Source organism: Alnus glutinosa, chromosome 12 (genome assembly GCF_958979055.1).
Source record: "Alnus glutinosa chromosome 12, dhAlnGlut1.1, whole genome shotgun sequence".
In the NCBI taxonomy this organism is placed as follows: Eukaryota; Viridiplantae; Streptophyta; class Magnoliopsida; order Fagales; family Betulaceae; genus Alnus; species Alnus glutinosa.
In genome coordinates, this window is record NC_084897.1 from 25,782,511 (window position 1) to 25,922,883 (window position 140,373).

General features: G+C 36.2%; 14 protein-coding genes and 4 long non-coding RNA genes across 28 annotated transcripts; 12 read left to right on the forward strand and 6 right to left on the reverse strand.

Annotated features, from left to right (window-relative positions):
* Positions 1-1,987: 1,987 nt before the first annotated feature.
* Positions 1,988-3,140, reverse strand: LOC133851169 (uncharacterized). The gene is made up of 5 exons (XR_009895760.1): positions 3,045-3,140; positions 2,874-2,955; positions 2,660-2,798; positions 2,215-2,563; positions 1,988-2,097 (listed from the first exon to the last, which is right to left on the reverse strand). It is a non-coding gene; the product is annotated as an uncharacterized LOC133851169 (long non-coding RNA).
* Positions 3,141-3,580: 440 nt separating this feature from the next.
* Positions 3,581-9,211, reverse strand: LOC133851244 (uncharacterized). Its single transcript, XR_009895774.1, has 3 exons — positions 9,165-9,211; positions 3,825-3,989; positions 3,581-3,735 (listed from the first exon to the last, which is right to left on the reverse strand). It is a non-coding gene; the product is annotated as an uncharacterized LOC133851244 (long non-coding RNA).
* Positions 9,212-23,141: 13,930 nt separating this feature from the next.
* Positions 23,142-25,619, forward strand: LOC133852730 (uncharacterized). The gene has a single exon (XM_062289482.1). It carries the CDS (start codon positions 23,472-23,474, stop codon positions 25,464-25,466), a length of 1,995 nt encoding a protein of 664 aa, XP_062145466.1. The 5' UTR covers positions 23,142-23,471; the 3' UTR covers positions 25,467-25,619.
* A 7,926-nt stretch (positions 25,620-33,545) lies between these two features.
* On the reverse strand, positions 33,546-43,677 carry LOC133852731 (uncharacterized). The gene is made up of 3 exons (XR_009895967.1): positions 43,474-43,677; positions 34,891-34,995; positions 33,546-33,945 (listed from the first exon to the last, which is right to left on the reverse strand). It is a non-coding gene; the product is annotated as an uncharacterized LOC133852731 (long non-coding RNA).
* Positions 43,678-44,961: 1,284 nt separating this feature from the next.
* On the forward strand, positions 44,962-48,437 carry LOC133883066 (ferredoxin--NADP reductase, leaf-type isozyme, chloroplastic). Its single transcript, XM_062322259.1, has 9 exons — positions 44,962-45,269; positions 45,355-45,589; positions 46,210-46,343; positions 46,591-46,669; positions 46,878-46,969; positions 47,102-47,179; positions 47,662-47,724; positions 47,813-48,047; positions 48,134-48,437. Exons 1-9 carry the CDS (start codon positions 45,165-45,167, stop codon positions 48,199-48,201), a joined length of 1,089 nt encoding a protein of 362 aa, XP_062178243.1. The 5' UTR covers positions 44,962-45,164; the 3' UTR covers positions 48,202-48,437.
* Positions 48,438-51,317: 2,880 nt separating this feature from the next.
* On the forward strand, positions 51,318-54,128 carry LOC133852342 (cold shock domain-containing protein 3). 2 transcript variants are annotated; one of them, XR_009895919.1, is made up of 3 exons: positions 51,318-52,250; positions 53,834-53,870; positions 54,010-54,128. XR_009895919.1 is itself a non-coding variant. In XM_062289083.1 (2 exons), the coding sequence occupies exon 1, from the start codon at positions 51,484-51,486 to the stop codon at positions 52,228-52,230; it is 747 nt and encodes a 248-aa protein (XP_062145067.1). In that variant the 5' UTR covers positions 51,318-51,483; the 3' UTR covers positions 52,231-52,250; positions 53,834-54,008. The 2 variants fall into 2 exon arrangements, 1 of the variants encoding a protein (XP_062145067.1); XM_062289083.1 differs by lacking the exon at positions 54,010-54,128 and having other exon boundaries at positions 53,834-54,008.
* Positions 54,129-63,046: 8,918 nt separating this feature from the next.
* LOC133852748 (uncharacterized) lies at positions 63,047-68,290 on the forward strand. The gene is made up of 3 exons (XR_009895973.1): positions 63,047-63,424; positions 66,317-66,416; positions 68,076-68,290. It is a non-coding gene; the product is annotated as an uncharacterized LOC133852748 (long non-coding RNA).
* Positions 68,291-68,549: 259 nt separating this feature from the next.
* LOC133852712 (uncharacterized mitochondrial protein AtMg00810-like) lies at positions 68,550-69,502 on the forward strand. Its single transcript, XM_062289467.1, has 3 exons — positions 68,550-68,739; positions 68,823-68,942; positions 69,024-69,502. The coding sequence occupies exons 1-3, from the start codon at positions 68,550-68,552 to the stop codon at positions 69,500-69,502; spliced, it is 789 nt and encodes a 262-aa protein (XP_062145451.1).
* A 4,252-nt stretch (positions 69,503-73,754) lies between these two features.
* Positions 73,755-75,801, forward strand: LOC133852097 (pathogenesis-related thaumatin-like protein 3.5). The gene is made up of 3 exons (XM_062288771.1): positions 73,755-73,903; positions 74,003-74,696; positions 75,023-75,801. Exons 1-3 carry the CDS (start codon positions 73,843-73,845, stop codon positions 75,150-75,152), a joined length of 885 nt encoding a protein of 294 aa, XP_062144755.1. The 5' UTR covers positions 73,755-73,842; the 3' UTR covers positions 75,153-75,801.
* Positions 75,802-87,437: 11,636 nt separating this feature from the next.
* LOC133851809 (thaumatin-like protein 1) lies at positions 87,438-89,917 on the forward strand. The gene is made up of 3 exons (XM_062288393.1): positions 87,438-87,888; positions 88,047-88,716; positions 89,490-89,917. The coding sequence occupies exons 1-3, from the start codon at positions 87,813-87,815 to the stop codon at positions 89,734-89,736; spliced, it is 993 nt and encodes a 330-aa protein (XP_062144377.1). The 5' UTR covers positions 87,438-87,812; the 3' UTR covers positions 89,737-89,917.
* A 3,631-nt stretch (positions 89,918-93,548) lies between these two features.
* LOC133883015 (calmodulin-lysine N-methyltransferase) lies at positions 93,549-100,745 on the reverse strand. Of its 4 annotated transcripts, none has more exons than XM_062322190.1 (7): positions 100,575-100,745; positions 100,279-100,483; positions 98,855-98,934; positions 96,012-96,072; positions 95,746-95,861; positions 94,754-94,886; positions 93,549-94,096 (listed from the first exon to the last, which is right to left on the reverse strand). In XM_062322190.1, the coding sequence occupies exons 1-7, from the start codon at positions 100,666-100,668 to the stop codon at positions 93,970-93,972; spliced, it is 816 nt and encodes a 271-aa protein (XP_062178174.1). In that variant the 5' UTR covers positions 100,669-100,745; the 3' UTR covers positions 93,549-93,969. The 4 variants fall into 4 exon arrangements, with proteins under 4 accessions (XP_062178174.1, XP_062178173.1, XP_062178172.1 ...); XM_062322189.1 differs by having other exon boundaries at positions 93,549-94,252; positions 100,279-100,474; positions 100,575-100,744; XM_062322188.1 differs by having other exon boundaries at positions 93,549-94,252; positions 100,279-100,480; positions 100,575-100,744.
* Positions 100,746-101,699: 954 nt separating this feature from the next.
* LOC133852180 (uncharacterized) lies at positions 101,700-102,270 on the forward strand. Its single transcript, XM_062288877.1, has one exon. The coding sequence runs from the start codon at positions 101,808-101,810 to the stop codon at positions 102,150-102,152; it is 345 nt and encodes a 114-aa protein (XP_062144861.1). The 5' UTR covers positions 101,700-101,807; the 3' UTR covers positions 102,153-102,270.
* Positions 102,271-102,273: 3 nt separating this feature from the next.
* Positions 102,274-107,761, forward strand: LOC133852179 (uncharacterized). 4 transcript variants are annotated; one of them, XM_062288876.1, is made up of 5 exons: positions 102,274-102,395; positions 105,695-105,762; positions 105,922-106,039; positions 106,149-106,301; positions 107,383-107,761. In XM_062288876.1, the coding sequence occupies exons 2-5, from the start codon at positions 105,755-105,757 to the stop codon at positions 107,533-107,535; spliced, it is 432 nt and encodes a 143-aa protein (XP_062144860.1). In that variant the 5' UTR covers positions 102,274-102,395; positions 105,695-105,754; the 3' UTR covers positions 107,536-107,761. The 4 variants fall into 4 exon arrangements, with proteins under 4 accessions (XP_062144860.1, XP_062144858.1, XP_062144857.1 ...); XM_062288874.1 differs by lacking the exon at positions 102,274-102,395 and adding an exon at positions 104,820-104,901; XM_062288873.1 differs by lacking the exon at positions 102,274-102,395 and adding an exon at positions 104,825-104,897 and having other exon boundaries at positions 105,692-105,762.
* Positions 103,187-103,714, forward strand: LOC133852713 (uncharacterized). The gene has a single exon (XM_062289468.1). It carries the CDS (start codon positions 103,187-103,189, stop codon positions 103,712-103,714), a length of 528 nt encoding a protein of 175 aa, XP_062145452.1.
* Positions 107,762-107,875: 114 nt separating the features above from the next.
* Positions 107,876-112,538, reverse strand: LOC133852178 (oligopeptide transporter 7-like). Its single transcript, XM_062288872.1, has 6 exons — positions 112,384-112,538; positions 111,707-112,274; positions 110,807-111,376; positions 110,020-110,275; positions 109,605-109,787; positions 107,876-109,140 (listed from the first exon to the last, which is right to left on the reverse strand). Exons 1-6 carry the CDS (start codon positions 112,409-112,411, stop codon positions 108,526-108,528), a joined length of 2,220 nt encoding a protein of 739 aa, XP_062144856.1. The 5' UTR covers positions 112,412-112,538; the 3' UTR covers positions 107,876-108,525.
* Positions 112,539-113,252: 714 nt separating this feature from the next.
* On the reverse strand, positions 113,253-118,539 carry LOC133883074 (uncharacterized). 3 transcript variants are annotated; one of them, XM_062322271.1, is made up of 11 exons: positions 118,402-118,539; positions 118,084-118,239; positions 117,508-117,652; positions 117,049-117,139; positions 115,883-116,080; positions 115,513-115,751; positions 115,290-115,421; positions 114,967-115,034; positions 114,806-114,867; positions 113,826-113,964; positions 113,253-113,655 (listed from the first exon to the last, which is right to left on the reverse strand). In XM_062322271.1, the coding sequence occupies exons 2-10, from the start codon at positions 118,194-118,196 to the stop codon at positions 113,831-113,833; spliced, it is 1,182 nt and encodes a 393-aa protein (XP_062178255.1). In that variant the 5' UTR covers positions 118,197-118,239; positions 118,402-118,539; the 3' UTR covers positions 113,253-113,655; positions 113,826-113,830. The 3 variants fall into 3 exon arrangements, with proteins under 3 accessions (XP_062178255.1, XP_062178253.1, XP_062178254.1); XM_062322269.1 differs by having other exon boundaries at positions 113,253-113,964; XM_062322270.1 differs by having other exon boundaries at positions 113,253-113,964; positions 118,084-118,262; positions 118,402-118,453.
* Positions 118,540-119,628: 1,089 nt separating this feature from the next.
* On the forward strand, positions 119,629-127,918 carry LOC133852714 (receptor homology region, transmembrane domain- and RING domain-containing protein 1). Its single transcript, XM_062289470.1, has 11 exons — positions 119,629-119,782; positions 120,117-120,347; positions 120,737-121,132; positions 121,795-121,894; positions 122,120-122,234; positions 122,613-122,680; positions 125,395-125,592; positions 125,728-125,807; positions 126,544-126,614; positions 126,716-126,769; positions 127,602-127,918. The coding sequence occupies exons 1-11, from the start codon at positions 119,665-119,667 to the stop codon at positions 127,689-127,691; spliced, it is 1,521 nt and encodes a 506-aa protein (XP_062145454.1). The 5' UTR covers positions 119,629-119,664; the 3' UTR covers positions 127,692-127,918.
* Positions 127,919-131,402: 3,484 nt separating this feature from the next.
* On the forward strand, positions 131,403-138,471 carry LOC133852486 (MLO-like protein 4). 2 transcript variants are annotated; one of them, XM_062289252.1, is made up of 16 exons: positions 131,403-131,602; positions 131,749-131,923; positions 132,033-132,090; positions 132,185-132,408; positions 132,566-132,682; positions 132,786-132,846; positions 132,988-133,094; positions 133,869-133,943; positions 134,127-134,212; positions 135,118-135,167; positions 135,703-135,743; positions 135,843-136,013; positions 136,095-136,130; positions 137,610-137,677; positions 137,825-137,885; positions 137,959-138,471. In XM_062289252.1, exons 2-16 carry the CDS (start codon positions 131,798-131,800, stop codon positions 138,178-138,180), a joined length of 1,503 nt encoding a protein of 500 aa, XP_062145236.1. In that variant the 5' UTR covers positions 131,403-131,602; positions 131,749-131,797; the 3' UTR covers positions 138,181-138,471. The 2 variants fall into 2 exon arrangements, with proteins under 2 accessions (XP_062145236.1, XP_062145235.1); XM_062289251.1 differs by having other exon boundaries at positions 131,404-131,923.
* Positions 138,472-140,373: the final 1,902 nt, after the last annotated feature.

Genomic DNA, 140,373 nt, shown 5'->3' on the forward strand with positions numbered 1-140,373 from the left:
AAGTTACCTAAATCAAAAGAACCGTTGAAAACCGTTGCACTTTATAAAAAAAATATTTACAATATAATTTAATCAAGAACCGATACAACTCGGAAAACAAATAAAGAAAAGCTTTGCCTTGCAGTAAGAAGAAGGAACAAAAAAAAAAAAAAAAAAAGAAAAAAAAAAAAAAGAAAAAGGAAAAGGCAACTTGACCCAAACATATACTTTCAACAGAGAAAAAAAAGAAAGCCAAGAACAAATTTTCAGCATTTGAAAATTACTTGGGTTAAAGTGGTTTTCTTTTTCTATACTATTATTTTCTTTTCTTTTCCAGTTTTCCTGTGTCTTCGCAGCAGCCAAAGAGAGCTCTTTGAAAATCCTCATGCTCAACAACAACAAAGAACAATGAATTTTGTATATTAACTACACATGGTTCAGCGAAATACAACTACAAAACACAGAAGAGAAAAAATAAAAAAAAATTAAATCATATAATCGTAAATCAATATATATATATATATATAAAATATGTATGATTCCCACAAATCTACATAGAGAAAACCATTTGGTTGATCAGATTTGAAGACGAACTCCAACGGGCAATAGAAGGATTTTGTTAAAAGGTTCTACTATCCAATCACAAAAATTATAATAAATAAACCACAAAACAAATTTTAAAATGAAATTTTGAGCCTGCATAGAAAACTTACTTAATCAGCGTAAAGGGTTGGAAGTTTGATAAGGTGGCAAGTTCTTTGGAGCATGAGAAATAGTAAGGAAGAAGTCTTGTCTTTTTTTAATGTTATAGCGTCTTCCTCCAAACAATTTTTCAGATACAGTTATTTAGTAGAAAAAAAAAAAACTGATCCCACCTTTTCATTTGTATTTGACTTCAGATTCAGTTATTTTGTTTTAAAAAATAAAACTACACGTATGATGAGGTGGGTTAACCAACTTTACACCAAGTTTAACCAACTTAAATGCACGTCCAATAATAAGAGGGACACTTGTCAACAGTTTATTTTGTTTTAAAAAATTAAACTGCATGCATATGAGGTGGCTTAACGTTTTTAAGAGTTTTGCTTTGTTCAAAAAAAAAAAAAAAAGTTTAACTAACTTAAATGCACGTTTAATAATAAAGAGGGACACTTGTCAACAGTTTATTTTATTTTAAAAAAATTAAACTGCATGCATATGAGGTGGCTTAACGTTTTTAAGAGTTTTGCTTTGTTCAAAAAAAAAAAAAAAAAAAGTTTAACTAACTTAAATGCACGTTTAATAATAAAGAGGGACACTTGTCAAAACAATTAAGCGCCATTTGTCGCGATTATAAGCTTTTGCTTTACTGATTCCTCTATTATATATATACTAGCTCATAACCCGCGCTATGCGCGGGATTCTTCATTATAATTTAATCTAAAGATTTATATCACAACATATTCAAAAGTTTAAGAGGATAAGAATGAATAAATTTAATAATTTGATTTTAAATATTAAATTTTGAGACTAATAGACAGATTAAGAATACATCCTAGCATAGGTAATCAGGGTTGAAAATGTAACATTATCATGTTTAACCCCCATCTCAAGCATTATTAAGTTTAAGCACATCACAATACTATTATTAAGAATAATTACATTAGCTTGTTCGAAATTCTATCTCCTGGCCTAAAAAAGATTAGATAGTTGTATTAAGTGTATCGCTTTCGTTTGCAAAGCAATTTGATCGGCATATCATCATCATCTGATTCAACATCTTCAATAGGTAAGGAAGACGACATTGAAGAATGTTGAGTGAATGTCTGTTCGTCTTCTGTATTTTGTTCAGAGTTGGCCGGAGTTTCCTGTTATAATTAAATTTCATTAGAAGATGCATTAAATTATGTAGGAAAAATATTGTGTAGATAATTTCTTTTTCTTTTTTTTTAAAAAAAAATAATTAAATGTTACCTTTTGGATCTGAACCTCTTGTGAAACATGTGGTTGAAAGATTTTTGAAACGGTATAATTCTCTAATCCTCTTTTCAAATTATAGTCGTTGAGTCGCAATTGGAATATATATTCATTGGAAACTATTGCTTTCATTTCTCTTGGTAAGACATTGTCCTTCAAATTCTGTATAAATATAAAATAGCATAATGTTATGATAAGTTAGAGTATGTTGGATTAATTTTTGTTTACTTTTTTACTTTATTATGTATTGGTAAAGTAAATTTTTTATGTTTTTGTTACCTCATCTTGCATGTCTGCAAGTTCTTTCGCAGTCTTGCCTGTAAGTTGTTCACCCTCTTTATCAAATACAATGAATGTTGTTGAATCAGTTGTATCTGATACTTCTATTTGTATCCTATACCTGCTTCATTTCCAAATTGGTTAGTAGTAGGAACTATATATATTTATATACAATGTTATTTTTTGTTTACCTTGGTACAGAAAATTTAGGTTCCGCCTTACAACGTTCACACCAAAAAGATCCTCCTATAAGCTTAACCTTCGTCTTGCATGTAAGACAACCAATATAATACCATCCAAACTTGTTGTCTATTCTATTGACTTTGCATAAACATGTAATTAATATTTCCTGCAATAATAAATTTTTCAAAAATTAAAATAAATGATACGGTATTAGTGATCTTATAGGTTAAGATTTAGATCTTATAACTTGAGGGGCTCATACCTTTGTCTCGGGTTTCCATTCCATTTTTTTTATTTCAGCAACCGTCTTTCTATTTCGCAAGGCAAGTTCCTCGTCTGGAATCATCGGTGGTCGATCAATCTTCAATTCTTTAACTTCCGATACTGTGACATTGTTCAACCTATTCATTAAAAATAAAAATAGGTCAGTTTACATTTTCTTAGTAAAATATAATATAATTAGTTAATAGTTGTACTTGTCAAGAACTCTGGCAACTTCAGGAATTTTAAGGTTGATGTACACCCTTGTTGCAGTTGTTGATGATAAGTTGTATTCACCTACAAAAAATTCAAAGAGAAATCCATTAACATATACAAAGAGAAATACGCATTATATGGTTTATAAAAATAGTAAATAAAGTAGTTACCCCTGAAAGTCTTCACAATAGTCGAAGTTACTATTACAATAGTTGGACTTGTATTTTTCTCATAGAAATCCTCATCTACTTGAAGTGCTGTAGATCCCCACAAAGTTGTTTGCAAATATTTGTTTCTGGCATAGTAGATAACTAAGTTAGTATGCTATGGTTGTTGGGGTTCAGTAGCTGATTGTATTTCACATGAAAATAAAATTATTTCTTACTCTTCTAGTAACAACTGAATTTTTCGAACTTTTGTGGGACGACCTTTTGCCTTAATCTCTTCAATAACTCCAACTGATTCTAATCTACCAATGACATCTGCAAATTAATGAAATTGATTTTAATAAAATTAGTATTGAATTATCACTTTGTATAAGCTATAAGTTATTTTTTAAAGTAAATGAAAATAAATGATCAATATACCAGTCAAATAAGTAATGTCATTGCAACGACTCGCTATAGTTTCATAATCAGCGAGTTCAAATCCGTAATGAGGTATGGCATGATCTATTCCATTGATCTTAGAGACGGAAGTTGTTGACATGAAAATAATTTTAACTTCGTTATGTACCGGACGAAACTTCGCTCTATGTTCCTCAACTATGAAATTCTTGATTGCGTAGACAGATCCTTCATTGAAGAGAGGTCTGAAACGCTGAGCAAAATTCTTTCTAATACTTGCATGTATTAGTGTCCCCTGATAAAAAAAAAAATTAAAAATGTTTCACAAATTTATTGTTCCATATTTGAAAATAATTAAATTGAGAAAAATAGATAACAACTTACATTTTCGTCTGCCATTATCATATCAAGACTGATTAGCTCATGGTCATTTGCTATGTTAATTGCGTCCCACATCCGAATGATTCTAACTTTCACAATCCACGTTTCTTTCTCAACTGAAATTTGATTCAGGGATGTGTAAGCCATGTTGATATTATTCAGTAACACCTGCACAAAATTTATTTTAGTAAGTGTACTTATATTTTTAGTGAAAAATATAGGCATTTTAAATCAAGATACAATATAAGATTCAAATATATAGTAAATGTTACCTCTAGGCAAATCGTTGAATATTTCCTTGTATACTATATTTTTTGTATGGAAATTATCGCCATAATGTTCACCTTCAATGAATACTCTAAGCCCATTTCTACTTGTAACTCTGGATATAGCGACATACAATTGACCATGACTAAAGACAGGTTTTGGTAGGAAAAGGCCTACACGTTTCAATGATTGACCTTGACTTTTATTAATCGTCATAGCAAAGCAAACAGATACTGGAAATTGTCTTCTTTTCAATACAAAAGGCATTTTAGAATCGGAAGGAGATAGAACTATACGTGGAATGAATACTTTATGTCCAACGTGAGTCCCTGATATGATTTTAGCCTCTAACACCCATTTTGACAATTGAGTAACCAAAAGTCTCGTGCCATTGCAAAGTCCAGCACTCTGATTTAAATTCCGAAGTAGCATTATAGGGATTCCAACTTTGAGCCTGAGTTTATGGTTTGGTATACCCGGAAACTTCAAAGAATTTAGGAATTCTATTGGATACATAATATCTTGGTCTTGAATGTTGCTTGTAGCTTTACATATTGAATCAGCACTGAGATATGTTTCTTCGTCAACGTTAATAAGATCAATCATGTAGTCATTTATGTCTTGCACGGCATCATTTGTTGGAGCTAAAATCGCTCTATATTCTAAATACTTTGCATCAGTGTATTTACTTTGCAACTCAGGGTAGGTAGCATTCACAATATCATTAATAGGATGAGTATCATGTGGAATTCTTAAATCAGATGGTATCTTAATCAATGATTCACCCTCACTATCATCTAATTCACCTTCACCTATTTTTAGAATCCATTGTGCAAATTCTCTTGCAACATTATCGCCGGGATTTTGCTCAAGCCTCATATTCTTTGTCAAAGTCATAACTGTACAGTACTTCCATAATGAAGACCTATTAATTGATGCCTCAACTATTTCTTCTCTTCGGCCTTTAGATACAACCGGTAATATTTGTCGGAAATCACCACCAAGAACAACTGTCTTTCCTCCAAATGGTTTCTCTCCACTTTGTGGATCACTAAAATGTAAAATATCTCTTAGTGAACGATCAACAGCTTCAAAACAATTTCGATGAGCCATAGGAGCTTCATCCCAAATTATTAGACTCGCTCTTGTCATTAGTTTCGCAAGATGTGAACCTTGCTTAAACGCGCAAGTTGAGGTATCTGTTACATTTATCGGTATTTGAAACCTCGAATGAGCAGTTCTTCCACCAGGTAACAACAATGCTGCAATCCCAGATGATGCAACTGCAATGACTATCTTCCCTTCTGAGCGCAATCGACATATCAAGGTTCTCCATAGATAAGTCTTTCCAGTACCTCCATGTCCATAAACGAAGTAAACACCACCTTTATTTTCTGTAACGGATCCAATTACTGCATCATATATCTTTCTTTGTTCATAATTTAGATCACTAAGAAGTTTCATATGCTCATCTGCCAAAAAAATTCTATCATAATCCAATTCTTCTTGCAATAATCTATTGTTACTTTGACTAAGAAGTAACGTGTTTGGATATGGCATCGTCTCAAATTCTCTTAAAGACCTTGCATTTTTGTTTAGTAACCGTTCAATGTCACAAAGTGCATACTCTTGTAACTGCGAGTCACTAAGATGTAGGTCGTCGTATCGTAAAATTCTTCTTTCTCGATGCAGAATATCTTCAGATAACAATTTCCAATTTGAAATCCATAATTTATAAGGGTCAGCAACCTCACAAAAAATCAACATTGTGACAAAAAGTTCACGAAGTTGCTTCCCTGAAGCCCAGTGGGATGCATGATTTAAAGCTTCATGCCACTCTTTATCATCATCAAGCAAACCAAGAGCATAACATGCTGACTTGAAAGTTGGATACAACACACTATTTACAGTTCTTATTTCCTCAAAAGACCGAGGTCCTTTAACAATGTTAAGTAACATTCGCAAATAAAATCGTTCACCACTACCAGGATGAGAGTAAAATATCCGTCCTACACATCTTCTTTGCTTCCTCGATCTCCATTCCTTGTCTTTGTTATGCCAAACCCATTTGGAAGGGAAATCAGAATAAGTCAACTCTCTGGCTTGTTCATACAAAGCATTTGTTTTCATCCATTCAGTAAATTTAGTCTTTCTAATATTCGGTTGACTCAAAACATTATCTAAGTAATCAGAATCATCAAACATGACCGGTTGCTCATTTTCAAGATGAAAATTTAGTCTCTCAACTGCAGGTTCTCGATAATGGATTTCAAACTGAAAGATCCTCCAACATGCCTCTATAGCAGACACATATCTGCAATCTAAATATGCTTTTATTTCATCAGTATTTGTCACCTGTTGTACTCCAGTAGAACCATCGACATGTAAATTTTCTTCAAGAATTAAAGTTGCACGATCAGGTCCTTTATTTATATATTTGAATAAGTACTTGATAGACCTTGAACGATTGCACCACTCAACATTTATGTGTGACTGATATTTCACCAATAAGTCAATATTGTGAGGAACTATAAATCGATTATCAAGCTTAATACCATTTTTTTCAACAAATCTTCCATTGTTCCTCCTTCTATATACTGGAAAGCCATCTTCATCGATCGTAGTTTCAGAGTAAAATCTCTTTGGAAAATGCTTGCTACATTTGTTGCCAATCATACAACTTGAATTTGGATTTATAGAGCCGCAAGGACCATGTATCATAAATTGTTTGACAACATCATAAGCTTGAGGATCTTTGTTCAAATCTGGAACTTCTGCTGAGATTATCCTATCTATTTCTATCGGTGTTGGATGTTTATCATAAGGATGTAGAAAAAGCAATATATGAGCATGAGGCAATCCCCTCTTTTGGTATTCAATAGTGTAGACAACTGTAAGCAAAATATAAACTTAATTAAATTGTGCATAGAAATTAAAACATAAAAAATAACAAAAATAATTTTAGAATACCAGCAAGCATTCTCCCAAAGTGTTGGCCATGCTTTAAGTCATATAATAGCTGATCGAGCTTGATCTTAAAAACTCTTCCAAGTATATCAGGTCGATCCTCAGGTTTCTGACCAGGATTCATAGATAGAAAACTTTCAATCTCCGGCCATTTGGCATTGCAAGTGAAAGTGATAAATAAATCAGGATACCCTGCCCATCTACAAATTGCCATTGCATCCTGATAATTCTCAATCATATATCTTGGACTTCCCGTAAAAGTTGAAGGCAAAACAATTCTTTTCCCAATAGATGCAGGGGTGGTATCTCCCCTCATAACTGCATCCCTCAATCCACTGTACAATTCAGTCCTTAATGCACCTTGATTACGTCTTATCCACATAAGTCGAATTGCTTCAATACATGTGTATGCATCAACAACAAATTGCTGGAATAACCGGCCACCATATATCAAAGTATGTCCCTCATCTTGACGTTTTTGCAACCGATATGCATAATATTCCCTCATTGTTACATAACTATTTGTGTTATGTCTAGTTCCACTAATACTTCTACGTAAAATACCCAGCCTAAAACCATCCTCGCCATATGGAAATAGAAGAGGATACTGCAATGCCATATATGATGGATGCAACTCATTGATCCTCTGTAATCCACCTTCTTTATAATCTACAATAACATCACGGTGTGCATTATCAACACCAATGTCACCAACAATAATTGCAGCAATTTCTGAACATGTGGGAAGATTGTGATCTCTTCCATCGGTTGATCGTGATCCAATAAGACGTAATCTTAAGTGGTGGATATTACCTCCTCTAAAACGGTCTCTAGCCATACGAAAGATCTTCACCAATACGTTTGATTCATCTAGCATTTGGACCAGGGAATCAACAATAGAGGGATCAAGGTTACTGTCGGAGCGATTCAAGGTATTCATTCTATTCGGAACTTCATTTTCGGTGTCGTAAAAATATAGCTGTGCAAAACGGGGGATCAAGCCATCACCTGGGAGCAATGTTCCAATTCTATGGTGGTTTTGGCCGTTAAGTCGAAATATATAAGGACCTCTTCCATCATTAATTGTCTTATCCACATTCCCACCCATTGATGTCATAGCAAATATGGAATTATAACTTCTAATTTGTGCCTTAAAGTTTTTTGAACGATGCCCACCAGCAGGATTTAGCAATTCTTCAAGAAAAACAGGTGGTTTCTTAAGAAAAGGCAACTTCACTTGACCCTCCATACAACATAGAGAAAATTTAGGATTATGAGGCTTCTTAGATTTCAATGTTCTTTCTTCATACCATACTATCGCACCACAATACTCACATACATATGATGGTGAGCCAAAATTCCAAGGTTCAATAAATTTTCCTGTATGAAATAGAGTGGAGAAAAAAAAAAAGAAATGTTGGATTAAATTTGATGGTGTGCAAAAACTTTTATATTTTTTATCAAATAAATTTAGTTAAGTCAGTTTACTTGGAATATCTTCTGTGTTTGAGCTATAGCCGAATCCACGTTCTGTCGTACTTTGAGCAGTCGCATCTGTTGGTTGCAAGCTGTTGTGATCCCTAACTTGGCTAGAGCTACTTCCACAACCAACAATCATAACTCCTCGTCTTGTTTTCTGTCTTTTATGATGTGCAAGTCTTTCATTTTCCATTTCGTTTCTATTGTTTATCATACTTTGAGTAGTTGAATCTGTTGGTTGAACGTCGTTGTATTTCCTAACTTTCTTAGACCTACTTCCACTACCCACGATAATGCCTCCTTGTTTCATTTTTTCATTCATAATCATACGTCTTCTTTGTCGTGCAATTCTTGCATTTTCCATTTTTTTTTTCTATTTCAAAATTGTGAAGAAAAAAACGAATTAATGACAAAGTTATAAATCCTATCATTTAGTTCATCAAATTCAACTAAAACATATACACTTTAACAAATTAAACAATATAATCAAAATAATGCAATATAATATGTACAAAATATATTGAAAAAATAGTACACTCACAACATTAAGAAGTAATGCTACCAAAAAAAAAAAAAAAAAAAAAAAGGTAAAGAAACTAAATAAAAATTTAAGGAAAAGAATGGAAATACCTCAACACGTATTGCAAATTAGTTCCGAAGTACTCAAAAACAATAACCTGTATTCAATAGTTACACACGTTAAACTTAAAGAGACTACTTCCATAATATTATAATGAACATTATAAATAGTTTCTACAATTTATGTTATAGATGATTGTCTTGGGCATTGAAGTATATTCATACTTTTAGTAAAATACTAATAGACGTTTTCTCTTACTTCTTGGTTCACAGCATGAAGTGCAAGGAAACAGTAAAAGATCGATATACATCCAAGCGATAGTATAAGGGTTAATTTAGAAAAGGAAAAAAAAATCATAAAAAATAAAATAGAATGTTGAGAATGTCAGACATCCTACTAAGCTAATGTTTTACAAATGTCATAGGTAATACAAATGATATTAAAAAATTTAATTTATATTTAAATATAGCAAGGAAAAATATCTAATTGTTTAGTTTTGTTGTGGTACCTATTATATTTCAATACAAATAAAACACTAATAATTCTGAATGTTAAAACAAAACAAAAAAATACAAAGAAAATTAAACCTTTTTTTTTTTTATGAAAATTTATTCCTATAAAGAAAAAAATATATATATGATTATTTAGTTTTGTTTTAATTAGCTGACAATAAAATTGAAGCAATGATATATTTTTAAAAATAAATTTTGTAAATAGTATCATTTGACCTCATATTTCAACTGAAAAATATAATTATATAACAATTCAATTATAAATTAAAATATTTCTAAAATGGTATTTATTAAATAATTAAAATCACATGCAATAATAAGGAGAGAATAAAAATATTGTATTTGATTAAAAAGAAATATTGGATTATACATAAAGTGCTTATACATAAAGTGCTTTCAAATTTTTTTTTTTATTTGTTGGTCAAGGACATATATTGTACAAAATCAAAATCAAAATCAAATATAAAATTAATCTAATATTTCAATAAGAAATCAATTACAATTCAGACAAATTTTACTTATTAACCAAACACAATTATTGGATGCAAAACCAAAAATAATTAAAAAAAAGTAATTAATAGTACAAAATAATTTAAAAACAAAAGCAATTTATTGTCTGTTAAAAAAATTGAGATATTATATGTTAGAATTAAAATTTAAGACTATATATGCAAATGAAAACATATAATTATTTAGTTTTGTTATAGTAAACAATATAGTTGAAGGAATAATATATATAATGATATTTTATGTTATAATTAAAATTTAAAAGATCTCATCCACAGAATCAGTTTTCTTGTTCTCAACGTTGTTCCTATCCTTGAATCCATTTTCCTCATCCCAACCCTCCACCAACTGAGTTGTTCCTATCTAAATTAAGGCAAATAGAAAATCAAAATATTCCTCTATAGCTGCGGAGTCCCTAGGTTCTGCACATATTCGTTAATGCAACCCACTTGACCACAAAGCATGATAATGAAACAATATTCTTGGGGTAAGGACATGGTGGATTGACGTGGGGACGTTGGATGTGGTGCTCAAATATGGATTGACTCATTGACGTGATATGTCATTATGCCTCTGTCACTTGCCAAACCAAATACAACGAAAACCAAATACAAAGGTTTAAGACCAAAATGGCCCATATCTCAATAAACAAAAAGATATTCAAGGAAAAAAATCCCAACTACATACTTACATCTGTCTCCAGAGTTTTCTAGAGATGCGAGTGTCTCCAGCGTTTTCTAGAGAGAGAGGGGGAGAGAGAAAGAGAGAGAGACAGAGAGACAAAGTTTCTAAAGGAACAAAATTTATTTGATAGAGCAAACGTGAGGCAACATGAGGATGACAGGGATGAGGACATGGCGGAGCTGTTAGAGAAGCCTTCGCCCTCGCTCGAGCATTCGGCAACTATCTCAATTTGACGGGTATCGCCGAAACCCATCACTGGTATATGGGTCTTGTTGATGATTAGTTGGTTTTAGAAAGATCAAATGAAAATATTTCATTGCCTCACGTTTCTTCTTTTTCTTGGTTAGGAAAATAGATACATAGAGTTTCTTAATTCCAGTTTTTGAATTTCAAAGGCTTTGCAATGTTTCCCTTTTCTAGGCATAAAACCCACAAATCAATTTAAAATAAATCTAACTTATCAGAAAAGAATACAATAGAAATATATAAAAGAAAACTTAGAGAAAGAAAACTTACTCAGATTGTGGCAGACGTCGCAGAATAATGAACAGAGATAAGAGAGTTTGAATTTAGTTTACTGAGAAAAGTAGAGAGAAATAGTAAGAAACATAGTGACGACAGTTTTTGAGGATGCATGGTTTTAAATCCAGTAACACGAAGAAATGAAAACGCATGAAATGAAACGTTTGAAAAAAAAAATTAGAACGTTTGGGGAGAATGAAGAAATCAAAACAGATGAAAACAAACGGTTTGATAAAAATAAATTAAGGACATAAAAACGCATGTTATTCAGTCACTAAATGACGTTTTTACTTTTAATGAGATTTTAAGTAAAACGCAGTTCAGCGAATACGCTCAACGTGCGTTTTGGTTTTATTGACATTTCAAGTAAAACGCTGTGCAGCAAGGAGAACCGGTTCAGTTTTTTTTTTTTTTTAAACGCCGGTTCATGCCACGTGGCAGAGTTTAGGCTCTCTCTTAGGCAAAACTCAGCTTTTATATATATATATGATATGATATGATTTGTAACGACAAGACATGCGACTAATAGCCGGAACAATCACAGTGCTGCTGCGTGCTTCAAGTTTTGTCGAGCGTGAAGATGCAGGCACACGTGGGATTATTTATGTTAGAACAGGATTATTTATTTACAGAACATGTTATTTATGTTATATTAGAACAGGATTATTTATTTACAGAATATATTATCGCACCAACTCCCCACTCGCTGTAACAGACTCGATCACAGCTATAAAAATGTCTAGCTTTGCTGTTGTCCCGGCCCCATCAAGAAGGAATAGGATCCTCTTCGTTTTGGATAAAATAGATACGATTATTTTATTGTATAAAGTTTAAGCATTTAACTGTATAAATAATTTTGTATTGTTTAATTTTTTTTTAAATACATATCAATATTAATTTCATATATGCGGTTAGATTTATCAATTTTAAATTTAACCATAAAATAAATATTAAGAAAAAATAACTTTATTTCCGTGAACTATCACTGTATTTTCATAATTTCATTTACACATCCAAATGTTAAAAAGTGGCATATGGGTCACCCGATCTACCACAATATGTCAAATTAGTCACTTTTACGCTTTTCTACCGAAAATACCCTTAAAGTTATTAAAAAATAAAATTTAAAAAAAATAGTTTTTTGAAAAATTAGTAAGGAAGCTAATATGAAAAAATGCCACTCATTTTTGGTATTTTTAACTTCCCCCCTTTTTGTTTAATCTTTATATGGTCATTCTGTCTAGGTGCAGGTAGTCTGCATCTTAACAATCATGTCTATTTCACCGAGTCTCGATGGTAGTTCAGAGGCTTCAATGTCACTTTTTAAAGTTTAATTAGAAACGTAAATGAAAATATATATGGTTATAGTTTATGGAGCTATATTATATATTTTGTTGTTTCAAAAATATTATTATTATTATTATTATTATCTCTTTCATTTAAAAAAGAGAGATTCTTTGGGTCCTCGGAAGAATTAAGGACAATCGATCGGATGGTTGAAAGTTATTATTATTTTTTTATTATCTCTTTGATTACCAAAATTAACAAACGGAACACCTTATAATGAAAGGCTATAGTACTAAAACACTAAAGCTTTAATAACTCTTGTACAAACAAAAATATAACAAACAAAAAAACACTCTTTGCAAAACTAAACTAAAATCTCATCTATAAATCAAGCATTAATTACAAAGTATAACATTTCCATGTGTCTTCCTAAATTTACCTTTGATAATTAATAAACCGTATTTTCTCTTCCGGCCTACGTACTTAATCTATCGTAAAAACTTTTTTCGGTCCAAGATTATTACCATGCCTTAGAACATTAATTCCTAGTTCTCCAAATATTATAAATGAAAGAACCAAATTAACGGTAACATGCATATAAACGGTTGAAAGTTATTGATTGGACCCTTCGTTCTCCTTCCCTTGGAGCTAGCTAGCTAGCCAAACTCAGTCGTTGAGAGAGAAGGAAAACCTTCCCTAGCTATATGAGCTTTCGCATGTTTTAGAATTTACAGGGAATTAAGAAAGCGGTGGGGATCGATGTGGTCCAATTTTTCTGGAGGTAGAGGATATATATATATATATATATATATATATATCACATGCGTACATGCTCCTTACGCATATATTGCTTTCTGCGCATTCAGTGTATTTGTTTTCTTATCCATTAAGACTACTGTCGACGACGGAGTTCTTATGAGTAGTCATGGACGTAGCTTCACGGAAACAACTCTCGGTTTGGCTGCTTCAATTCAACCAGTACCCCTGCGTGGTTAATTACCTGAACATCTGCTGCCTGCTGCTGCCACGCCGAGGATATATAATTAAACCATTTAAAATGATTAAAGAATTAATGACAAGTAATTTATTGCCATTTGCCAATCAGTAATTAATTAATCCAGGTTTGGTTAAGTTCATTTTGGATGAAACAATAATTAATCGATCCTTTTGGTCTCCATTTTTGTCATCATGCATAATCGATGCATGCAAAGTTGCAGAGAGTGCTGGATTCTGCAGGCTAAAGCTCTGGTTAGCAGTTTCTCTAAAGATGGTATGTTCCCTAAGTTTTAGAGAAAATTTCAAAAAAGTTACAAAAAGCCCTCCACAGCAGCTTCCCTAAAATTTTCGTTTTCCTATGAAGTAAGCACTATTCACTTCCTATTCAATTGTTTATTCACAAAATATATTATATCTCTTATACTTTATCTTCTTTTTCTTACTTTCAATTAAAGTAGAAGTAAAAAAAATAATATTTTAATGATATAGGAAAAAATGAAGGAAAACTGCTGTGGGTTGTTTTTTGATAGGAAAATAAAAAGTAATTTATTCTCTATATTTATAAAAAATAATTGGGAAGCTGCCGGGAATGTTTTTGGGCGTTAGATTTCTCGGGACATATGTATCTTTTAACGTGCAGGCTTTTCTTTTTCTCTACTCGGGACATATGTATCTTTTAACGTGCAGGCTTTTCTTTTTCTCTACGCATAAAACAAACCCTATTGTTACTTTACTTGAACAAATAATGGAGAAAGGAATTGATAATGGGGAAAGAAAGGATCAATTAAAGTTTGTGGACCATTGAAATATTTAATAATGGAGGCAACTAGCTCTATGATATATATAATTAAATAATGCTGGACCAAGTGTTTTTTTTGTTAGATACGTTGAGAATCTATGTTATATATTATTGATGTCGATCATCTCTAGCTATCTCTACTTTAAGTAGGGAATTTGTATCCGTTAGACACACCCTTTGGGGGATATTTTGGAAAGCAAGTGAATATAATACGGAGAAGACAAAATCTAGCAAAAGGTCCATAGCTGGTGCACTCTGCTCTTTAATTTGCAGATGGTGAAGTTCTAAGCATGAATCACGTCCATATATGGGTAGTCGTATGTAGTTCCGATCATTGTAAGAAATTTATACACTGGTGCATTACCCCTTGGACTGTTTTATTATAAGTTGATCATCATTCATCAACTTCGATCACTATCAATGTTGTCTCGCAAGAATCTCTAGTACCTTTGTCTTTTTAAGATTCTGATGTTCCTATCAAGCATTCAAGATGTTTCATATATATGGAGGTTGCTTCGAGGAAGGTGGTCGTACTGCTCTGGAGCCAGACAAACAGGGTACGCACGAAGGGGGCAAGTGGCAACAGGGCCATAGTTGAGGACCCATAGGTTACAATTTCGTAGTTAAAAAGGATATTCTTATTTTTTTATTTTTCTATATATTCATTAATCAAGAGGGAAAAAGGCTAAGAAAGACGTACAGTAAGGACATCCCTTTCAATGAGTTGCAAGTTGGACAGTTAGCCGTGCAGCTTGAGCTTCACCCCAATAAAATCCTCAGCAGTACTATAACAAGAAGCTTAATTGGTGGCAGCTTCAATGATATATATATTCATCCGATTAAAATCACTAAGAACGTACAGCAGCTGTTACAGCTAGCATAGTCTTGTCGAAATGGCAATATCAAAGTTAACATTAAGGAGAAAGTTAACTAGTTAATTGAAATGATGTGGCCCCCCTAGCTTGAATATATGGAAGAAATGTGAAAATTCAGTAGAAAGACGCCTAATCTTGCCAAAACACTTGATTGTCCTGCTTATAGACATCTTTATTTATCATCGAGCCCCCTCCCCTTGATCCTTTGTAATTGCTCAGAAAAGATTAAACAAAAATACTGATAACGCAAGTTTCACATGCACCCAACAAAATCCCAGACAATTGGCCTATATAAATTTGATGATCATATATAGACCAATAATAATATAAAGCATCTTTGGTAGTACCCAGTAAGCCTCTTATATCTTGGATTATACAGTTAATTACTAGTATCCAATGTGGACGTACCCTTTTAGTTACTGTAGGCATCAAGTTAATTAGTTTTACTGCAAATGAAGATTAATTAACGCTGTGTACGTATATATATATATAATTAATCCGATTCTTCTTTCTTTTCTTCTTCCTTCCTTGCTGGTGCCTTGTCGTATGGGACCAGCTTTGTGGCTAGGAATCGAGTACTAGATATGCTTGCACTGTTGCAAAAAGCATGCCCCGCAAAAAGCCAAGCAGAGGTTGCATGTGGAATGCTGATCACTTTTAAATTATTCATAAAGGCTAGCTTTATTTCTTATATGAACTCACGTGATTCGTGAAGGAATCTCAAGATCGACCAAAAGTAACTAGATTTCCCGAGAGTTCTTCAATATCAAAAAACGAGACTAAATTAGTTTCACATGATGAATCGCTAGTTCGCTAATATATATACGTACAAAATATATGAAGGAGCAGATCGATGAACACGTACGTACAAGTTTGATATTAATATTGTTTTTGTTTGGATCGTAAAGTACTACTATGTATGCGCACGGTTGGCCGGCCCTAGGCTTTCACTCTGTTGAGGGCATGCATGAGGTTAAATTTGTTCCTTCTGATCAATATCATGAAATGCAGAGGATCCTAAACAAAGGCCTAACAGGACCACCGTTCCACGAACCATCCTATATTGTTTGCATCCAAAATGATCGAGTTTGCACTCAATAGTTCCTGTCACGTACAATTGGCCCTTTGCGTGGGGGGGGATGTTCGGTAAAATTGTGATTTGACTTTAAAATCACGTCTTTTTAAAAGAACTTACCCCTGTAGTACTTGCTATGCGCAATTTTTTATACATTTTCAAACATCCTCCCAAACGGACGCATGTGGGGAGCTAGGGGGTGCGTGGCGTGAGCAGGATCTGTTAACTGAGTCCTTGTTGTGTCGTTCGGGCCGTACACACACGTTCATGCTGATCGATTGGAGGTGTTCTTCATTGAGAAAGATTATGGGGTGGTTGATTTCCAGATAAGATGAACGTGATCCACACACACACACACACGTTCATGCTGATCGATTGGAGGTGTTCTTCGTTGGATCGATTGGAAAGCTCATGCTGATCGATTGGAGGTGTTCTTCATTGAGAAAGAATTATGGGGTGCATATATGGTTGATTTCCATATAAGATGAACGCGATCCACACACACACACGTTCATGCTGATTATCGATTGGAGAGGGTGTTCTTCGTTGAGAAAGAATATGGGGTACTGGTTAATTTCCATATAAGATGAACGCGATCGATTGGAGAGGGTGTTCTTCGTTGAGAAAGATTATGGGGTACTGGTTAATTTCCATATAAGAGGAAAATATTATGTTAATTGAGACAGGGTTTTTAACTCTAGAAATGTTTGTAAGGTCCTCGTGTAACATCTCAATCCCACATTGAGAAGATAAATAGTCCACATTGAATAAATAAATTATAAATAATAAATTTTACTCATGATGTTAATTAAGTTTCACATTGGTTTTTATTAGGTGAGACTAAGTTTTACGAGAAAAAATGAATAGTCTACATTGAATGAATTAATTCTAATTTTTAAGTGAGACTAAACTTTATAAACAATTCTAAAAAACGTCAAATTAATTAATCATTTAAAATGATAATGTAGATGTAATTAACGTTTTTTTTTCGAGTCATTAGACCTCATTTCTTAAGTGAGTCGGATTGGGTCAAATCCTCAAAGGCCGTACAAAAAAGTCTAGCCCAACCAACACAAGCTTTCCTCAAGGTGAAGCTTGAAGTGGAAAAAATCAAGCCAGTCGGTGCCACCATAACATAACACGGTTTAATTTGCAACTAAAATTACAATAAAGTTTATGTCTAATCCCTGTATTTTTGCGTTATTTTAATTTAATCTTCAGGCATTTAAAATCGAAAATTAACTCTTTAATTAGGTTATATGCAGTTTTCACATTGATCATCCTGTCGACTTTTCACTCAAAAAAGTAATGGGGATTAATTAATGCCATATAACCATTTTGCCACAGCAGAAGTATCATGTAAATGCCCTATATTAAAAATAAAAAAAATAATAAAAAATCTTTATTATATCTATAAAAGAAGAAATGAATAATTAAAAAAAAAAAGTTGGGGGTGACGCAACCATCACCTAAGGTGTGGGAGAGATAGAGGAGATGGCCAATTTGAAAAACACGAATAATCCAAGAGTTAAATTTTGAACTTATAAAAGTAAAGAAGAAATTAATTGAAATTGCAGGAAAATCCAAGGGTTAAATCTGAATTTTGTGGATTACAAACAACATAATATTAAAAAGACAACCCATCTATACTATTGAGGAGTCTCCAAGAGGTAACTTAATCGGCTGAAGACCACGCCTCATGAAGCAGAGAGTCACTAGTTCGAATCTACTCTCCTCCTCTTATGTGGACATGTCAAAAATAAAATAAAATATATCTACACTATTGAGGAGCAATATGCTTGATTATTCAATTCCTTTCTTCCGTCTACTTCAATATTTATTTTTATTTTTATTTTTCATTATAAGCTTTTTGGATAATTATAATGGCCCATCAACTACCACTCATTTACATATTACCCTCAAACTACCGCATGTGACAAAAGACCCTCTTTAACTATTATTTGTTGGCAAAAAAAAAAAAAACACTTTCGTTAGTCAAGAGTATTAAATCCTATGGAAATGCGAACATGTGACACACATGTTTCAATTTTTAACCTGAAATAACGAAAAGACCATGAGTAAAGAAAATAAATTTACGTAAATATTCTCAAAAAAATTTTAAAAAAAAATTTAAAGAAATAAACAAATAGAAAAGGAAATATGGGGGTGGTCGGAGGTTGGCCAAGCTTTTATTAATTTTTTTTTTCCTTTTAGTTTTTAAGTTTTTTCTTTTTTGCTTTTTTTTTTTTTTTTTTTTTTTTTTTTTGCTAATTTAACGCGTTCGGCTAAAGAAAGAGTCTTCGTGTAACGATTGGTAGTTAAAAAAGGTTATGTATCGTTTAAAAAAAAAAAAAAAAAAAGAGTTATATATCACACATGGTAGTTTGTAACGACAATATGTAAATAAGTGATTTTTTTTTTTTTTTTTTGAGGAAGTAAATAAGTGAAAATTGGTAGGGGTTAAATTAACCCAATTTTTAATTTTTTAGTTTTAACGGCTTCCATTGTTCAGTAGAATCCTATACCTTTGCCCCACTGGCCGCTGACTCACTGAGACGTTTCTTGCATAATATGTACAAATAACCATTTAAATAACTTGTCCTGACTTGGGATTAGTTGTCTGTGTCATGCCAATTGCCCAATTCCATTCTCTTCTTCTGCAAAATTCCTGAAAAGCGGGGCACCTACAATTGTCTGCGTTCTCCGATTTACCCTTTACTCCATCTCCTCTGCTGTCAAAATAAGGATGAGAGAGTTTTCGACAATTATTTATTCGAATTTGAGAAAATTTGGGTAGATGATTGCGAGAGACCGCTCATAGAACGACCCACTTGACCAAATAAAAATCGGATTGTCTAACCACTTATTCAGTTAAATGAGTTCCATAAAAGGTTTATCACAATCATTCGTCCGAATTTTTTTAAATTCGGACAAATAATTGTAGAGGATCTTAATCTAAAAAATAATCACATTTGTAGAACCGGTTTTGCATGATTACCTATGGAGCGATTAACGAGAAAGCAACTTAACAGAGTCTATTAGGTTGCCGCTTCAGTCCCAATATAAATGCAATACGTGTCACTCTTAATAATAAAAAAATATATATTAAAAATTTAAAACTTATAAGATACTTTTTTTTAAAAAAAAAAAAAAAAAAAAAGAGGGAGGGAGGGAGGGGGGAGGGGGGAAGGGGTTGGGGATTTGGTGAGGGGGGTGGACCGTGGCTCGCCACCACCCTAACCCCATCTAGGATGGCTCGCGGACCACGCTTGAAGAGGAGGTGGGCTTCGAGCCACCCCAGCCCATAGTCATCCCTCCCAAACCCCTTTGTGCGCTTTTAAAAAATGCACATTTTTACCTGCTACACAAAAATGTGAATTTTTTTACAATTTTAAATGTACTTTCAAATAGTACACCGTCCATAATTTTAAATAAAAACTCGCATTTGACCTGTTCAATTTCCAAATGGAAATTAAATAATAATATGAATATCCATAGTTTTGATGGAACATAAGCATCACATATATTGACCCAGCCAACAAAACAAAAAAGAAGTCAAAAGTCGTAATTAAATCAATTTGCTATGTCGTGAGGAAAATCAAAACCAGAAGATTGTCTTCGCCAAAGCTGCGTCGTGGGTAGCACTAGGAAAGGGATCGGAGTTACCCACCATACAACAAATATGAACGGAATCAGATGCACATTTCCTGGTCAAGATTCTTAATTTTATTAGAATTGCCAGCTTGCACTATCAGGCTTCTAATCCTAATAATTATAGTAATAATTAGAATTTAAAATTATTTGATCTTTAAATTTGAAAAATAAATTAAATTTGGAAGATTGGGCACCTTACTAGCATTATAAGGCAATCTTACACAATACCAGATAGAGCTTCTCAACTCGGAATAGTCTGGGCCAAACGGCTCTGCTCGAACCCAACTATGTAAACAAGTTAAATGTAACCAAGCCAACTCAATACTAATTTACGTTCTTATCAAAAAAAAAAAAAAAAAAAAAATACTAATTTACGTTATAATTTAGTAGATTTTTTTTTTTTTTTTTAGGTAATTTGGTTGCTCCAATTGTACGAAAATTTGACAATTCCATAAAGAAAAAAAAAGCAAGGCTTACATGTTTCGAAGAATATGAATTACGAGGCGTACGTACTAAATTTGTGGATCTCTCAACTCCTTGGGAAGCTTGAAGTGCCTGCCCGTAGAGAAGAAGACTATAGGACTCACTTGTTTAAGATAGTTCAAATTTTGTGGCTCACTTGCCTGAAGTAGTGAATCCTTCAATCCTCTTTGTAAAATTGTCGGAATTGTTTGCCCTCAAAAAGGAAGGCTACAGAGCTTACTTGTTTCGAATAGCCTGAATTGCGGAACCTACTTGCCTAAGATAGTAGATTCCTCAGCATCCTTTTTGTGGAGTTATTCAAATTACAAATAATTCGAGCAATAAATTATAAAAGATACCAATCCATAAATAATAAGGATGGGCTTCTCCCACGATGACTCCCCTCTCATATTTTGAAAATAAACACCCTCCTCCCCCCTACCATTTGATAAAGTTGGATTGAATAGATCATTGAATTCTAACATTGAAGAACTTCTATTCTATGGAATCCTGATAGAGTTAGAAAATTTATGATATTACGAAAGTTAATTCTGTTATATTTTAGCATCCAATTGCAATCGAATCCACTTAGATTGCCCACTGTGTATTTAAGAATTTGGACCATTTTGCATTTTCTTCTTCTTCTTCTTTTTATTTTTTATTTTATTTTATTTTATTTTATTTTATTGTTTTGATTTTGTAAGAAAGATGATGAATGTAATTGTAGAACTAGGATAAGGAATTTAAAAATAGAATTGCACTAAAAAATGAAATTTGTGAATTTCATATATTGATTTTCCTTGTTTGAGTTAAAATAATAATAATAAATAAATAAAATTGTATAAAACATTGAAGTTGTGATTTCAAACATCTAATTAATCCCAATTTCAAATTTCAGGGATAGTAACGTCATTGTATAAATCCCACGTATGAAAACTAGTAATTACTATCACCAAAATCACCCTATACTTATATCATAACTACGACTCTTTACATTGTTATATATATATTGCCATCACCACCGGCCCACCATTGTCATCGCTTCCATTACCTTCATGCTATCACCACCATCTTTTCTTCTTCTTCTTCTTCCTCCTCCTCTTTTTTTTTTTCTTTTTTTTTGTGCAGTCGCTTTTGTGTAATTGTCGACACTGCCATCACCATGATTGTTATCACCACAAATATAACCTGACTGTTGCTGCCATAACCACTAGTTTTTTTTTTTTTTTTTTTTTTTTTTTTTTTTTTTTTTTTGTGTAATTGTCGACACTGCTATCACCATGATTGTTATCACCACAAATATAACCTGGCTGTTGTCGCCATAACCACTAGTTTTTTTTCAAATAATGTTATATACCATACTAATATCTCACAAATATTTATAATGTTGCTGTAGCATGATCTAGTAGCCATTAGAACGACCCTTAAAAGAAAAATGACTAGTATATTTTAGCACGTTTGCATAATGAGATTTGTAAAATATTAAAGTGATAGATAGCATTTTTCTTTTTCTTCTAGACTTGTACTCACCATTAGCACTGCATCGTCGTCACTTTATCAAAACCTTAAAACTGTACAATAATCATTATAAAGACATTATTATTAATTAAAATTTGAAAATGTCAACTAAGTTTACTTGTCAATTCAATAAGAGTTCCTCAACAAGTGTCCTCAGTACTCCTGAACAAGACCACCTTAAATATAGCTCATACTAACACAATACCAAACACATTACCGTGAAGTGGTCGCCCAATAATTTAACTAAATCCATTAGACCCCCTGCAATTGTATGGTTGATTTACAGACAACGTAGGTAGGCAACTGAGAGTTTAAATGGGTCTACACTGCTCGAGGGGCCTCATTTGGGCCATCTCTCGTGCACGTTTCGGCTGGCTGCAATTCAATTAGCAAATTGCAATCAATCTCGATCCGCAATTGATAAAACTTTTCTTTTCTTTTCTTTTTTCCACATTTTTGCCTTCTATTTTTTAGACGAAAGTATTAACAAATAACATAAAACACAAAAACAATTAAAACTGTTTTTACATTAATATCATATTAAAAACTTTTTTAAACAAAAAACAAAAACCACCGGTCAAAAAAGATTAACAGACCTAACAATATACTCTTCTAATTAAAAGCGTACTTCTAATTAAAAGTAGAGGTAGCAATTCATGTTTGTACGTCAAGTTTAGGTTGTATCGAGACATGAACATAAGAATATATATTAATTCTAATTTAACCAATTTAATTAAACGAGTTAGACCCATTAACCATAATTTACTAATTTCATATTAGATTCATGCCGTGTTTGCATCCAAACACTTTTTTTCTAAAATTTAGTTTCAATCTAATATGTCACAATTTCATAAGATCTATCATTTTATAAAGTATGTCACAATCCATCACGTTGAAATCAAATTCTTAAAAAAAAAAAAAAAAAAAAAAAAAAAAAAGAAAAAAAGAGAGGAGGGGGCTCACCTGCAATCTGCACAGCATTGGGACTGGGGAGTGGACCCGGTGGGGCTGGTAGTTAAAAAGTGACAGCAATTTCTGTTGATAGTTAATATCTTATTTAAAACCCGAAACCCACTAACCCAGTCATAGAAGGGTTATAAAGGAGGAAGATGCAACCGCGTTTGACCTCGTAAAACCCGTTCACCATTAGACTCTTCCACGCCTTGGGAGAACTGTAGCCAGCAGCCCAATAAAAACACCAACGACTCCAAACCCCACCTTCTAAGCCTTCTCTCTCTCTCTCTCTCTCTCTCTTTCTGAAAGAGTCTTTCACACAACCTCGAGTCCTCGACCCATATCCCCACTGGCCAATTCATTCTCAACTAGCGCAAGCTTCATCTCCTCCGTTCATCGAGGCCAAAATTAATCCAAAAGGAAAATCCAAGAAGACCCATTTTCCTTTCCTGATCTGATCTTTCATTAGAGCCAACCATAACAAAGAATTTGAAGGTTGGTCCGCCGTGGTTATGGCGGACTTAGTGAAGCAAATCTTGGCAAGGCCGATCCAACTAGCTGACCAAGTCGGCAAGGCTGCTGACGAGGTTAGTTCCTTCAAGCAAGAATGTGCGGAACTCAAGGCCAAGACAGAGAAGCTTGCCGGGCTGCTCCGCCAGGCCGCCCGAGCCAGCTCCGAACTCTACGAGCGCCCCGCGCGGCGGATTATCGACGACACCGAGCAAGTCATCGATAAGGCTCTGACCCTCGTGCTCAAATGCCGCGTCAACGGCATAGTCAAGCGCGTGTTCACCATCATCCCCACTGCTGCCTTTCGCAAGATGTCTGCTCAGCTCGAGAATTCGATCGGCGACGTTTCGTGGCTGCTCCGTGTGTCGGCACCGGCTGAGGATCGCGGCGACGAGTACTTGGGTCTGCCTCCTATAGCAGCAAACGAGCCAATTCTGTGTCTCATATGGGAACAGATTGCGATTCTGTCTACGGGTTCGCTCGAGGACCGATCCGATGCCGCGGCTTCGCTGGTTTCGCTTGCCCGGGACAATGATCGGTATGGGAAGCTGATCATAGAGGAAGGTGGGATCGGACCCTTGTTGAAATTGATCAAAGAGGGCAAACTGGAAGCACAAGAAAACGCTGCGAAAGCAATTGGGCTACTGGGACGCGATACGGAAAGCATCGAGCACATGATCCACGCGGGTGTATGTTCGGTGTTTGGGAAAATCCTCAAAGAAGGTCCCATGAAAGTCCAGGCTGTAGTGGCTTGGGCTGTTTCGGAGCTTGCAGCTAATTACCCCAAGTGTCAGGATCTTTTTGCCCAGCACAATATAATCCGTTTGCTGGTGAGCCATCTCGCGTTTGAGACCGTTGAAGAGCACAGTAAGTATGCCATTAGTAGCATCAGAGCCGCCTCCATACATGCGGTTGTAATGGCAACTAATTCTCCAAACGGCAAGAATATGAACAAGGCAATTGACGAAGATGACAAGCAATGTTACAATCAAATTCCTCACCCCACGGGGAATAAGGCCCCCAGTCAGATGTACAATGTGGTGGCGAATACCGTGGCGATGAGGATCCAGTCCAAGCTACTCCAACCACAAGGTAATGATTCAACTCAAGCCAACCACAGCACAAGCAACAACCATAACAACAATGTGAAGCAGAATCATCTACTCCATCAACCCCACCACCAGCAAAACGTTTCTCTTTCGGGTAGTAGTCTCAATCTTAAGGGGAGGGAATTGGAAGACCCTGCTACCAAGGCCAACATGAAAGCAATGGCAGCAAAAGCCCTTTGGCACCTTTCCATAGAAAACCCAGCCATCTGCCGCAGCATCACTGAGTCAAGAGCACTGTTATGCTTCGCAGTTCTACTGGAGAAAGGGCCTGAAGATGTCAAATACCATTCTGCCATGGCGTTGATGGAGATCACTGCAGTGGCCGAGAAAGATGCTGACTTGAGAAGATCTGCATTCAAGCCCAGTTCACCTGCCTGCAAAGCTGTTGTTGACCAGTTGCTAAAGATCATTGAGGAGGCAAATTCAGACCTCCTTATCCCGTGCGTCAAGGCTATTGGGAATTTGGCAAGGACATTCCGAGCAACGGAGACAAGGATGATCAGCCCGTTAGTGCGGCTTCTCGACGAGGGAGAAGCTGAGATTGCCAGGGAGGCTTCAGTTGCTCTCTCAAGATTTGCCTGCACAGAGAACTATCTCCACCTTGATCACTCAAAGGCAATTATAAGTGCTGGAGGGGCAAAGCACTTGATCCAGCTGGTGTATTTTGGTGAACAAATTGTTCAAAATTCGGCATTGTTTCTGCTATGCTACATTTCCCTGCATGTACCAGACAGCGAGGAACTTGCCCAGGCCGAGGTGCTCACTGTGCTTGAATGGGCTTCCAAACAATCTCACATTGCCCAGGATGAAAAACTGGAGACATTGTTACAAGACTCCAAGAGCAAATTGGAGCTTTATCAATCAAGACGGTCGAGGGCATTCCATTGATTCAATCAATAAAAAAATTAGTTTGTTGTGCAAGAAAAAAAAAAACCATGTTTCCTATAATTTTCTCTGTTTTATCATTCTCATGGAGTGTACATACTTTAATTTTATTGTCTTCGAAATTGCTTAGAAATAGTTTCAATCATTTACAGAGCATTCTCTTGCTGTGTTTTCTTTTTCCTGCTGATTTGCATTTCCCCTATAAAAGCACCTAATTCCTGGAACCTCCCACCCATTTGTCTTCTAGTTACAAACCGACACAGACTGCAATTTTAAAATGTGATGACCAATCTAAACTCAGAAGGCAAAAAGGGCATATTTCAGATATTTTTCCGTTCTTTATTCTATACCTCTCGATGTGAATCACAACATGCTGGCTTTAGCAGGTCTAGATTTATTTGATGCGTTCAGAGTGGTTGTAGTTCGCATAATTGGGTTAATAATTTAGCTGAGATGGAAACAGCTAGCAAAAGGAATAAGGTGGGGAAAACATGTCTCAAAGGCTCGTATTCGGACAGGAGAGTGGTAAAAATTATTCTTAGAAGTTTCTTTTTAAAGAATGGAGCTCTCGTTGGAATGAGAACTTGAAATGGCAAACTTTTGTTTCCTAAGATTATGTCCGTGGTCTCCCCTAGGTTTCTCTTGTCCGGAAAATTCTAGGAGTGAGTGTGTGTCTCCCGGCGTTGTCTCCACGCTTGGGATTTTCTGTCCCTGTTTTCTTGCAGTGGTTCGAGTCATGTTTGTTGTTGTATCTCCTTAGTCTCTCTCTTATAAATCGGGATGGAAGGCTTGATAGAGAGTATGGGTGAGAGGATGAAGCTTACAGATGGAGAAAGAAAGGAGATAACGATCACTGAAGCTGACACTGCAGATTTACGTGGAAGAAGTGAACGTTGTCTTCTAGGTAGGCTGATGTCGGATCGTCGTATCCAGAAAGAAGCTTTCAAGACGTTAATGACTAGGCTGTGGAAGACCATTGAAGCAGTGGCTTTCAAGGAACTACACGATAATCTGTGGCTGTTGGAATTTTCTAATGTGGCTGACAAATGACGTGTTATGGAAGGTCGTCTGTGGCTCTTTGATCGCAGTGTGTTGGTGCTTAAGAAAATCGATGAAGATATCCCACCTCTGCAAATGGACTTTTCCAAAGCTCTTTTTTGGGTCCAGGTACATGACATGCCACTCATGTGTATGAATCGAGACGTAGGGGTTAAGATAGGACAGTCCATTGGCATGGTGGAAGAAATAGATGTCACTGGCGATGGTGTTGGGTGGGGTAGATGTTTGAGAATAAGAGTCTACGTTGATATCACAAAGCCGCTTGAAAGAGGTCGTGCCCTTGTCCTGAATGGCAAATCGGTATGGGTCTCCTTCAAATATGAAAAGCTCCCTCAGTTCTGCTACTATTGTGGGAGAAACTATCATGCAGATAAGTCCTGTACAAGGAAGTCAAATTTCCGTATTAATGAAGATGTATTGGCGAATTCCTGGGGGGTTTGGCTACGGGCAGATGATCTGCGCCCAAGGAAGGAAGGCTCACCAAAGGTTCAACAGACTGATGTTAATCCACGAAAGCAGGTGGTGGCTGATTAGGAACCAGTAGCTACTGAAAGTATACTGAAAGGGTCTTCTCCGGCTGAACTCTCACCTCGGTTGGCCATAAATAGTACGGGTCATCTGGGTGGGGCCAGAACTCCGGAGGGTACTTCTGGAATGCAGTACGAGGGAGAAAAGAGCCGGGATTTCCCAATCGTAAAAGTCTCAGAACGTTTAGTTGGAAAGCTGGTTGAACATTGTACTTCCGATTTCATGGAAAGTGATGATATTATGGGCGGGGCAAAATGCATTAATGGCCAAGATTTGGAGGAGGATTTGGAAGAGAAAAATGCGGCTGACAACAAGAAAGGTGATGAGAATAGTAGTGAGAAGCTTCTGACCAGAATTGAAATAGAGGTTAATACCCAAAACTATGTGGAGGACCGCGAGGTGATACATAGGTGTGTTTGCATGGAGCCACATGTTGAAGACCCTATTCTTAATAGGGGAGGTCCTCTGGTGAATGGGAAATTGACATCTGGAAATAGTGGGTCCCAGGAGGGGGTTTTTCCCTCTCAGAAAAAATTTACAGAGCAAGGAGTATGCTCTGGCTCCTCTCTTCCTAATCATGGGAATATTGGCGATTATGAAAATGGCCTGGCATCAAATGAGGATATCACGAAGACTTCGGGCAAGATCCGTAAGTGGAAAAGGAAAACTAGAGACAATATATCTGATAACACTGGTGAAATTCAAAGGAAAAGGAAACTTGAGGATGTGGAGTGGACACTTTCTGATACTCAGGAGGCTCAACTTAAGAAATGCAACTCCAGATGTGAGGTACCTTCTCAACTTGAAAAGGCGGTGGCTGATTCTCAGCCCCGCCTATCACCATGAGTCTTCTTTATTGGAACTGTCGGGGGCTTGGGAACCCCTGCACAGTTCTTGTTCTTCACCATATGGTGCAAGAAAAGAAGCCCAATTTTGTTTTTCTTATTGAAACTCTATGTAAGCGTAAAACTATGGAGAAGATCAGATGTAAATTAGGTTTTGAAGGTCTTTTTGCTGTTAATCCAGTTGGTAGGAGTGGGGGTTTAGCCTTATTGTGGAAAGATAATTATTTCCTGGAGATCTTCAACTATTCTCGTCAGCACATAAATGCCATCATTCGAAATGAAGATGGGAGTCCGGGATGGAAGTTTACTGGGTTCTATGGCAATCCTAATCCTGTGAAACGTAGTGAATCTTGGGATTTGCTGAGGTTTCTAAAGAACTTTCAACCCACAGCTTGGTTGTGTGCAGGAGACTTTAATGAGATCTTGGAGCAAGTGGAGAAAGATGGGGCTGCTCTTAGGCGTAACTCTCAGATAAACAACTTCAGGATGGCCTTAGAGGACTGCGACTTAAGTAACTTGGGTTTTTCTAAGCCACGGTACACTTGGTGTAACAATAGAAGTGATGGAAACTTCACACAGGAACGACTTGATCGAGCGGTTGCTAATAGTGAGTGGTGTGCTAGTTTCAGTTTTGTAGAGATTCAAGTTTTGCCAGCACGTTCTTCGGATCACAATCCGATCTTTAATTTGTAGAATGATGTGCCTCCTGATCCTGGCTATTCTCGTCGGGGTTTTAAATTTGAAGCTAAGTGGCATTTGGATCCGGAATGTCATGATGTCATTAAATCTGCTTGGGAACAAGAAGGTGGTGAGGTGAATCATTTAAAGGATATCCAAGGTCGCTTAGTAGCCTACCAAAAGAGTCTCACTCAGTGGGGCAATAGAAATTTGGAAAAGATGCAGAGCTTCTGAAGCAGAAAAGCAAAAGGCTGCTGGAGTTGCAGGGAAACAATTGTCCAAATCAGGTTGAGGACATTAAGCAGATTCAGAAAGATATTGATGACATTTTGGAGAGGGAAGATGTCAAATGGAAACAGAGGGCTAAACAGAATTGGTATTGTCAAGGAAACCGAAACACAAAGTTTTTCCATGCTTGGGCCAATCATAGAAGGAAAGTAAACTCTATTCATTCAATCACTGATGAACAAGGCAGAACTTGGAGGCGCTATAAGGAGGTCTGTCGGGTCTTCATCGATTATTATAGAGATATTTTTAGCTCTAACATCTCTACTGACCTTTCCCAATGCCTAGAACATGTGGAACCTCGTATCTCGAAAGAGATGAACTCAAACTTATTGCGGCCATTTACGGAGGAGGAGGTTTGTGTGGCTCTATCTCAAATGCATCCACTAAAATCACCTGGCCAAGATGGTTTCTCTGCAGATTTTTTCCAAAAAGCTGGTGTGATGTGGGTAGGAATGTGTCGGAGGCAGTCTTATCTTTTCTTAATGGAGGGCCTTTTGATGCAGCCATTAATTCTACTAATTTATGCCTTATCCCCAAGGTCCCCTCCCCGGAATCAGTCAAAGATTATCGCCCAATTAGCCTATGTAATGTGGTTTACAAGCTAATTTCTAAGGTGCTAGCCAATAGATTGAAGGTTGTGCTGCCGTATATCATCTCTCCGGAGCAAAGCGCATTCATTCCGGGCCGTTTGATTTCAGACAATATTATTGTTGCATTTGAAACTCTTCATACTATGGAGACGCGGCTAAAAGGTAGAAATGGCTTTATGGCCCTTAAGCTTGATATGAGTAAGGCGTATGACCGTTTGGAGTGGGATTTTTTGGAGGCTATGATGCGGAAACTTGGTTTTGCGGATAAATGGGTTCGGATGATTGTGACTTGTGTCCGAACAGTTACTTATGCTATTATTATCAATGGCCAACCTCACGGCCATATAGTCCCCACTAGAGGTATTCGCCAAGTAGACCCCCTCTCCCCTTATTTGTTCATCATTTGTGCTGAGGCTTTAAGTAGTTTGCTAAGCCATTCTGCTGGTTTGGAAAAAATTTCTGGTGTTCCCATCTGCAGGGGAGGGACAAGAATAAACCACCTTCTTTTTGCTGATGATAGCCTTTTATTTGGGAGGGCCAATCTTGAAGAGTGGAGGCTAATTAAGGCCTTATTGGATATCTACGAGAGGGCATCTAGGCAGAAGGTAAATATTGATAAGACCTCCATTTTCTTTAGTAAAAACACTAAGGAAGAGGTGAGGGCTTCTATTCTGCAAGAAACAGGTCTTAACCCCATTCAGCACTATGAATCTTATTTGGGCTTACCGGCTCTTATTAGTCAGTCTAGAATTTCCTCTTTCAATTATATCAAGAGCCGAATTTGGAGCAGAATGAATGTGTGGAAAGAAAAGTTTTTATCTCATGCGGGGAAGGAGATTCTTATTAAAGCTGTCCTTCAAGCCATTCCAACCTATACTATGAGCGTGTTTAAGCTGCCAATTACTCTCTGCCGTGAAATTAATATGTTATTCAGTAAGTTTTGGTGGGGGCATATGGAGAACATGGATCGGATGGCCTGGATGTCCTGGAAAGGTTTAGGCAGGAGTAAGAATTCAGGGGGATTGGGATACCGAGACTTGGAGAGCTTTAATTTCGCTCTTCTAGCTAAACAAGGGTGGCGTCTAATTCAGAACCCAGACTCTCTTGCATCCCAGATCTTAAAGGAGAAATACTTTCCTAAGACTTCTTTTTTGGAGGCCTCTCTTGGCTGCAGGCCCTCCTATATTTGGCGGAGTATATGGTTGGCAAAGCCGCTTCTGCGGGAAGGCTTGATTTGGAAGGTGGGAGATGGCTCAAAAATTAATATCTGGGGTGATCGGTGGATTTTTTTCTCCCCATTCTAATTCTATTCAATCTCCAGTGCATATTCTAAACAAAGATGCCAAAGTAGCTGATATTATTGACCATCAGAGTAAGTGGTGGAACATACTGCTTATTGAGCAAGTTTTCCCTGCTGATATTGTGGAGAAAATCTGTAGCTTAGCCATCAGTCCTGGTGTTGTTCAGGACAAGCAGATCTGGGCGTATACGGCCAATGGATTGTTTTCCGTTCGCAGTGCATACTATCTAGAGCTTGATCGGAAGGCTCGCCAGATTTGTTGCAGTTCTGTGGGTGCTCATTATAGTCCTATTTGGAAGACAATCTGGAAGTTAAAAATGCCTCGGGTAATTCACCTTTTTTTGTGGAGAGCTTGTAATAATATTCTTCCCACTAAAGAAAATTTAATGAGGAGGAAGATTGTTTCTGACCCGACTTGTCCGTTGTGTGGTCGAGAAACGAAAACTTCTGGACATGCTTTGTGGAGCTGCGATGCTGCTCGGGCTGTCTGGTCAGAAAGTCCCTGAGCTATCCAAAAATGTGCAGTCGAAGCAAATGATTTAAGCGACATTTTCAGTCATTTGTGTGAAAGGCTAAATGATGAGGACCTAGAGTTAGCAGCCGTTATTACCCAAAGAATTTGGCTTCGAAGAAATCAATGGATTTTTGAGAATACCTTTTTGCCCCCCAAGTGTTTGATGATTAGTGCTACTGATTCTCTTCTGAAGTTCAGGGGGGCAAACTCCCTGTCTCCTAGCCCCACCTCGCAGAATTCTCCCTCCCAGCCCGGTTGGAAACCTCCCAATGTTGATACCGTTAAGGTGAACTGGGACGCTGCTGTCGATAAGCGGAAGAATCTTATGGGGGTGGGAGTTATTGCTCGTAACCATTCTGGAGCGGTTTTAGCAGCTCAATGTGCGATTCTGAGATACATTGTGGATCCGGCTGTTGCTGAAGCTATTGGTGCTAAAATGGGAGCAGACTTGGGTCGCCTTCTGGGCCTCCATTCCATTTTTCTCGAAGGTGACGCTAGTACGGTGGTAGCAGCTCTAAAACGGGAAGAGGAGGAGTTCAGCAGGTTTGGGAGTATTATTGTTGAGACCGGAGAGGCTCTCAAGGTTTTTCCTGGGTGGGAGGTTGGTTTCGTTCGGAGATGCTGCAATAATGTGGCTCACCAACTTGCTAGGCTTGCTGTCAGTCAGGAATTGAATCAAATTTGGATGGACTCCTATCCGTCTTGTATCTCTGAAACTGTTATTGCTAAGCATTGCCTGGATTTTATTTTATGAGATTACAAGCTCCTTTCAAAAAAAAAAAGATTATGTCCGTGGTATACTCAAAACTATGTTTGGCCAGACATACTCAGGCTTGCTATTGAATGAGGTGCTTCTACTACGTACACCCTCCTCCAGCAGCAAAATCAAAATGCATTCAACTCTCCTTTTAAACCCAGTGGTTAGCCATGGAAGACGAAAATGGGTGCCTGTGCTATTGTGGCATGTAGTTCATCCTTCAGTGTAAGAGATTCTACAATAACCCATCAAAGTGCAGCCTAGTAGTCAAAAGGGCGGGCTTGGGATGAGCCGTAGACTCAGACATCCTGAATTCAATTCCGCACTAAGAGTTTTCTCTGGATTACCTAAAACACAGTTCTAACGGGTGGAGTCATATATATCATCTGGGGTTTACTCCCCAAGGATGGGTCTGAAGGGTCCTGTCTTGACGAGGTTCCACGTCATCAAAAACAGACATTCTAAAATGGTTAGAATGTCTACAACCTCTGAAAGGGTACATTCTCTCTATCTTCTTATTTGTGCAACCTGCAAGGGCTAATGGCAGGGTAAAGATACCTAAGCTTAATGGTAACTATTGACATGATTCTCCCAAGACTTTTCGGGAATGAAGTCATGACAACCATCATAGTCCTGCAAAACCAGTTATAAATTTATGCAACTGTCTGTACGACAATAACTACTAGTAATCTGATACATGTACCAACTATCGACTTTCCTGGCCCTATAGTCATCAAAACCGCCTTGATGTGTCTTCTTCAATTATTTTATTGAAAGGTACAGTGTGGTAAGAAATAAAAATAATGCTGCAGAGCCAAATACTATCAACAATGAAATATAACATACTAAGCAGTAGTATACATGCATAATCATATGGCTGTGTAAACAATTAAAAATACAGAATATTGAACAGGCAGTGATGTGCTGAGGTGAGACTGTCTTGCCAACTGAAATTTTTTAGGACAATGTCAACAGTATGATTATCCATCCTTGGCATCAAGAGAGCAAATTTTTAACTGTTCAACAAATGAACTTTAGAATTTTTTTTTTAGCAGGTCAAGAAATGAGTTTCAGATTATGAGGTGTCCCATTTACACTTTATCACAAACCGGCAAGAAGCAAACAAGTAAAAGCACAACCAACTAGAGATACATGTCTAACATCTCCCCACATAATGTTGTGACTGGATGAACATTCAGGATGTATAGTCATTTCAATATGTGCTCCAGGACTGCTGATAAAATTCCCATATCAAATCAGTTCGGTGTACTAATTTAAGCACTAGGGAGGAGATCCAAAAGGCATATCTAGAAAAAGGAAAAGAAACTTACCATCCAATGCTAAACAATGTAGTTACTATAATAGTATATAAAAAGTGAAGATCCATGAACTTATCACCAGGATGGGTACATAGGACATAATAATATAGAATTCACAACTGTCTCAACTTCAGTAATATTGAAGAATCAGCCACCCTACAGATCCTTTGCAACAGAATTAGTGAAAAATTATTATGATATTAAAATTACAAAGAAGAAAATAACTAACAAGTAATTATGATGATAAAGCTCAACTATCTTTAAAACTTAGTTGTGAAATGTATTATACTGCAGAATTTGCCAACAATTTAATGGAAGAAACTAATTTGAGCATAAAAGAGTTTCCAATTGATAGGTATCTTTTATATATAAGCATACAGATAAATAACAATGTCCAAACTCAAACTTAGGGCAAAAAATAACAAATTTCCACAAAATAGGTCACCGACAAAACTAGTGAGAACCTAATTTTTTTCCGGTTTTCTTTTGCTATCTTACAATACGAGTTTCATTGGTACTTATTCAACAGGATTCATGCATAAATTTACCTGCACCATCATGGAATTGCATTCTTTGAGATACCAGTAGACCATCCATCAAGTCACTGTAAGTTTAAGATATATGGGACACAATTGATTTCATTGCATACTTTTACCAAAAGCAATCCTATAATGCACGATGGGCAGAACCACAGAAAATGAAGAATCATTTCAATACAACATATACTATGTTCAGTTATTATTCCTGGGAAAGTAATATGCCTCCTCAATGTTTGCAATTAGGAGACACATCCACATGACATCCCATAAAACATATTGCACAAAAGTTACTATTTTCTGACAAAAATAATATTGATGCACCATCCGCCCTCAAATGTAAATTTGACTTTTTGCCAGAACATCTTAACGGATTTGCTTGGTACATTACCAAAATAGCATATGGGATTGGCTACCCAGCCCCACAAAGTACAGACAAAAAAACACTATAATTTATACTTTGTATATGCAACTGGTGATAATTGAAACCAAAGTGCAACCATATGTTTTTAAGAATTGACCTATCATACAAAGGCCAGCCTTTCCATCTGATAGAGCTAAACATGCCTATCACAAGAGTCATTGTGAAATTCCTATGGTTTGAACTTACTTTAGATATTAAGTGAAACATCCCATTTCCACGACAATGAAGAAAAGAAAAAAAATTCATTAACAACAGTTTTTTTTTTTTTTTTTAAAAAAAAAGTCTACTTAGAATGATATGATTTCATATAAAAGTTGATGGGGACAGGTTAATAATTCAACTTCCCAACTGACCAAGTGAAGTAACCCATCCACATCCATCACTTAACCATCCACATCCATTATGTGCACAATTAGTAGAAATGTACAAATACATCCTCTATGAAATATGCAAATCTTGCTAACAACATAATCATCCTAGGAACTTAAAAAATGAAAAATTGTGCAATTAACCTAGTCGCATGGATAGACACAGACAAAATTTACTTATTTAATGAATATGCAAAAATTGATCAAAGCCACCCACTTACTGATACCGACTTGAAAAAGCTCTTTAAGATCTAGTATTAGAACCTCGTATAATACAAGAAGAAAACCCGCAGCTCAGAGCCATAGCCGGCAGATATGACATGAACCTGCATAAAACAGCACATCAATTTATAGTCAAATTATGACAACACTATCACACCTGCTCAAGAAATTATAGTTATGTAAACATGCAAACACTAAAAGAGATTAATGATATGCCACATTGTGTATTGTAGCAGTTTTATTTACATTTGATGGTACAAACAATTAAACACCTTTGTCATTGACACAAATAAGAGAAGAAAAAGAGAGCAAATATTTACAATATTTGGAGCAGGTTCAATAGTGATGGATTAAGCCCTCTCCCCCAACCCCTTCAGGGACCAAGGAAATAAATTACAAAAAAAAAAAAAAAAAAAAAAAAGAAGGAAAGATATAAATCTGTTTTTCTCGCTCATATTTGGCTTTTCGGTCGTTTTTTGTGGCATTCTACAAATAAGTACATTTCAAATACTGACCTAATAGGAGATATCCAGGCTTACAATGTCGTAATTTTATATAAAGAATCAAATAAGTCCATGCTTCCTTCAGCTAATAAAATGGATGAGGCAGCAGACTAAAGCATTCCTAGACGGATTAATAAGAGATACTAAAACCTTATGCTTCCCTTAAAGATGTGAGCTTCATATGCTTAAAAGCAGGTCAACAAAGATGACTGGTATTAAATCAACATAAAAGAACTTACAAACTCTTGACTGCACATAACACAAACAAATTCCTACAAAGCTGACCACATCAACAAGTCACTTGTCCTAGAAAGCACCTTACCAAAATTAGCCAATATCAGATCAAAACTACGAACAAAAAGAAGTGGCTAAAAATATATATTAGAGAGAGAGAGAGAGAATCTCAACTGTCCAAATTGCAAGATGTCATTAAGTAATCTTTAAATCTTTTACCATGTAAATTATATCATTCTATAACCAATTTGTCAGAGACAAGTAGATCTGTAGATTATACCTACAACTACTCAGAAACCTTAAGTTTGTTTGGAGTTCTGAATGCTCTGTTTTAACATGTCTTTGACTTGGCCCATAATTAAGGGAATGAAATATCTCCCTGGGACATCGTGCGAAGCGCCCCCTCCACACGAGTCGGGTAAAGCTCGGCCTTTCGTCCTTCCTTGCTACACTCTATTTTTCTTCAATTATTACCACCAAAGGAACCATCCTATTATCAGGTACCTCGTTGAAATCCAAGCTTCCTCCATAGCGGCTACCTAATCCAGGAATTCTTTGGGTTGCAAGCAACTTTGGAACTCTGGTATGTCAAGTTTGAACCCCACCTTCTATCTGTGGATTTGGTTGACAGCAACGCCCGTTTGCACATCTCAATGCTATACTTGTCTTCCTACTCCACAAAATGTGGATTTGGTTGACGGCAACAGCCGTTCGCACATCTCATGTTGACAAATTGTTCGGTTAGCACCTCAATTTGTGCACCAATTTGATTGCCAAACCTCTAAATTAATCCTGCCAAACGTGCTGTTACTTGCTCATCACGTGTTGTGATGCAATCAAATAGTAAAAGAGAAACAAAAGAAAAGGGATATGGGCTACTTCAAGAGAGCCGTGATCTCTAATGGCTACTTCGAAGGAGCCGTGACCTCCAAGATACCAACAAAAGTTCTAAGTTTTCATAATATTCAGCATGATATTTTATTGATTAGGGTTACACTAATATAGAAGACGGCTAGGTCATAAAACATAACCATTAGATCTAGCCGTCATTACATCATGCAGGAAAATAACTAGGAAGGAAATAAACTAATGGAAAATACATTCCTTATTAGCTAAAACACTTAGGGAAATAATATATGGAGATTATACTCCTTATTCTCTGTTGACTTGGGCTTTAGGATTGCCACGTGTACTGCCACATAAGCCCTGAAAATCTGAACGTATCATATTGTCTCATCACACTCGGACACTTCACCAATGCATGCATGTCTGTTTCCTCCTCCACGTGCCATGGTAAGAAAGAAAACCTAGGCTTTGATACCAACTAATGCAGTGTGGTGTAGTAGGTCGTAGAATTAGCAAACACAACTCACAATTTTTCCACAAAACCAAGAAAATTCAAGGATTTGCAGGAAAATAGAAGAAAAATCACTCCTAATGTGTTTCTTATTGAAAAACTAAGATAAAATAAATAAATAAATTGGCGGCCAATTCGTCCTTATGAAATTAGGGTCAGCCTTGAGAAAAACAAAAGACAAAATCAACATGTCGCAAATCGGTTGACCGAGTCTTAAGCTCAATCGATCGAGCTTTGACATCGCATGACAAAAACCCTAGAAAAACATCCTCGGTTAACCGAGATTCAACCAAGGGTCTGGGGATTTAGTACTGTAAGTGCATTCTCAGTCAATCGAGAAACTCTTCTCCAAAGTTTTTCATAAATTTGTTGGCTACTTGATCTACATCATCTTCCTTGGATTCAAATTTCTTTTGGCATTGTCATAAAAAATAAATCAATAAATAAATAAAAGAAGAAAGATGATGATCACACATTCTCTCGTGTACTGCATTACTTTATTAATCATTTTTTTCCTTTATTAATCATGTGAAATTACTTTTAGCCACAATTTTGGACTCCAATTCGGCAAATTTTGAGATAAACCAACAAAACTACGAAAGAGACTGCCTTGGAGGTCGGTCATGCACGGGTGAATGGTGCGAAAAAAAATATAATTAAAATGTTTTTTTATTTAAAAATAAATAAAATATGAATCATGAATTCACCAGCATTATCCCATAATATTAAATTAGGCACGAAATGGAAGCAAAAGCCGGCATAGACGGACATTCTCTCGTGTACTGCTCAACTTTGTGGCTTAATCGATAATATGATTAGAAGATTTTCAAATGGGCATTAAAGGTTCTCCTCCCTGTTGAAGGACCTGTAACTCACCCTAAATAGTAGGATACACATTACACACTAATGGAGGCTTTCCTGGAATTGAAGATCAAATCAGAGGAAAGTGGAAACTGCAAACTACAGCGCGTAAAATGTACAACTACTGCGGGAAGCCATGAGGTCAAGAGTTCGAAACCTCACTTATGTAATAATCCCATTGAGACCACTCCCAGGTTCCAACATGATTGCAAGTAGCGGAGGGACTAGTTGAGACAAAGCCCAAACACGCTTGTCTATAAAAAGATACTGGAAGCCATGAGAAGTATCCTACCAAAACGTGGAAGGGCTTATTAATTAAATGATCCAATCAACCATGTCCTATCAATTTAAATTTTTGGAATGAGCAGTAATTTAATATGATATCAGAGCAAAGGTTCTGTGTTGAACCTTGTATCCGTCATTCACCTTATTTTTCAATTAAATATTCGTGTGTTAGGCCTCACTTATTAAGAGTGGGTTTGAGCCCATACGTGAAGAGGAGCGATTGAATATTAATTAAACTATTAGATGAATTATTTCATATTAGCTTGAACTTTTGAAATGAGTAGTGAATAATTATACTACCAGAGCAAAGATATGGAATTCGAACTTTTGTCTTTGTTATTTACCTCTCATTTTTATTAAATATTTCACGTGTTAGGTCTTAATTATTAAGAGAGAGTTTGAGCCGACATGTGAGGGAAGTGTTAGATTATTCCTATTAGTTTAAACTTTTGGGATAAGTAATGATTCACTATACATTTTTCTCACGCAAAGCACCAAACAAGGTCATAAGGATAAGCCTTAGTCGTATTGCAAGTGGGGTGGGTAAACCCTTGTATGCTGATAAGATGACTGAGGATCAACAAAGGCTAGGCTATGCACGGGTTCTGGTGGAAATTGATACTAAGTCTGTGTGTCCTAAGGAGGTTACTATAAGAAGAAAAGATGGTAGAACTATCTCTATTGAAGTAGTCTATCCTTGGCTTCCTCCAAAGTGTTCTTCTTGTGGAGGATTTGGTCATATTGCGTATGCTTGTGCTAAGAAGGAAGTGAAGGTATGGGTCCCTAAGCAAAAAGGGACTAAAGTTTCCAGTCCTAAACAGAAAGTGACGAAGCTTGTTGCTGGATCTAAGGGTCCTTCTGTTGTGAAGTCTCCTAAGGTTCTTTCTGGTGGGTCTAAATCTTTTGGTAAGGCTGTCTCTAAGCCTATTGGAGTTAGACTTTCTAATACTTATGCACCTTTAAGAGTGAATGCGGATGGGGATTTTCAGGATGTCCCTCCTCCTACTTTCCTTGATTTCTTGGAGAATGCTCTCTCTTCTCAAGAAAGAGGAAAGGGGAAGATTGGTGATTATGAGAGAGGATTTTCCCCAACTTTATGAAGATTCTTTGTTGGAATATAAGGGGTTTGAATAAGCCTTTAAACAACGAGAATTGAAGAAGGTGATTAGAAGGCATCATATTGATGTTCTTTGTGTGGTTGAAACTCGCATTAAAGAAGTAAATGCAGAAAGTATCAGGGATGTTATCATTCCAGGGTGGGAACTGGTTCATAATTATAGCACTCATTGGCTTGGTAGAATCTGGCTCTGTTGGGACCCGGGTCTTATCTCAGCTAAAGTGGTGTCTGTCTGAAGATAGTAATTGTAATGTTGCCTGGTTTTTATCTGTAGTCTATGGTGCTACCAAAGGTATTCCAAGGAGAGAGATGATGAATGAGCTTGTTGCTGTTAAGAGTTTGGTTGGAAACTTTCCCTGGCTGCTTACTGGTGACTTCAATGTCATTAGGTATCAACAGGAAAAGTGGAAGCCGAATATTTTGAATAATTACGAAATTGAGTTTTGTGATTGTATTGCCCGGTTGGAGGTTGAGGATTTGGCCTACTCAGGATGTTTCCATACTTGGAATAATAAGCAGGATGGGGATCATTTTGTTTCTAAGAAGTTGGATAGGGTTTTATCCAATTTTTGTTGGCTTCAGAAGTTTCCTCATTCTGTTGTTGAGTTTCTGGAGGGAGGTATTTCGGACCATTCTCCTGCTTTGATCTCTGTTGAGCAGTATATTAGTTTTGGTCCAAAGCCTTTTAAATTTTTTAATTTCTGGGCTGAGCATGGGAGTTTCTTGGATTGGGTTCGAGAGGGTTGGTCTTCTCAGGTGGTTGGTTATTCTATGTTCCAGGTTTATACTCGGCTTAAAGCTGTTAAAAGTATTCTCAAGGCGAAAAATGTGGAGGTTTTTGGTGGTTTGAGTCATAGTGTGTTTCAAGCCAAACAGAGACTTGCTGCTGTTCAGTCTGATTTTTTAGCCTCTCATGGAGATCCTGAGCTTCATAGGGCTGAGAAGGAAAGCCTACATTATTATGTATCCATTTCAAGTGCTGAAGAGAATTACTGGAAGCAGAAATCCCAAGTTACTTGGTTGAAGTTAGGTGATGGAAACACTGCTTACTTTCACAAATCGGTTAAGGTCAGGAACTCCTCTAACCTTGTGAAGTCTTTGATGGATGATAATGGTTCTTTAGTCCATGATAGGGAAAAGATCAAAGAAATAGCTGTGGATTTCTACCAAAATCTGCTTGGTACCTATTCTCATAGTTTCACTGAGGTGAAGGCTGCTCGGGTGTCTCAATTGATTAATAAAAGGTTTTCTGAGAGTATTGTTGCTGGTATGCAAGCTGATGTAACTAAGGAGGAGATCAGGAATTCTTTCTTTTCTATGAAGAGAGATAAAGCCCCTGGTCCGGATGGGTTTTCAGCAGGGTTTTTTCACAAAGCTTGGCCTATAGTGGGAGATGATGTAGCTAACGCTATTCTGGAATTTTTTCATTCCGGGAGGCTTCTTAAGGAGGTTAATTCCACGATCATTACCCTTGTCCCTATAAAGAAGAATCCTTCTTCTATGGGGGAGTATAGACCGATTTCTTGTTGTAATGTTATTTATAAGTGCATTACCAAGATCATGGCCAATCGGTTAGTTCCAGGTTTGAATGAGGTTATTAGTCCCGATCAAGGGGCTTTTATTCCTAGGAGGAGTATTGCTGAAAACATCCTTCTTGCTCAAGCTTTAGTCAATGACTATCACAATGATCATGGTTCTCCTAGATGTACACTCAAAGTGGACCTTATGAAGGCATATGATTCGGTGAGTTGGGAGTTTATCCTCCATAGTCTTGGCTGTTTTGGTGCTCCTTCAAGCTTTGTTAATTGGATAAGGACTTGTATTTCTTGTCCTAGCTTTTCTATCTCTCTTAATGGCTCCTTGGTGGGTTATTTTCAAGGTAAGAAGAGTTTGAGTCAAGGGGACCCTGTTTCCCCTTACCTCTTTGTTCTTGCCATGGAAATTTTGTCTCGGTTACTTGAAGACATGGCAGTGGCTAATCCGAGATTCAGTTTTCATCCTAGGTGTAGCTCTCTCAAGCTCACCCATTTATGTTTCGCTGACGACTTATTGATTTTTTCAGCAGCTGAAAGGAATTCCCTTGGAGTTATTAAAGATGTTCTTCTTGAATTTGAAGAGTTATCGGGTTTGAGAGCTAATCCTACCAAAAGCTCCTTATTTTGTGCTGGTCTTCCTGCTGGAGATAAGTCTGTTTTGCTGGACACTTTGCAAGTTGAAGAAGGTTCTCTCCCAGTTCGTTACTTGGGTGTACCTCTAATTACAAAAAAGCTCAGCTCAGTTGATTGTCAAGCTCTTGTGGATAAGATTTCTTCTAGAGTTGACTCTTGGCTAGTCAAGCATCTTTCATTTGCGGGTTGCAGCTCATCTCTTCTGTTTTGTTCAGTTAACAGGTTTTTTGGGCTCAGGTGTTTATCCTTCCTAAGAAGATTATTAGGCTGTTGGAGCAGAAAATGAACAGATTTCTTTGGGGAAACCAAGATTCTAGAGCTAGAGCTAGAGTTTCTTGGGAAAATGTTTGTGTGCCTCAGAAGGAAGGAGGTTTGGGTTTAAAGCGGCTGGAGACTTGGAACAAGGCTGCTTTGTTGAACCACATTTGGAATTTGTTTGTGCAAGCTGGTTCTCTTTGGGTTGCTTGGGTGGAGGTTAACTGGCTTAAGGGTAGGAGTTTTTGGCAGGTTGCCATTCCTAATCCCTGCCCATGGAGTTGGAGGAAATTGCTCAATCTTAGGGACCTTGCTAAACAGTTTATTAGATTCAGAATTGGTGATGGGAACAAGGCTTTCCTTTGGTATGATCATTGGCATCCGGATGGGTGTTTAATTGATAAATATGGTCCAAGAGTTATGTTTGATGCTGCTAGTCAGAAGGAGGCCAAGGTGTCTTCTATTATGAAGCATGGGGGTTGGTTTTGGGCAGGTGCTAGATCTGAAAGTGTTGCTGCCATTCAGATGAAACTGTTTGAGGTGAGTATTGAGGGGGGTCCTGATGTTCCTTTCTGGAATTCTAAGAGAGGATCCTATAATTGTGCTGATGTTTGGGATAGTCTAAGAATTAAACAGCCTATGGTTTCTTGGTGGAAAGTGGTGTGGTTTAATTTAGCTATTCCCCGGCTTGCTTTTTGTTTGTGGCTTACATTTAGGGATGCCTTGCTTACCTGTGATAAATTGGTGAGTTGGGGTTTTGCTGGAAGTATGGAGTGCTTGTTCTGTCATGCTAGTCTAGAAAGCCGGGATCATCTATTTTTTGAATGTAATTTTAGTCGTCGGGTATGGAGGGCTGTTATGGAGGCTTGCTTGATTTCTGATCCTAAGTTGATCTGGGATGATGTTTCGGCCTGGAGCTCTTCTGCGTGGAAAGGAAAAAGTTTGCTGCAACTGTGTGCAAGCTTAGTCTTGCTGCTACTGTTTACCATCTCTGGAGGCGTCGAAATGATCTGCTGCATGGTAACCCTCCAAGGTCTGAAGAGGCTCTTGCAACACAGGTGAAAAGGGAAGTTCGAATCAAGCTTCTTAGTAGAGAATTTGGTTCTGGTTCTAGTTAGTAGTATTTGATTTTCTGGAAGCCAGAGTGTTGGTGTCTCAGTTTCTGTTTAGAATCTTCTGATAATTGTTTTGAGTTCCTGCTCTTGTGTAGGTTTTTTGTCCTGCTGTTGCAGATTAGTTGTATTCCCACTTGTGGGGAGAGGATCCAGTTTTCTGGAGTGACTTTTGTATTTGATGAGTTTGGTTCTATAAAATTTTTTGATTCATCCAAACAAAAAAAAAGGTCATAAGGATAACACAAGGCTGGGAAAATGTATGTTATGGCAATAGATTTACAACAAACATACCGAATAAAGTACGGCTTCAAGATAAACTCAGAATATAAACCGAAACTGAGGGATTGCAATCAAACTCACAAATGAGGAGAATTTTGAAAAGCATAAACAGTCAATCGTTACACTTTTCGGTCACAAGAAAGATATGTTACCAAATCCTATATTTTCATAGTAGAAACAAAATTATAGCAAAATAAGGAAAGCATTTTGTGTAATCACAATTTTGCATCAACAGAACCATCTAGACACTTTCTCCAATATAATGCACGAGCCTTAAATCTTAATATATATAAATTAAAAATTATTTCAAAAATTAAAAAATAACAGAGAAATTAGGCATTTAGGACAATAAGGAGGTAAAAAAAAAAAAAGGAATAAAATTGAGGAAACAAAAGGATTGAAACTCACGGTTGCAAGGAAATTCAAATAGTTGATGACGAAGCCCCTCGCGAAACGCAAAGAAATTGTATGGTTTTAGTTCAGAGCATTAGAGCATTTGTAATTTTGATCCGAATGAACCGAGTCGTCTAGGGCTTTGTTCCTCCACGAGAATCGGATGTTGGCGACGAAATTGAGAGAGAGAGAGAATGTTGGCGACGAAATTGAGAGAGAGAGAGAAGGGGGGGGGGGGGGGGGGGGGATAAACGTTCAAAAGAACCGCTCAAATGCTTAATTCTCGCCCCAAAAATATTTTAACGAAAAGGTTTTATATAGAAACGACGTCGTTGCTGTTGTCCAAATTAAGGACAAAGTTTGGCTCGGAGTCTCCAATTTAATTAGAAAAATATTCTCCCATAAATTTTTAATAGACTTTTAATTTTTAGAGCATATTTAAAATGCTCGTAAGATGACTCATATGAGAATCGCGTGTTTTAAAGACATATATTAATAGTCATTTTAAAAAGCACGTCAACTTTAACTTATACTCTTCTCACATGATTCATCTATACCTTATGCTCTTCCCTCCTATTATCACATCACATGATTCATCTATCTGCTATGCTTGCCATGCGACATTGATTGTAATCAACTAAGAGGTTTGAAGTGTTTTTTTCCCCCATATGTTAACCATGATAATCATATGAAAATTGTTATAATAGTAATTTAATAATTTAAATTTATCATTTTTTACTGGTTTAAACTTTTGAAATAAGTTATGTTTTAAACGAGAGTTTGAATCCACGCATAAGCGCCACGCGTAAAGAGCTTACGCATGAGGAGTATTACAATATTAATTAAGCAATTAAATTTATCATTAATTTCCTATCAACTTAAGCGAAAAGTATTAAAATATTAATTAATGATAAAATTCATCATTTTTACCTGTTTAAACTTTTAACAAAAATATCATTTATTTTGATGTGAAATAAAATTATGCCGAGTAAAATAATAATACATTGAATATTCTCTTATTGACATTACCATTTTATCTTTCTTCTTATTTTGGTTTGTTTTTTTTTTTTTTACATGTCCACACAAGAGGGGGAGAAGGAGATTCAAACTAGTGACCTCCACTTCATGAGACGTGGTCTCCAGTCGATTGAGCTACCCCTTGAAGACATTTTGGTTTGTATTTGTTATAGTATTAGTTAAATGATTTAAATTATTATTTTCTATTAACTTAAACTTTTTAGATAATTGATAATTTTAACATGGTATTAAAGTTGATGTGCTAAATTTGAATTTTGACTAAATTTATCCCTTATTTTAATTAAAATTGGACACGTGTGTTGTCTATGGCTTCAGATTTGTGGATAATTGATGATGTAATAGTATTGAAGCCCATCAACGTCCCTTTTTTGTGTTGTGAATCAAAAACCAATGAAGTCGGTGACCAATGACCATATACTTTGGAAGATTTCCAAATGGCAGTGAGAAGTGGGGTGACTGGTGAGAGTCATACGTTACACATAGACTTATCCTCACATGTACCACTGCATTAGCCTCACAATCTCCTCCACTCAATCTCATAATCCAGTGGCCAGTGCCAACCAAAAAGATCCTACCCCTCTCTTTTTCGGGCTTCTTCACCAGCACTTCACTACCCCAAAACATAATTACTTGCTTTCTCTTGCTGTAGCTCCATCGGCATCACAACCATGGCTACTGCAGTAACTGCTACGGTCTCCTTTCCATCCTCCAAGTCTGCTTCTCTGCCCTCCAGAACCTCTATTATCTCACCAGAGAGAATATCATTCAAGAAGGTTACTACAGATTATATATACACATAGTTTTTGCTGTGTTTGTTTTTTGCTTGGAGTTTTATGACATGAGTTTTTGGGTTTTCAGGTTCCTTTGCAGTACAGGGATGTTTCTGTTGGCGGAAGAGTGGGTGCAATCAGAGCCCAGGTCACCACAGAGGCTCCTGCTAAGGTTGAGAAGGTGTCCAAGAAAATGGAGGAAGGTGTGGTTGTGAACAAGTTCAGACCAAAGGAACCTTACGTTGGCAGATGCCTCCTCAACACTAAGATTACCGGCGATGATGCTCCTGGAGAAACCTGGCACATGGTCTTCAGCACTGAGGGTATGAACTCAGTTGCTTTTTTATTCTCCATTAATATTTGAATGTGACTTCGTTTAACTCTGCGATATATGGTACACATTTGGATTCTTTCAGATGTTGGGCGTCTTTTTTTATGAAAACTTTTACTTTGAATTTATTGGTGGCTTTATTTGATCCTTAATGTTTTCTGGCCATTATTGGACCTTAATATTGTTAAATCATAAATTATTCTAAAAGGTTAAGCTGATAAGAAATGGCAAGTGAGATCCAACATGTGAAATCTTTATTTGAAATGAAATAATGTTTGAACTCAAGACCTTTGGCTTTGATACCATATGAAATCACGAACTATACCAAAAGCTTAAGTAAATTTAATATTTTAACAAACAAATATGACAATTGCAATTGTATGCAAATGTATCCATGGACTTGCAATAAGAGGACATCAGTTCTTTTCATATTTTAACTTACTGTGATAAGCACAAACACTAAGAATGTCTTTAACATATAGAACTTTTCGTGATAAGCACAGACACCAAGAATCGAACAAGTTCGTCTTTAACATATAGAACTTTGATTAATTTGACCTGAGGGTACAGAAGTCAATTTGTTTGAGTTAACTGGTTGATTGGTTGTCTTAGGAGAGGTCCCCTACAGAGAAGGGCAATCAATTGGGGTAATTGCAGATGGTGTTGACAAGAACGGCAAGCCTAACAAGCTGAGGTTATACTCAATTGCCAGCAGTGCCCTTGGTGACTTTGGAGACTCCAAAACTGTAAGTTTTTAATTTTTATTTACATTGATCCATATTTGCTGTGATAGTTTAAGTTTCCAATTATATTTATGTTTTAATGTGTTTTAAGTTTTTGCAAAGTTTGTATTATTTATATCTCACCTTCCATGTTTTAACACAAGCCCCTATTGCAAATTCATCTGATCAGTTAACATATTCCAATAATAATTACCTTTCATTTCCTTTGGTGTCAATTCATATGGTCCTCTTATCTGTTATCTTCATACAGGTTTCTCTTTGTGTGAAACGGCTTGTGTACACCAATGACAAAGGAGAGATTGTTAAAGGAGTCTGCTCGAATTTCTTGTGTAAGGATGCAGCCTATAGTTCTGAAAAAAAAAATATATAAAAAAATCATTCTTTGTCTCCCAAATTCTAAAGAAACATTGCCCATCTTTCTGGTGTTTAATGTAGTTTATGAGGAACAGATTGCAATAGCTGAAAAGGCTTAATACCACATTATGGAAGATGTCTTAGCTATGGCACCCTAGTAACTTTAAATGTTTTGTATTTCAGGTGACCTGAAACCTGGAGCTGAAGTAAAGATTACAGGACCAGTTGGGAAAGAAATGCTTATGCCAAAAGATCCCAATGCCACCGTCATCATGGTATATTCAGTTTTGTCATCTTAAGCAAGAACAATATTGGTCAACTAATTGTGTGGATTCTCCATATATTCTTTATGATTTTTCAGTTAATTGATTTCCATTCGTTGGTAATAATTGAATCATCTGTTGCAGCTTGCAACTGGAACTGGCATTGCTCCTTTCCGCTCATTTTTGTGGAAAATGTTCTTTGAGAAGTATGAGGACTACAAGGTAGATAGAATGCAATCAATCTTGTCTTCGTAAACCCTTATGACTGCTATAAGTTGTGGTATGTCTCATTGAACTGATATAAGAATTGGACTGAAGCATCATCAAAGAACAATCATGGCTAATACAGTTGTTGTAATGGCTTGGAAAATGCACTAGCCACATATCTGCTATTACTTCAAAAATACTAGTCAAAGTTACAATTAAAACTCCTTAGAATTATTTATAAAGTTCAGTTTCACCTAGCAAGAAATTAATGCGGGACTTAACACTCATAAGTACATTTATAATCCACACCCTCAATGTGGGACTACCTCTTTGAAGTGTCTTAGGATCCATGAGGAACTTCTTTTCGTGTCAGTGGCTGCTTGAAACCAGACATCATAAATGTCATATCTGACATACCAGAAATAATATCTGTAGTTCTGAAATTCTTGTTTATGCATCAGCTGATGACTGATTCAGCTTTTTGACATGTTGTGCAGTTCAATGGTTTGGCGTGGCTCTTCTTGGGTGTTCCCACAAGTAGCTCACTGCTTTATAAGGAGGTGAGGTAGATTAGAGTTTCCTCACTCATAAAAAACTTTATGCCTATACTTTGAGATATACACTGAAGATTCTCCTATTATGAGACAGGAATTTGAGAAAATGAAGGAGAAGGCCCCCGACAATTTCAGACTTGACTTTGCCGTGAGCAGAGAACAAACTAATGAGAAAGGAGAGAAGATGTACATTCAAACCCGAATGGCTCAGTATGCAGAAGAGCTATGGCAGTTGCTTAAGAAGGATAACACCTATGTCTATATGTGTGGACTGAAGGGGATGGAAAAGGGAATCGATGACATAATGGTGTCATTGGCTGCTAGAGATGGTATGAAGCTGATGACTTTTGGTTAGACTTTATAGATGATTTTCTATCTATAGTGCCTTCAATCTTGTGTTTGCTACATTTTATAGGCATTGATTGGTTGGACTACAAAAAGCAGTTGAAGAAGGCAGAGCAATGGAATGTGGAAGTCTACTAATGCCTGTTTACCTGTACAAATTTTCTCTCATCTCACTTTAAAGTGGCAACTATTCAATGATTTCCACTGCATTCTGTAGATAGGCAATCGTCTTTGTAATTTTTCTCTTATTTTTCATCCTTTCCTAGTGAAGCGGTTGTATTGATATAGCCTCTAAAGAAGTTTTACTGAGGGGTCATGGATTATAGTCACAAGCATTATAGCTGAATCCAACTTCAACCTTATTTTCAACTTCATCTGCTGTCATTGACCATAAGAACTTGCATGTTTTTGTTAAATCACCACTTATTTCAAAAACTTTAGCCAATACAAATAGGTGAATTTAATTATTTAATTAATATTTTAACACTCCTCTTCAATAAGTGAAGCCTAGCACGTAGAATATTTAATTAAAATGAAATGTAAAAGATGTAGACAAGGTTCAAACTCATGAACTTTGTAGATCGTAAGGTCCTCCATGTTTTCATTTTCTAAATCATATTATTGGCATGACTAAGATAACTATGTTATGATCCTCTCCTCAGTTTCTCCATGTCCATATTTGAACCACGTAAGAGCAGTACAGCTTATCTGCAAGCAAAAATGTGTAGTCTCAGACTTTCAGCAAGTTTCCTTGATCACTTTGAATGAATTTATACGAATTAACAACTTTTTGCAAATGATTTTGGTTATTTATGTAATATTCAGCTAAACTCACCTTTGTTACTTCCTGATGGACCTTGTATGCTAATTTTCTAGAACTATCAATTTGACAATTGATAGTTCTTGAATTTCTGCTCTGGGAGCATCACAGTTCTTGGGTGTCAGTTCTTCCACTAAAAGCAGATGTGGCAAATAAAATTTGCTTCATGCTTTGAACCAATCATGTTGATATAAATCCCACAGGGAATGTGTGCTGCATATCATATGAAGACGCTAAACAATTAAATTTGATCATAGCCAACGTGATAGTGCCAAGTAAATTGTCACATCAATAAGAATTATAATAAAAATTGTAATACTTACGTATAAATGCACACTTTAGTGCCAGATCATTTATCAATATGTCGAAATTATGGGTTTGTTCTATTCTTTGGAACATGAAAAGAAGTTAAAAAGAATTAAATTCTTGAAGTGCATGAGACTTCAAACCTACTATATGAACACATTTGGCTCATCAAACTTGGTGTATTGTTATAAATTGTCTTTCTGTGTGTAACAGCAACCAATCTCACATCTCAAGGCATTCGTTTTCAATCAACTTTAGATGTTAGAATTGTTACCATTTGAGCAACATGCTTGTTAAAATTAATGAACGACGTCTAACACATAAAATATTTGATTGAAAATAAAAGTGAATGAAAGAGACAAAGTTTGAATATAATATTGGCTCTGATATCATGTTAAATCTTACCATTTATAAAAAAATTAAGCTGATAAAAAGTGATGAATCTAATCATTTAATTTATATTATAACAACTTGGCTTCTAAAATCTATAACTATCAATTTACGAAAAATGTTAGTCATACTACTATTTTACTTGACAAGTATCATAATGTATTTGAAGAGTGTTAGAGTTTTTTTTTTAGTAGCTAACGGGACTCCAATTATATGTTGACACGTGTCAGCAAGTTGTAAAAGAGTTGTAGATGTAGTTTTACTCTTAATTTATTGGTTTAATTAGTTATAAAAAAATGATAATATTACGCATACAACTCTGTTACAACTTGCTAAGACGTGTCACCATGTTATTATTATTATTATTATGAAATGTCATCATGTTATTGAAGTCATGTAAGATTAAATTTTTTTAACACCCTCGAATCACATGTGAACAAAAGTTGTGGGTTTTTTTTTTTTTTTTATTATTATTTTTTTTGGCTCATTTCTTAAAAAAATAGGCGTCCCTAATTTAAGATTGATCTCACTTAAAAACCGTACATCATTTAATTAAAAAAGAATAAGAATATCAATATTTTTTTTTACAGGTGATGGCAATCTCAACTATAGAGTCGATATTAAATGGTTAAGAAGGTCCAAAAGGTCAGAATCTTACAATAATTTATGTTGGTTTTATTAAAATTTCAATTATTACTTATTTCTTTCTAATTAAATAGTAAAGATTTTTGTTATTACACATTAAAAGTTAAAGAGTTTTCTAAAATAGTAGATATTAAAATACTAAAACGTCCAACTTTTTTGATTGAAAATAATAATTCAAATCATCAGAAAGTTCAGTAAGTAATTTTATTTGGACAAAATTTTCTTCTAAATCACGTAAGAAAGGTTTTTTCTAACGGAATCTATTATAGTAATATACTGATATTATTTTTAGAGTATGTTATTTTTATTTGTATTTTTAATGATGAGTATTACGCATGCTCTTAAATACTTACTTAATGATATGGCAATGAGAATTACTATTGGATTAAACAATAAATAAAAGTACACGTGGACATAAATTTTTTATAACTCACATATAAGATTGACATGTGTCCCTTAACATGTGAGAAACACAAGTTATTTAAATAGTACATGCTTCTTACATGTTTAAATGACACATATCATTTTTATATGTAGGTCGTAGGAAATTTCTTACAAACCAATTTATAAGAAATTTTTGTCCATATCCAATGGTGATATTCACTATCATATCAAGAAGACGGCACTTAAGATGAAAAAAAAAAAAAAAAAAAAAAAAAGGGCACTTAAGAATGAGTTATGAACAAATTTTTTTCTTTTCATTATTTTAAAGTTAATGTTACTTTAAAATTACCATTAGCTTCGGAATGAATCACTATTGAATTTTATCCAATAAATTTTAAAAACCACCTCCACTATACGATTATAAAAATAAAAAAAATTGTTCATAACATTATTTTTTAAGAATATGTTTAGCATTTATCATTTTTAATATAAGTTGACACTGTTCTTAGAATTTTTTTTTTTTTTTTTTTTTAAAAAAAAAAAACGTGAAAATCACAAAATTTAAAAACAGATATCAATTAAATTGACAGAATTAAAAACAAAAAAATTATTCAAATAAAAAATGCTCGTACGTTAAAAAGAACAAAAGAATTGGTTAAAATAAAGGTGGGGTCCAGGGCTAAGTAGCGTAGACCGAAGACCACCAGATGAACACGTGAAACGAAAGAGGATCTAAAAAAGGAATTAGGGAAGAGAATTAGAGAAGCGGAGGCGAGTAGGGTTTTTGCCGTATCATTATATAAAGACGCTCATTCATCTCACTCTCTCTGCATTCATTCAATTTTGGTTGAGGGCTAGGGTTGGGGTTCGATCCAATGGCGGAGGAGAGGTCGACGGGTGTGGTCCGGTGGTTCAACGACGTGAAGGGCTTCGGGTTCATAACGCCCGACGACGGTGGTGAAGATCTGTTTGTCCACCAGTCCGCCATCAAATCCGACGGCTTCCGTAGCCTGGCCGAGGGCGAGCTTGTCGAGTTCCAGATCGAGCTCGGCGTCAACGAGAAGACTAAGGCCGTTGACGTCACCGGCCCCAACGGATCTCCCCTCCAGGCCACCAAGAAGGAAAGTTACAGTTACGGCAGGTCGGCACGCGGGGGCGGAGGTGGAGGCTGGAGAAGCGGCGGGGATAGGCGCAACGGCGGGGCCGGTTGTTACAATTGCGGCGATCCGAGGCACATCGCTAGGGATTGTTACAGAGGAAACCCCATGTCCGCCGGAGGCGGAGGCGGAGGCGGTTGTTACAGTTGCGGCGAGGTTGGGCACATGGCTAGGGACTGTCCTCGCGGAAACAATGGTGGCGGTGCGTGTTACTCGTGCGGTGGGCGTGGGCACTTGGCGAGGGACTGTATCGGTGGTGGTGGTGGAGGTGGAGGAGGCGGAGGCGGAGGCGGAGGCGCGTGCTTTAATTGTGGGGAGTTTGGGCACTTGGCTAGGGATTGCCGAAACGGCGGCGTTCCGGGAAGGTTCAGTGGCGGTGGTTCCGTAGGAAGAAGTGGGTGTTTCAACTGCGGGAAGCAAGGCCATTTTGCTAAAGAGTGCCCTGAGGCCCCCGACGCTTCTTGAGTATGAACCAAGAAAAAAGAGTAATAGTACATATTCTCTTTTTTTCTTCGTATCTTTGGTTGGTTAATGGTTATACATAGGATGGTTTTGGCTAAAATGGGCTTTTGATTTTGCGTTTTGGCTGTTTAATCGGCAATTTTTCCCGTCTGCCTAATACACAGATAAGTGATGTTTGTTCGGATAAGAATTAGGGTTTTTTTCTTCTCAACTGATGACTGCGGCATAAGTTTCTAATCGAGCAGTTCTTATCTTGGAGTGTGAATTAATCGTGCTGTGTGATGTGATGATATGGATTGATTTATCTAATAATCTTTGTTCTTCGGACACTGTTATTGTTGCTTAGGTCTGAATGGGTTTGCAATTTTAAAATGCGTTTGCCGATTGGCTTTTTAAAAAGAGTAATGCTACACACACTTCCACTTCTCCACACCCTTAGGTTGCTTTTAAAACCACCATTGGCTTTGATATAGACCTTTAGTAGATTTTAATCCAATATGTGGTTTTAAAAGCCACTAAGAGTAGAGAAATAGGTGTGGAGAAGTGGGTGTGTGTAACATTACTCTTTTAAAAATGCACCCATTGCTTCGGCCATTTTTTAGGTTTTCAAATCGCAATTTCTTTTTAAAATTCAAACTATTCAGTTTTTTATTTTTTCGATATGATTTAAAATTGAACTTTTAGCTGCCGTACCAAACACATTCTTAGTCTGTTTTGTGCCAATTGTGCTTTTTGTTAATTTTTGTAGATCTCCTTCTTGGTCTATCTTTAGGTTGTTCATATGGAGTAATGCTAAAAGTCACTCTTTTGTCACTCTTATATCCTTTCAAGAATGATGTGGCTTTTAAAATCACCATTGAACTTGTGATTGATTACTATTGAATTTTGATCAAGTGGTGATTTTAAAAGATGCATCATTCTTGGAGAGACACGAGAAGGGCACAAGAGTCACTTCTGGAATTGTTGTGTTCATCCGATAGGGCTCTCTTACATATCTTCTTGTTGAAAATTACCCCTCACCATTCAATTCCTACGCTTGGCCTATTTCCAAAATTCCAAGGTTGTAATGTTCTGGATTTCACTTTTGTTGATCTAGGGTCTTTACAGTCGCATTGTTATACTAGATAGAGAATCATAAAGGTCATTCAGTTTTTTTTATTTTGTTTCTGTGATTTTATAAAATGTGTTACTAGCTGTAGTGATCAAATTTCAGAATCTGAGGCTAATATTTTGGTTAGTGGTGCTCCATTTTAGATCCCAAATAGGTTTAGTTTTAGTGTGCTATGCACGATGTCTTGTGCTTCTGTCTGGATGATATTGATCATAATGATAGTAATGATCGTCTTGGTGGAATGTTGTTCTCCTTTCCCTTCTTCTTCAGCCAATTTTGTCCCCTCTTCTTTTTTAAATTGTTGGAGGTTGGTATGGACTTTTACTGAAGAAGAGCTTAGAGGCCTAGAGGTTGATTATCGAGTTTCAACAGACTCTAAAGGCATTGCATAATTTGATAGTTTGGGGATTAGTATATAGGCTTCTAGCTTCTTAGTGGCTACAAAAGAAGCCTTGATCTTTTTGATCTAATGCTCTTATGTTTTCCTTTTATCAGAAGGCTATCTTCTGTGGATGTTTCCTTCTCTACAGACGTAAGCTTTGAAACTAGCTCCTAAGTTTTGATTGTTAATCCCCTGTATTTTATTAACTCGAGTGCAATCTTCTTTGTTTATATATTTTTCTACTAGCTCATTTTGTTGGTATTCTAAATGAACACCATTTGATTTGTAGATCTCTTTTGTTCATTGGTGCTTTTAGATACCCGCAGTGCCCCTTTTAAGACATAGTACATACAGGCTACTCTCTCTCTCTCTCTCTCTCTCTCTCTCTCTCTCTCTCTCTCTCGTTTTTAATTAAATACAAGTAATGAGTAATTTTTTTTGGGGATTTTTTTAAAAATAAGCTGGTGTACCTATAGAAAAACATTCTCTCAGATGTAGACTACATTAACAAACATAACCGCATGTTTCATTGGTAGTCTGCCCCACTCGCCAAATTGCATCAAAGGTTTAAAGAAGTGCAATCGCTTTGCCCAAGATATATTTTCTGGAAGCAAACAGAATATTGTTGTCTTAAATATTGTCGGATAGCCAATTTGGCTCTGATCTTGTGATCTTGCATTCTTTGAACAAAAGGGTCACCACACTTCTTTTTACACGCTGAATGTTAATCTGTAAACCGAAACTTTTAGTTTTGGCAACAAAAAAATGATGGAAAACTTCCTCTGAACTTTCATTATATTTGCAAGATAAAAGTTGGCTACAAATCAGTTTAATCAAGTGAGATGTGTTCTTAAAGGACGTGAGAAGTACATGCTTTCTTATTAATGCTATTCAAAAAACATGTGAAAAACACGTGTTATTCAAAAAAATGTGTTTTTCATTTTAAGGGACACATCACTTACAGACTGGTTTGTATCTAATTGCTACAAGCCAATTTGTAGTTAAGTTCTATTCAAATTTGCAATTACTTCCTTAAACTTAAAAAAATTTCAATTTAGTGTATTCATCTTTTAATTTCGTATGTCCGTTAAATTTTAATGGGTTTGTCAAAATTTTCAAAATACCTTTAATTTTTTTAGGGAGAAAAAAAATTGCAAAGATTTAAGTCTTTGTTAGGAATTAACAAAATTTGCAAAAATATTCACGTCTCAATCTTTGATTTGATTTGATTTAATTTTTTTTAAAAAAATATGAGTATTTTGAAAATTAAGTAAAGTTTCTCGAAAAATAATTTTATCTTTTAACGCCTGTTACATAATGTCATTTATGAATTAACGGGGAAAGAAAGTAATGGTAATTTGGTTTCGAGATTATTGAGGTTGGGCCAGAGTTCTAACCTTGTATTAGATCTACTGCAATGGAACTTGGAGATCTTCAAAATCTTTGTTCATGAATTGTTGTGGATCATGAATCCATGGGGGTGTAAATTTTTAGCTTTTTGACCATTGACCCGCTGCCGACATGATTCCAGTTCATGCGGGTTGGCTTTTGACAGTAGATAGGGGAGGGATTAGATGCGCTTTTATAATTTCTGACAGAAGTCGACAATGACAAAAGAACTTCAATATTTTCGATGGTTTTCAGCTCAACTTTGCTCCTTTTAATTTATTTATAAAGGTATTTACAGTTAATTTTTTTTTTTTTTTTTTAACGGATCAGCATGTGCTAACCATTGATACTAAAAAGTTCGAAGACATACAAGATGAGAAATGAGGAATAGACCCCTTACACTCTAAGTTAGAAGGATCTGACTTAAAAACAGCTGCCTAAGCAGAATTTCAAATCTCACTAGAATTACAATTAAGCCCCCTTACAATAAAAATTCCAATAAAATTTAAACCACACATAGGCAAACTGTACATAGTAACATAAGGAATACACAACACAAAGGCAGAAAACCCTAAAAAGTCACCGACAGTGGAGTAGGGAGGTAGCTTCATCGGAGTAACGGCGTGTGTAGGACACGCGTCGCAACCGGAAGCACCCAACAATAGATCCGTCGCCGTAGACTCCAAGCGCAACCAAGCACGGCCTGAAAATGCAGAGTGTGGCCTACACGCGTAGTCAGAGAGCAAAGACGCCTTGGCACGTGAGGACCACGCGCCGAGTTTCGGAGACCGACACGATCAAAGCTTCCTGCATCAAGGGCTGAAGACGGCAGGGAACGTGGTTTGGTGGCGCGTGTCTAGCAGAAGTCAACGGTCATGCGTAGATCTGGCTTAAAAAATCCGAGGAAAAACCGTGAAAGTCCGGCCAAAACACACCGTCGACGACACTAAAGCCGGCCTCACCCCACCTTAGACTTCTTAAGAAGAGCCTTCCTGCCAAAACGGAAAGAAAAACAAGAAAAAACAAGACAACAAAGCCACCATAGCCCAAAGGGCTAGGGGAAGAACAACCACTACCGGTTCAACCAGGGGGAACAAAACTCTACAGTCCTAAAGACTGAGAGAACAAAAAACACAGCCGGGAGGAGGGAGGCCCCTCCCTCCCCGGCAAACCAGTCTCTGTAAAGGGGAGGCTTTTTGGTTTTTTCCCTCAGAAAGGAAGACAAACGACTAGTTTGAAAGAAAAGTTTGTATTTACAATTAATTTGTTTTGGGGTTTAATATATATATTTTAAAAGTAAAATGGTGTCGTTTTGAAGCCATATACATTCATACTAACCCTAAAGTCTCTTCACCTGCGTTGTTCTGGACTCCCTCCCCTTCTGTTGTCTCTCTTCTCACCCACCCGAAAGGTCAATCTCTTCGTCCTTAGATTGTTCTTTTCTCTCTTTGCACAATCACAATCGATCCCTAAACGCATCTTGGTCTTCAACAAAAAACAAAGTCTTTATCACATCTCATAATCTTTGTCCGATCATTAGTGGTAGATCGTGCTAGGGGGCTAGTGGGGGTCATCGCCCCCAAGCCCAAGGAAAAATATATATTGCCCCACTTCCTAAAAGTAGGAAAAAAAAAAAAAAAAAAAAAAAAAAAAGAGAGTAAAGTAAATGTATAATAAATCGTTTTGTAGACGCACTATTTGAATTAATTTTCTCACTTTTTAATTTTCAATTTCTAATATATATACTCTTGTTAGACTTGTTAAATGTTTCTCTCCCGGACAAAATCTTCATTGGTTGCAACACTTCATCCCAATTACTGCACGAACTCCTTTGCCCAACTAAATTTATTACTATGTTTTGTGCAAGTTGTTTAGTTGTTTTTGTTTTAACTTTTGGATCCTGCTTTCATGCCGTTAAAAAAATAACAGCATAGTTACTGTGAAAAATGAACGGCTCAGATTTTACTCAATTTTTTTTTATCCAAACGTTACTACTACTCCTCTTTTCTCTACACACTTGTGTCCTGATTTTTGTTCTTCTTTCTCTGATTTCGTGTCTTAAGCTTTCAGACTTTTAGTTATAGTTATTTTATAGGATGTTTTGGTTTTTTTTTTTTTTTCAAAAATAAATTCTATTGGTATTCGTAATTTTTAAAAAATAAATCATGTTTTATTCAACTTTTTTTAATTTTGTCTCAGAAAGTTAAACCATTCAAATATCTTTTTCAACTTTATTTTGCCTCAATATTTGCACAGTAAATTATAGTTAAACTTAAATTTTCAAAAAATCGAATACCGAAACATCTCATTAGTTTCTTACAATGTGCACCAACACTACAAAAATGCATGCATTTTGACGCGTGTCTACAGTACCCGTTACTGTAGACACGCGTCCAATTTGACACGTGTCTTTGGAGACACGTGTCTAATTGTACAGCCGTCACAAATTGACACGTGTATTTAATACACGTGTCCAATTGGACACGCGTATTTCATACGCGTGTCCAATTGGACACGTGTATTTAATACGCGTGTCAAACTATTTTTTTTCAAATATAATTTTTTTTTAATTAAATAGAATTTCAACAATTAGACACGCGTATTAAATACACGCGTCCAATTTGACACGTGTATTTAATACACGTGTCCAATTGGACACGTGTATTAAATACACGTGTCAAACTGTTATTTTTTTCCAAATATAATTTTTTTTTAATTAAATAGAATTTCAACAATTAGACACGCGTATTAAATACACGCGTCCAATTTGACACGTGTATTTAATACACGTGTCCAATTGGACACGTGTATTAAATACACGTGTCAAACTGTTATTTTTTTTTCCAAATATAATTTTTTTTTTATTAAATATAATTTCAACAATTAGACACGCGTATTAAATACACGTGTCAAACTGTTATTTTTTTCAAATTTAATTTTTTTTATTAAATAGAATTTTAACAATTGGGAACGCGTATTTAAATACACGTCCCGAATTGGGCACGTGTACTCAGTACACGTGCCCAATTGTTTGGTTTCTCCCGGTTAAAAGTTTATTTTTCCCGCTTATATATGTGTATATATATATATATATAATTTTTAAAATTCAAATAATATAATAATATAATAATAGATTAAATATATATATATATATGTACATACAGATCGGAACCCATTTGGGTTCCGATCTGAATTCTCTCTCTCTCTCTCTCTCTCTCTCTCTCTCTCTCTCTCTCTCTCTCTCTCTCCGTCACAGTTTCGCCGGCCAACGTCCGGCCACCGCGCATCAGCCCTTCCCGCCGGTGAGACGCCCTCTCTCCACCTCTCTCTGCTCGGTACAGTGTTCTCGGTCTCTCTCTCTCTACCTCTCTCTCTCTCCCTCTCTCTCTCTCTCTCTCCCTCTCCGTCACAGCCGCAGCGGCCAGCTTCCGGCCACCGCGCATCCGCCCTTCCCGCCGGTGAGCCGCCCTCTCTCCAGCTCTCTCTATCGCTCTCTTCCTCTCTATCTCTTTCTCTCTCTCTTCCTCTCTATCTCTTTCTCTCTCTCTCTACCTCTCTCTCTCTCTCTCTCTCTCTCTCTCTGTGTATCTCTCCCTATCTCTCTCTGCCTCTCTCTCAGTATCTCTATGTCTCTCTCTCTACTCTCTCTCCCTATATCTCTCTGCCTCCCTCTCTCTCTCTACTCTCTCTCCCTATCTCTCTCTGCCTCCCTCTCTCTCTGGATCTCTACGTCTCTCTCTCTCGAAAATAATAAAATTTGGAAAAAAAAAAAACAAAAATTTATTAACCCAAATAAATTTAAATAAACAATAACAAAATTAAATTGAAAAAAAATTCCAAATTTGGAATTTAAATAAACAATAACAAAATCAATTTGGATTTTTTTTTTTTAAAAAAAAAAACGTTTTGACACGTGTATTTAAATACACGTGTCAAACCGTTTTGACACGAATATTACAAATACACGTGTCAAACGGTTTGACACGTGTATTGCAAATACACGTGTCAAACCGTTTGACACGTGTATTTCTGTACACGTGTCAAAATGTGCAATTAGAGTCTTGCACATCTGACACGCGTAAGACGCGTGTCAAAATACTCGTGGCAAACATTTTGACACGTGTACAGTGCCGTACACGTGTCAAAATGCACGTGGCAATTTGACAATATTTTTGTAGTGCAATTTGACGAAGAGCCAGGCATTTCCCTTGGCTATTTGTATTTTATTCACGACCAGGTACTTCAAATTGTTCAACTCAAAGCCCCAATCTTTTCCCGTTGCCACTGGGTCTTATCCAAAAACCTTGTTAATACACAGTAGGATCAAAACCTTTGGAGATTCTTGTTTGATAAAGCCCATGGATCGATCTTTCAGCTTGTTCTCATTAAAGGACATTGGGAATGGGCAATACAACGAAACTCAAAAGTGGGTTTTGGCTCAGAAGTACCATCCAATGTTGCCGTTTGATAAAAGCTTCAAGTTTTTCAAGTTCGTATAATCAAAGGGATGGTGAAAAGAATTATGGTGTGTTGAGAGCTGGAAAAACTCTTCCTTGGTTGGAATCGAATAAAGCTAAGGAAGTTGTTACGTGTTTACATAACGTAGGATGAGGACCGACAAGAACGATAGATATGGTAAGATTTTCGAAGAATCCTAGACTTCCTATTGTAGGATTTTTGAGGAATCCTAGACCTCATTGGTTGAGCAATTAGAGGTGCTCGGAACTCACAAATATAAAGTTTGAATAATTTCTTTGTTAATTTTATTCTATAACAATGCAACTTATTTAAAGAAAAGGAATACAATAAACTTCTACTTAGAACAGGACACTAAGACTCGACTAACAAAGAGATAGAGATAACAAGTTAGAGATAACCTAATAGCCTATTAACAAGCCAAATAGAATTGAATTACTAACAAAGATAGAGATAAACTAACAACAAATTACATAGATAATACTTCCTAACAGACCCAATACCTAACAACTACTGAATTACTCGTAAACTCTACGTGCACATAACAGAAGTAATATGGTCGGAGAAAGCAACGTCTAGAAAGAGGAGTTGTTCTTCTTGGGAGGAATTTGCAAAAAGGTTGGAGAAAGTGAGTAGTAGGTCTTCTTGGGAGGAATCGGCAAATAGGTTGGAGATAGGAAGCAACAATTCCTTTTCTATTTCAGCCATCGAACCTTTTAGTGTTATAACAGATTGGTATGTTAGTTACATACCAGCTGGCAGAGTTAGTTCGTAGTTTAGTTAAGTTAGTCTTTCAATGTGCAGTTGATAGATCATTCTAGTTAGTTGATCATTCTAGTCAGTTTATTCTTCCTGTATAAATACAAAACTCTGTACACAGATTCATTTAATCAATATACAAGAGAAATTTCTCTCCACGATTTTCTCTCTGTTTTCCATCTTCAATGATATGGTATCAAAGCATACCCAATCTCAAAACATGGAAAACCCTAATTCCTCTTCTACTTTCGCTCTTCTTGATGAATTCTTTGATTCTTTGTTTCTTCATCATGGCTATAGTCTGAGCTCAATCTTGGTTTCTCAACCTCTGATTGGTGTGAACTACAATTCTTGGAGTCGATCGATGCTGATGGCTCTCAGTGCTAAGAGCAAGATTTTTTTGATCGATGGTTCCTTGCTTAAACCGTTTGATTCTTCCTCAAATTTCAAAGCTTGGACTCGCTGCAATGATATGGTGTTAAGTTGGATCATCAATTTGCTTTCAAAGGAGATCGTGGCCAACATCATCTACATCGACAATGCTAAAGCCATGTGGAAAGACCTGAAAGAGAGGTTTTCTCAAGGCAATGGCCCTCATATTTTTCAGCTTTAAAAGTCTATTGCTGCAATCACTCAAGGTTCCAACTTGATAAGCTCCTATTATACCCATCCTAAGAGTATCTGAGATGAGCTTTCCAATTATCGTTCGGTTCCCCACTGTTCTTGTGGGAGGTGTATCTGTGGTTGTACTAAGACAATCATGGATTTTCATCATCAAGAATACATTTATCATTTCTTGATGGGTCTCAGTGATTCATTCTCCAATATTCGTGGTCTGATTCTGTTGCTTGAGCCACTTCCTCCTATCAACAAAGTATTTTCTTTAGTTTTCCAAGAAGAACGACAAAAGGAACTTTCTGGAGGGATTCTTCAATCTCCTTCATTTGATGATAGTTCGGCATTACTATCAAGCATATCACCTTCTGCCAACATTCAGAATGTCAAACAAGCTTTTCGTAAGCCTAAACGTGTTTGTAGCCATTGTGGTGTGATTGATCACACAGTTGAGAAGTGCTACAAGATTCATGGAATCTCTCCCAGATTCAAGTTTACTCGTAATAAATCTGCTGGAGCTTCATCTTCTGCCCATCAAGCTCAGATCACAGATAATTCACCTATGCCTTTTACTCAAAATCAAGTTCAGCAATTGATGGCATTAATGCACAATATGCACGCCAATTCTTCATCATTTGCCCTTCAAGCTGGTGGTGTTTCAAACACTTCTGATCGTTTAATTCCATCTATTGAGGGTAGTTCCTTTTTCTTTGCTCATAGTACATCTTTAGCCTTAAACACTAAATTCTCAGTTTTTTCTTCCTACCATACATCCATTTCTCCTCCACCTCATACATGGATTATAGATACTGGAGCCATTGATCATATGATCAACTCCATTTCATTGTTTACTTCTATTACAACCAATATTTCCACCAAAGTTAAACTACCAAATGGTCAGTTTGCTCTTGTCACCCACATTGGGACAGTTCAGATTTCAGCACACCTAACACTTACTAATGTTTTGTGTGTTCCTTCCTTTTCTTTTAATCTTTTGTCTGTAAGCAAGTTAGTTCAATCCTTCAATTTCTATTTTCTTTTCTTTGCTAACTACTGCTTCATACAGAATCTAACACCATGAATGACCATTGGAGTGGGTAGAGAAGCAAACGGGATGTACTACTTGCTGGATGCACATGCAATGTCTTCACCAGATGTATCTTCTTTTTCTAATCCTGTATTTCCTCAATTTTCTGCACATGTTAAGCTTGTTGCTACAGACCTTTGACACTATAGATTGGGACACTTATCTCATTCTAGACTTCAGCTTTTGCATTCTAATAACCCACAAATCTCATGTGATTTGATGGAGACTCCTTGTACTGTTTGCCCTTTGGCTCGACAGAAAAGATTGTCTTTTCCTCATAGTGTTACTTGTTCTGCATCTATTTTTGATATGATTCATTGTGACATATGGGTCCCCTTCTTGGTTGGTTCTAGAAATGGTCCACATTATTTTTTAACTATAGTTGATGACAATAGTAGATTTACATGGATTCATTTATTAAAATCCAAAGACCAAACCCAAACCTTCCTCCAAGCTTTCTTTCTTTTTGTTGAAACTCAGTTTAACTCCAAAATCAAAGTCATTCATTCGGCAATGGTCCAGAGTTTAACATGAGTGAATTTTTTTTTTCTCTTAAAAGGGTTTTTACATCAACTTAGTTGTGTAGAATCTCCCCAACAAAATTCTGTTGTTGAAAGAAAACATCAACACCTTCTCAATGTAGCTCGTTCTCTTAAATTTCAAGCTAATCTCCCTCTCAAATTTTGGGGCGATTGTATCTTGACAGCTGCATATCTTATCTACTGCATTCACACACCCAATTTAGCTAATTCTTCTCATTATGCCTTGCTTTATGATAAATCTCCTTCTTATGAACATCTTCGAGTGTTTGGATGCCTTTGGTATGCTTCTACACTTTGTAAAAACCGCAATAAGTTTGCTCCGCGAGCCAAATCTTGTGTGTTTCTTGGCTATCATTTTCAGCAAAAAGGCTACAAGCTCTTAGATATTCATTCCCATTCTGTTTTTGTATCTCGATATGTCATTTTTCATGAGTCCATATTTCCTTTTGCTATTGGACTTACTACCTTATCTTCTGATGGTGTTTTCTTACCTTCTTCTTCATCTTCTTCTTCTCCTATTTTACCAAATGTCATACCCGACATCCCTCATTCATCTCAAACACAACCTGATTCTCACTCTTCTGAACATCATCTACAATTTGATCCTCCATCATCTGATCCTTCATCATCTCAATTACAATCTGACCTTCAGCCATCTGACCCTCCTATACAATCTGATCTTCCTTCCTCTGATCCTCAACCGATTTCCATTTCATCTCTTCAACCTTCAAGAAGATCATCTTGGGTTAAGCACAAACCAGGCTACTTACAGCAGTACCACTGTCAGGTTGCTTTTCATCATGCTTCATCTCCGTCTTCCATAAAGTCGGATTTAGGTATTTTGTATTCCCTTTCTTCTTCTCTTTGTTATGACAAATTGTCTCCTTCATATAAAGCTTTTTGTTTGCAAGTTTCTTCTACATATGAACCTCAATTTTTTCATCAAGCCAACAAGTTTCAGCATTGGTGTGATGCCATGAATGCTGAAATTGCTGCACTTGAAGACAATCAAACTTGGGTAATCACAAATTTGCCTCCAAATAAAGTTTCAATTGGATGCAAATGGGTTTATAAGGTGAAACTTAAAGCAGATGGCTCTATTGAGCGTTATAAAGCCCGTCTAGTTGCTAAAGGTTACACACAATGTGAGAGCTAAGATTATTATGAGACATTTTCCCCGGTTGTTAAACTTACCACAGTGAGTGTAAAGACCAAGAAATTAAATAGGAAGTTTAGCAATTAATAAATCATATTTATTAAATAGGATGAACTAATATTAGATTTTAAGTGAAGTTTGTATGATGGAAATAAAATAAATCTAAGATAAAATGATAGAATTAGAGTAATAATAATGGGTCTTAATAGAATAAATAATTAATTGTACTGTTAAAGTGTAGTTAAAATAAATGAGGGGTCAAATATTAATTATTAAATGATAAGATGTCCTGCAGTAATTTAACAAAGGTTGGGGCTTAAAATAAAAATGTAATTCTCCTTGCCACGTGTCAGCATCCGATTGGCTGAGAGAAGATAGCATTATCTTCTCCCAACCACACAGACACTGCCACGTGTCCTCTCCCTTTTTCCTCTCTTTTTCTTCTCTCTCTCTCTCTCTCTCTCTCCCTTCCTCACGCACGATACCTTCCTCTTCCCTTTCTCTTCTTTTCTTCTTTTTCCTTCTCCTTTTCTTCCTCTCTTCCGTATCCAACCGAGAGACCGAGAGGCTGAGATCTTGAGAGACTGAGAGAGATGGAGACTGTAAACCCGAGAGGTGGAGGCTCGATTTCTTGCCGATCCTCCGATGGGTTTTTGTCGGTGAGCCAGAGAAACTGATCGGAGAGCTGGGTCCGATGGATTGTTGCTGAGGGAGCCTAAGGAACCGATCTTCTGGTGGGTCCAAAATCTGATTGAATCAAAGGCATTTCTGGTGGTTTTTCTTAGCTTCGAACATAAATTCTCAAAGGTAATTTCTAGTGATTTAGTTTAGTTTATTTGATTTATTGATGATAAATGATTAGATGGTTGGTGGGTATGGAATTTCTAGGGCTGTGTGTGTTGGCCGGATGATGTTGGTATTAGGTAGTTGATTTTCTAAGGAGATAAAGTTGTGGTGAATGATGGACTGATTTGGAATGATTTTGGTGTGCTTTGAAAGGTGGTTCTCGGCTGATTTTTGGTTTAGCTGAATATGGGTGTTTACAGTAATGTTGGGTGTTTATTGTTCTTTGATAATGCTTTCTTGAATTTTGTTGATGGTGTTCGGTTGATTGGGTTTTGTGGTACTGATTGAGTGGTTTTGTGCGATATTGTTTGGAATGGTGGGTTTCTAATATATAGTGTTAACAACCCTATGGATATGGATTTTTAATGGTTGGGTGGCCCTCTAGGTGTTATTAATTTTTGAATTATTTTATTGGAATGATGGGTGTAATTTTATGTGTTAATCTAGTTGGAAATCTTAGGTTTGTTGTGGCTGTGTGTGCTGGAATGGATTGTTGTTGAAAGATCTATCCATGTTGATTGGAATTGATTTTGGTATTTATAAATGTATTGTAAATTGTTGGTTGTGTGAATGGTTTAATTAAAGTGAATTGCTAGGTTGGTTGTTAAAGCTCAAACTGAATGTGGGCTAATTTAGGATTATTTGTGGAAGTTTGAGGTTTATTAGAGATGGTTTATGTTACGATTCCTTAATGATGTTTTCTTGAAATTTGTTGATGGAATGATGTTTGGAGAGAAGTTCATAGTTATTGAATTATCTTTGGGAAATGATTGAGTATATGTATGTAAAATTGATGATTTTGGAAAGTGGTATTGCTTGGTTGTTTTCTTGGGGAGTTGTAGCTTTGAGGAACATAATTTGGTAGGGTGTTATTAATTATTATTGTAGGTTGAAATTGATATTGAGTTATGTTTATAAGTTTGATTGTGGGTTATTTTGCCTATGGATGAGGCTGAGTTCATTTGGATTTTGATTATATTTCATGAGTTTAGATTTAGTGTAGTTGATGTTGGTATTTAAGGATGAATTGTTAATGGATAGGTTGGTTTGTTAGAGTTGGAGTTGTTTTGATGGTTGGGACTTGTATGGTCTAACGACTTGATGTAGGTGAAGATTTTAGTGCGGGTTGATCCTTAGGCATGTTTCTGGCTATTGGTGATTGTTTGTAAATAAGAGTGAGTTAAGAATGATACTCTTGAATATGAAACAACATATAGAGGCAATACAATGAATGAACATCAAGAATGAATGTAGGGTTTTAGATAGGAAACGTCGTAGATTTGTAAATAGCCTAAATAACCTTAAGACCACAAGTATAAATAGTAATATTATAGAAATACATAAATAGATTCCAAAATCAATTAGTAATGTAATTACATGATTGATATGTTTATCTATGTATAATGAAATACCTAAGTGTGTTATGAGGTCATATTTAACTTAATAAGCATTGTACGTGTATATGTATATACATAAACATACATATGCATGTATATGAGTTAAATATATATGGTTAACTTAATAAATAAACTAATAAAATAGTAAATGCATCTTCTAAGTAATAAGCAAGATATAATAAAAACTTAGAAACAATAAACAACCTAATAATAGTTCAGGTACTTAGCTAGCTTTAGAGCGAGTAACGCAACGTACGAACACGCGGGTGGTTTATGTGTCATAGAGTATAGAGTTCCATAGCGTAGTCTAACATTATAAGTGTTTGCAGGATCGTATCCAGATTGGAGACTTTGATTGGTTCTCCAATGTAGAGTCCAAGTAACTAGAACACGGAGGAGTATTCGGGTCATGAGTCCTATGCAGCTAAGGTGATATTCTACTCACTGAGAACTTACTATTTTTATATAGGGATAATTACACTTAACCCCCCTGATTTATCCACGGTGTGGCGATTTATCCCTCAATGTACCAAAATTGGTACATGACCCCCCCGAACTTGCCAACGTGTGGCAAAATCAACCTTCCGTCCAATCGATCGTTCGTTTGGACGGAAAATCGGTCACGTGCAAGTCACATGACCGTTTAAGACAGAGACCCTCCCCAAGTCACGTGACTTGCACGTGACCGACTTTCCGTCCAAACGAATGGTCAATTGGACGGAAGGTTGATTTTGCCACACGTTGGCAAGTTCGGGGGGGTCATGTACCAATTTTGGTACATTGGGGGGTAAATCGCCACACCGTGGATAAATCAGGGGGGTTAAGTGTAATTATCCCTTTTATATATTATAGAATTGCAAAATATATATGTTTATAAATCCGAACCAACTATATGTTGAATATATCTATTTTGGTTGATTTGAGTAGTTTTGATTATATTCAAACAATATCAATGATGTTATAAAACGATTAATGAATGAAGGGTGTTGAATTGATTTAAAGTGTTTGAATGTGTGCTGCGGTTGTGATTTAAATTATGCAAAGTAGAATGATAAAATTGCATGTTGATTGGTTTGTCGTATTTGAAGAAAGCATGATTTGCAAGGAGTAGGAGTATAGAGTTTGAATTGTAAAGCATAAAGTATAAACATAATAACAAAAGAGGGGGTAAGCCTCATAATAACGAAAGATGGGGTAAGCCTCACAAAGAACAATAAGACTATCATGAGCATGTATATCATTGTTTAAATTGTGTGATGTTTTCATGATATAGAATATTGTAGTCTTTATGCTAGACGTATTAGTATGCCTAAGAGTTTTAATGGCAAAAAGCTTATGTATATTTCTATCGTTTGGTTGCATCATTGAAGAACATTGAGCTTGAATGTACAAGGATATTTTCATTGTTCAGGTATGAGTAATACAGTGTCCTGTGAGTATGTAGATGGATTGTCATAGACATGAAGTTGTAATGCCCTAGGATTCGGTGTTACTCGTATTCGGGGAATGATAGCATGCTCATACTAAAAAGCAAAATGACATATTTTAACTTTGGTGTACTTAGATGTGACGCTATTGGTTGGAGTGTCAGAGTATTTTGGGAGTAGGTAGATGGATTGTCATTGGCACATTAGTAGAACGTGCTTGGATATTGGAGTTTTACTCTAGTAACCACATGAATAACTATGAGCCAAAGATATAAAGTAATGCCCTGAGGCACGATGATATCACAGTTGGTAACGTTAGATCTCTGTACATTTGAGCTACCATCATAAAAGTCTTATGGTAGATGGGTGTATACGTAGTTGCTTCCGAGCCATTGGAACTTCTACGTATGGGTCCAACTACATAGTATGTTTTAAATGTTTTCTAATAGTTGGTGTTTGCTATATCAGTTATTGGTGGTTTTTCAAACAAAGGTTTATAAAATTGGTAGCTGTTATAGTGCTTGCAATACTATAAAGGAAAAGTTGGTTCATTGCGAAAACTCAGTTAGTTTAATATCATTGAGGTCTCGGTATTATGTACTGAGATGGTGAACTCATCCTTTCACCTATACGGATGTGGCAAACCCCCACAACCGTATAGATGATATCCTTGTGGCTGCAGGTACTTTGGTCGTAGTTGGTGGTGTGGTAGAAGTGTACCTGGAGTATTATGACTAAAGCTCGCCGCAACAGTCATAATTGGTGGACCACGGGTTGTCCATTGTTTTATAGGTTTTGTTTATAGCTTGTGAAGCTTGTGTCACTTATTCTTGTAAAGCCATTTCTGTTGTGTATTTATATTGAGGAAAGACTTAAATAAATAGATGTTAAATGACTCATATTGTTATTAATTTGTGATAGATGTTTAAGATGTGATTTCTGCTATTAGGTTTATGTTTTCCGCTGCATAGTTAAATATATGTTACTCTGATTATTAGGTACATATTATGGGGTATGTACCATATGTTGGCTTTGCGACATATCGTCGTGCCACTGTGAGGATCCATTTGTATTTTAAGAGATTAATGATTAAGCAAATAATTTGTATAAAAAAAAAAAAAGTCCTCACAGCGGGATGCCTTCTTGCTCTTGCTGCTTCACTGGTTGGCATTTACATCAACTTGATGTAAATAATGCCTTTCTTCATGGAGAACTTAATGAGAAAGTCTATATGAAGTTGCCACCGGGTTACATGGTTAAGGGGGAGTATAAAGTTTGTAAGCTTACTAGTCTTTGTATGGACTTAAACATGCTTCTCGACAATGGTTTGCCAAATTTTCTAATACCTTGCTGTCTCATGATTTCACTCAGTCCAAATCTAACTATTCTTTGTTCATTCGGTTTCAAGACACAAGCTTTCTTGCTCTTTTGGTTTATGTGGACGATATTGTTTTGGCTAGTGATTATGTTGATACTATCACTCACTTTATTCAGTTTTTGAATAATCAGTTTAAGCTCAAGGATCTTGGTGATTTGAAGTTTTTCCTTGGGTTAGAAATTGCTCGCACTTCAAAGGCATTTCCCTTTTGTCAATGAAAATACACTTTAGAGATCTTGGAGGATGCTGGATTACTTGTTGCCAAGCCTTCTAAGTTTCCTATGGAATCTAACTTGAAATTGTCTCGGCATAGTGGTGATCTTCTTGCCAATCCTGCTAGTTATAGAAGGCTTGTTGGTCGTTTGCTTTATCTCACTATTACTCGCCCGGACATTTCTTATTCAGTGCAGATTTTGAGCCTGTTTATGGACACTCTTCAGCAACCACACATGGATGTAGCCACTCGAGTTCTTAGATACCTCAAGCATTCTCCTGGCCAAGATCTCTTCTATTCCTCTACTTCAACTTCTCATCTTAAAGCTTTTTGTGACTTTGACTGGGTTGGATGTCCTTATACAAGAAGATCAATTATTGGTTATTGTGTGTTTTTTGGGGACTCTTTGATTTTTTTGGAAATCAAAGAAACAACACACGGTCTCTCATTCTTCTGCAGAAGCGGCGAACCAATCTATGGTAGCCACTACTTGTGAGATTACTTGGTTATTGTATGTGCTTAAAGATTTTAGGATTGATCATCCTAAACTGGCCTTGTTATTCTGTGATAGCCAAGCTGCACTTCACATCGTTGCCAACCCAATTTTTTCACGAGATGACAAAACACATTGAACTAGACTGTCACTTGATCCGTGATAAGCTCCAAGAAAATGTCATTCGGACTCTACATGTGAAATCTTTGCATCAATTTGCTAACTTGTTTACTATAGCTGTTAGTTCTAATCTTTTCCATCACTTGTTATCCAAGATGAACGTCATTAACTTTTTTAATGTTGTTTCATCTTGAGGGGGAGTTTTAGTATTATAACAGACTGGTATGTTAGTTACGTACCTGCAGCTGGCAGAATTAGTTCGTATTTTAGTTAAGTTAGTCTTTCAATGTAAAGTTGATAGATCATTCTAGTTAGTTTATTCTTCCTGTATAAATACAAAACTCTGTACATAGATTCATTTAATCAATATACAAGAGAAATTTCTCACCACGTCTTTCTCTTTGTTTTTCATCTCTGTTTTCCATCTTCAATATTTGATAGAACCCGAATCCAAATTCCTAGTTGCACATCTCACTGCTAATCCACAATTCGATCCCCCCTTGCCAGCCTTCAAGCTCCTGGAGTATTTGATTTTGCGTAAGAATATTAGAGAAGAAGAGAGATTGCGTGTTTGGTTAACTCAAAAGAAGAAGTAGCAATATCGTTTGCTTAAAATATTATGTTAAATTTGAGCCGTTCATTTTTTACTGCAGTTATACTGTTCTTTTTTTTTTAAGAGCTTGTAAGCTGGATCCTTAACTTTTTACTCATGGATGCATTTCGGTGGATAATGCGTGCAAGTTAATAGCTGATTGCCCAGTTTTTAAATTAATTAGTTGGAAATAGCCACTCTTCATGATATCTACACGCCTAAATTAATATATATATATATATATACAGTGTCGCATTCTCTCGAGTGGTTTGATTTTAGCTGACTTAGGTGGTCGCTTAAGGCTCCCAATTAAATAAGGTACTTAACTAATATATATATATATTATAAAAAAATTAAGGCTTAAAAAAAAACATTTTAAAGCTCTAATATGGTAAAAAGTTGATAAAATACTCTTTAATTAAGGCCATCACTTAATAATTGTATAATAAAGATTATTTCAAAAAAAAAAAATTAAGACTCTAATGTGGTAAAAATTTAATAAATAGTTTCTAATTAAAGCCCTCAATCATAGTAAAAGTAATTAAGAATTGAAAGTCTCATTATTCACATTTAAAAAAAAAAAATCATAAATTCTTGAAAAATCTTACTTATTTACTCTTTTTAAAAGCCAATTTTTTACATTCATAAAATTAATCCAACGTGTATAATTTTTTATCCAACGTTTATTTGAATTGAATGTTTGAGTTGTGCATAATCGATATAATTACATCATCGATGAGTCTTCAATGTTCAATAGTTTTTTTTTGCATTATGATTTATTACAAATTAATCTTTATATAACTTATTTTCATTTCTCTCTCTCTCTCTCTCTCTTTTATCTATTTATTTATTTTATAAATCTAATTATTTCATGTGTTTGAATAAGTGATATGTCATTCTATATCTAATAAGCTATATACATATATAAAAAAAAAAGTTTTAAAATAAATTTTACAAATAAAAGAAAATGCTCTAATTGATATATTAAATAAATAAAAAAACATAATATAAATATTAAAATAAAATAAAATAATTTAATATTTAAATATAAAAAAAATGACCTTACTTAAATTTATCGCCATAAAACTCAAAATTTATGAAGCCAAACCTTGGGCATTCCTTCAACCTTTTTTCCTTTTTTTCTCGAGCCAAGACCAAGAGCATATAGTGTTCCTTCAACCTGAGCTACGGCCAGAGTTTGGGATGTCGTACGTAATCCTTTTTGACTCCTCGATCGGCTTAATTAAGAACCTTTTACTCACACAAGGAGCCGGGTTTCGCAATTCTCTGGCTTTCTTAAAATGTATAAGCTGCGCTGCATGCGACCCTTCATTGTTGTTTATGATCATCTTGCGCCTACTTCCATCTCCGTCATAGGGTTGACTCAGGGGCGCCGCGCCGGTTTGTTTATATATATATATATATCATACAATCAGATCGAAAACAAACCAACGTAAGCAGCCTCTTCCCTTCTTCCAAGGGACAAATTAAACGCAGTTTCAAGAATCATTGCCCGGCCCCCTTTATTCCGTCAATCAGATTGGGAAAGCTTTGAAAAGCTATACGTCAATATATAAGCTCATCTGCTCATGCATGCATGTGTATATTCTATTCATGAGTAAAACAATATATGTTGACAACGTTGTCCAGTTTAAGACTCACATGTTTTACTTTCTCCGTAAATTTTATAATGGGATAATTGCATCGTTGGTCCATGTGGTATGCCATAATTATTTTTCACTCCCTATAGTTTAAAAAGTTCATGGGAGGTCCTTGTAGTTAGCAATAATTATAAATCGATCCCTACAGTCAAATTCCGTTAAAAATTTTAATAGATTCCGTCAAAGGCCACGTCAGCGCCACGTGTCGCCAATAAGATGGCGACACGTGTCCATCTTAATAAAAAAAAAATAAATATACTTATTTAAAAAAAAAAACAAAAAAAAAAAAAAGAAAAGAAAAAAGGGGGTAAGGAGTGGTCGCACGCCACCCCCAATGGCCGCCAGGGGTGGCGCGCGTCCACCCCCATAGGTGGACTGATGGCTACCCCTAGTAGTAGATCTAATGCCACCCCCAGGTCATTGGGGGTGGCCATCGAGCCACCCCTAGTAGATCTAGGGGTGGCCGCGCGCCACCCCCGACCACTGGGGGTGGCCTGGACACCCCTTACCCACTTTTTTTTTTTTTTTTTTTTTTTTTAAAAAAAAAGAATAAGTAGATTTATTTATTTTTTAATAATTTTTTTTATTAAGATGGACACGTGTTTCCATCTTATTGGCGACACGTGACGCTAACGTGGCATTTGACTAAATCTGTTAAAATTTTTAATGGAATTTGACTGTAGGGATCAATTTGTAATTATTGTTAACCATAAGGATCTCCCATGAACTTTTTAAATCATAGGGAATGAAAAATAATTATGACATATCACAGGGATCAACGGTGCAATTATCCCTTTTATAATTAACCCGATGTACGTAGCTAGCTCTTTATACAAGTGTTAGTATAATCAGAATTGAAAACTTAATATTAATGTGTTAAGATTGAAAAGTCTGACCCGTTTAATTAAATATATTGAATTAAAATTGACATATATAGTCTTATACCCAACTTCAACATGATTTAAACCCAACACCTAACACAAATTGTCATCTCTAACTGCACGGTATAGAGTCAAGTATATATGTTTGGAAGAGAATTGCCCACAAAGTTCATCTGGAACATTAATATATATATGTGTGGACATGCTTATAAGTAAAAGTTAATGAATTACTTCTAGTCCATTTACGTATATTGATTACTTGCTTTGTATATTTTTTCTCAACACTCACTCACAACATGTACAGTATTTTCCTATACACTTTGACTTGCCCTGATGAGTGTCCTTGAATCTTGTGATCAAGATCGATCACTGCTATCATATATGTTAGGGAGTAAAAACGAGTTAATTCTTAATATAAGAAAATAGGAGACCATTTTATCCTAATTAACAATCAACGTGAGATGCTTTATTATATATATATATATATAACACCTGAAACGCGTACTCCAAGATGTTGTCACTACTCTCAGAGTTGCAAAATCCAGAGATTAGGGAATCTCATAGTCAGCTTATGTTTTTATAATGAGTGTTTATAGCTTGGCCTATATGCGGTTAGGAAGGAAGACCTATTATAATTATTTATTCGAATTTATGAAAATTTAAATAAATAATCGTGAGAGATCATTTATAGGATTTACTTGACCAGATAAGTGGTTGTATAGTTCAATTTTTATTTAATCAGTGAGTTTTATAAGTGGTCTCTCGCAATCACCTATTTAAATTCTTTAAAATTTAAATAAACAATTATAGAGAATATTAATCTGCGCCGCCTGTGCATCTTTACCTTGTCAGTAAGTAAGCTTCACTAAGAACAACCCCTTTGGCTGCACGCATGCACGTGGCAACGTGGCCATGAACTGAAATTTCTGGCCCCATGGGCCATAACCCACACACCTGCACATGGCCCTCACATACACAGATACACTATCTATATTACTCTATAAATACACTTCAAACCCATCTTCTCCAATACCTGCCATCTTTCCCACAAAATACCAGCTTCTAAACTCTCCCAGTTTTTGCTCCCAAATGGCCTCTCTCGTAGTTTTCATCACACTCGTCTCTATTTCTCTCCTCCATATCCTGTCAGGTATGTATGATGAAACAGAGATAGCGTATCCTAAACAATGTTTGGATGATTAATATTACTAATTCTAATTTATTTGTAACTGTTTGACATTTCTGGCAGGAGTCTATTCAGCGTCGACATTTACAATCGTAAACAAGTGCGGCTACACAGTATGGCCAGGCATTCTATCTGGCGCCGGGACCGCCGAGCTCCCAACCACCGGCTTCACCCTCCAACCCGGCGAGTCCAACATGCTCGCCGTGCCGACCTCCTGGTCAGGCCGCTTATGGGGTCGAACCCTTTGCGCCCAGGACTCCACCGGCGGGTTCTCGTGCGTCACAGGCGACTGCGGCTCGTCCACCATAGAATGCGCCGGTCGCGGAGCAGCGCCGCCGGCCACGCTAGCCGAGTTCACTCTAAACGGCGCTAATGGGCTCGACTTCTATGACGTCAGCCTCGTGGACGGTTATAACCTCCCTATGACGGTTGTGCCGCAGGGTGGAACCGGAGGGATGTGTAACACGACGGGTTGCGTGGTGGACATGAACGGTGCGTGTCCTACGGAGCTTAAGGTTATGAGCGCGGGTAATGAGAGCGTGGCCTGTAAAAGCGCGTGCGAGGCGTTCGGGGACCCGCAGTACTGTTGCAGTGGGGCCTACGCGTCTCCGGCTACGTGCAAGCCAAGCTCGTACTCGGAGTTCTTTAAGAGTGCGTGCCCACTCGCTTACAGCTACGCCTACGATGACGGCACCAGTACCTTTACCTGTGCATCCGCGGATTACGTCGTCACTTTCTGCCCACAGCCAGCCAGCAGGTATTTATATTTGCTTAAACACTTTTATTGCATACAAATAAGCAACATAATAAATAATTATAAAAAACCAAAATTTATTTAGACCGTCTCATAGGGGCCGGAGATGGTTGGCACGTTTTCATTTGAAAAGTGGACATTTTTCATTTTGAAGAAGTGATATATATAAAAGTTAACAGGCACCGTCCAAGCTAGTCATTGCGGCACGTAAATGATGAACATGCGCAAGCAATAACGATAAAAAAAATAATATGATCAATCTGTCACACATTTTTATGCACAAATTCGATCTTACACGATTTGTTTCTGGTGACGGTGGATGTGTGCAGCGTGAAGTCAACGAATGGGCAAATCCCTTTGTCAGCCGATCCCTCAGCGGGCACTCGTGACACATCCGCAAATCTCATTGGCGCTGTTATGGCGGTTGCGGCAGCTATCTTGACTCTCCCAAAGCACTGATGGGGTCCAATTCTTTGGAGCAGCTTGGAAATGCTGTGAGATTTGTACATGTACGATGAATAGATGTGAAGAGTATCATTACTTGACAAGTGAATTTACAATCCTGTTTCGGTGAGGCGTTTTAATAGAATACTGAAATCGTAAGAGATTCCGATCTAAGCCTGCATGATATCCAAGCCCCCGCGACTTTGTCAAACTTTTGGGGGTCAGATTATCTGGTGGGGGCATGGTGGGATTCGCAAGTTTTGGCAGAGATCGAGGCAAGTTGCTGGTGGCCTGCCGGCAAAAGTTGCTTTGGGGTTAAAAACTGGACGGCTTCATTACTGGCCTGAAATTTTGTTTGATTCTCTTTCCCAACTTGAGGAAGAACTTTCGGGTGCAAGATGGTGATGGGGGTTTGTCATTCAGCCAAAGGAATACAAACATAAACATCAATGAATGCATCAGCATCCTCGTCGGGATCTTTGATTTGGAAAGCAAGAAAGCATGAGTTAGCACTAGAGTTGGGAAGTTTTGTTATTTGTTAAACTCGACTGGCCAGGATTTAAAGTTTGAGGATTTAACATTGGATCGATTGTGATGTTCCTTTTGACCAAGATGTATTATTTTTAAACTTTGCTTACTTATAATGCCAAAATAAGTTAACATCTCTCTCTCTCTCTCTCCCCCTAATTTTTTTTTATTCCTTTCATTTTGCTTTTGCCTTTGGTTGAGGTCGATCAGTTGCAGGTTTATTTATAAAGGACGGCGTGGGTTTTGCCTCTCTTTTTTGGTAGGCTTTAGTAAAGACCGTGTCTCCTTTTTAGCTCGCTTGCCATGGTAGGCTTTGGTAGGCTTAGTGCATTTGTTTCGTTTATCTATTAAATTGATATTTCTTTCCAATCAATTTATTAAAAATTCATACGAAAATCACATATATATTTTAAGAATAAATGTCGATTTTATATATATGTGTGTGTAGATTGGAGCAAAAAGTCCGTTTCTTTTTCTAAATTATGAAGTGCATGCATGAAAGGCCCCCAGATGACAGGAAATTAATGGGCATTGAAGGACTCTGAGCCATGGCTAACGTACAGTAGTGTAGATAGAGTATCCTCATGAGCTTTTATTGGTAGGCATTCCACAAAAGTGTAATGTGAAAACTAAAAGGATTGGCGTGGATCGCATCGGAATATCGGATTCTTTTCCAAGTCCTACAAGAATTGCACCTCAAACAACTCTCATTGGGTGTATACATTCGGCTCTAGCTAGGACGGTAGAATATAATATGTACAAAGAAAGTTCTACTTGTTTGAATAACTCCATTATAATAATAGAAGACAAAAACCGAGTACTTAGCATTGCTCTTTCGACATTTTTATGGGGATGAAAAGGTTTCTCGATTCCACTTTACCTCCGCAATTTAAACTTCTTCTATTTTTCACTTTGTTGAAATTTGGGCAGCTCAAGAAAGGAAGCCTATAGAGTCCATGTGTTCCAAATAAGTGAACTCTTATAGGACATTTTGTGTTATCTCAACTATTTTAATTTTGTGAGAAACTAGTATTCCAATCCCTTTAATTTAAAAAGATAATGGATGTAAGACCAAGAAGGATTGGCCTATATTGGATTTCAACTCATCAACATGTTTCCTTCAAATAACGTAGATTCTCCATTTTGTGAGTAGCAATCGTCTATCATATATAGTGGACGATGACAATGACTATACTTACAAGTTACAATCAGTGCAGCTCTACCATGCATACTCCTACTGAGTAGTCCTACCCACGTTTTCACCGCTAAAATTGTTGGCAGTAAGTGAGCACTTCCATTCACATCAACTTGGTGGATAAACATGATCATGCTGAGGCAAAGGCAGGACCATCCAGCATAACAACGTTGAGTGAATCGCCGTGGACGTACGCATGAAAGGGAGTCATTAATTATAACCAACCAAATTGGGATTCTACTTGAGTTTAATTTAGACTCGTCGGGATTAGGACGCATGTCTCTCTTGTGTCCTGTTATGAAACACGTGTTTCCAATCCCGGCCAACGACTTTAGTTCCAACTAGAACTTAACTCAAATCAAACCTACAAAATTGTATCCCTTAATCACTCTCCAAAATCCTCCCCACCTTTTCACACCAAAAAAAAGAAAAAAGAAAGAAAGAAAGTGTGTTGTATTTTTAACTATAATTTTCATACAAGCTGATGCGACTGTCTATAATTAGTACAATATTTATAAGTGTATGGTTGACAAGTCAGCCATTGATTAATTAAATTAACGAATCAATTTTTTTGCTTAATTATTTCATCAATTATAACTTGGCGCATCAATTTATAAAAATATTTGTAATGAAAACTTTAGTGCCCTTACAATACTATTCACAAAAAAAGGAGTACTATATCTCATGTGTCAATGTATCACATATCTTGTTCAATCAAAAAAGGGAAAAATCTGTCATTTTCCTGATGGCGATATATGCTAATGTTGAATTCAGTGCATTAAAAGGGAGTTGTTATGTTAACTTTAATTTCCTTTTCCTTGCTAAGTTTTGTCATAAAACAATGCCTTTTTCTTTTTTTCATTTGAAAGCAAGCAAGTAAAAAGGTTGAAAAATACAACGGCTAATAACGGATAAGCTCATCAATTATGATGAGGACAGAAATTTCTTTCAAATTAGATTGTACTTCTTCTAACCCAGTTTGTAAAAGTACTATCAATGTCATGTGTTTTTTAAACAGAACCTCCAACTCGATCAGTTAGTAAAACTATTATGTATTCTTTAGACATATAAGAACTACATGTTTTTTTTAATAAATATATTAAAAAAATCACGTTCTTTTGTTCAGGAATGACAAATTTATAGACCGAATTGAAAAAAAATCGTCAAACTCAGTTAAAGAGGAAATGTCTCTCCTTAAGGTTGCCAACTTTCTTAAAGCAAATTATATTTTATGGGCTTGTTTGATTGCAAATTAGTGGGCTTAGAAACTCCACACCTTCTGTCCCACAAGTTTGGTAAAGAATTAAGGGCTTTTTGACATAAATTATTCATCATCTTAAAAATATATATAAGAGATCTAGTTACCACAAATAAATTTGGAAGAAAATTTTGTTGATCATCTTGTGACTGCTGGCTGAATTCATTCTTAGTAAATATGCCATTTTCTTGGGTGGAAACTGCATGGAAAATAGGCCAAAGTGACTTTACCAGATACCTTACTCATGTCAACGAGCTTATCTTGATGCTTTGTTCATAGTGCATTTCCAACTCATGATAACCTTATTGGAGTAAAAGTACACCTCAGCAAGCAAAGCTGTGAGTCTGACCCATATGTGTCTGAAGTTAAAAATCGAGATAGCTGATATCGATACTACAACTTTTTTACTACTATACAAATTCTTTAAAAAGAAAAGAATATAGGATTATAAATGATATTTATTGAACCGATATACGACTGTCATATAATTGAAATGATGTACTAATAAAAATTAGTCTCTAGTTCAATATGGGTTTGTAAAAAGAAAAAAATTAAGGGTTTATTTTAATTACTACCACGTCATCACAGTCGTATAACAGTCTATTAAATAAAATTTCTCTTTTTATTAATATTGGATTTAGCTTCAAGTTATGGTAAACAAATTATTTTTAAGATCACCGGTTCCTTAATTGTCAACACCGGCCATCTTAAACCCAATTTTAGTTGGAATTGGACGTGTTGGAAATGGGACACATGTTTCATATTAGGACACAAGGGACATGTGTACTAATCTCAACGAGTTTAATTTTCAACTGAAAGTTGACCCAAGCCAAATCAAAATAGATTGACAAACAAGAGACATGATATTTGTACATCTATTTTTTAAATTTACCATTGAATTAATTATGGAACTCATATTTAAGTCCCACAAATTTAATGGTAGATTTAAAACTTATAAAATATACAAATATCATTTCTCGACAAACAATATGTACGTGCAAACGTTTGCATGCAATTTCCTCATTATTAGTCGATCTGCTTCATGTTAATCAAAGCATTGATGTCATGCATCCAAATCTTTTGTGTTTGAAAATGAAGAATTAGACAATTTTGTTACGATAATCTAGGGATATATATATATATATCTCAAAAAGAAAAAAGAAAAAGAAAAAAAGAGCAGCACTTAATTAATTAAAAGGCACTTTCGATCAACAAACCATATCCTGATAAGGCAAAACAAAAGCCATGCACCGATCGATGCCATTTCACTTTTGTCCCCTCCATGCATGTTTGCTTTCCTTTTTTTGACCTCCTTATATAATTTACATATTGTTTCTGTTAATGCCTTTTTATACCATAATAAATTCCTCTGGATTCTTCCCCATACACACTTGTTCTCTTTGATTATGCCATTGCCGATCGACCTTACTGTTACAAACCCTTTTGCCTTCAAATACAAGTTAACCCCACGACAAGATTGAGAATCAAAGTGTGGGGATTCCACAGCCTTTTCAGAAAGAATGTTTTTACTATATATCAAAATCGCTCAAGTGGTGGGGGTGACGCAAATCTTTAAGAAAAGGATGATCAAAGGCAGATAGAAAAATAATCTATTGGAGATCGATGAATCGATCGATGATGCTAACCAAAAAGAAAAAGCTAAAAAAATCTTATCCATACGGCCACTTTACACGGCATTTAGGGCATCAACTGGCCAGCCTGCCTCTAGATATTGATGCATGGAAGCTAGTACGTTTCTGTAGTCTTCTTATCAATTAAATATGTCATAACAAATTTAATGGGAATTTGTTGATAAGCTAGCTTTATGAAGTTATCGAATATATATCAATAAACAGATTTGGCTTCCATTCGGCTCTAGTTTGAATTGGGCCCGTTAGAATTGTAACACGTGTTTCAATTTCAACGGTCCAATTAATTGAGTGAACAATGAACATGCATTAATCTTGAAGACTACTGTCAGTTTAAACGAACAATTTAATATAAATTGATCCAAGATAATGTTTCGAAATCGCCTTGAATGCCTTTAGAAGAAACATGTAATTTTGGGTAAAGAAGACAAACAGTAGTGTAAAACATACAAGTAGACCTTATATTTTTCGAGCAAGTTGGTTGGGTTGGACCTTACATATGCTTGCTACGTACGTGCTTAATGTTGATTGTCGAGTCATTCAAATTGGTCATGACGAATCTTCACTATGTAGTCCTGTCACACTCATAACCATGGCATCATTCAATGACTTCTTGGGGCGGAGTTTACTATATAACTATATAGGATAGATACAAGCTGAAGTACTGACAGTTCACATGACACTTATAATCACATTAACAACCAAAATATAAACGGACGGTTGATCACAGTTTAGATGAAATTTACCATGTTTATAAACTGATGTGGTAATCTACATGTCACTTATCACGCTAACCGTTAAAATATAGATAGGCACATGACAGTACTACGTGACACTTATTTTCATAAAACGTGAATTGTCACGTGAGTTTGCAAGGAAGGAATTAGTATAATAAAAGTTGTAATACTCCAAACATTCTTTTAAAAAGAAAAACTAAATTGATCGAGGCAGGGAAAGGTTAATTAAGCAAGGTGCGCGCATTTCCATTTATAAGATTTTAAGGATTCAAATCCAAATTTACTTCCATATATGTAATTAGAAAGATTATTATTTATAAGATGGGGTTGCATGTCGCTCATAATCCCAGGAAAAGATGTCCCACTTGGAAAGTTAAAAGGAGACTCAAACGTACGTGTAAGGATCGAGTGAGAAAAACGAAGATGGAATTAAGTGGGATAGAAGTTGCACATGGAAGTGTGTTAAGTACTTTTTATGCCTTTGCATGTGTAAAGGTTCTGCAATGATTTGAGACATTTGCATGATGTTACGCTATTCAGACATCAGCCCATGTGGGTTTTGTTGACTCTCTTTCTACTTGTCTAGTTGTCTTTTTCCGGCCACCTCGTAGATTTGCGAAGTTGACGAAAAATTAGAAAGGAAATTGGAACACTCACTGTTGAAGCAATGTCGGCCTGGTGATGAATCACCTGTAAAATAAGGAAGAGATCAACAGAAAACATTCGGTCTCTGGGGATCGATGGCACTTTAACGTACACCCAAGTCAATATGAGTATAAAAGGAAATCGAAAGTCTGGGAAAAGTGGTATGTACTTAATGAGGAGAGACTTGGCTTAATTGGGTGCTATAGTTTTTTTTTTAACTGTCTAAATTTAATTCTAAGTTTTCAATAAGAAAGAGAAAGATCGAGAATAAACTTAAGTCTGAACAATTGAAAAAATTATAGTACTTGCACAGCACCTAAACCAAATCCGAAGAGTAAACCCCATCATATTATATGGATGCATTATTCCCGCCTGGAATTCGCATATTTCTCCAACTCTCCAAGTGTATCGGAGGAGGTCATTTGGTCGTGGCAAGGCGATTATGTGACGTGGTAGGTCATTTGGTTGAAAACGGATCATCTCCATTTTATTTGAAATGGAGAGGATCCATTTGCCATTTGGTTGGGGGCAAGCGAGCGGTTATGTTGTTAAAGCATCTCACATTGCCAAGAGATAAATGACTTGGAAACTTTATAAGTCATGGTGTTCACTCTTCTTTCAATGTTTCTTTTGAAAGTGAGTAAAACTCATTAAACTTTTACATGGTATCAGAACAAGTTCCTTAGACGATGATATGCATTTTCCTCCCGATGTTGAATACGTGTTTGGCCAAAGTTGCCACACATGAGATGTCGTGTTAAAGTATTCCACATTGCCTAGAGGTACATGACTTGGAAACTTTATAAGTTATGGTGTCCTCACCCCTTTCAAGGCGTCTTTTAAGAGTGAGTAAGACCCATTAAACTTTTACATATATGACGTGGCAAGAAATGAGGGTCAAGTGTTGAGTGTCGACCCATTATAGCATGAGTGTACTCGAGTCTAGGAACCGAGTTGGTTATTGGGCTAGGCCGGCGAGTTTCTCACCAGCCCACTCCGATCCAATGGTCTTGATATTCTTTGGTAAGTAGGCTTCAAGGCCCTTCGGTAGGCAGGCCATCCGTATATGGGCATACATACGCTCCAAAATCATTTCTTGATTCTAGACTCCACTTTTTGTTGTTGTATATATGCCTTCGGAAACAAGCCAGTTTTAGCTTTAGGATTAAACATTTTTTGCAAAATTCCAAACGCTTTCTTCTTTAAGATATTCAATCTTTTCTATCTGCAGTCTTCAATTTTCACATTACGAATATCCAAAAAATCTATCGCAATCCATATCAATGCCTTACTTTGTGAACTCCTTCCTTAATTTCTTTCCTTTCTTCAGCCCAGAAAAGAAACCATCTCTGTTGAAGCAATTAATTTTTTTCCGACATGCACTTGAATTGGCTTACAGGCTACCTCCAAAACAAATAAAATGGTAAACATGTTTAAGTCAGTACATTGTTTGACAAATTAACTGACTGAGAAAAGTTTAGAGAGATAAAAAGTATTTGACCGTCCTCCCTAATTTTGGAGAGAGTGGTCATTTTTAACGTGAGAGGTGCCTGAGTATGGCAGGATGAGCTGGAGTACGTTGTCTGATCAATAGTGCGGTTATTTTTTAGGTAGTTGGAGTTATTCTCCATGTATTGAGCTTGTGCAATTATCTTCTACGTAATGGGCTATTTGAGTGGGTCGGGTGAATTATTTTCCCAACAATCTTAATGTTAAAATGACAGGAGATATCGTGGCCATTATGTAATTTGAAAGTAAATGGTGAAATATCCATCAAAACAAACTGAAATATGGTTCTTTTCTTCAATTTCCAATTTTTTTTTTTACATGTTCACACAAGAAGGAGATGAGAGATTCAAACTAGTGACCTTCGATTCATGAGGCGTAGTCCCCAACCGATTGGACTGTCTCTTGGAGACTTCTTCAATTCCCATTAAACATACAGGCTCGCCAAAAAAGTCAAAAAGGATAAGGAATCTGACAGCGCGCACATGAGGCTACATGCCAAGATATCTTATTAGCTTTAAACTTTTTTTCTAGGTAAGATGGGACATTAATTATAACATTTTAGAATATAAATTAAATGATCAAATACATTTATTTGTATTAATTAAAAAACGCATAAGATTAGTACTCAAAACAAGTATAATGTTAGAAGTTCATCTTGTGTCCCTCCAATAATGATGTGATTTTTAAAATCAAAATTTGATCAAAATTCAAATGGTGATCAATCACAAGTTCAATGATGATTTTAAAAGACTCTTCATTTTTAGAGGGATACAAGAGAAATCTCTATAAATACTCTCGAAACAATGCTAGTTATAAATTATTATTTTTTTTTAAAAAAAAAGCCCAAATTAATAGAGGAGGAACCCACGGAAGTAAGCAAGAGAGACTTGATCATCATAATGGGAACATGCTACACCTTTTTTCCCCTTTTTTTTTTTTTTTTTTTTTTGCTATTTGAATGAAGGAAAGAGATTATAGGGAAGGACCTTTCCCACTCCATCATGATGGAAGAGAGAATGGGGAATATTCCTCTCGCTATACTTGTTCATTCACAAAGTGCGGTGTATGTGTGGGCTCACTTTGTATGTGTGGCCTTTTTTTTATATGCCAATATATGACTTAATTAGGATTTTGGAAGATAGAACATGGCCATCTTATCCAATGTTTTAATATTCACATAATCTGATCATTATATCCCATGTAAACTTATAATTATTTTACTTTTGTTTTGATAATTGATTAACTGGTATACTCATTACCTGTCAATGTATTATTTACTCTCATAATTCTCATACGTTACATAATGATTTTTTTTGAGAAAAAATCATGCATTACCCTCATAATTTTCATATGTTACATATTGATGTAACTCTTCTAATTTTTAGAGGTTCTATATTGATTATATAATTATTGTATTCATGGTCTCATTCAACTATAAATATGTCATTTTATTGTACAGTTTTTATAAAATGAATAAGAGTGACAATATAGTCATTTGGGCTTTATCTTGTGAACGTAAGTCATAGACCAAACCACGTAAAATCCTTATTCTTATTTTCTTTATTCCGCTTTTCATTTTATATTTCTATAACATTAATATCTTTTCTTTCACTACCAAACTACCAAACTCTACCAGGCCCACCAAGCCGGGCAAACCCAATGTGCGATTAGCTTAATTAAGGAGGAATGCCACGCAGGATCGCCGCTCGCCATGTCACTTCAATTATTTTCTACATTCTCGGCAAGACATCATGTGGCACCATATAACAGTAGTGTGTCGGTGATCAAATCAAATCAAAAGTTTTGGCTCTTAATTAAGGAAAAATGCCACACAGATCGCCGCTCGCCATGTCACTCAAATTATTTTCTACATTCTTGGCAAGACATCATGTGGCACCATATCACAGTAGTGTGTCCGTGATCAAATCAAATCAAAAGATTTGGCCCATTCTTTTATATGAAGAATTCAAGATTCATATGAATTGGTTCACAAAAATTACTCTCCCCATGACTTGAAAAGATGTAGAGAGTTTGAGAAGAATCCGAAGAAAGCAGGCCGGACCCATGTTTCGATCTGGGATCCACCACCTAGCCTGATTGCCCCCATGTTGATCGCACACTCCGCACTAACAATATATAATGACTATTAATCCCACGTGACTTGCTTCATAATCCGACGCAATTGCCTCAATGGTTGAGCAATAATAAGGGTGCCACTGCCACCTTTTCAATCTAGCCCCTTACGGGATTCAAGGTAACGGCGCCATCAATCGATGTATAGGCCTCGAAAAAGTAGGTTCAACAGGAATGCCAATAGCAAAGTTGATGGCGGCTCCTGACCCGCAGTGCTAACAAGAGAATTTCATAAAACTTGACTTCTTAACAAGCTTATGAAGAAACTATGTGTATATATATATATAAAACAGTTGAGTAATATCCTATCGAGAATGTGAGTTTGACGCCAATCAAATCAAAAGTTTTTTGAGCTCAGATTCGAATTTGAAAGGAACCGAAAGAGCTTTTAGTGAAGAGCAATGGGACTTTGGATCTACGGAAAAAGATCTATATATGGTAGAATTGGTATGTGTAGCCCACAAGCGTCAAGGGAGCGCGTAAGGTACATCCCCGGGACCAAAGTCATAGGGAGGAAGAAGAGGGCAGACTGATGAAGATGGAGATGAGGCACGTGGATGACGGAGGTGGATGTAGAGTTGACCTTCAATTCAAAATTCGAAGCAATAAACAATAAAGAAAAAAGCAAAAAGGAATAAACTTTAGACTGGTAGTAGAGACACGATGCAGGAGGAAGGAAGGTGGGGGGAAAAACCCTCCTCCCCAGCATGTACGTACAGCAGCTTGTCTGAGAAGTTTCTCTCTTTGGCGTCTTGAGCTCCACGAAAGATAAAAGTTGTCAGTGATCTCGTTTTCAACATGGAGAATCTGCTTTGGCATAAAGGAGGAGACGACACTCATTGTAATGCTTCTCTAACACGAATTGCATTAATAGAAATAACACTAAAACAAAGTTATTCAAGGAAATATTTGTCTTCTAGTATATATATATATATATTTTATGAGAAAATTGATGGCAACTTGTCGGGGAAGCTCTAACAAGTTCAGTTTTTGTTAATGGAATAATGAGTTCTAGTCTCATTAATTAATTCGTTAATTAAGAGCTAGCTTCAATGAGTTCTATGCTACCCTCTCTAATTCACAGGGTGTTGTTAAAAGTATAATAGCTAGCTTTTATTACAAGTGTTTTATAAACTGATCAGTAGCAATTCATGTATTATTAAAATATGGATTACTATCTTCATAAAAAAAAAAAAAATAAATAAATAAATTACTATGTGATACTAGCTAGCTAGATCACATTCATGTACGTTTATAAATTGATGTAGCTGTTCATATGTTATTTATCATGCCAATTATTAAAATATAGACTGTTATGGTCAGACTTTTGGTTCATCGGAAACAAGATTAAAAATATTAAAAAAAATTAACTAATAAAATAAATGAACAATTTTATTATTAATTAGTAAATTTTAAAGAAATAGCGAAATTGTCAAAAGAAAGACGGACTTTTTTGCTCTTTTTTTAAGCATCGTCTTTTTACTGCGAATCTCCCAAGCTAAAAAAAAAAAAGTTACTTTTTGAGTTGTTGATCGGCTGAGATTTTAATGAAATTTGAAGACTTTACCGTAATTATTTGACTGCTTGACATTTTTGATTTTTGATTTTTTTTTTTTTTTTGGAGGGAGTAATACTCTTCATATATAGGTAACTCGGTAACTAGGGCGGGGCACTGTTTTTATTAAGTACTACGTATGGAACGATGACGTTTTGAGCACACACTTTATGGATGTTATTACACGTGTCGTTTAATGAGCATGTAATTGGTAAGCTGTGCCGGTGTGACGTCATCAAAACACCTTTTGTCGTCTGAAGACAGAGCACTTCTTTCCAAATCCCAAATTTCAAAAAGACTAATAATATAGTTCAGAACAAACGAATCAACGATCGATAAGCTTCCAGAATTAAAGCCTTCAGACAGAGACGAAGTCGATCACGACGTAGATTCGGACTGGACGATTGACGAACTCGGCGTGCGAAATCCCCAGTACTACACTCCACTTCTTCTCGTGCCGGAGTGCTCAGCCCGTTGAGGCGTCGATCGAGCCCGATGGCTAGGGTGGGCAACCAGGACGTACAACCGGAAGACTTCTACCTAAGCTAAATGGATTTTTAGGCGGACAGATCGCCTCTTGACCCCCGTTGGTTGATTAACATTAATTAATTAGTAGCCTAGAACTCATTGAAGATATTAATAAATTATTTGGTTTTTGTGACTATTAAAATCATATAGGTAAAATGCTAGTAGCCTAGAACTTATTAATTAATTTGGCAGTCGCCCTTCGGATAGAGGTCTAACGATCGTTGTTTGGAAATTGGAACGTCATCGGGTAAGAGAGGAAGTACTTTTGTTCCATAAAAGCTCAAAAAGGAAAAAAAGCAAAAATGTTGTAAAAACCTCTCTTTTTCTTTAACTTGGTACAGGAAAAAGAGAATTTTAGGACTAAAAAGAGAGATTTTTTAGGGTAGATTTTGCCTTTTACCCTTATGGGCAGCAAAAATCTCCCTCTCATGGGGTAAAAACTGATCAGGAAGCAAATTAATTATTAAAGAGCAGGCCAGCTTCCTCTAACAGTGACAAATTAAAGAGGCACTAACTGACGAGCTCCTTTGTTTATGGATATATATCTTTATAAATAGGGGGTCTAGAGCAGATGATTATGATTCTCCACCACTACTCCCTCACCCTCTCCTCACGTCCACTCTTTTTCAAAGAGAAAGAGAGTGAGACACAGAAATATAGAAGAAGAAAAAAATAGTGGCACTCTGTGCAGTTATATGGGTGGTCGTCTTCTCCATTCGTCTTCTCTCACCGCCATCTACCACAGCAAAAAAAAGCCTTGTCTTGGCTTCTGCTCTTCTTCTTTCTCTGAAGCCGCCTTCACTCACCAACCAATTAATGCACCTCCACTCCAGGCCATCACCGACATTAATTTATTACTACTGTTTCTCCTCTGAACCACTTATTTTTATTGAAAAACACTGTCATTAATTCTTGATTAACCAAAGGAGGGAATCGTCATGGAACTGTTCAGTTTATACTGCCATCTTTTTTATACTACGTTCCTCAGCCTTAGTCTTCTCCTCATTTCCAAAGGTAAACAAAAATTTCCCAATTAATGATTTCGCCATTTGGGTGTGCAGATAATTGTTAGAATATGAGATTAAATAATCTTTAAGATAAGCGGTAATTAATTTAACCATAATTACAACAATAACTAATACATGTTACACTCTTTTGGTTAATTTCTTCAGGCGCTTCAGGAGCAACATTCACATTTGTGAACAAGTGCGATTTCACAGTATGGCCAGGAATCTTGTCGGGGGCAGGCAGTCCAAAGCTAGAGAGCACCGGTTTCGCGCTCACAAAGGGCAGCTCTCGCACTTTCCAAGCCCCAACTGGCTGGTCCGGCCGCTTCTGGGGAAGAACCGGCTGCAACTTCGACGACTCCGGCAGTGGGTCTTGCGCCACCGGAGACTGTAGCTCCGGCACCATCGAGTGCAACGGCGCCACAGCCACCCCACCAGCCACTCTAGCCGAGATCACACTTGGCTCGGGCTCACAAGACTTCTACGATGTGAGCCTGGTTGATGGGTACAACTTGCCGATGATCGTCGAAGGGAGTGGCGAGTCGGGTACATGCGAGTCGACCGGGTGCGTCACGGACCTGAACCGGCGGTGCCCGTCGGAGCTGAGAACCGACGATGGCCGGGGTTGTAAGAGCGCGTGTGAGGCTTTTGGAAAGCCCGAGTACTGTTGCGTCGGGGCGTACGGTACAGCATCGACATGTAAGCCGTCGCAATACTCTGAGCTGTTCAAGTCCGCTTGTCCCAAGTCGTATAGCTATGCTTACGATGATGCAACTAGCACCTTCACGTGTACCGGAGCTGATTATACCATCACATTTTGTCCTTCGTCTCCAAGGTAAAGCTTCTCTTTCACTTTGAAAATTAAAATACAGGGGATTTTATTTTTATCTACTTATTTATTTTTAAGTTTGAGGTCATGACAAGTAATTTTTTTGAAGTTTTAAAGTGAAATATATATATATATATATATATATATATACTCTAAAAATGTATATAAATAAAAATAAAAAAACAAGAAAAAAAAATAGAAAAAAGGTTTGGACTGCATTGGGCCTTTTTTCTTTTCTTTTCTTTTTTTCTTTTCTATAAATTTTGTAGGGTGGGTGGCAAAATATCACATCAACTCAATAAAATAAAGGTATATATAATATATAGCATTACTAGTCTTATAAAGTTATTTGTTATATGGACATACAACAAGAAGTTTTTATTCAATTTAAAAATATGAGGGAGTTATTTGTTGGTCTTTGTTAGAATGAGTCTATATGATACTAGATTAAGGCATTACATAACTATATATTGAGTCCCAGATTTTGAATATATATATATATATATATATATATATATATATATATATATACCAGATTGAATCTCAATTATTATTAATCTTTTGCATATCAAACAGATGTGATTAAGACATTTTAAAAATTTGGATTTTTTTTTTTTATTTTTTTATTTTTTATTTTTTTTATCTAGCAAATAATTAAGTTCTTGTATTGGTTGTTCACTATTTTCAACTTTTAGGTTAATTACTCATATGAATTTCATTGGTACCCATAATAATTGTACACTAATTCTGTTTGGAATTTATTCTTCTTGTGCAAGCAGTTTGAAATCTTCAAGAGATTCACCCCCTGAAATAGTAGGAACAACAACAGATGAGTCAGGATTAGGGTCAGGATCAGGATCAGGATCAGAATCTGGTTCAGACTCAGCACTTCAGCAAGCTGAACTGGCCACTTCATGGCTAGCCAATTTGGCCTCTGGGGACTCATCCAGAACTCACCCTTCTTTAGCTTTTTCATCTACCTTGATTTTGGCGATCTCTCTCCTTCTCTCATTCTTATGCTTGTAGTTCTCTGCCTGCCATGTGCTTTGTTCAATTCTCATCGGCAATGCCAGTCGTTTAATGATAGAAATTAGAAAGCATCATCGCCAACATCAGTGATTATGGTTACTCTGCCACCCACTTTCCAAAGGAATAGGATTCTCAATCTCCGTTTCAAATAAAATGACGATCAAAATTATTCTTGATTCATATTAGATTTACGGTTAAATATTTAACGATGTACATGATATTACATCATTTAAAAATTTTAAATGATGCGATAAAGTAAGCAAGATTTATTCCGTTTCAAAATCCTAGTTTAATGTTAACTACTCAATAATATTTTAATTGCTCATTTCTATTGTTTCGTGGGTTCGGGAGGAAGAAGTAAGAACTAGATTCCAAAAGAAGAGGAAACTTACGTGAATAACTTAATATTGAAAAAATTAACAAAAATTGATTAAGTAAATTTAATTATTTAGTGATTGACGTGTTAAGTGTCACATGAATTGTCATATCAGCATGTGAAAACTTGTAATAAGAGTTCTCTTATTCTATTGAGTTTTACAAAGGAAAATATTTAAAATCTCAATTATTGTTATGCAAATAAGGTAAAATAGAAAAGAGAAAAAAAATAAATTACATAGATTTACTTGATTCGAGGTAGGCACACAAGGTGCCCGAATTCATGGAGAGAGTAGTCATTTTATAAGATTAAATTATCACTTATTTTAAAAGTTTTACTTTAAATTGATACGAATGATTTTAACACTTTTATCATGTCAGGAACTAAATAACACGTAAAATATTTTAATTAAAAATGTAGGTAAATTGTGGAGTGAAGGTTTCAATTAAAGACTTTGATTTTAATACCATATTAAATTATTACTTATTTCAAAAAATTTAAACTAAAAAATTAATGATAAATCTAATCCTTTAATATTTGTAGAACAAAAAATAGGTCTTCATTAATTCACCAATTACAATTTTAGCCCAGCATATTAAAAATCTTTAATAGTTTGTCTGCCACTGGTCGGTGGGGCTTGTTTTCTTTTTGCTTTAAGCTCTGTTCACTATGAAAGTGAAATAATTAAAAAATTTAAACTTTTTTTAAATAAAAAATGATAAAAGTGAAATGGTTTAATTGGCCAAAATATTTTATGAGCGACGTCTAATATATTTTTCTTCTTTTGAGGGAATAATCAGGCCGACTATAGATATATGATTGAACTGTAATCATGGATCTTTTGAATATTATTTGAAGTTTGAGAAAATATAAGCACTTGCTAAAGAAATGGTGCTTTCAACCACTTTCAAGATGTAATCATGATGAAAGCTAATGAGGCTTGTGTTCTACTCATAGAGTAGGTAGATTTTTTTTTTGGAGTTAGTTTGATGAGATTTAAATGTTACAATATTAATTAAATAATTATATCAATTATTTTTTATTAGTGTATATTTTTAAGATAATTATTGATTTTAGTATGGTATCAGAGTAAATGTCTTGAATTCGAAACTTGTATTCGTCATTCACCTCTAATTTTTAAGTCCACATGTTGGAAGGAGTGTAAGAATATTGATTAAATAATTAAAGCAACCATTTTTTATTAAGAGTAACGTTACATACTATAACCATATCCCACCTCCATTCATTGGACTAATGTGATAGTGTTTACCAACCATTGGATTAGTCATTGTTAAAAAAGAAGAAAAAGATTAAGGACGGTTAGACATCAGCCCAGTGAAATAAAAGTGTCATATGTAGCATTACTCTTCTATTAACTTAAACTTTTAAAATAATTGGTAATTTGTCACCAAATTTGATGAGTACTATGAGTCAAGCTTTGCGTGAAACGCAAGGGGTAGAAAAACGCCACCGGCATGAAGTGATTTTGGCCAAATTTCATGAAAGTTGGTGCTATTTCACATCAATGCTACAAGGGCTGCTCGTTGCCATACCCAATTGATTAAGTTGGCACATCAATTATCAACCTTATCAATTGACAAAAGTTTCAATTATCACCAATAGGCAGCCTTGAGGATTACGCTTGTCAATCAATTCAACACTAGAAGAGGAATTACAGTTATAGTAATTCTTTTGTTATTGCCTTTCCTTGTCCACTATTTTCCCTTCATGAAAGCACTTGTAATTAAGGGTGAGAATTTGAGTTTATGGTTCGGGTCCGTGTCGTGTTATGGATATACAACTACGTGTCGAGACGAACACAATCCATTTCATTAATTTTTTTAAATCCCTCAACCCTGATTGACTTGTAATGTAAAAACCTTAGTATCATTCTCTTATGTGGGTGAGTAAAGGGCTTGTGACATCACAATGGATAAATGGAGGCAAAGTGTGGAAGCGTCCAACATTTAGCTATCTTAGTCTCTAAAGCTGAAAAAACATGTAATTGTCGGGCAATTCTTGCATGTTCTTATATGTAGAAGAATTTAAAACATCCTTGTTATGAGAGAAGGAAATAAAGCTAAACAAGCCAAAATAGGTTAGGATCCAAATTGTTGCCCTACTGCCTATGAGGCATGTGATTCTTCACCGACTTGTGTGTGTGTGTGTGTGGTGGGGTGGGGGGGGGGGGGGGGTGGTCAGCCCCAGACGACACAACACAAAGAAAGAAACAAAACTGCTTTTAAGATAAGAAGAAGATTGCGGTCCATTATTAGTGGTGCTTTTGCACTCCCACTTTTTTCTTTTTCTTTTTCTTTTTCTTTTTTAACAAAAAAGTTTGGGTATTATGAAAATGAGTGTTACGCATAGTTCACGTTCTAGTAACCGATATGATAAGTGTCACGCGAATTATCACGCCAATTTGTAAACATGATTAGTATCATGCAAGGAGTCCACGTTCTAGTTGCTAGATTGTCACATTAGTTTGTAAGCGATTTATAATAAAAGTGATAATACCCGTAACAGCACTACTTTTCAAAACGTTTCAAAATCAACTCAAAAGAAAAGAATTTTTGTGAACAAAATATGTTCAACAGTCAAAAGGAAAAGGAAAAAAAGACTCCAAAAGGGACACAAGCAGACAACCAAAAAAAACAAAAGGGTAAGTCAGAAAAAGAAACTCCTATTTGATGAAACTAAAAATGATTAATACATATTCTTTAATACATCTATAATTGTGGCAGAGACAGACTGATGGTCCCTTAATAGTCAGGTAAATATTACTTGACCAAAACTTTCCAGTTCATGAACATCTTCGTAAAGTATAAAAAAAAACCCTTGATTGAGCAATCTTGTCGTATGTCCCAATTTTAGAACTTAGTCTAAAGGCAAAAAGAAAAAGCAAAGTAGCCATTATATAGTTTGTCATTGAAATTTTCATTACACTAAAATGTAGGATGTTACGTAATAATCCACATGATACTGACCATGTTTATTAGCTAACATAATAGTTTGTGTAATACTTACCACGTCAACAACTCTCCTTTCAATGAGTTTGTAAAGGAATTGTAATAAAAGTTATAATGGATTGATTCATTACCTATTATTATGGTCATTACAGAAAGGAACAAGGGAAGAATCACCTATACTTGTTTGTATGAGCACCCTTATTCTCAGTGTTTAAAAGAAAACATCAAATATTCCATCCACTTCCAATAAATTCTAGTTTAATTGATCCACGGAGTATTTGATAGCTTTTGACATTGTTATCCATCATCTTTAGGTGGAGGGTCTTTGTTTACTCAAGGACGGTTATATCTAAAAGTTTTTAACTTGTAACTTTGATGCCTATATGGAGATAAGGAATCTTGTTAAGCCAAAAAGCTTTAGTGCACTCACCTATATTATGTTCAAAGTAATCTCTCTAATAAAGTAGATCAATCAAATGTAGTATTTGTATGCATTTCTTTATTGGCAAGGAAAATAGTTGGGGTGCTACAACTTTTACTATAATTCACTTACAAATTGACGTGATAGTTCACATGAATACCACGTGGCACAACATAGGTGAAAAACTAAGCAACAAAATTTGACAAGCAAATTTAATTGTTTAGTGAATGACATGATAGCCCACATAAATGCAACGTGAATTGTCACGTCAGTTTGTAAAGATTTGTAGTAAAACCTGCAGTACCCCTAACAAACCATACTTATAGGGAAAATTTCCTGCATCCTGGGAATAATAACAAAATCTATGCCTAACACAAGGGCAAACTAACAATAGAAAAAGCTGGCCAAGAACTTAACAAGTCCACAAAATATGTAGAACACAAGGGAAAACAGCCACAGAAAGTTCATATTGTAATTCTGACCATTACCGGATAGCAGTGGTCCCTTTCGTAGCTGGACCAGGAGGAGTTTTTGCAATCCATGAATTCCTGATGACGCTTCCAAACTTCTGGGTCATAGTTCTCTGTTAAGCTGAAAAACAAGCCATTTTGGTCAATTGTCTCAAGAAACTTGTCCAATGAATTGCCTCTTTTAGGACTGAAAAATATGGCTTGAGAGGGCCCCGCTTTATTCAACAGGAGCTTGATGATTCGAGCAAGGCCATTGTGGAATTCCTTAAAGAAAGTGCTGTCAAAAAGGAATCAAACTAATAAATTTTGAAAAAGATAAACTTGACATGAAGATGAGAAAAGCTCGTCAGTGTGTGGCTGTATGCGCATAAATGTTCATGCATTACGTGCAAAGTGCCTTTTCTGTTGACCAATGAAGAAAACTTACCTATCTAGACATCTCCAGCTCATAGAAATTTAGGCAACGAAAAAGTTTTCCCAAGCCAATCACCTCACAAACTAAGTAATTAAACTAAAACTAATAGGAAGCAAAAGAAGCATCCACCAGATAAATGTGATGCTGTGTGAGTGTCATCTATGACTAACACCCAGCATCAGAAATTCAAACCCCTTGTGTTTGTCACAGGGCATCAGAAAGCACTTGGAAACACTTTCTAGCAATTAAAATATAAATCACTTCATCCACATTCAATGATTCTCCATACTCTCATATGTCGAAAGAGGCACAGCATGATGCATATTGAATCAAAATAAATACTTCAAGCAAGATTAAACTTACCAGTCACTTGCAATAATGACATCAAAAGCATTAGAAAGATTTGATATTTCTTCTTGATCCCAATGCAATGCCATAGAGTTCACTCTTGTAGCACCAAATGCTCCAGTATTGGCATCTATGTTACGCTGAATATCTGGATGTCAAAGAACCCTCAATCTGAATCCTGAAGAAAAAAGAGGAAGAGGGAGGGTTGTTTCCTTTCTTCTTCTTCTTCTTTTTTTCTTTTCTTTTTGTGGGGGGAGGGGGAGGGTTTTGCTTATTGCTATAAATGGTATAATTCAATGCATGTTGACAATTTGAGAAAAGGAAAAAACAAAAAGTACAAAAAAAAGAGAGGATGCACCCAATAACCGCTTGATAACAGAACTGTGCAAATACAGACAATATCAAAATGAAAGGATTGGACGACAACAACAACAGCAAAAAGAAGAAATATATAGGACAAACTGAGCAGGGACTGGTCCTGGGTTGAAACAGCGCAAGCCCGTCCATATACCCAACTTCTGAGCAGGCCTCCAACTCTATTATAGGGCCGCTATTGAAGATTAGGCTCAAACAACTTAAATCTTAATAGTACCCCCATCCAGACAATTTGTCACTCATGATTCTCCTCCAACAATCCCCTGAAGTTGACACAAGCAAGCCACAATGCCTCCCACAGAAAGCCTTTGTCTTATGCCACCATCCAAACTTCCCAGTTTGTGAAGGACAAGAAACCTCCCATGTGTCTCACCAAGTTTTTCTACCCCTTATCACCCTTGGCAGTACGCATTATTATTCCACAGAAAAGTTGAAAGGGGTGTCTCAAAATATTGTCTCTGGACTTCGACAGACAATAACAAGACATATCAGCCTACGGATACCATCACAAGATATAATATACATAGATTTTCCCCACACGATAACTTCGCATGACTAAACCCAAAGGGTACAATTAACTAACCCATGGGTGAGGATACCACCATCATCAAAAGTAAATAAATAAAGGATACAATCCACTACTTGAGGATTTCCATCTGATATCACAACCTCTGATGCCTCGGTGATGGCTGCAATAACTAAACCAGCTAATCCATAACCTGATCCAAGCTCAATAACTCGTTTATACCTGGAAAAATGAGGGGAAACACATATAAATTTGATAGAACTAATACACATAAATGTTCGAAGGAAATGCAAGCAACTGGTAGAAAATGTACAGAGATTCAGCAGTCAGATACATAAATAACATTTGACACAGAAATCTATCATTACAAACCTGAACATGTCTGCCTGTGATAAGCAAAAGTAAGCAAGTACATCTTCTGAAGGCCAATGACCTGCACAAGAAATGTTAAAACTACAAGAAAAAGACACCCAAAAAACAAATTGACCAAGCATATCAGTGGATATTATACAACCAAAATCTTTGTTAGCATATAAAGCACAAAATCATGTGGTGATAAACAATAGCTGGAAAAAATACAAAGAAAATAATCCAGGAAAATTTCATGGTCAAAATTTGTACATCCCTAAGGTTCGGTTTGCCTTGATGGATGTCATTCCTTGAAAAACTCTTCTGCAACAAAATTGTTGAGAGTAAACTTGACTGTTTTATTTGTTTCACTTTCATTTAATCTCAAATAGAAGAGAAAAATAAGCACCTATCAGATCTCAACACCCTGTCTAGCAAAATGTATTTTCGGAATTTGAGCGCTTGCAGCACTGTTGCAAACCTAAATGAAGGAATGATTCTTTCATGGTGCCACCAAATCAAAGATAGTGCACAAGTTAAGGTCAAATAAGCTTCATTATAGAATTTCAAAATAAGAGATCAAGCAAGAAGCTGATAAAAATTGAGCTCAGATTGCACTGAACTGCAAAAAGGGTTAACAAAACCTAATTTAGTGGAAAATAGCTTTCTAACGTTGATTTCAGACATTCACTAAAAAGCATAAAGTTGGGTTTAACTTTCTATGATACGTTGCTTCAAATACGAAGTAAGGCTAAAGAATAATTCTACTAACTATTAAGTGAAACCATAGTAGAAAGCCTTTTGCTTTATGAACCTCATAAACTCAATGCTTCTCAGTAGTTTCCGGCTTTCTGCAAGCAAAGCATTTAGAAGATTCTGCAACTAATGCTTTAGCAGACAGTATTCTTCACTGAAACTCCACAACCAAGTCATAACAGAAGAATGGACCCCCTTACTTTATTAAGCAACAAACAAGCTCAATAAGCAAGAAAAGAAGAAAGTATTTCAAGATAGAAAAAGAAAATAAGTTTCCTTTACAATCTTTAGAAGCATCCAAATTCTTCTCACATGCGGTTGACTACTTGCACCATTTGATCCCCTTCCAGTGCCATTTAATTTGAAATAGATCTAAAAGAAAATGAAATATTCATGGTTGCACACACCAACTAGCCTCAAGGAATGGTATTTTACTATCTCTCTTAATCACAAATCAAGTGTGCAATAAAAGAGTCTTGAAGATGTTTAACACACAAAGAAGCCCAGACTAAAAGACCACATGTGAATAAGGTAGGAAACAATCAAGGAATTAGAAGTTCCTTTTTCACATTGAAATGAAAGATCTTCCATCAAAATACAAAACATGTTATTCGTAACTACCAAATCTTCCCCTTCATATAGATGAAATCACCCACCATGATATTTTCATTTTGGTCTAATGGAGAAACTCAACAAGAGAACCATTTAAGAAACTAAAGGTTAATCTTGTCCTAGATTTGAATCTTAGCTAATCTGTATAAATTTATAAACAAAACAATAACAGGAGCAATTTCATGAACTTTCATGAAACTAATGACATAAAGACATTACTTTCTCATAAGGAGTAATGGTATGCCAACAAGGACATGCTATAGGATATTCAATATCACAAACAGACCAGCACTTGCACTAAAAAGGATAGGATGCCTAGGGCCTGATTCGATCGAAAACATGATTTCACGAATGAGAACAAAACAGTTTCTTGTTTTCAGTAAAAACAGTTGTTTGGAAAGAAGCAAACTCAAAAACTATTTTCAGAAAACAGAAAAGTTTGTTTGGTACACTATGCCCCCGAATTTTTGGAGAGTTAGAGAGTGGGGCTTTTCCCTCAGCTTCCATCCCCTCAGACGGTCACTCTATCCCTGGCCAAAAACACCATGTCTGCCACAAACTGAGCCCCTCAAAATCCAAACACCCCAAAACCGCCAAATGTCATTCATTCACCATCAGCCAGCCTCTACTCAAGGCCAAATACATCCCCATGGTCACCACCCGAACCAAGCCCTATCATCACTGGCAGTTCCCCAAACTGCCAACACACCAACCAACTGCCACATCCGTTGACAAAGCCACAAACAACCGCTACTTGAACACTCCAAAAATACCCAATCTGCTGCTTAATCATGACCCGATAGCCACCCCTAGCAACACCGATTCGCTCAAAGCATCACCTGACCTCAAACCAGAACCACCACGCCATCATCCAACACATACAGTCAAAATCCCATCATCACCATACTGTGTTCTATTCATGACCCAAACCACCAACACCAGATCACCACACCCATACCGAAAACCACCAACAAACCCACAAAGTAGCAAAACCTAAGGCCCAAATCCACCAACGACTTCCCCCATTGCGACACCTTCATGATGTCATGACCAAAACCTCCTACCAACACACCACCATCAGACCCCCTGAACCGCACCATCACACTTCCACACCATCATCACTGCACCGTTACACCACCATCACCACACCCCTAACATTAAACCCCCAAACCATCCGGTACCACAATGCCTCTCATGAGAAGAAGGGATGTGATGGATCTGAGGAAGGTTTGGAGGTCAACTGTTCAAAGTGTGCATTGTTTAAGACAAGTCTCCATGATTGCCAAATTGCCGTGAATGAGAAAACTCGTTCTCCGTGTTTTCTCAAGACTGAAAACAGAGAAACTACCAAAATGGCGCCCGCAAAACACCTGCCTAAACACTTTTTCTATCTCACTTAAAAAAAAAAAAAAGAAGTAAAGTTTCATTGAGAACCATCCCAACCATGCCTCAAATAATCTTTCAAATTAGCAATTCCAAACCATGTGAGTGAAACTTACAAACAAGCCCAGTGTTGTCAACATTGTATCTATTGCAGATCTCAAAATCACCAAGGTCAGCACGTTCGTCCACTCTTTGGCTGCATAACGTCTACATATTAGTAACCATTTCACACCCAAAACATGCAAGATTCATGTTCCCAAAAACCACACGGTACTAATATTGAATAAAAAAAGATGCAACACTTAATCCCAAAGAAAACAATTCCCTAAACAAGAGCTTCATTAATACAGCATTATAGCCATGTACTAATGAGCAAAACTAATTAGAATTTTTTTTTTTTTTATCACTTCAGGAAAACTATGAATTACATGCATGCACCAAATACAAACTAAGCAAGCAAACCGTTCATAAAAACCAAATTAACGTTTGGGATCAGCATGAATAATCATAATTGTTGATACAGTTTCCGGCATGGTAATGTGGCCTGATGATGATTCGCTTGAAGATTCGCTTTGTTCTTTATGATCTGCAAAATAATAAACACTGTGTCGGGGGGTGCCGACGATCCCCCTCCGATGCCAAAGTCAGAAGATTGTTTGGATATGAGCGAAGTAATTTTTTGAAGCATAGAATAGCATGTCCCTTAATATTAGAAGAGATTCTGGTATTTATAGAGATTGAGGAGCAGTTTAGGATTGTTCCCGGTTTGTGCAAGGATCGGCACCCGACTCAACTTCCGAATCCGTGATAAGTTAAGGCCGCTTGATTATTCCTAAATTCTCTTACGCACAAAATTTGCATAAAAGAATTGGGGGGTAACTGTTAGGGAAAGTATTAGTTTACCAAAGCCCATACAAATCATTTGGGCCTAACCGGTTCACTCGAGTCCGACCACCCGACCCGGGTAGCCGACCCGGGTACCTCGTAACACCCGAGTCCGCGAATATCTCGGGATTACCCGGGATTTAAGGGATACGACACACTATACATAACTAGATCGTGCGCCCGAAGTCTCTCCAAAAAACATGTCACCCATAAGGGATCGTGCGCCCGAGATACGCGGTCGTGGAACCCGAAGTGTCCGTGCGCCCGAGGCCACGTCTTCCTCAACTGCCGATCCTTGCACAAACCGGGAACAATCCTAAACTGCTCCTCAATCTCTATAAATACCAGAATCTCTTCTAATATTAAGGGACATGCTATTCTATGCTTCAAAAAATTACTTCGCTCATATCCAAACAATCTTCTGACTTTGGCATCGGAGGGGGATCGTCGGCACCCCCCGACACAGTGTTTATTATTTTGCAGATCATAAAGAACAAAGCGAATCTTCAAGCGAATCATCATCAGGCCACATTATCATGCCGGAAACTGTATCAACAATAATCAACCTCCGAGTACTCTTTCACACATTACCCACAAATTAAAATCGTAAACAGCACAAAAATGAATGAGGAAAAATGGGAAATTAAGCACTCACGTGAGGAAAAGCCTGGGAGCTCCGTCGATGGGCAACGTGTAGCACACGCGAGCCTCTCTAGCGTGGCCGGGGCGCTTCAAAGAGCCCGAAGATAAAACGGCGTCGTCCTCCACTACGTGGCAGGGAATCAAGTTGAACCCCTGCGATGCCTTCCTTGAAATGCGCTTAATGCTCGTTTCAGATTGCTCTCCTTCTTCTTTTTCTTCTGCGACCAATTCGATGGTCAATCACATTGAGAAAATTGTTTTATTGATTGATTGCTTAACTAATGATAAAATTGGTTATTAAGGAAGTACCGGAGATTAGCGGAGGAGGACGACGAAGAAGGGCTTGGCGGAGGATTTGCCATCTTAAGGACGAGGCCTTCGCGGTGGTTCTATAAGCTTCCATGGTTCAAGCTTTGATTTACGGGTGTGGTGTCAGGTGTGCGTTCGACGCGAAGCGATAAACGATGAGTCGTTAAGAATGATATCGTTGATAACCGCTGATATAGTTAGCCTACTTTACAAATAGCCGGTATTAATGTAAATTCAAAAGTCTCTAATGTTAAAAAATAATTTATTCCTCGGAGGCAATATCTGTTAAAATATTTGGCAAATTCTGTAATGAGTCACGTGAACATCAATAATTGAACAATGCGTGTCACTCTTAATAAAAAAATATAAATATATTAAACAAAAAAAAAATGAAGGAGGTGGCCGCTCGTCACCCCATAAGTGGTCGAAGGTGGCGCGCAGCTACCCCCAGATTGATTTAAGGGCGGCTGTAACTCCTTTCATTTTTTTTTATATTAATTTTTTTTTTTAATTTTTTTTTTATTAATAGTGAACATGCCATCCAATTATTAGTGTTGAGGTGGCACCTCAGAATCTGTCAAATGTTTTAACGGAATTTAATTCTATAGACAATTATTTTTTTGGCATACCATAACCTTTGAATTCATTTTGATATTATGCAGAGTAATTTGTAAATTAGGTTAGGACTGATTTTGCATTTTTATTTTTTTATCTCACAACACTAAACAATTTTTTGATCTTTTTTTTTAAAAAAAAAATAAAAAAATAAAAGTTAATTTAAACGGTCACATAAACATTTTGAAAAAAATATAATTTATAGTAATTTCTAATTTTACGTTATTTTTGAATAAATGCTTTGTGATTTTGGTTTGAAAAAATATTTTGGTGATAAATCTTTTTAAAATTGTATTTTAGTGGTCTAAATTTGATAATTTATTTATTTATTTGTACACATAATTATTTTGAAAAAAACACAAACAAATTAAAGTTGGCTTTTTCTCTATATATATATATATATATATATATAAAAGTGCAAGGAGAAATGATAGAGGGGACCTTTTAAACAGAGACCTTCGGCTGCCATCACATGAAGGTGCGAGCAACACGTTGCTTTAAACGACACCGTTCACTTGGGGACAGCTTCAACGCTGAGCTCTCTCTCTCTCTCTCTCTCTGTCCCTCTTAATTTTTGAGGGTTTCCTTTATTTCTTTCGTTGTGCAAGGAAAAGAACGATGGCGAGCAATCTGGGCCGTTTATTCTCATTGAGCGCTCTCAAGCTGACCTTCTCCCACACCAGATCCGACCCGCTCACTCGCTCCGTGTCGAACCCTGTGAGCCGACTTATCTGCTCCGCGACTCAGCAGCCGCATCCGCTCGAAGAAAACCCTAACAAGCCACAAGCAGAGACTACCGAAAAAGATCTCCCAAACGAAAGCCAGGAAGATGATCAAGAAGACGACGACGAAGACAGTGACGATCTTGTGAATAAAGCGACTGGCGAGGTCGGTGGGCCCCGTGGTCCCGAGCCCACCCGGTTTGGCGATTGGGAGCGAAACGGTCGGTGCTCTGATTTCTGAGATTTTATTGTATTTTGCTTTGGTGATGCGATGGCCTTTTGCGCAAATCACTTTTTGATGGTTGGGATTTCGTATTTTGAAGAGATGAAATAAAATCAACTGTACTGTTTTTGTTTTTCTCCGAGGAACGTAAAATTTACTGTATATCTAGATTCTTCTCGCATTGTTGTTAGTGGTTGGTTGTAGATTTTTCTCACCTGTGAGTACGTTCTCCATCTCCAAGTGGACCGACGGCAAGCCAAGGTACGTTCTCTTCCATTCAGATCAGATCTCGGTTTTGCTTCCTGTAAGAAATCTCTCTAAGTTTCTTGCTAATTTGGGGAGCGTTTCGTGGGTTGTGCGTTTCTGGCAAGCCAAGATTTTCCTCCTGTAAGTAAGCCTTCACCCGTGGGTTTTACTAATTTGGAGTCTCTACATTACAGCGTTTGATAGCTAGCACATCCGAGGTAGCAATTTCAAGGAATGAGATATTAGGGTAATGCTGTTTCCACGGATTTGTGGTTACAGGTTTTGTAGTGAGTACTCTTGATGGTGTCTTAAGTGTTCTCTGCTAGACTAACACATACAGACATAATCTATTTGCAGAATGACAGGGGGTTGGGGGTTCTTAACCCGAAATTTTTAGGAGTTCAAATGTAAACATGAGCCAAAACGGCCAACCCAAAACTAAGAAACTTAGTAAGGAAAACCTGCATGGTTTGGCTCGGGATCTCCTCAAAGTTGAAGTTGGGGATGGGAAGAGCATCCATTTATGGCTAGACAATTAGCATCCTCTTCGCCCTTTGTTTGATAAATTTGGGTTTAGGCCTATATATGATTCTCAAAGTAGAATAGATACGGCCAAGTTGGATTCAGTGCTTAGAAATGGTGAATGGTGTTGGAAGCCGGCTAGGTCTGATGAGTTGGTTATCATTCAGAGTAGACTTCCAAAGGTTCGGTTGGGGGTTGCAGATAAACCAATCTGGACTATTGCTTGAAAGGGGATTTTTGTAAGCTCTGATAGTTGGAACCATTTGAGATTGAAAAGGCAACCAATGGATTGGTGGTCCCTTATTTGGTTCAATCAAGCTATTCCAAAAAAGGCCTTCTTGCTTTGGTTGGCTGTTCGTAATAGGCTCACAACGGTTGATCGCCTTCCGACTTGGGGATACAAAGGTGATACTCAATGCTGTTTTTGCAGACATGGTACTGAAAGCAGAGATCATCTATTTTTCAATTGCAGCTTTAGCTCTCAGATTTGGGAGATTTGTATGAAAAGACGTAATTTTTCGAATCCCCTTCTTGACTGGCAGAATGTGGTAGAAGAATGTAGTAGGAAGTGTATTTCGAAGAAGCTGAAAAGTGTTCTCTGTAGGCTGGTTTTGAGCTCCAGTGTTTACAATATATGGAGAGCTAGAAATGAGATTAAGCATAATGGAAGACCAAAAACAGAGGAGCAGATTCTTAGAAGTATTTTTCCGGAAGTAAGGACTAGAATTTCTGGCAAAGGCAACTTCAAGAAGAATGAAGAGAATGTCAATATTTGCCTAAGCTGGAATATTGATTTGTCTATACCGGTTTGATACCAGTTGTGTTGTTTGTCTTTGTCTGTAGCCAGAGTTATGTTTTGCTCTTATGGTGTTGTTTCTGTGTGTTTGGTGGAACGTTGTTTGTAATGTTTGCTGTTAGTTGTTAATAAAATTGTTCACTTATTCATCAAAAAAGAAAGAAAGAAAGAAACATAGTAAGGAAAACACATATTATTGGAACATATTGTTGTTTCTTTCTAGAAACAAATGGAAAATCAATCTTTAAGGCTTCACGGATTTGCAAATAGCTCATTAGCTCCTTAAGATATTGATAGTGGCTTAACAAGTAGTGTGGTAAGTAAAATTGATAAATTACTTTCCAAATCCCAACTCCTGTTTGAAATTAACAAAAACCATTACTCTATTACGTCCGCACTTGTAATAAAATGGCACGTGTCTAGTTTGATTGGAAAATGCCCTATTTTTTAATATCTTTTTTGTTTTTTTAAAAAAAGGTGGTTCATAAATGATGAATCATTGAGATCTATTATTTTGGATTTCTCAGTTTGAATAGTCAAAATGCCACGGTAGAGTCATGTCATTTATTGTCATGTTACGCAAACTTTGAAAAATCATCGGTTTTAGTTTTTGGGATAGGATAGATTGTCACCTTAACAGACAATTCATGGTCATCTTTACTCGCACGGTAATTTGTATTTTTATTATTATTTAAAAAAAAAATCGTAAAACTAGGTAGGGACCACCTTATAATATAAGCAATGTGGTCAAGTATTGTGTTTTGAGGTGACAAAAGATTTTATCTCTTAGCTTTCAGCTTTGGAACTTACATGTATGAGTCTCACACCTTATATGTCCTAATATAAAATTGATGTAGGGTAATGTGATGTAAAAAAATTATTTCACTTTTAAGTTTTGTGCAAAAGTTACTGTTTGTATTAAGCAAATGGGCTACTAAATCTTTGGGCCTCTCCAAGAAATAAAAAATACAAATAACAAAAATAGAAAAGAAAAGCCGAAAAAGAAGGCCCAAGCCCATATAGAGTTGGGTCTCTCCAAAAAATCGTAAGCTCTCTCTCTCTCTCAGGAAGGGCAAAATCTCGGCGCCTCTCAGTCACGGCCACTTCCTCCTCAACTTCTCCACATAACCCTCTCCTATATATATCTCTTTGCGATTTTATCGAACAATATAGCTGCGGTTGGAGAGCGTTATATCTTAATAGGTAAAACATACTTTCCACTGTGCTTTGTTCTTTGTTTTCCGTCTAATTCTCTGATGGGTTCCCTAGAAAGCACACAGAAAAGAAAAAGGAAAGTTTAAATTTTGTTTTTTTTTTTGGGTGTTTACTGTTTTGATGTTTGAAGGATAACAGAGTCGTCTTGCGTGAGTCAAAATTATTGTATTGGCTTTAGTTCAGCGAAGTTTTTTATTATTATTTCGTGGGTTGAAACTCCTTACAATGAGTGACTAAGATTCAAACTTTTGGTTGTTATTGTATAGTCAGTTCGTGCTGTGATTTTGATGCTTAGTGTTACTGCTTATGATAAAAGTGCTTTATTTTTCCTTAATTCTATTGTTAATCTGCCTATCATGGACTCATGGTTATTGGGTATCTGTTTTCTTTGTGGGACAATGGTAATTTAATGGAAATTGATTTGTTGCTTCGAGTTTTTGGCCTTGTTTTGAGTATCTGGCTTCCTAGAGATTGGTATGAGTTGGAAAACTAAAAGGATTTATGTGCTTTCTGGATATGCATTATTTTGAAAGAGATAATGAAACCGATTATTTGATCATTTGTGATGCTGTATGTATATGTGCGTTTGTTGAGCTGTGAGTTAAATGTAAAGATGGTGCATTTTTCGGATTGGCATCCTTGGGTTTTATTGTTTCGTTGTACTTCTGGAATGGGCGGTCTTGGGAAACAGGATTTTATGTTTGAATTCTCGGTTGGCTGCTCTCTTATTCTCTGATTTTATTTTCAAACTTAACGTACTCTTTTTCTTGTTGTGAAGTAGGTGTACTGAAGCACGACCACACATTACTGTTTATCAATCTCGGTCTCTGATTTCCTGGTGATGAAGATGTATGTCCTTTCCCTTTTACTAGGTCCTGGTTTTGCTTTTGGTAGTTGGGCTTCTATTTCACAAATGAGTTTGAGCCCTTATAGATTATAAATTCTCATGCCTTTAGTTTTTCTTATTTGGGTTTCTATGGATATAAAGATTTCTAAATGTTTTTACAGTTTAAGGGAGAATGCTGGTCCACTTACCAATTTTGAAGTTCTTGACTTTCTACGGTCTAGAGGGGCTGCGAAGGATTCTACTCGAGTTCTTGCTAACGTAGCACCTTCTGAGTACAAGGTTGGATTTTTCTCTTCTCTATCACCACCCAAGTTTATTTGTTTTCTTTTTTGTTGGATAAAATGATATGTAACTTATGTGAAGATTATTGCCTTTCTTGGTGCTATAGGTATATGATTATTTGGTTCAAACTGCTGCTTGTAAGCAAACTAGCGAGAATATCAATGAATTCTCAGAAAGGTGTAAAAAGTATGACCTTGCGAAGGCTGAGGTTCTAAATATCATCAACATTAGGCCGACTTCTGCAGTTTGGATTTATCCGGTAAATTCTAGAAAAATATCTTTGTCAGTGTCCTTTTTTCTTTTTCTTTTCCTCTCTTTTATTTATATTGTTTGTAGCCAGAGAAATTATGTATCTCGGCATATGCTTTATGTTTTGTGTTTATATACTCGAGCCATATATATAGCGAGTTGTGCATCCTGAATCCAGGGAGCGGGAACCATATGTTAAATAGGCTGAGAGCGTCTATAAGTGTGAGATGTGTAGGGAGATTCAGTCTCTAGGAGTGCACAAATGTTGCATTGAACACTGTTTAAGACAATGTTTTAGTTGTAGATGGCTTTTGATCTCTAACGTTCTGAAGAAGAGCTGTCTTGGTATACTTTTGAAACCAGAAACTAAATAGAAGTATTAACGTGAACATGGTAAAAAATATATCTTGCTTAGTGGTATCAGTCCTTGAACATCTGTTGGTGGAGGCAGCTGCTAGTTGCTCTTTACAAGTTTTCTTTTTTAGATTTTTTTGACGACTCTTATTACAAACATTTTTGAGTTTTTCTATCTAATTTATTACAAACCTTTTTTGGTACCTAGAAGAAAATTTATTATGATGAACCCAAAGCATGTACATATGGTTATATGGTTATACAATTTACTTTCTTAGGCTTCTTCTGTGCCCAAGGATTTATCTTTTGGATATTGTTGATTCAAGTACTGGGCTGTGTGACTGGTTTCAGCTTCTTGAGTGTTGGTCAGGACTTGTTGGACTGACATTTGATCATGTATGAGATCTCTTGAAAACAAAGATTTACCATCCCAGGAAACTCATATCATATAGTTGTGCTACCCTATGCTGCGGGAGAATGTAATTGTTTGTATTTTGATGAGATTATCGTAAGGTTGTTCTCCCAAGATAATCATTCTATTCTTGTTGAATGAATTGTGAATTAATGGCTAAGAGTAGCACTACTCTTCACACCCATTTCACACCGGCTACGCTGAAGAGTAGCGTTACTCCTAATATAATAACCGCATATTTTGTTGGTATATCATTGTTATATGGAAAGATAACTAATATTTTGTACGCACGTGCTATAGTTATCTTCCCCCTCATGTTTGACAGATTATAGAGCAATGTGGCGATCGTTTTGGAGATGTGGAAGAGCTAATAGAGTTGGTAAAAATGGTGTTGCCCCCGCGTCCAACCGAACCTGAATCTGAAGGAGGGAAACCTGAAGAAGGAATTGATGAGCAGGTTGTGCAAACTGCTTCATGATAAGTTGGGTGAAGAATTTAGGATATTCAGTTGGTAGCAATTAGTAATCAATTAGAAACTGTGCAGTGTACGAAGTTTATAAATTATTCAAAAGGAAATGCCAGAGGTTAATTGTCTAATTCGCACCATTCTACAAATCTGGAAGTTTGATTGCCTGGCAGACCTAAACCTGTTTGACATCAGAAATGGTATTTGAATTTGAATAACCAGCTCTACTCAAATGGTACTTTCTCCCTTTGTACGGTGGAGGGTGAGGTCATGGGTTTAAGGTTCACTGATTGCATGTATAACTAACCAATTAAAAACAAGAAATGAAATTTGAATCGAACACAATTGGGAATTGAGGGACAACTAGTCACAAACATGACCATGACTTTAAATTGTATAGCATAATCATGGTCTAAAGCAGAAAGCTCTGCTTCATGTCAATCACAGTTTATTTGCCATTCAACATTGCTTAGAATATACATAAAAAATTCCTAAAAGAATATACACACTGACGATCAAAGAATCACGAGTAACGTTAGAGACTATTTTTTTATCCTCTTTTTATCTTTCCAAAGTTTATGTGACTTAAAATTACCATTGATTCAAAATTCAATAGCAATTCCTTTCAAATTCAATAATGATTTTAAAAGCCACATCTATTTGAAAAAATAAAAATGATATAAAAATATGATCCCTAATATTACTCAAGAATCATAAACACAATTATAATTTATTTTCGTTTTCTCCATGAGTGGCATTTCTTCTCGAACAACAACTCATTCGCAGATTCTTCAACATTAGTCAATTCAAACCTCCATTTAGTTTCGCCCGGCTCGGTCCATAAGCACCAACAATTACCCTATAAAGACTTGGTTTTACTACGACTCCAATGGGTTCCCATAACCAAGCCACTATCCATGAATCGCTTACTCGTTCTTCAATAGGCACGCAGTGAGAGCTTCGGGCTTAGTGAAGATGCAATTGATATAGACACAAATTCAATCAGAGAACTGGGCAGCCTTTGACTATGACCCCTTTGGCTGTTGGACAAGAAGCCAACGAACATCCATCTGAATCAGCCCCCCACCAGTTCAGTCTAACGTGTTGCATCCCCAAACACAAGTATAACAATACTCCCATGAAGGCTAATCCAGCATCAAGTGACCCAGATAGCACATAGTTGTGGCGACTCCACCAACCACGATAGTACCTATAAACAATAAAGCCCGAGGCAAACCCAATAAGAATCCAGCTGCTGTAATTGACAGCAGTGGCAGGAGGCATGTTGACTGTTGCCCCTAAGAGCACAGGCATACTGATAAGTCTAATCCAATGCTTTTCTGGGAAGGCCTTGTGAGCGAGCCAAACGACAAGAGGAGCTACAGCCCCAGCCAAGAAAAACCAGTTGATGGCAGAGTAGTGACCAAGATCTCCAAAAATTCTCCGAGGCCCAATCAGACCCCAGATGACGGAAGCATCATAGAATACATGATCGCCAGGGCAAGTCCACGGGCTGCCTGCTGGAAGCAATGCCCTGTCACATATGTCTGGAATGCTGTCCATAAGCCACCATGCCGTTCCTAAATGTACCAATGCTGATACTACAGTACCGACAACCTGAAAATAATCATTGCTATAGTAATTAGGAGATTAGAAACACGATTATTGTTTTATTGAATAGACGTTGATAAAGAGTAAGAGAAATGCTATTTGATTGACAGTTATACGACTGTGATGACGTGGTAGTGAAAATCAGCCATTAATTTTTCATTTTTACAAGCCTTTCATAATCCAAATGCTGATTTTTACTATCATGCAACCCCAATTATATGACAGCCGTATAACAGTCTATTAAATAGCAATACTCAAAGAGCAATGTTACTCTTCACACCAATTTATCACACTTATTTCACACCGGCTAACGTGACGTGTTTTTAGTGGCTTTTCTTTTGTTTTCTTTAAATAGTTGACATGAAAAGCACTTAAAACATGCCACCTCAGCCGGTGATAAATAAATGTGAAGAAAAGCATTAACTCGTTGATAAAACACTCTTCTCCATAGGAATGCACAGGATACTTACCTGTGCCATGAACATTGCTCTCGGAGGAATTTTCATGTAATGACCTAGCTTAAAGTCTTCTAGAAACGTGATCGCCTGTTTCATACTTATGTAGCCATACACTTTAAAGCATATGTTGGCAACCGGATATCCTGGATAGAGATACCCTATAATATACTCAGTGATCACATTCAAGGATGGCATCTGCTCACGAGCGAAAGATGTACTCTTGTTAGAAGTTAGAAGAATAATAACTACGTGCAGTAGAATTCATGCACAAGCATTACAACTACACTTGTTAATTCATTTACATATAGAATGATTACATAAGGGTCAATTCTAACTTTCCATGAACTTCGGACAGACTTCGAGTGGATAGAAAGATAAAAGCACTCCAGAGTAGATGCCGCATTTCTGAAATAGTGCAGAGACATACCTGGTTTGTTGTGGCAGCGATGACTCCAACAGGAAGAGTGAAAAATAAGGCAACACAGCATGCTAGCAAGATGCCCCACCATGGCAATTGGAGTTGATCGTTGAAGTACTGGCAGGTAAATATGGTTGCCACAATGTTAACCAAAAGGATGCACATGAACCACCACTGAGGAACTTGCTTATATTTTCTCATGAGCTTTGTGTGCACATCCATCGACTTCTCTTGGAGGGCAGACTTGCTTAGCTGCCACATTTCCCTGCACCCTTGAAAAAGTAAGTGGAATTTGCTAAATAAAATACAATGTATAAGCTATTCTGCCCCTGCCTTTCTCTTTGATTGCACAATCTAGATGTGAAATTAGAGGTAGTTTGAGTTAAAGAAGAAAACTTCAAATTTAGTTTTTGTGAGGACTGGAGTTCATACTTGAAGTGATTAACATGACATACGCACGCAGGTTCCTCTTGACGATAATTATGAAACAACAGAACACTTTAAGAAAGGCCATATTGCACATACATGTATAGACACACACATGAATATAATCATATGCTCCAGCATAACAGTATATATCACCTACACTAATTTGTTGTTTTGAAAAAGAAAAAGAAAAAGAAAAAGAACCTTTTGAGTTCATCTAAGTCTTAATTTCCTACAGATGTTGCAGAGACATCCTAAAGCATGCCCACTAAAATTGATGAGCAAGTAGCAATGCCCATCTAACAACAATCAGGGACAACGCATTGCAAATTTAAAAAAAAAAACAGTTAACCAGAAAAGTGTGTTTTACCTTCCATGGAAGAGGAACACATGAACAATAGTGGCGGCAAGGCAGGCAAAATTGACACCATAGTATATAGCAAAGAAGGTGCTGAGATAGAGAGGGCCTTTGCGCTCATATGCATCCATGTCAAGGTGAAAGTTTTCATCTATTATAGCTGAGATATTGTAGCTTTGGCCAGTAGACGTGAACAGCCCATCTGAGAATATTGGAAAAGTCTTGGCCTTGTAGACATTAAGCCAATAAGCTATAGGGGTAATGACATACATGACAAGCAGAAAACCAGCAGCAATGTTGGCAGTAGCAAACCATGGACTGGCGAGCGGACTTCCAAGGTAAGAGGATATACTGGACCAATCAAATCCAAAAGCACCAATTCCAAGCCCGTGGAGTCCTGAACCCAGCTGTTGGGCAAGGACAGAAGAAGGGAATATCCAGCAAATCCAGGAAAGAGACGTTAACATCGGGAATAGGTAACCCGGAAAGACATAGTAAGCAAAGCTGCAGATGAAGGCAATGAGGAAGAACTGATTCCGTGTCAACCCACCCTTGGGCCTCTTCTCTTTCTCGTGTAGTGCCCTGTGAATTCAGGGTACATTCATACAAGATGATCGTTAAAATATAGATTAAATTTATCAATTTTTATAAGCTTAAACTTTTAAGATAGTGGTATTTAAAATGGTATAAGAGCAAAGATTTTCGAATCTTATCTCGACAGTTAATCTTTCAATTCAATTAAATAATTAAATTCCTCCATTCTTGTAGGTTTATAAGTTAAGGTTTTGGGATTAGGGGTAATTCAACGGACATCAATTACTTCAACAACAAACTATAACTAATCGAAACTTATCTAATTACAATCGTCCAAAAGACATTACGAAACTTGATCGAACGATCAGAAAAAAAAACCTGAAGAGCGAGACTTGCACGAGATTCTGGGGCCACCACATGGCAGCGGGCTCCACCAAGTACCGCCGGAACAGCCCGGCCCACCCGAAGCCCAACACCTGCGTCGTAAAAACTACGAGCAACGCCACCACAAACGTCATGGTTTTTTTGTAGAAAATCTTGACGACGCTAACGACGTGGATGGCGTACACGTTGCCAGCACCGGAGTTCGCGAAGATCGTGATTAGCACGTGCTCTTTCACGTTGAACGGGCCGGGATTGAGCGTGAACTCCCACGCGCGCCCCCTGTAGAACACTCGGCGCGTGATCGTCGAGGCCATGAGGTGGCCGAGCGGGACCACCGCGATCTGAGCCGATATCGACGTGATCGAGAGCGGCTCTCGACGGTACCAGAAGAACTGGTTGAGGAAGGAGAGGAGGACGCATGCTAGCGTTCCGAGAATCCACGTTCGGAACGTGAAGGTCGGGAGCGAGGGGTCGTCGGTGACCGGAACCGTGAGAGCGACTTGCTCGATCGGAGAGTTCTCGACGTCGGGGGGTTGAGATTCGAAGGTTTGATTCTTCGGGACTGTGCATGAGTGAAAGAAGAGCTAGAGCTTAGCTTAGCGTTTGGAGAGTCAGAAAGTTGAAGAGATAGAGAAAGTGCAAGAAAGTTAAAAGGAAAATGAAATTCTTACTGAGAGGGGCTTTGATTTCTTGACTCATCTTCCTCGCTTTCCGCTGTGTCCGAAATCCAACAGCTAAATAATTCAAAACGTTGACTGCTGCGGTGCTAGTCCGCTACATGTTTGGAGATGCAGTGTTCAATCCTGGCCGCTAAAATGAGTAATTAGGATGAGTTTAGCACCGTGGGATGTGAAGTAGGACCTGATTTTTGCACTTGATGTCAGGGATGACAGAGGTAGATTCTGACAGTTTGCAATGGCCAGTAGCATGGAACCCTCAACTTCAGGCTTTTGCAACTGCCACATAGGCATTCTAATGTATACGTACCCATTTTGCAGGCAGATACATCCTTCATTTGTCCTTTTAGGTTTAGCCAAAGATTTTTCAACCGCTACATCTTTCATTATAGATCTCTTTTACGTAATCATTAAATAATTAAATTTGTTTTATTTAACTTTTCTTGCCATTGATGATAAGATAATTTAACGTGAATTTTATATGAAAATTATAATAAAAATAGTAGTATCACCATTTTTCTTTTTAATAATGATGAACAAAAGAATTCATAGTAGAATTCTCTGATTTTTTTTTTTTTAAAAAAAAATAATATTAAGTGTTTGATTCAATGGGGGCCAAAATTGAAGTTGCAATTCGCATTTCAAAGTTTGACCCGGTAAAATGTTACTTTGACTTCTTCGTTATTTTGTAAATATTGAATTATCACGTGGCAGTTTACATTTTAATAACACAAACAGCAACATCAGTTTGTAAAAATACTCATCCTGAAAACACTTTTTTTAAAGGAATGCAGGTGGTGTCTATCTTGCTGTTATCACATCATTGTGACTTAGCCAGAACATTCGGATACAACACCTAGGTATTATCATGTCTATCATTCTCCCTTCTTTATCTTCTTGTGGTAAATTAGTCAAAAGGATTAATAAGAAAAACAAAGAGATTCTAAGAAAAAGGATAATAATATAACAGAATCTGGATAATGACAGCAGATCAACTTAACTGGACTCTGAATAATCAATCAAAAAGAATTCTCTCAACCCTATCAGAATGAGAAACAAAGGCTTGCCTCGTCAGTGCTGGTACTTTTCCTTGAAAGTTGGAACGCAATCCAGTTTCATCTCATGTGGAGGACTGGCCCACAGAATCTTGAGGAATGCAAGCTCAATAGAGTTGGACAAATGATGTCATTACAGCCACAGGGTTCCCAAGGCTTGAATGACAGACCATTATTGCAAACTTAGGCTGCATCATTGTCCAAGAATAACCTAGTCACCCAGAAAGTAATTCTGTCACTAAATCATTCAGCTCATACTCTAGGCCTAAATCAATAGCTTTACAAGAACTTTGTGGCCAAAAAGTAGTTTGTTCTGTAAGGGTGAACAATTCAACCAGAAGAAATTCCTGCAGCAAACACACAGGCGGCGCTAGAACCGACCTCAATTAAGTATCTAATTTCTTGAACTTTGCTACAAAAAGTCCACTGGTTTGTGATGTCAAAGGGTCAAAGCGCAAGGTCTTTGGTATCCGCCCACTCTTGCAAGGCCAATTTTTGGCAGCCTCTATCTCCTGCAACTCTTCAAGTTTTATATGCATATATATAGTGTCAGTACAACATTAGGAAAAAAAGATACTATCAAGAAAGATGCTAAATGAGGTTCAGCTTGTTGCAATTGAAAATTCAATAGATACACTGGCTACACAAAGTAAGAACTACAGACATAAAACTGCTCTTCACTTGGACAAAATCGGACATAACAACTTCCACCCAACTTTCAGAAGAAAATATTGTTGTTCAAATTTAAAATGGAATAATTACCATCTACACCATGAATTTTCCCCGAAAAAATGGCATACCCTGAAGCGAAAGGACCCACTGAATGCAAGTAAAAAAATGACTTCCAAGTTAATATTGTAATGATTGGAGGACCATTTTAAGTGTCTTTTGCACTGCTAGAAACTACGAACTTTTTTCAGAGTATTTAGGTTACCTCCTACTCCTAATTCTGACCCCAAAAGAAAATGTGGGTTCGAGGACATGGAACTTTATTACTGAGAACACCAAAGAGTAATTTAATAGGGTTTTATTTACTTTTAGAATTCTACCAGCAACTAAAAGCTTGGTCTCTGCATGAATCAAGACCACCATAACAGGATAGAACTACTTGACTACAGACAAAATAGCATTTAAGCGTTTTGGACAAGCTCCACAATTTGTCATATTACCCATATAATTTTTTTTTTTGTTTTTGATAAGTCATATTACCCATATAAATTTTTTTGATAAGTATATTACCCATATAAATTGCAGGCAAGAATCTCCAAACATTAAATTGCAGGCAAGAATCTCCAAACATTTCATATATCAGTAATTAAATTCAAAACAGAATATATTGAATGAACTTCAGAGTACCCTACCAGCAGAAGCATTTTCCTTGAGAAACATCTCTACCACATCTTCATTCTGAGCAACAGTCAAACTAATTAACAGAAAAGGTAGAAGTCAGAAGACAAGAACATGATATAAATTGTAACCGTGTGAGTTTTTAAGAGCCACAGAAACTGCTCATGGAAAGTACCTGCAAGTGCTGTAGACAAGTAATCCCCCAACTTTTAGTAACCTAAAACCATTGCTTAAGAGTTTCAACTGCAATTGAAAGACAAACATATTTTATACAAAAAGAAAGGTCATATATATATATATATATGTAAACTATGACTAAAACAGAGCTTTGAAGCACATGTTCCACAAAGATGCATAATTAAAAAAATTAAATGGCAAAGGATCAATATTCCGTCATTGATTCATTACTTTAGCAATTTCCTATTGTATCTTCCACATGATATTCATAAACATATGTAAGATTTTCAGCATACACATAATGCATAATGAATCAGAAACCTGAAGAACAGTCAAGCTATTAATTCTCTCTGCATCCAATACACGACGCTGAAGAGTTGTCCAACCCCAATGTTCATATTTTTGGATATGTCTAATTGATCCATCATGAGTGCACTCCGCATCCACAAGTACCTGAAATCAACATTAAATCAACCATTAGCATTTACAAGGAATCAAGATTCAAAACTCGGCAAAATCCAAATTACTTAAGTGAGGAATTTACCTTGTCATAGCCTTGGCTTGAAATCTCGCTGTCACAAACAGTATTATATAATTCACTCCTATAGAGACCAACCACTCCAGAATGCCGCCCATAAAATATAAGTTCTGGATGTTGAGTCCCTGGAACTAATGGTGAAGCAACAGTTTTCATTGCTTTAGTTGCTTTTTTCCTTTCTTTATATGGTCTCCTAGACGTCCACTCCCTGAATGCGTCCCCCTTTAATTCCAGTGCAGGTTCACCTGTTTAATACTAGACAGAATGATACCACATCAAAGCAGGTAGATGATTACAATTAGAATGTCAAAGGTTTAGAAGGAAGACATTTGAAGCTAAGAGTAAATGTATCAGAACCACTTTCTAAGTTGATTACATGATTTTGAATTGTAATGGAACTCCACAGGAAGGAGGGAAAATATTGTTCCATCAGCAACAAAGAGTCGGCATCGATCACCCAGTGCATATTTCTGTAGCATTGTTCTACAAGCCGCGATACGATGTCTTGCAACATCTATGCCAGTTACAGAACCCGAGTCACCAAGAAGCTCTGATATCATACAAAGTTTAGCACCTGCAGATACATGAGAAATGATATTAGAAAGCATTTTATCATATATAGAAAACCAGAACCAGATACTCTTCACAGACCATATCATAGAAAATTAAGGAAAAACTTCACTTACACCCCCCGAAGTATAAGTGGTTTTGCAATCATAACCTCGAAGTTTAAAAATTTGCAATGTCGGTATCTCACGTTTCAGTTTTAATTTCACCCCTTTTATGTTAAAATGCCCAAAATGGCCCCATTTTTTTATTAAAAAAAAATTAAAGCGAAAATTCCCAACAGCATTGCTATGGGTCACCAGACCCACGGCTGGCCATTGGTCAGTCCAAACCCACGGCCAAGCCTTGGGTGAGTTCGAGGCATATATATGTTAACAATTTGTTAACTTTCACTTTAAAATATAAAGAAGGGGGGAGGGGGGGAGGGGGGGGGAATGGGTAAAATTAAAAGGGATTGAAACGTGAAATACCAACATTGCAAATTTTTAAACTTCAAGGTTATGAGTGCAAAACCACTTATACAATGGAGGGTGTAAGTGAAGTATCCCCGAAAATTAATTATCTCACGATAGAGTAGAGATTATAGGAATTGATCCTACATAAATTTTAAACAATAAATACTTTTTGGGTGCTTCCTAAATGCCATAAACCTTTAGAGCTCTTACACGTGAGTGATTCCACACTCATGAACCCAAAACTGCTTTGTCCCTACCCCCTTTCATGGTACTAAGTCAAAGACACAGAATATCCTCATACTTCAACAGGACAGTCCCAAACACAAATCTCCCAAAAATGATGTTTGATCATCTTCAAACCTACCACTAATAATCAGTCATAGCACAACCGAAGCTGCATAAATAAATAAGAAATCTCCATGTTTCCGTAAACAGAAATATGTTTTATTTTATATTGAAGTTAGCAATAGATTGAATCAACAAAGATGCATGATAATATATATGTGGAACCGATACATACCAGGGGCAGCACAGAGATCAAGGACATGATCTCCTGCTGAAATACCTAGGGCTATAACAGCAGCTCCAGAGGCCGCATCAATTCCATATATCTGAAAGCCAAGCCAAGCGAACAAAACAGACTGCTATTAAAGGACTAAAAACTGACAAAAAAATATTAAACGTAAGCTCGATAATCAATAACCCCAGGAAGTAAAAGTCTGCCAAACATGAAAGTTGATATTCAGATTCTTAGTTTCAACCTACAAACTTAGAGATTAAAAGGACAACTAATGATATGAGCAGGGAGTTTCAATTTTTATAACCAGACAGTTGCATAGGGTCTGCCAAATCATGTTCCCTTCATGAGTGTAAAATGAATATATCTACTGCAAAAAAAGAGGCCAGTGAAAATCAATTTCAAGGTCTCTTTGACATTGCATTTATAACATAAATGCTCCTTAATAATTTTCCCTCTCACCTTTCCTTCTTGGTATTCCTTTGAGCTAGCAATCCGAATATCGGGTGGAAGAGAATAGAACCCAGGTAACCAACCCACTTTCTCAAGCTTGCATTTCATCTCAGCTTCAACCTCTTGAATATAAGCCTCACAACCAGGTTTTAACCTTTCCAACCCAAATAAAAAAAAAATAAAAAAAATAAAAAGAAAACTCATTAAATCAGTGTAAGAGTAAATTCAGAAATCACAGTACAAGCAAAAGTAACCATAGTAAGTTCTATTGGTAGTGCATCAAAACTGATTTTTCTTTTTGGATAAAAAAAATCATATTCTACTAAGCTCCCTAGTAACCATTAATAAAAATTAGGGGATAGTTTAGACTGGTTTGGATAATAAACCGAGTTGGAGGAATTTCCTCCGACCTAGTTTGAAAGAAAATTTAGCCCTACAAATTATTAAAGCAAAAGTAAACATAATTATTCCATTGGCAGTGTGTCAATTCTGTATTGTTTATGGGTAAAATTCAAATTCTACTAAGCCCCCTGAGACCCATCAATAGAAATTACTAAATTTGGTTATATAAATCCCTTGGAGTACCTTATATAACGAGGGGTCGAATCGCTTGCAGTGTAAATCGAAGGGTCCAGCCCATTGGCCTTGAGAAAATCAAGAAATGCGTCCGGCAACGGCAATTCTGAACTTTCTTCCATTTAAACTAGGAGGATTACAGTACTGTACGAGTTGGTACTTAACCTATCAAAAGAAGAACATCAAAGCTAAGAAAAAATTAATTAATTGGACGATAATTTAAAGCTTGGCACAGAGAACAAGTTACAGCACAAGCTAAACACAAGAACATTGCATGTGATAACCGCTCAAACATGTTAATTAGAATCGGAGAGAGCAGGTTGATACCGGAAATCGGACCGCCAGGTTTCCGCAGAAGCCTAAGCCATGTCTTGGGCTAGGTTTCGTCGAGGCAAAAATAAATTGGAAGGACACAATAATTATCATTTTTTTAATATTAAATATTTAACAAACGAAATTTAAAGAAAAAAAATTAAATTAAATTAAATTACTTATACGATAATACGATGCTGGAAGGAATTAAACCAGTTGATCTTACTTATACCGCTGCTGCTTAAGCCTTAACGTATCAATAAAAATTAATTTTTAATTTATTTATTTATTTATAAGTACTAATTGAAAAGAATTAATTTTTACTATTAAATTATCGTGTTATATAACAATTGTATATTAGTCTGTTAAATAATATAATTTAAAAAAAGTATTTTTAGAGACAAGTAATATTATTTAATAAATTAATATACGAGTATTATATAATTGGAATGATGTGACAGTAAAAATTACCCTTTATTATTATTAATTTTTTACACATTGATATAATGATTTTTTTTTAATGACACATCATCAAATTATACTATAGTAGTGTAACAATTTATTAAATAACATTACTCATGAAAAATACATACAAGTTTAATAAGATATTACTCTAAAATAATCCTTAGCCATTTTGACAAAATAGAGAGGGAGAAGGGAGTGGAGCACCTTCCATTGACTTCAATATAAACATTATAAATTAAAGGGTAAATGTATGATAAATCTTTAAGTAAAAGCATGATTTAAATTCATTCTCTCACTTTTTAATTTTAAAAATTAGATGCTTGAGTTTTTTATTATTTGCAATAGATCATTCCATGAATTTGCTGTTCAAGTTTATTATACACCGTTTGTGACATGTCAGTATTTTTATTTAAAATAATATTTTTGTTATTTTATTAAAAATTAAAATCTAAAAAATCAATTTTAAAAATAAAACCGAAAAAAAAAATCATCGTACCTATAAGCCATTCTGCCATTCTCTACTCTTCTTGATTCAGGTTTTGGTACACATGGCAGAGGAGTTGAGAATGCTTGTGGCTCCAGACTCCAGTTATTGGGGTGGGGGGGGAGGGGGGGAAGATATGGTGGACAGAGAGAGGGATGGGTATTTTCGTCCATTTTGATGTTTCATTAAACGGTGGTTGTTTGACACGTGGCAATTTTTAAACCTTGGGATTTGTTTTGAGACATCCTCACCGTGAACCGACTCCTCTCCATTTCGTTTGAAATAGAGAAAAAATCCTTTTTCCGAGAGAGAGAGAGAGAGAGGGAGAGATGAGAAAAGCCTTGTTCAGATTTTTAGTGTTCGTTTCGAACATGATCCCGCTGGCCTCTGCGGCTGTTTTTTTCAATCCCTTGCACGCTTCCTTCCCCGACCTTGCCGCAAAATTTGGTAACTCTTCATTTTTCTTTCTCTCGTTCTCGCGTTGCTTGGTTGCCGAGAAAACGCAAGAAACCTAGAGAAAAATATTAAAATAAATCAACGACTCTTGCTAAATTTGGTTGTTGAGTTCAAAACAAAAACAAAAAGAAAAGAAAAAAAAAAAAAAGAATTCCATTATTTGCTTCAATTTGAGCCAGCTAAGAATTCCCGAGAGAGCTATGCAAAATTATATTTCTAAAATTACTCTGTTTAAATTCGGATTGATGAATTTTATTATTTTGTTCCGGTAAATATCCAGAATTAAGTTTTCTTTGTTTTGTTTTGTTTTTTAATTCTTTCTTAGCTGTTCCTATCAGTAGCTTTGGTGTTTGTGGAGTATTGGATATAGCAGACCCTCTGGACGCTTGCTCTCAACTACAAATTGGTGTTCAATCCAATGAAGCTAAGCAAAAGAGGTTTGCTTTGATAATTAGGGGTGGGTGTACCTTCGAGGATAAGGTCCGAAACGCGCAGAACGCTGGCTTTGGTGCCGCGATCGTGTACGATGACCGGGACAAGGGAAAATTGGTTTACAGTGAGTCGCATTGCCCCTTTGAAACTCTGTTTATTGCTTCCTTTGTAATTTCTTGGATCACCATTTATACGGTATGTTACTTCTTGTTATTGAAGGATTATTTGGTTTTTGAAATGAATAAGTATATGGGTTTCAGTCTATGATTGTTTTGTGAAAAACATTTTATTGAGAGCTAAACCCAGAAAGTCCTTCTTTCTAATTAGGGAATACTCTGATATAAATAATCGGTAAATGTCAGGATGATGTATTCTGCAAAATAAATGGAGGTTTAAGATATAAGTAATGTAATCTCTTACGATATATATTTCATGAAACAAATTCCACTGAAATAAATGGAGAAATTGTAGTGTTTTGTGCCATTATAATAAGTGGATGTCCCTTGTTTGCAGTGATGATAAATCCTGAAAACGTAACAGTACATGCGGTTTTTGTTTCAAAGGCAACGGGTGAAATTTTGAAGGAGTATGCTCGAGAGGAAAAGGGCGAATGCTGCATCTTCCCATCTCATTTTGAATCATCATGGACGGTGTTGACAATATCTTTTATCTCTTTTATTGTTATATGCGCTATTGTTGTGTTAGTCTTCTATACCCCCAGACACTTGTCGTATTCACAAGGAACATATTATCGCTCTCAAAGTGTTGATATTGAGACGGTGAAAGCTCTACCTTGCTTCACGTTCAGCTCTGCTCGTTCCGGGGATTGTCATACTGAAGAAACTTGTGCCATTTGCCTGGAGGATTACAAAGATGGGGAAATTCTAAAAGTTCTCCCCTGCCAACATGGTAGTACTTTGGTCACATGGCTAATATTATAGGCAATTACAGTAAAGTTGTAGTGCCGGTCTTGCACCACAAGGTGGTAGTTGTAGATATTTTTGCATAATTCTGTCTCTCACATATCATAGGCTCCCTTGGCATGTCATGATGCTCTTGGGACTGGTACCATCCAAAATGTAGATATAAATGCATACCATAAGTGGTGTATACCTTTATCTATTGAGCTTGTATGTTGTAAGCTAAAGCTCTCGTTTGTCTTTTCAAATATAAGACCACCAATCTGGTCCATGAAAGAAGAACTAGAAGAAGCTTTCCAATGAAAATAAGAATGAACCACCGTCACTGTGTCCATGCTGAATTAACAAATATTCAGATGGTAAGTTAAACACGCACCCAGTGGGACTTGAATCCACGACCTCACCCTCCACCTTGCTACAAAGGGAGAAAGTACCATTTGAGCTAAAGCTCATTGGCGATCTTTTTATGTTTATGAAATTGTCTATCATATGGTGTCGCATTCTCTTGTTGTTACGGTTCTAGGAAGTGGAGATGGTTAGCATTATGGTATTTGTTCCATTGAAATTAGTAAGGACATTTTATGTAACATCAAATTTCTAGACATCCAGATTTTCTAGATGTGAGTTAATTAACTTGAACTCTTCTTGCAGAATTCCATTCAAGCTGTGTGAGTTTGTGGTTGACTAAGTCAGGGACATTCTGCCCAGTGTGCAAGCATGATTTGGGAACCAAAAAATTGCATATTCTGAGGTAAGTTAAGTCCATGCTTATTTTTAGTTTTTAATGGAGCAATTTTTATTCACTTTGTTGAATATTTCAAGTGGTAGGTCACTTGTCGTTTGTGGTGCATATCTTCTATCTATTTGGATCAAAGTATGTTGCTAATTTAACTCTTCATAGACTCATAAAATTTATGGCGATGACAATCTGTGTCTGCCATCATTTTGTCATTAATGATGGGGTTCTAAATTAAAGGCCTGGTTACTCTATACAAGGTGTTGGTTATGCTCTCTCGTCTCATTCTTCTTCTCCAGAGATTACTTTGGCAATTCACATGCTGAATGCCATCCTGGAACTTGGATCGAGCATAGTTCTTAACTGTTAGATGACTTGCACAACTTGGCATGAAATGATTGAAAAAATTTCATTGGCTTAACGACTATTTGCTGCGTATTTGTATTAGTGTATGACTCTGACTTGGAATGTATTTATGATTATCAACATATATATAAACCAGATTTTATATTTATGAAAATATGTGATGGTGACTACTTGAGATGTTTTGGTTAATGCTACTTGATGATGTTAGTTTAAAGGGAAAAATAAATAAATAAAATAAAATAAAATTTAGCCAAATTTCGCTGCAATCATGTTTGCAGGTATAGTAGTAGCACTCTGAATTATTATAAAGGTAAAATAATTTGGGATACCGCTCATGTTTAGTGAACTTTGGTGCGTTTTCTTGCAGGTGAAGAGAGGAATTTGGATATATATTCAACAAGAGGAAAGGACGATTAGTCTAGCTTTTGACATGAGGTATGTAGTTTATCTCTTCACCTGACATTGAATTTTTGGTTGCTTCTACTCCAAATGATGAAGGTGCAAGATTTTGGCTATTTGCTGGCCTTCTATTGCACTCAGAAGTTGAGACCCAAATTGATTTCTGGAGATATTTTCTCTACCATGAATCACAAGCTAGTCTTTGCATTGAACTTTTATTCTATTGTTACTAAGCCTTCTTTCTTTCTTTCTTTTTTTGAATCTTTTCTCCTTTTTAGGTCCTTTTGTTTTTCAGGGTGCTCTCAGTCTGGCAAGGACGTCAAATGAACTCCATCCAAAGTTTCTTTTAGTGCTCCTCGGTCTCTCAAGAAACCTTGAGAGGAATCTGTGACGATGTCCAAGAGTGATAGTGGGTGAATGACTGATGTATATATAAGTGTTAGTGATATATATCTATGTAAGAACATAAAACTAAATATCGATCCTCATGTTAGCCAAATCAGATTTTAGGATAATTGATACCAGTATTGCTGTATATCAATGGGCGATACCAAAATTCCAACTATAATGGCTGATAATGGTCAATTTAGGTATTGAAATTTTCTCTTATTTGCTCCTAGGATTATTAACCAAAAGTCGTGATCCCCAGGGTTTCCTTAGTTTCGTCTAAGTGGCCAACAGAATACAAAGAGAGTTCTCAAAAATTATAGAGATTTTTTTTTTTTTTTTTTTTCATCTGGTGTTTATCTATTTACAATTTTATTTTTTTTTGCAAATCAACTATTAAATTATTGATTTGCAAAAGAAATGTACAATGGATGGACGTGTATCAGGTCTCAAAATTAAAAGTATTTATCTACCTTTATGATGGTTATTCTTGCTAACTAAATTTTCACATGTCTACCAATGGTGGCAGTGGCACTTCTTCGTAACATTTTTATGTAAAATGGCTAACTAAACTTATAAAAAATATTTACATCCGGGTTCTTTAAATCAAATATATTTTGTATTTTATTTATAATGGATAAGTTTTTAATTCTTTTCTTTCTCTTTTCCAATCTTTTTTTATTCATTTCTTTCTCCGGATTAAAAAAAATTTGATAATCCAATGTGATGATTGCTATGTAATTTTAATTTAAAAGGAAATGAGGAAATGATTGATGAGTCACTACGCATTAATCATTATAGTTCACCGCAATAAGTTGCTGCCCATACTGTTCTAGTATTGCTCAACCATTATTGCCAATACGCCATTAGAAAATTAGATGTTTTGCATGCCAGAAATGCTTACCTAATTACTTAAAAGCATCTGCAACAAAAGAGTTATTTTAGCTGTTTAAATAAATTTTAAAAAAAAATCTCTCTTTTATTTTAGCTACTTATTTTTCAATACAGATTATCTATTTCACCATTTACTTTCTTTAAATATTATTTTTCAATCAATTTTATTATTTTTTTTTTTCACATTCCTCTCTCCATTTCTTTAAATTTTATTATATGGACAAAAAATTTCTACAAACCGATTTGTATGAAATTTATATGTGAGAATAAAGGACACATGTCATTTTTATACGTGGGTTGTAAAAAAAATTTGTCCTTATTATATTAGTCCAAGTTGCTATAATATAATATATGAAAATCTACTCGGCCGGAGATACTCTTAAGCAAAACAGAAACACAAATGCATAACTCATTTGCGAATGCATATGCATGAGTATACATTTGCACTAATGCAAATGTTTTTAAATTTTAAAAAAATGTTTGGGATATCACGTCTATTATTATAATTTCATTACAAATTCATATTATAAATCCATGTTGTTTTGAAAATGAATGCTCTTACGTGTCATTTTATATTTTAATGACTAATGTTGTAAGTGTTATGCTGCCAGTTTCTGTTTGTAAATATAATAAGTATTATATAAATTATTGATCTATATTAGTACCTAACATAATAAATAACACGTAAATATTGTCACCCAAATTTATAAAATGAGTAATGCTACACATCATCCCCTTGTTCTCCTTTTGTCACCCCAAAATTGATGTGGCTCTTAAAATCACCATTGAATTTTTTATGAGTAATACTACACATCATCCCCTTGTCCTCCTTTTGTCACTCCAAAATTGATGTGGCTCTTAAAATTACCATTGGATTTATGATAGATCACCATTAGATTTTGATCCAATGGTGATTTTAAGAGCCACATCAATTTTGGGGTGACAAAAGGAGGACAAGAGGATGATGTGTAGCATTATTCATTTTTGATATATCACTTTTGGATTTTAATCCAATGATGATTTTAAGAGCCACATCAATTTTGGGGTGACAAAAGAAGGACAAGAGGATGATGTGTAGCATTAATCTTATAGAATACTTTATTTTTTTCCCAGCAAAACTCCAAATTTTATTTGATAGGACCCTATCTTTGGTGAACTCCGAGTCAGTCCCAACTGCTTTTTTCACTTCTCGAATCAAAAGCCTTGCTTTTTCGCACAGTTACGTGGCATGATGTCATTGGGCCCAGATGACAGAAACCACTACTCATTATATAGATGAGAAATGCTAGATCACCCTTCCACAGAAAACGAACCGTGTTTTAGAAACAGCTGCAGAACTCTCAGCCCACATTTTCTATCCTCAGCTGGTTTTCTTTTCAGGCAAACCAAGGGAACAACAGCCAGCAGATCTAAAAAGTCAAGAGCTTTATACTTCATATAAATATCATAACTCTTCATGGGCTCTTTAGAAAGGTTTGTTTCATTTTCTCTGCAAAATTTGATATGGGTCTTTCCTCTGCAATGTTCCCTCGTTGTTTCTTTCTTCTTCTTCTTCTTCTTCTTCTACTTCTTCTTACATATTGTAGCCCGGGAGCAGAAGTTGTCACCGTTGATGTTCATGAAGCTAAGGATCTGATCAAGTCTGGCCACAAGTATCTAGATGTTAGGTATGCAAAAGGGTACTCTTTGTTTCATGTTTGATCCATTTCATGTATGGGGTTTCAAAAGAAGAAAAAAAAAGGTTTTAGCTTTATGTTTTGTGCCTTCTGAAATAATTGTGGAACTTTATTATTTGTAAACAGGACTGTGGAAGAGTTCAAGAAAGGGCATGTGGGTTCAGACAAGATCCTCAACATTCCTTACATGTTCAATACACCAGAAGGTAATTTAAATCTCTAACAATAATAAGCCTACTTTATATGTGGGTTTGCCTTGTTGTTTGAAAAATGATTGGGTACTTTTGACACAATCCTTTTTCAAACTGGTGTTGGAGTTGATAATTGGTGAAACAGAGTATACAATGATTAGTCAGTCATTAATTAAGGTCCATTGGACACTCTGTATTTATTTTTCAACACCCTTATCTTTATCTTCAGAGTATTTATTTTTACTTTGGTGATTAGTTATTATTATTATTTTTTTCTCCTTCTACCTAAGTGAATTCTCTTATATATTTACTCCGGCATCTTACGCTTTTAATGACATATCGATTACTTATTTATGAAAAAAAAATTAAAGGTCCGTTTGGATTTGATGATTCAAAACGAACGATTTTTAAAATAGTAATTTCAAAACGTATGATTTAAAAATGCAAGTAAGCATTTGAAAAATTCACGGTTTGGTTAAAAACTTAAAATTGCATTTTAGTGTTTAAAATCGTGGGTTTTCTAAAATGTACTTTCTAATTTTTTCATATTTTTAAACTTTTAGTTTTTTAAAAACACTCTCAAACGACACTTTTCGAGATTTTATTTAAAATTTGGGTCAAACGGACTTTAAATTGCAAGCTTAATCATCTCACCAATTATGAACTATAAGGTCAATTTATAAATAACTTGCAGGGAAAGATGCAGTGTGGAGTGAAAAAATAATGAATATCTTTTGATTTTGGCCTTTAGGTAGAGTGAAAAATCCTAAATTCGTGGGGGAGGTTTCGTCTGCTTGCAACAAAGAGGATCATCTTATTGTGGTAATTTGTCCCATTTCTTACATAATTTCTTAATTTTAGGCAAAATATTTTGGACTATATAATAATGCTGATTATTTCTCTGTTGGATGTCATCTGTATAGGGTTGTCAAAGTGGGGTCCGATCCCTGTCTGCAACTGCTGATCTTCTTAGCGCTGTAAGTTCATTAAAATTAAATTAATCTTTCATTTCAGTAATATTATTAGTTATTTCAAAAGTTGAAGCGGGTTAAAATTGATAAATTCAATTATTTAATTAATATCCTAATACTCTTTTCACATGTGAGTTCAAATTTTCTTTCGACAAGTGATGTTCAATACATAAAATATTTAGCTAAAATTGAATGTAAATTAGAATAAATTTAATTATTTAATTAATATTTTAGCACTTTAACAAGTTGGTTAGATTCCACTTGTTTACTTTAATTTTGAGTCTATGACCAAATTATTTCGTCCCAAATTCTTTATTTGATGGCGTTTTTGTTTTTTACATTGTTTTCTATTTTTAATACTAAACAACTGAAGATACTCAAAATCAAGAACTAAACAAGTTAGAAGTCTCTTTATTTAATTCAAGTTAGTTTTTTTAATTATTTTTATCTTTTTTAATACTAAACAAATAAAGAGAAATCAGGTTTAGTTTTAACAATGTTAATTGTTCCACATTATTGGTTGGTTGAGAATAATCAAAGTAGATTTTTAGTAATGAATCGCGAAATGCTATTGTTTTTAAATACGTTTATTAATTTAATCAACAGTAATGTGCGCGATTATGCACCTTTCGGGTCATAACGAAAAAAAATGCAGTCGGTTACATTTTTCATAAAATCTCCTCGTCTATTTCTATATAGATAGACTATTTATTTATTTATTTTTATATGTTTCTTTATATCTGTATTTACTCGTTATTTGTTTAGTATTAAAAAGGATAATTAAAATAATTTTTTTAAAAAAAAATAAAAAACTAACTTGTATTAAATGAAATGGCAGGGCTTCAAGCATGTGAGCGACATGGGAGGAGGTTATCTCGCCTGGGTGGAGAACGGGTTTCTTGTGCAAAAGCCAGAAGCTGAGCTCTAATGGATATAGAACAATTACCACAATTTGCAATTTCATGTACAAGCAAAAAAGTGGGAGGATATATAAATTTATGGTTATTTTCCGCTCGTAAATGTATTTACAATCGTGAGCAAAATACTAGGCTCCGTTTGTTTGGGTGTAAAATATTTTACGAAAAATATTTTCTGTATTTTTTAGTGTTTGGTGTAGCCGAAAATAATGGTCAACGGAAATCATTTTTAGTTTAATCGTAAAAGCCTATTTAATTTTTGTAAAACAATTTAAAACCGTAAATTGTTTTTTGGATTTAAACTCTTCATTCTTACACGCACATTTGTGGGAATTTATCACCGCCGAGCATTTGGAGTTTGTTGGTAGTCCGAATCTACCGTCGAAGATCTCCAAATTTTGGTATCCGATTGTCAGAATCCGGGGGCACTGGTTGAATTCCTGCGACATCACCGAAATTCGACAACTGCTGTTGGAATTCGGTCGGTGTCAGAATCCAACTATACTGTGCCAAATTCCTGCCACCTAACCCATATTCCGATGAAAGTGGTCGGAATCTCGCAATTGCCGTCAGAATCTTGCCGACCAATGGCGGAATTTCATAACCAATGATTTTTCGTCGTTAGTGATTTTATCGTAAGAACCAAATGCCGGAAAATATTTTTCAGAAAAATCATAATATTGTTTCACCCTCTATTGAAGAGAGAATAAATAAGAGTAATGTTATAAATTACATTGTCCTTCAACTCTGGAATTTTAATTATTTATTTAATTATTTTTTAATAATGGTTGATTGGTAGCATCATATCAACAAATTCTAATAAAAGCAAATTCTAATAAAAGCGTGTTTCTAACCTTTATAAATAAAATGATGTGGTAGAATTCAATTAAACAAGATAGATTTTATTTCTCATTTGTTATTATTATTATTATTCTGCCAGATTTTTCTTCCCACCATTAGGGTGAAAGGAATGACTCACGAGTATGTTTGTCAAATGCTTGTACAGAAAGAGTAATAGATTGTTAATTTTAAAATTAGTAAAAAGTGATAATGTGATATAAAGTAAATATAGAAAAGTGAAAAAATTTTGTATCGTAGTTAATTTTTTTATTTGAATGGTAATAAAAAATTATTGATGTGATATAAAAAGTGATAATGTTTTGATGTTGATTGTTATTAGAAAATATGAAAAAGTGAAAAAAAAATAAAATAAAAAAACAAAAAAAACAAAAAAAAAAAATGAATAGTAAAAAGCACTACCCTGTTCTGTTATGTTCTTTGTCAAATAAGACCCAAAACTCAAGCTAAACGCTTGTTCCACCTTCAAGGCTTCAACCCAATGATATGGAACAAATTTAATTGAAAGGTGTAACCAAATTGGTTGTAATTGAATTACAATGGATTCAACAGCGTAATGCATTACCACATGCTACATGGACAGTTTTTTTAAAAAAAATTAAATTAGAATAAATTTTTTCAACTTAAACTATTAAATTGACATCTCTCCTTAAATCACATCTAAGGCCATCTCCAGCAGTTGGAGTTAAAATATTTACTCAAAAAGTACAAATCTCTACTTTAACCATTGTCTATCTTAAAAACACTCAAACAATAATTTCTATTACATTCTTCATTTTCTTAAAATATTGTTTTTTAATATTTTTCTTTATTTTTTTTATTTTTTCCACTTCTCCCTCTCACTCTCCAGTCTCCCCCAACCCCCAACCCCAACCCATCTCCCCAACCCCAACCCGTCTCATTTCTTGAGCTGATGAGGATCGGCGAGCGTCGAGATGATCGGCGACTAGGAACCAAAATTTGGACGAGTCGAGGATCTGGCAGGCCTCGGCAATGACGATGCAGAGTTCGGATCCGACGGTGACAGGGAACTCGACAGAGGCGTGGATTTTGGTGTGAGGGAGGAAGGCAACAGCGTGCTGGAGGAAAGGGTGTCGGGCTTGGTGTCAATGAGGACGAGCTCATCGGCGAGGTATTGGGTGAGAATGACGACGTTGTTGGCGACGGAGGAAAGAAGGGCAGCGACGGTGAACGAGAGGGAAGGGGTTGGTGGTGTTGACAAAGAGGGGCGGAGGGTTTCGTTGGGCATCAGGACCAGGAGGGACGAAGAGGGAGAGTGGGAGATTGAGAAAATATTAGATGAGGGGCGGAGAGTGTCAAAGAGGAACAGAGAGCGATCGGAGAGGGAGAGAGAAAAAATTAATAAAAAAAAGTCTAAACACATGAACAATATTGTTCATGTGTTTAGAAAACTGGTTAAAGTTCTATTGGAGAAGAAGAAAAAAAAGCAAAAAAAAAATCAAATTTGACTATTTTAGCTAAAATAACAAATCTGTTAGAGATGGCCTAACCCAGTTTGGAGTAATACTTTGTACTTCTATAATTACTCATAAATAATGTTAAAAACTATATCTTACCACTATCTCACTTTTTTTTATTGACACTACCACGCAACAAAATAATATAGTAGTATAATAAAAGTATAGTTTATAACATTATTTTACTATATAATCGTGTGAGATTAATACTATACACCATATTTTTATCACATCTTTAGTCTTTGATATTTTTTATTTTTTTTTTAATAATAAACTGATTGACAAAAAAAATGAAATTAACCTGCCCAAGATGTTGGTGACTCCTCTTGACTTGTACAAAAGGATTCATAATGATAGGTCTGCTTTATAGCAGAACTAGTCTACCTCTTGCCATCTGCCCCAACAACCAGAGTAAAAGTCGAATAAATTAAACAAATACCAAACACAAATACCGTCGTTCAGTCGCCGTGGACCAATGTTGTCACAATCTTTGTTCATAGTTTATGAATGGATGTGACATCTTTCATGTACTATATAATCCAATCAACCTTTGGATCCCTTGCGCAAAATGTGAGTACGCAATTTGGTGCACGTTAAATGACCAACAGCTTTTAAAAATTAATAAATTATTTTATAATATTAACGTGTTAGTATCAACTTAATAAATGATTTTTTTTTAATACTATCTAATCTAAGAGTTAGATTAAAATTATAATATCGGTATTGTAAAATAATTATGAGATGAAAATGTAATTTATAGCATGAGTAATATTAGAAATTAAATTTTTATCTCACAATGTTAATGTGAGAGTCTTAGGGTGCGTTTGGGATTGCGATTTCATAGACAATAAGTGCGATTTTAAACCAAATCGCAGAACATAAATTGTTTGGGAAATGCGTTTTTAAAAATTGCGATTTGAAAACGCAGAAAATCTGCTTTTTCAAATCGCAGATAAGATGGTGCTTTTTTGAAAACGCAAAATTTTAAAGGTAAATTCGCGATTTTAAAGGTTAAACTGCGATTTTGCCAAACACTTAATTGCATTTTTAAAAATCACTTTTTTCAAATCGCACATTTTAAAATCGTTATTTTAAATCGCACTTTTTGAAATCGCAAACCCAAACGGACCCTTAATCAACTTTTAAATCAATCGTTATTAAAAAAAAAAAAAAACCATCCGAAAAATTGGTTGCCATTGCCAAATTAGCATTGTAAAATAATTGTAAAATAAAAATAATAGCTTAAGGCCAATAAGTGTGACGTGTGGTAGTATTTTATTTTATTTTATTTATTAATTTTTTTTTTTTTTTTTGGGTGGATGTGGTAGTATCATTGGTGCAATGTGCAAATGAGCTATAGTTGAAGGAAAAAAATATGATTAACGCAAAAGTTTGTACTTTGGTTTTGTTGGTGTTCATGATCCGTGACCTTCGATGGAAAAGATCGAAACGGAAAGACAGAGAGAGAGAGACGTTCAAAGCTGCCAACATGCAATGACAGATTGTGTTGGGAGAACACGTTATGGGACCCATTATGCCTGACATGCCTTATGACATCCATGCAGGAGTTCTTAAATTCTCTGACGGTACGGTCTCAAATTCTGGCACAGCAAAGCCCACCAACCCAGTTGTTGCTAATTGCTATTAATTACCTGCAATGAGTTCTTCATCTAGGAGGCGGCTTGGTCTATCTACTTTTTTTCATCATTTTGTTGAGGCTTTGAAATGGCAGATACCCAGAAGGAAAATTGATTCGGGGTTTGTGGGTTGGAGCTATAGCGATGGAGGGAGAAGCAAGGGAAGGACGATCCTTGTCTGAGACCCCCACTTGGGCTGTTGCAACTGTAATCACTGTCATGGTTTCTTTTGGATTCTTCTTTCATGGCTCTTTGAAACGCTGTGGAAAGGTAAAGAAAAAATAGCCGTCTCTCGCTGCATCTGCATGCCTTTGCTTCTTAAATCTTGAACTTTGTTTGGATGCATGTTTTACAAGCTTCTTTATTCACTCTCTAACAGTGGTTGGATAAGACTAAGAGAAAACCTCTACTTGCTGCCCTGGAGAAGATCAAGGAAGGTTAGCAGTTGGGTTTTCAGAGATGGGTTTTTGTTTGATTGCTTTAATATTATTTCTTGAGGCTTTTGGAATTTTGGTTGTTATCTGCAAGCAGAGCTAATGCTTTTTGGACTTCTGTCGTTGTTGATGGGTCATTGGATTGTCTTTGTGGCCAAGATTTGTGTTAAATCGTCCGTCTTAAGCAGCCGATTTTATCCATGTGAATCGGAGAGTGATCTCCGATCAGCGGAGCACATTCTTGTTTCAGTTTCACATTATTTGAATAACTCCGTTGTCAGAGAACAGATGAAAAATGGGCTTCATAATCATTGTCCCGAGGTAGTTTCCTCTCTGCCATTTTGAATTTAGGATGTTTAGATAATAATGTAGCTATTATCTTACTTTAGCAGTAACCTGTAAATTGTTTTTTTCATTGATTACAGCCAGCCTCTATATCTGCAAACACTACTTCAAAACTTGTTATTTTCTTTTCCAGGGTCACGAATCATTTGTTTCTCATGAAAGTCTTGAGCAGCTTCATCGTCTTGTATTTGTTCTTGGCATTACCCATGTTGCTTACAGCTTTTTTGCCATTGCGTTGGCCATGATTAAGGTTGACATATCTCTTTATTGAACTGTTTTTTTTTTTTTGGGTTCTCCTTTGGGGCTTAATCTGTGTTAGATGAGCAGTAACGTCTACAATCTAATTCATACAGATCTACAGCTGGAGACCATGGGAAAATGAAGCAAAGTCTATGGCTATTCAGAGCTTACAAGGTGAGGAATTTCCCACCTGATGGCTATAACTATAATCCTATAATGACCGTAATTGTCCATAAATTTTTATCTGGATGCTACTGTGGATGCCTTGCATAGATAGTCTTTGGCTCCATGATATTAATTTTTCTTGAATTTTAGACACTCCACAAGCTACTCCAGACAATATAAGAATGAGGCGACTGTCTACTTTCATTTTTCACCGCACGTCCCATCCATGGAGCCAGCACAGAGTTCTTGTTTGGCTGGTATTCTCACGTCCTTCTCTGTCTCTTTCTTTCTCCTTGCCTAATTTAATCGCTACATGGTGATTTTGTTTCATTTTCTTTGTTGAGAAACAGATTTTTACTATTAAGTTTTCCAGAACAGATAAATCCCAGTTCAACTTGGTCATATCTGAAACAACCAAATGACACAACGAATGTACACTTCTTCTGGTTTTGTCCGGCCAGTTGCTTAAATCAATTTTCAGCTCCAAAGACCTGACTGTAACACCCCAGTCCCATATGAAAAAGATAAGGAGTAGCCCACATAAAGTGGGTGATTTATAAATATGGCCATGAGTGCTAAGTCTCACATTGCCTAGTTAGTTACTAGGTGAAATTGGGCTTCATAAGAAATTCTAGGAAAGTTCCAAATTGACTAGTCCTTTTGGAGTAATAGCGCAGATGTTACTAACGCTTTTCCCATGGACATTACACTAAATGTCAACAAATACAAATTAAAGTGGCTGAAGCAGCAGTAACATCCTTAGAGATAAAAGGAGAAAATAGGGGGTTTATAGTTGTAGATTTGTTCAGTTTCTACCATTATAGCTTCTCCTTCATACATACTTGTGCATGTATGCATATGAAGAAGATAGGTAACAGTCAACAATTTTTAAGATGCTTAGAGAAAAGCTTATAATTTCTCATTGCATGTAGTTTGACAAATGATTCTCTTTTTATTCTGGGTTTTCTTGGCACTTGTATGGGTCAGCATTTGCACAAGTGATTTCAGACTCAAATTACCTAATTTTGCAGCTTTGCTTCAGCCGCCAGTGCTGGAGTTCTATAAATCGAGCTGACTACATGGCCTTGCGTTTAGGCTTCATCACTGTACGTTTTCTCTGCTCTAAAAGGATTGTTTGAGCTATATCTTTTGATCAAGGAAATCTGTTAAATATACAATACTTTTATGTTTGTATATATATTGCAAAAAAGAATGTGGCAGTGAAGGTCATGAGACCAAATTTGCTCCGCTAACTTTGTTGTTTTTGTTTTTTGTTTCTTCCTTTGTAGACTCATCAACTTCCTCTATCATATGATTTCCATAATTATATGCTTCGAAGCATGGAGGAAGAGTTTCGTGATATTGTTGGAATTAAGTACGAGTTCTTTAACCTTGCTTTGAGAGTTGGAGTTTCTTTTGGAGTAATCCACATATTAAATTCTGCAACTTTACTCATGCCATGATCTCAATTTTAAGGTTTATTTGAATTGTGGAAATGTTTGTATATGCAATTAAGAGATAAACTGATCTCATATCATAGACAGTTTCTCTAGTTGGTCATGTAGATTTTCCTCTGGTTTCGTTCTTTACCCCTTCCTTCGAAGGGACTGCTTAGTGACATTTTTGTGAATATGAAGTGAAGTGTTATGTCCTGTACACTTATTGATGAATTCTTTACAACTTTGAAATGCGTTAAGTAAATTTGATTTGCATATATATGGTGAAAGTAGGATGATTGGGGATATATACTTTGATTTCAAGCTGATCAGAACTTTTGGTGAAGAATCTAAACCAAGATGCTGTCTAAGAGACTAAGACAATCAATGCAAAGTTCATTGGCAAACGCTTCTTGCCTAAATATTCTAACGAATAATTCAATATACTTTATTGCTGCCACAAAGTATATGAATGTTCATAGGTGTTCTACAAATTCTTAAAAGCAGAAGTAGCCCTGTAGGGAAGAGTTTAAAACTTCGTTTAGTTTCCAACTTGTACATATAGACAAAAACACCAATTGCACGATTCACCAAATAAGAAAATCACTGCAAAATCACCACACTGCTGGTGCACTTTTAATTTACTTACCATATTAACTTCATTTGAGTGGTAGTCAAAGAATTTATTTTTGTTTTGATTATTTAGAATTACAGACTTGATCAAAGTACAAAATTCAAGCAATTTTGGACAGCAGCCTTACTATTGATGGTAGCAAAGCTGTACGAATTTTATTATTGTATCACTGCAAATTGACCTGATTACTTCTTTACGCTCCTTTTGCAGTGTGCCTCTCTGGATATATGCAATATGTTGCCTTTTTCTAGATTTTCATGGTAATTTCTTTGAATCTTGATATGCTTCAAAACTGTAGAACATAGAAATGGTCTCAAGCAACTAAAGTCTCCCCATTTTTAACATTTTTAGTTGAGTTGTCCTGGCATCTAAACTGTATTGATGTAAGCAAAACCATTTAGGTTGCAAAGAATAGTGCATTTTATTTGACATGTCCACAGGCGACAGGAATCGAACGGTTCCATCATTGTTCACATAAGCATTTGGAAGTAAAATTCGCCATTGGGAGTATGGCATTAAATGAAATAGGCACAATGTTGGTATAGCATCAGTTCAGGCCTTTCAAAAAGATGCTACTGCAACTTTCCAGTAAGCTTGTGATGAAAGCTGTAATATACTGTTGTGGATCTGCTCAAAATAATTGATGTTTCAACTAACAACTAAATTTCCTTGGGACATTCACAATGCCCTTAGCTTTAAATAATATTAAAGTAGTTATTATTCGTGAAAATATTTTATGCTATATTTAGTTACTGAGTTGATCTCTAGAGCATGAACTGTGTGACTTCTATCCAGGAAGCAATATCTACTTTTGGCTTTCCTTCCTTCCAGCAATTGTAAGTCTCCATCATCAATCTCCTTTTTCTTCTCCATGTTCTTTTTAACCGACTGTAGCAATCTACTTATGCTTCTTTCCTTGTTGACTTATTTGTTAGTTGATCCTGCTATTGGGTACTAAACTGCATCGGGTGGTGGTAAAGTTGGCTGTGGAAATCATGGACAAATGCCCATTAGAGGGATTCCATCAGTTTAAACTGAGGGATGATCTCTTTTGGTTTGGAAAGCCCAAGCTTCTTTTGTGGTTAATACATCTAATATCCTTCCAGGTTGGTAAATCAAAAGCATCTGTGTTTGCTTCTGAAATATTATTGTGGAATTGAATTCTTAGTTACGAATTTATTTTGCAGAATGCATTCGAGATGGCAACATTCCTTTGGTCCTTGGTAAGAACTTGCTTATAGTGGTTGTTCTAAGCTAACACCTTTAATTTAAGGTGGAACACTTCAATACTGTAAAGGTGAAAATATGGAATGTGATCAGGAAGTGGGCCTCCATTGATTAAGTAGCATTCATAAGTTTGTTCATCAATTCGATCATTTTTTGCAGCATTTCAACTTAACCTTATATGATGATCTTAACAATCCAGTCCCTACTAACTTTCCCTTTATCATAATATAGCATTCTGTGTTGTGAGTAAAAATGCTGAGTATACACATGTGAGTGTAAAAATGTTAAGTTCTATATTAGAATGACGTCGCTAGTGCGAGTGATTAATATAGCATAATTGAGCGCAAATCCAAAAGCTTAAACTCTTGGGTTGAGTAATGTCCCAACATGCTATATAGTATCACTAAAAGGCTACCCAATGTGTTAATATCTCCAACAAGTAGTATCAGAGTTGACGGTAGTTCGTGGTATGATGGATGATAATAGTACATTTTGCAATTAGAGCAGGGATGGTTGGCATGGTACGAACGAGGGTCCCTAGAATAGGGATAAAGGTGCATGGAGTGGATAAGCCCACAAAGAACACAAGTGATCCTAGAGACCGTCCATAAGATTGACAAAGCTTCTGTTCAAGGAGGAGTGTCACGACATGATGATGGACTCACATGTGAGGGAAAGATTGTTGAGTATACACGTATGAGTTTAAAAATGTTGAGTCCCACATTAGAAAGATATCACAATTGTGAGTCGTTAATATAATATAGTTGAACCCAAACCCATAGACTTAAGCTTTTTAGTTGAATAGTGTCTCAATATGCTATATTATGGCCTCACTAGAATACTCTCCAAGGTGTTGATCTCCCTAAAAAATATGATCAGGAAGTGGGCCTCCATTGATTAAGTAGCACTCATAAGTTTGTTCATCAATTCGAGATTTTTGGCAGCATTTCAACTTAACATGATATGATGATTTTAACAATCCAATCCCTACTAAATTTCCCTTTGTTATTCTGTAGCACTCATGTGCTTGTGTGTGTGTGTGTGTGAGAGAGAGAGAGAGAGAGAGAGAGAGAGAGAAGAATCTTGTTAGTGCTTTATTGCAATAGAATGGCTTTTCCTGTTTCTTTAACTTCCTTACTTCCATTCCCAAGGAAGTTTTCATCTCTCAAGTAGAATCTGGCCTGGGTTTAACATTGCAGTATTATAAATTCCATCACCATTAAGTCATTGATACCATATGAATTTCTTCCCGAAGCAAACTCCCGAGATGTAAAAAACTCAAATGGATTCTCTTTCTAAAGCGTTGCATTATTAAGAACATTATATTAAGTGCATTTTGTTCGGGTTTAAGGACATGGCTTTGTCGAGCCGGTTCACAAGGAAGATATGATATATAACGAGAATGGTTTTTTCTTTTGTCACACAACTAACTGCTAGAGTTATTTATGATGCTACCTGTACCTTTTTCTTTACAGTGGGAAATTAGGGAGCCTTCTTGTTTCATGGAGAACCGCAGATTCCTTGTGATCCGTTTGTCGTTTGGGTAATATATCATTATTTTTACAACTTCTTTTTGAGCCAACAACCATTTTCTCTTTTTTCTCCCAGCATTGTGATGAAACTTTGTTCATTTCTGCATCAATAATCTGGTTGCACATAGACTCATATTGTTAGTCACTGTTTACTGCAGGATCATCTCCCAATTCTGGTGTAGCTTTATTACATTCCCTCTCTATGTTATCATTACACAGGTCTGGCTTTTCTTCATCTTCATCTCTCTCTCCCTCTGTCTCTCTCTCATCGTTATTGTTTGTGTGGTTGTAGATGGGTTCGAGGTTCAAAAAGTCGTTAATTTCCGAAAATGTAAGAAAATCACTAACTGGATGGCAGAGGAGAGTGAAGGCCAGGCATGGTTCCTCTGTTGCACTCTTGAGTGCAACAGCAACTACATCCCCAGGTTCTGTGGGGGATGAGATGGGGAGAATTCATGATTTAGCCTCAGACAGCATGGAAGGAAGCTCCTCAAAAGATCATCATGCAACGTAAAAAAACCAACCATATGAATTCCCTCTCAGTGATAAGAAGTTAGAAATTACGCTTTCTTCTGGTCCTGTCTATGACAGTTATGCCAGTGATGATAGTAATCATGATGACAGTGATGATGATGATGGTCTTGATGGTAATGATGATAAGGATGACATCAAAGATGATTCATGTCTCCTTCCAACGCCTTAAGCTTTTTATGTTTCAAGTTAATGAACATTTGCATAACATTGATGTAGTCATCAGATAGATTGTAATATCATCTTGCTAACAAATAGTTGATATTAACTGCCATATAGCTTCTTAGTAGATTGCTTCATATAGTGTCTTATTCATCCACATGGTAGAAAAAACTTGGGAAAAGAAGGGAGGCTGGTAAAGAAAGAAATGGCCTATAAAAATGGTCTAGCTCCTTCGAACTAGGTGTGATTTGTAATTATTTTTTATATCACTGCGAGTGATTTGTAATTTAGACCAACCACAAAGATTAATAGTGCAATTTTTCCAATACCAAATGCCACCATGGTTGAGCATGGGATGGCCTAATATAACTAATACTGTGTTTTGCCTAGTGGACAAGGAATGCATTTACTGCAAAGAGAGATAGCGGTGGCGGAGGTGGAGGCATGGTTCATGGTTGATGTCTTTCCAATTCAAATCTCTGACGTCGAAACTTGTGTCATTAAGTGCTTAAGTATCACACATGCGCCATTATTTTAAAAGGACTTGTTGGGTTACAATTGAATTTTTCTAAAATTACTTATAATCTCAATCTCACCTAATAGGGAACAAGTGTAGGATTTAACACCCATAAATGCATTTATAATCTACTCGCTCAATGTGGACAATTTAGCTTCCCTACGTAATACTAATTTCCTAGGATGTTACACTACCCCGAAGGAAGTAGATGATATAGAGCATGCAATCCAAAAAGTCCAAAGCATTAGGTTTTATGTTATTAATTCGGTTTTCCAAAACAATTTGGTGTAAGATTTGAAAGACCAAGTTTGGCACATAGGCTCGTTTCCAACTATAAATTTTTAATGAAGAACCGAGGCAATCGTTCAAACTACTTGTTCCCATTTGGCCGGGACGAGTTACTCAAGAAGAACTCCCAAGACGCTCGTTTGCAAGGCTCGTTCTCACTTAGTTCGAATGAGGATGTTTAACGTGCACTTAAATTGAAGAACTCTTAAGAAGTTTGGTCAGAAGGCTTGATCGGTATCCTCCCGAACAAGATTGTTCCACTGAAGAAAAACTTAAGCTCAAGTGTACTCTCGATAAGCTCGATAGCAAGGTTTAATTGGAGAGCATCTAAACGAGGCGAAGATCGCAATCATGTAGAGAAGCTTTGTTCCAAACGAGAGAGAGAGAGAGAGAGAGAGAGAGAGAGAGAGAGAGAGAGAGAGAGAGAGAGAGAGAGAGAGAGAGAGAGAGAGAGAGAGAGAGAGAGAGAGAGAGATGTCATCAGCGATGCTGTTTTGGAAAGCAACGAGAATGGCATTCATAAGGTACTCGAACATATGGGCGAATATGGTAAGGACTTTCATTTAATTCAGTTTATAAAATTGTAATGCACTCCTTAGCATATAAGAAATACATTCTTTTTTTTAATATCATGTAAGCATTACATTTTTTTTTTTTTTTTTTTTTTTTTGTAGCATGTGAGAAGCATATAATTTTTTAATAGATTTTTGTTATAACAGTTTTCAGTCTGGCGACGTGTAGATCTTTGATTCGCCGTGTTCTTCATAATCTATAAAGAAGAACAAACAATATGTCAAATGGGGTGTCCCGACAACCCCTCTCCGATGCCTAAGTTAGTGGACAATTTTCTAGACTCTTCAGTGCCGCACACCTTTGTCAAAATTCTTTGAATTTTTTTTGCTTCAAAAAATAGGTCTCTTTCAGGCAACAATCTTATTGGTTGTGAATCGGACGAGTCATCTGAGTTGCACCCAGTTGGAATTGTGGAATTTGAACTGAGAAAGCCTTAAGTTTTACTGTTCTTTCCTCCGAACCTAGCCACCATGGACCTGATTTTGACCGCAACGCCTTTGAGTACCTTGTGTTTGATTTGGTCTCTCCGAGGATGGAAGGTTCATGTGTGTGTTTTCATAGATTTCTTTTTTGTGATCGTCATTTCCGCGAATTGGGTACTCATAGTTTTGAAGCTATTGTTGGTGAGAGATAAGA

Coding starts and splice junctions, on each gene's coding strand:
- LOC133852178 (XM_062288872.1), bottom strand. CDS start 112,411: ATGAGTCAAGAAATCAAAGCCCCTCTCA. Junction 112,275..112,383: donor AGAAATCAAAGCCCCTCTCA/GTAAGAATTTCA, acceptor ACTCATGCACAG/TCCCGAAGAATCAAACCTTC. Junction 110,276..110,806: donor GTGTTCCTCTTCCATGGAAG/GTAAAACACACT, acceptor TCAAGGGTGCAG/GGAAATGTGGCAGCTAAGCA.
- LOC133883066 (XM_062322259.1), top strand. CDS start 45,165: ATGGCTACTGCAGTAACTGCTACGGTCTCCTTTCCATCCTCCAAGTCT. Junction 46,970..47,101: donor CCAATGCCACCGTCATCATG/GTATATTCAGTT, acceptor CATCTGTTGCAG/CTTGCAACTGGAACTGGCAT. Junction 48,048..48,133: donor GTCATTGGCTGCTAGAGATG/GTATGAAGCTGA, acceptor TACATTTTATAG/GCATTGATTGGTTGGACTAC.
- LOC133852712 (XM_062289467.1), top strand. CDS start 68,550: ATGCCTTCTTGCTCTTGCTGCTTCACTGGTTGGCATTTACATCAACTT. Junction 68,740..68,822: donor AAACATGCTTCTCGACAATG/GTTTGCCAAATT, acceptor TTCGGTTTCAAG/ACACAAGCTTTCTTGCTCTT. Junction 68,943..69,023: donor GTTTAAGCTCAAGGATCTTG/GTGATTTGAAGT, acceptor AATACACTTTAG/AGATCTTGGAGGATGCTGGA.
- LOC133852713 (XM_062289468.1), top strand. CDS start 103,187: ATGGATTGGTGGTCCCTTATTTGGTTCAATCAAGCTATTCCAAAAAAG.
- LOC133883074 (XM_062322271.1), bottom strand. CDS start 118,196: ATGGAAGAAAGTTCAGAATTGCCGTTGCCGGACGCATTTCTTGATTTT. Junction 115,752..115,882: donor CCATTACAATTCAAAATCAT/GTAATCAACTTA, acceptor AGTATTAAACAG/GTGAACCTGCACTGGAATTA. Junction 115,422..115,512: donor CAAGCCAAGGCTATGACAAG/GTAAATTCCTCA, acceptor TGTTGATTTCAG/GTACTTGTGGATGCGGAGTG.
- LOC133852179 (XM_062288876.1), top strand. Junction 106,040..106,148: donor TAGCACCTTCTGAGTACAAG/GTTGGATTTTTC, acceptor TTGGTGCTATAG/GTATATGATTATTTGGTTCA. Junction 106,302..107,382: donor CTGCAGTTTGGATTTATCCG/GTAAATTCTAGA, acceptor CATGTTTGACAG/ATTATAGAGCAATGTGGCGA.
- LOC133852730 (XM_062289482.1), top strand. CDS start 23,472: ATGGCGGACTTAGTGAAGCAAATCTTGGCAAGGCCGATCCAACTAGCT.
- LOC133852097 (XM_062288771.1), top strand. CDS start 73,843: ATGGCCTCTCTCGTAGTTTTCATCACACTCGTCTCTATTTCTCTCCTC. Junction 73,904..74,002: donor TCTCCTCCATATCCTGTCAG/GTATGTATGATG, acceptor CATTTCTGGCAG/GAGTCTATTCAGCGTCGACA. Junction 74,697..75,022: donor TGCCCACAGCCAGCCAGCAG/GTATTTATATTT, acceptor GGATGTGTGCAG/CGTGAAGTCAACGAATGGGC.
- LOC133852342 (XM_062289083.1), top strand. CDS start 51,484: ATGGCGGAGGAGAGGTCGACGGGTGTGGTCCGGTGGTTCAACGACGTG.
- LOC133852180 (XM_062288877.1), top strand. CDS start 101,808: ATGGCGAGCAATCTGGGCCGTTTATTCTCATTGAGCGCTCTCAAGCTG.
- LOC133883015 (XM_062322187.1), bottom strand. CDS start 100,668: ATGGAAGCTTATAGAACCACCGCGAAGGCCTCGTCCTTAAGATGGCAA. Junction 98,935..100,278: donor GCTCCCAGGCTTTTCCTCAC/GTGAGTGCTTAA, acceptor GACGTTATGCAG/CCAAAGAGTGGACGAACGTG. Junction 94,887..95,745: donor AAATCCTCAAGTAGTGGATT/GTATCCTTTATT, acceptor TTTGACATCCAG/ATATTCAGCGTAACATAGAT.
- LOC133852486 (XM_062289252.1), top strand. CDS start 131,798: ATGGAGGGAGAAGCAAGGGAAGGACGATCCTTGTCTGAGACCCCCACT. Junction 136,014..136,094: donor TACATCTAATATCCTTCCAG/GTTGGTAAATCA, acceptor TTTATTTTGCAG/AATGCATTCGAGATGGCAAC. Junction 137,886..137,958: donor TCTATGTTATCATTACACAG/GTCTGGCTTTTC, acceptor GTGTGGTTGTAG/ATGGGTTCGAGGTTCAAAAA.
- LOC133852714 (XM_062289470.1), top strand. CDS start 119,665: ATGAGAAAAGCCTTGTTCAGATTTTTAGTGTTCGTTTCGAACATGATC. Junction 122,681..125,394: donor AGTCTAGCTTTTGACATGAG/GTATGTAGTTTA, acceptor TGGGCTCTTTAG/AAAGGTTTGTTTCATTTTCT. Junction 126,615..126,715: donor AAGAGGATCATCTTATTGTG/GTAATTTGTCCC, acceptor TCATCTGTATAG/GGTTGTCAAAGTGGGGTCCG.
- LOC133851809 (XM_062288393.1), top strand. CDS start 87,813: ATGGAACTGTTCAGTTTATACTGCCATCTTTTTTATACTACGTTCCTC. Junction 87,889..88,046: donor TCTTCTCCTCATTTCCAAAG/GTAAACAAAAAT, acceptor TAATTTCTTCAG/GCGCTTCAGGAGCAACATTC. Junction 88,717..89,489: donor TTTTGTCCTTCGTCTCCAAG/GTAAAGCTTCTC, acceptor TTGTGCAAGCAG/TTTGAAATCTTCAAGAGATT.